Source organism: Podarcis liolepis (assembly GCF_965112155.1).
Source record: "Podarcis liolepis genome assembly, chromosome: 1".
In the NCBI taxonomy this organism is placed as follows: Eukaryota; Metazoa; Chordata; class Lepidosauria; order Squamata; family Lacertidae; genus Podarcis; species Podarcis liolepis.
Genome location: NC_139554.1, coordinates 318,065 through 460,786, shown reverse-complemented (window position 1 = coordinate 460,786; position 142,722 = coordinate 318,065). Strand labels below are relative to the sequence as shown.

General features: G+C 50.8%; 1 protein-coding gene across 3 annotated transcripts; it reads right to left on the bottom strand.

Moving 5' to 3' along the window:
• Nucleotides 1-36,511: 36,511 nt before the first annotated feature.
• LRFN5 (leucine rich repeat and fibronectin type III domain containing 5) lies at nt 36,512-112,269 on the bottom strand. Of its 3 annotated transcripts, none has more exons than XM_083514800.1 (4): nt 112,065-112,210; nt 55,417-56,842; nt 42,104-43,119; nt 36,512-37,006 (listed from the first exon to the last, which is right to left on the bottom strand). In XM_083514800.1, exons 2-3 carry the CDS (start codon nt 56,820-56,822, stop codon nt 42,114-42,116), a joined length of 2,412 nt encoding a protein of 803 aa, XP_083370926.1. In that variant the 5' UTR covers nt 56,823-56,842; nt 112,065-112,210; the 3' UTR covers nt 36,512-37,006; nt 42,104-42,113. The 3 variants fall into 3 exon arrangements, with proteins under 3 accessions (XP_083370926.1, XP_083370927.1, XP_083370925.1); XM_083514801.1 differs by having other exon boundaries at nt 42,344-43,119; XM_083514799.1 differs by lacking the exon at nt 36,512-37,006 and having other exon boundaries at nt 41,493-43,119; nt 112,065-112,269.
• Nucleotides 112,270-142,722: the final 30,453 nt, after the last annotated feature.

The following is a 142,722-nucleotide window of genomic DNA, read 5'->3' as shown; positions in this document are numbered from 1 at the left end:
GCAGTTTCCCTTTTCCGCAGCAGCCCAAAGCTGGGCTGACATCTTCATTGAGCTATCCAAAACCCTGAGGTCTTGCTCCCGGTCAGTCTCATCCAGTTCACCTGAATCAGGATGGAATCATTCTTCCGGTGCTTAATTATTCTCATTTTTAAAAGGGTGTGGGTAGAAGAGTTTTTGAATGCATTGCAAGGGGGAAAGCTGAGAGGAGCTGCCTCTGCCTTGGGATCGAGGCCCCCTCCTCCAAAGGAGGAAAGAATCTGTCATGTTAGAAGTCACATTCAGTCTGAAACACTTTAAAGCTTCAACTTTCGCAATGTTGCATTTAATGACAGGGAAGAAAAAAAGAGGCGAAAGAGGTTGTCTGTCAATGGCTTAAAATTTGTGAAGAGCAATAAAAAGAAAATGAAGAGTTAGACTTCTCTGGCCAGAACAAGCGAGGCAGAGAGAGAGAGAGAGAGAGAGAGAGAGAGAGAGAGAGAGAGAGAGAGATGGGGGGAGGGGTTGTTTCTTGGGAATTTGAAAAACAGTAATAGTATTTGTCAGAGCTGCTTGAAGATCCTAGCTCACAGAGGATCACGCTAGCCAGCGGTCATTAAGTAAAAGTCTTTATTGAATTACAGTTTCCATTCTCACGCTGCTGCGCGCAACTCTACGCCTAGTAGCTAGGTCGGCGAAGCTCCGTCTGAGTCTCCGCCCTGTGTGCACCAACTTAATATCCTAGCCTTGCTCCACCTTTTCCTCCTGACTGTCCTCCTCTGGGTCCCTCTACCCCCCGGGGCTTCTTCCTTCCGGGATTCTTCTGACGCTGACCCAGACCCTCCTGCCTCCTTGCGCCGGGCTTTAGGACCTGGCTCTCTTTCGGGGCTGCTTACTGCGCCGCCTTCCTCTGCATTTGAACTTGGCGCGCGCGCCCAACCTTCCACTTTCCTCTCAACCGTTTCTTCGCTCCCCGATGGAGGTGTGGCCATCCCCGACTCATGTCCTCCCTCCTGTGGAGGTGTGGCCACTCCTGACTCATGTCCTCCCTCCTGTGGTGAGCTGCCAGCGCTTCCCCCCTGGCTCCCTTCCTCTTCCCTGCTTCCTGGCGGTGACGCTGGTCCCGATTTCCAGCTGCTCCCCCCTGAGTCCTCTCTGGCTCTGTCTTCCTGGGGTGCCCCCCTAGACTCCCCCCTTGCCCTCGCCACTGGTGCTCCTTTCTGTGAATCCTCTGATTCACTGGAAAGACTAGGAGATCTCGGGTCGTCGTCGTCACTCATCTTTTCTTCTGCCTCCTCCCCTTCGCTCTCTGTTTCCTCCCTTGCCCGTGCTTCTGCTCCTAAACCCCTGACATCCATCCCCCCCTCGAAGCCCCCCATTCCCCCCTCCCCTCCTTCCGGTGCTGGAGCTGGGGGCTGCTGTTGCAAAGGGACGAACGTCGGGTATCGGTCGCTTCCCGTGGCAGGCCTCCATCTGAAGTCTCCCGGGTCTTCCTCCCCGCTCTCGTCGACGACAGTCACCTCCGCTTCCATCTCTGTGCCGCCGTGCTCGAAACCAGGGTCGTCCCCGAAAACGTCCATGTCCGTCTCTCCCTCACTTCCTCCTGTCGGTGTTGCTCGTCCTGGGCCTTCCAGCCACCGTCTGCGCCACTGCTCCTCTGGCCTATCGTCCCACCAATACGAGGGTTCTGATGCAGATCCCGAGGGTGACCCCTCCGGGGAACGGACGTCTTGTGTCGGGTCCTCGCCCGAGTCGAACCCCCGGAAAGTGCTGGCCGAAAGTGTGGGCGTGAAAAGCCAGTCGTCAAAATATTCTGCTGGCATAGGTCTATGGGGAAAGAGGGCATGAAACTCGTCTTTGAGGAGAGGTTCGTCCAAGGCGTAGCCCGGCACCCAGCTGTTCGCACTGGCCGGGGTGCCCTCCTTGGCGAGAAAGTATTCTACCCCCTCTTCCCCCCATCTGGAGTCCAAAATCTCAGTGACTTCGTTGATGCGCTCCTTCAGTGCCACTTCCGCGTGCCCTGTTCTGTCTCTGACCGGACTCGGCGCTGTTCCGGGTTCCTGGAACCTGTGCGGTGCCTTGTAGGGAGTGAGCACCGATCTGTGGAATACCGGATGCATTCTGGAACCCTCCGGAAGTGCCAGTCTGAAAGCTACCGGGTTGACCTGCTCTTCGACTTGGTAGGGCCCCAGTTGTTTATGCCCTAGTTTCTTCTTGGCCAACGACCTGGCCGGCACTGCGTGGGCTGCTAACCAGACCCAGTCTCCCACGTGGAGCTCTTCGCCAACCCTTCTGTGCTTGTCCGCTTGTACCTTGTATGCGTGCTTGGCCAGCTCCAGGTGGCGCCTCAGCTGATCGTGGACTTCCTGCAGCTCCGACGCGAACGCATCTGCTGTCTGCGGCTCCCCCTCCCCCATTCTTTCCAGTCCCGGGAAGGTTCTGGGGTGCCTCCCGTTGTTGGCGAAGAACGGCGTGACCCCCGTGGACACGTGCTTCGTGTTGTTGTAGGCGAACTCGGCAAGCGGTAGGTAATCCACCCACGTCGCAGGCTGTTGATTTGCATAACATCTCAGGTACTGCTGCATGATGGCATTGACCCGCTCCGCTTGCCCGTTGGTCTGCGGGTGTCTCGCCGACGCCAGGTTGATCTTGACGTTCAGGAAGCCCATCAGCTTCTGCCAGAAATTCGAGATGAACTGCCGCCCCCGGTCGGACAGAATAGACCGTGGCAGACCGTGAACCTTGAACACGTGGTCTATGAACAGTTTGGCGGTTTGCTCCGCCGTGGCCACCTTCGCACACGGAATGAAATGCGCCATCTTGGAAAACAGGTCCACCACCACCAGCACTGCCGTCTTGCCCCTTGAGCTGGGCAGATCCGTGACAAAGTCCAGGGCCACTCTCTCCCATGGTTCGAACGGTGTTTGCAGCGGTTCCAACAGTCCGGCCGGCGGTTTGTGCACTGGTTTGGCCCTCTGGCAGGTGTCGCACCTCGCCACGTAGTCTGCGACCTCCCCTCTCATTCCAGGCCACCAGAAATCCCTGGCTACTAATTCCACCGTCTTCTCCTTGCCAAAGTGCCCGGCCGTGGGCGCGTCGTGCAGCTGCTGCAGCACCTTGGCTCGAAGTTCGTCTCCCGGCACGTAGATGGCCCCTTTTCGGATGAGCAATCCATCTCGTAGCCGGAAACCGTCGGCCGCTGCCTTGCCCCTTTGCACCTCTGCCATCTTTGCTTGTGCGAAGGAGTCCTCCTGCAACGCACGTCGCACCGCCTCTAGGTCCACGGTCGCCGCGGCGCACGCCCACACTGCTGGTGCGAAGATGTGCATGGCGGCCGCTGGTGTTGCGTCCTCCAGATACTGTGGCTTACGGGAGAGAGCGTCTGCCATGATGTTGGTGTCCCCCGGGACATACTCTATTCGGAAGTCGAAGTTTGCAAAGAACTCAGCCCAACGTATCTGCCTCTGGTTCAGGAACTGTGCCGTGCGCCAGTGCTCTAGATTCTTGTGGTCCGTGCAAACCTGCACCGTGTGCTTGGCGCCGATCAGAAAGTGCCTCCACGCCTTGAACGCTGCGTGAATGGCCAGCAACTCCCTGTCCCAGATGGTGTAGTTCTGTTCGGACTTGCTGAGCTTCCTGGAGTAAAACGCTCCCGGTCGCCACACCCCCTGCGGGTCTTTCTGCAACAGGACCGCCCCCACGGCTCTGTCCGAGGCGTCTGTCTCCACCCTCATCGGCTTGCTGGGGTTGACATGAAGCAGCTGCTCTTCCGACGTGAAGAGACGCTTGAGTGCCTGAAAGGACTGCTCCGCCTGCGCTGTCCAAACGAACTTCTTCTTCTTGGAGCTAAGCGTGTCAGTGATGGCCGCTGTCTGCATCGCGAAGCCCTTGATAAACTTGCGATAGAAGTTCGCAAAGCCGACAAACCGTTGGACCTCCTTCCGGTTGCGCGGACTCTTCCAATCCAACACCGCTCGAACCTTGGCGCTGTCCATGGCGAGCCCCTTGTCAGACAGCTTGTAGCCCAGAAAATCCACCTCCGGCACGTCAAATTGGCACTTCTCCAGCTTGGCGTAGAGCCTATGTTGCTTTAGCCTGCTCAGCACTTCCTTGACGTGTCCGTCATGCTCCTGCTGCGACTCCGAAAAGATCAGGATGTCATCTAAGAAACAGACGCACGTCTTGTAGAGAAGTCCCGCCAACACGTGATGCATAAACGCTTGAAAAACGTGGGAGCCATTTTGCAATCCAAAAGGCATAACTCTATATTCGTAGGTCCCCAGTGGCGTGAACATGGCTGTCTTCCACTCATCTCCTTCCCGCATGCGAATGAGGTTGTACGCCCCCCGCAGGTCTAACTTGGTGAACACTTTCCCCTTCCGTACCTTTGCGAGGAGGTCGTCAATACGGGGCATGGGGAAGTCCGATGGCCTAGTCAGACTGTTCAAAATCCTGTAATCCACTACCAGTCTTTTCTGGGGCGTGTCCCGCTTCTTAACAAAGAATACGGGACTGCCCCCCACTGCCCTGGACTCCCGGATGAAGCCGCGTTGCAAATTATGGTCAATGAACTCTTTGAGTTCCTGCAGTTCGTCCTCTGACATGGAATACAGTTTCCCTTTAGGCAGCGCCGCCCCCGGCAGCAGGTCAATTTTGCAGTCATATGGTCTGTGAGGGGGTAGCCTGTCTGCCTCCTTCTCGCAGAAAACTTCCAAAAATTCAGCGTACTTGTGTGGAATCGCTTGCAGCGTGCCTAGCAGCAGCTGTGACTCCTCTTCCTTTCCTTCCTGCCTGGGCACGATGCAGTGTTCAGCACAAAAGGAAGAGCCGAAGGTCAGCTGCCTCTGGTACCAAGCCATCGCTGGGCTGTGCTTGTCCAGCCAACTCATGCCCAATACAATGGGCGTGTCAGATAGTCGAGTGACGTTGAAGCTGATGATTTCTCTGTGATTCCCAAGTCGCATCACCATTGGTGGCGTCTGCTTCACCACTTGCCCCCCGAGCAGCTCCCTGCCATCCACCGTGACAACCTGCAGGGGCAGTGTGGCCGGCAGCAACTGCACAGCGTGCCTGTCGACAAAGTCCTGCCCTATAAAGTCCGCATTGCTGCCTGAGTCAATGGTGATTGGCACGTCCATGGTGATTCCATTGGGCAGTTGGAGAGACGCTGTGAGCCTCACTACTGGTTTGGGCGGGAGGGGGTTCACGGGCTGTAAAATCGCTGGGGACTGCGTCACTAACACGTCTGGCTGGGCCCCAGTGCCTCTTCCTCCAGCCAGACAGCCTCGTTTCCCTGCTGTGGTCCTCCTTGCTGTGTTGCTGCAGTCACCATTGCTGAGGCTGCAGTGAGCTTGTGGGGCCTCTGGGGACACTCTTTCGCCATATGCCCTGGCTCCTCACAGACGTAACACTTCCTGTTCCCTCTAGGAGGCTTCGCTTTCACTGCTGCTGGTGCTAGGGCTCTGGTTGCTGACTGAGCCCTTGCACCTCCCACCTCCATAGGTTCGGCTCCTCCTCCTGGCGGAGGCGTGGATTGCGCCCGCGCTGCTTCCCTGGGAAAGAAGGAGGGGCCCCCGGCTGGTTCGCGCCCTCCACGCCCTTCGTCCCTGTTCCACGGACGTCCTTCCAGCCTCACCCCCACTGCCAGTGCCCTCTGAACGACCTCCTGGGTGGTTCGGGGTCTCTCCCCCCTGGCGATCTCATCTTTAATCGAGTTATGCAGCCCCTCCCAAAAGAGGTCTCTTACAGGAGCCGAATCTCTGTCCCATTCCAGGGCACTGACCAAGGCGAAAAAGCGGGCATGGTACTGCCTGACGCTGGCCCTCCCTTGTCTCAGCCCATGCACCTCCTTCCGTGCAAGATCCACGTCAATACTTGATAAAAAACACCCATCCATCGCTTTAATAAAGGCATCTGCATTCTGTAGCGCCGGATCCTTATCTCTCCATAAATTGCGTAGCCATGCTCTCGCATCCCCATGCAGATGGGACATGATGAACCCCACTCTCTCTTGTTCATCTCTAAAGTCTTTATGCAGCAGTTGCAGTGCGCACAGTACGTCGGCTCTAAAGTTGGGATACTGTTGCAGGTTCCCATCGAAGTGAGAGACCAGCCCGCCTGTCCGTCTCGCCAACCCAATGCCCTCCTGCCGGGGTGTCTGCTTTGTCAGCACGTCTAACCTGACCTGGAGATCCCTGCAGGCTGCGGCTGCTTCCTCCTCCCTCTTCCTGGATGCTAGAGCCTCGGCGTTCAGTTGTGCCACCGCGTTTCTGAGTTCCTCTATCTGCTGCTCAGCCGTCATGTCGTCTGCCGTTCGTGAGCTTGCTAGTAGGCACCTGTGTCTCTCCCCTCCTCGAGGCTGTAGATGCCCACAAGTGGGGACGGAGCTTACTGTCAGAGCTGCTTGAAGATCCTAGCTCACAGAGGATCACGCTAGCCAGCGGTCATTAAGTAAAAGTCTTTATTGAATTACAGTTTCCATTCTCACGCTGCTGCGCGCAACTCTACGCCTAGTAGCTAGGTCGGCGAAGCTCCGTCTGAGTCTCCGCCCTGTGTGCACCAACTTAATATCCTAGCCTTGCTCCACCTTTTCCTCCTGACTGTCCTCCTCTGGGTCCCTCTACCCCCCGGGGCTTCTTCCTTCCGGGATTCTTCTGACGCTGACCCAGACCCTCCTGCCTCCTTGCGCCGGGCTTTAGGACCTGGCTCTCTTTCGGGGCTGCTTACTGCGCCGCCTTCCTCTGCATTTGAACTTGGCGCGCGCGCCCAACCTTCCACTTTCCTCTCAACCGTTTCTTCGCTCCCCGATGGAGGTGTGGCCATCCCCGACTCATGTCCTCCCTCCTGTGGAGGTGTGGCCACTCCTGACTCATGTCCTCCCTCCTGTGGTGAGCTGCCAGCGCTTCCCCCCTGGCTCCCTTCCTCTTCCCTGCTTCCTGGCGGTGACGCTGGTCCCGATTTCCAGCTGCTCCCCCCTGAGTCCTCTCTGGCTCTGTCTTCCTGGGGTGCCCCCCTAGACTCCCCCCTTGCCCTCGCCACTGGTGCTCCTTTCTGTGAATCCTCTGATTCACTGGAAAGACTAGGAGATCTCGGGTCGTCGTCGTCACTCATCTTTTCTTCTGCCTCCTCCCCTTCGCTCTCTGTTTCCTCCCTTGCCCGTGCTTCTGCTCCTAAACCCCTGACAGTATTCTTTTCCTCTGTGGCTGCAGACATTTTGCTCAGTTAGGGTTATTCCTCCCATCATGCTGGTTATTTAAAAAAACAAACCCATGCATATAAATAAATCAGTGAAATGGACAGGACTTTCCACTGCATGAACATCTGGGCTTAATCTGGAGAGCTTCCACATCAGAGGCATGTCATTAAAACTGTTTTCACATTTAAAAATCAGCATAATTTTTTGGGTACAATCCAGCCAATGCAAAACACTTTGAAAACAGTTGAGGGATTTGGGTATGTTTAGCAAGGAGAAAAGAAGACTGAAAAGAGACATGGTAGCCACCTTCCAACATCTGAAGGGCTGCCGCATGGAGGATGGAGCAAGCTTGTTTTCTCCTGCTCCTCCCTCTGGGCAGGATCCAAGCCTGTGGAGTCAAGTTACAAGGAGATTCCAATTACCGTATTTTTTGCACCATAACACTCACTTTTTTCCTCCTGGAAAGTAAGGGGAAATGTCTGTGCGTGTTATGGAGCGAATGCCCACAGATGGCGGGGGGATCTGCTGCAGTTGTGAGCAGAGGATCCATGGTTCCCCTTCCTTCCCTCCTCCGTGGCTCGCTTTGAAACAGCAAAGCGGGAGAAGAGCCACTGAGTGGGGAGGAGAGAGGGACAGAAAGCCTGCTTGCTTTAAAGGAGAAAAGCGGGAGAGGAGAGGAGCCTTCTCCTCTTATACCCCTCTTCTGCATTATTAGCAGCATCCTTCTCCACACACCCCACGCGTGCTCCTTGTCTCTTGAGTGCTTTTCCTTCCCTCCCCACTTAAAACGTGGTTACAAAGCACGGATCCACATGGATCCTCAGGATTTTTGCACTGGTCATCCCAAATTCACCATCAGATCACATAGCATGTCCATGGCTACAGCTTGGACCAAAAAAATCACGCACCCACTGTTGCCTGGGGCCACAGTGGTGCAAAAAACATGGTTACAAAGCATGGATCCACATGGATCCTCAGGATTTTTGCATTGGGCTACCCCAAACTCACCGTCAGATCACATGTCTGTCGCCACAGCATGAACCACAAAAATCATACATCCACTGTTTCGTTTAGAATATTTTTTTCTTGTTTTCCTCCTCTAAAAACTAGGTGCGTGTTATGGTCGGGTGCGTGTTATAGAGCGAAAAATACTGTACTTTCTGGTGGTTTGACAGTGGAACGGTCTCTCTCAGAAGGTGGTGAAGTCTCCTTCCTTGGAGGAATTTAAACAGAGCTCAGGGGACCATCTCTCAAGGATTCTCCAGATGTGATTCCTGCATTGCAGGGGGCTGGGTGGATTTTGGGGTCCCTCCCAATGCTAAAATTGTATGATTCATTGGATGCTTTTAAAAAGAGGCTGGATGGCTGTCAGAGATTCTTTCGCTGCAATTCCTGCATTTCAAAATATGGGACTAGATGACCTTGATGGTCCCTTCCAGCTCTATAATTCCATGATTCTATGATCTCACAGAAGCTGAGTTTCTGAGCCTTCATGAAATGTTGGGAGTGCATGTGTGGGCGGGGAGGGGGGCTGGGAAAAGGGGCCACCCAGCATTTGCTTCTTCATTGGCAATTCCAAGAGACGGGGATGCGGAATCACAGTTTGAGTTTCACTTACTAATGCAAGTTTTGTGTTTTTTGGATGTTTTTATTGTTCTGCACAGAGAGGCTGGTGGGTCTCCAGTGTGCTGTTTGAGCCATGTAAAATGTGAACATTTATTAAAGACGACAATAAAAGCAATCCATGCAAGGAGAAGAACAGGCTTACACAACACGCCAAGAGGACTCGGCTGCAAGTCATGGCAGTCTGCTCAGACAGCTCTACCCTGGGGAGAACCCCCTCCCCCACAAAAAAACCCCACACCCTGCCCCCCAGAGGAGAGACAAGCAGGACGGCCCTTCCCCCCCCCCACCCAGTCACCCAGTGACTTGCACACAGACATATCTTCAAGAGGCCCAGAGCCCAGCCACCAAAATCTTAGAAGCATAGAATGGAAGATTTGGAAGGGACCTTGAGGGTCATCCAGTCCAACCCCCCGAGATGCAGGAATCTCAGCTGGCCACCCAACCTCTGCTAAAAACCTCCAAGGAAGGAGAGTCCACCATCTCCTGAGGGAACCTGTTCCATCGTCGAACAGCTCTTACTGTCAGAAAGCTCTTCCCACTTTAGCTGATGGGGCCTCCCACTGCTGCCGCGCTGCAACCACCGCATGATTCCTGTTCTCATCCTGGGGCAAAGTTTTTAACCCAAGATGTTAACTACTGCCAGGTTAGCGGAGTCTGTAACCCAAAGTGTTTGCAACCTGAGGTACCACTGTACTGGGCAGAGAATACGCCATAGATTGTTGCAAGGGGTCAGCAGTGTGGAATATTTAAAAGGTAAAGGACCACTGGATGGTTAGGTCCAGTCAAAGGTGACTATGGGGTTGCAGCGCTCATCTCACTTTCAGGCCAAGGGAGCCAGCAGGACTAAACTGCTTCTGGTGACAGAAACCAGAGCGCACAGAAAGGCCATTTACCTTCCCGCCACAGTGGTACCTATTTATCTACTTGCACTGGCATGCTTCCGAACTGCTAGGCTGGCAGGAGCTGGAATAGAGCAACGGGAGCTCATTCTGTCGCAGGGATTCGAACTGCCGACCCTCCGATTGGCAAGCCCAAGAGGCTCAGTGGTTGAGACCACAGCGCCACCAGTGTGGAATATTTAAAGTACCGTCAAACCAACAATTCCTGTTTTGCTAGACAGGCACATGATAGGGGCTGGAGCTCACAGAGTTTTCATATAAACTTGCTAGAGAGATTTCTGTGAGAGACACTCCCACTGTGCCTTGGCAAGGGGAGGGCAAGAGCTATGTACTCTTCTGCCTGCCTGGGCACATCATGTCTTTTTCCGCACCTTCCACCAAGCCAACAATGTGAGGACATTTGCATCTCTGAGCTCCAGTGCTCAGACACCATTTTAAGCTGGACTTAGTATGTCTTTAGTATTGCCATTTTAAGCCTGGCTGAACAAAACTGCTGTATCTGTTACTCTTCAACAAGTATTCTGAGTGAGTAAATATTTTTGTTTTACCTTTTCGAAGACTGTGTGGTTGTGGTTTTCAGGGGGAGAAAAGGGTGACATGCCAGGAGAATCCAGTCTGCCTTAAAGCATCCTGGATTACTTAAACCAAGGGTCAGCAAGCTTTTTCCGCAGGGGGCCGATCCACTGTCCCTCAGACCTTGTGGGGGGCCAGACTATATTTTGGGGGGAAATCTTTCCCCGACTCTCCCCTCCCTTTACACAGCACCAGACGAGCCCTGGTGGCTGCTCACCTGAGCCTTGTGAGGGGCAGGGGCTGGCGGCGGAGGGGTGATGAGTGACACGAAAAGGCTGGCTCTGGAGAGGGGCTACTTAAAATGGCACTCAGCCAAGCATGGCTCAACAAAGCCCAGCCCCCTTCCTCCTCTAGGCAGGGCGGGGAGAAGCTGGGAGGAGGGAGGGAGGAGGCGCTGCTGTGGTGTGTGAGGAAGGGGGGGAATGGTGCAGCCCAAACGATCAGAATCCCAATGCCGATCCACGTGGTGATTCCTGGACTGTCCGCGGGCCGGATCCAGAAAGCAATTGGGTCTGATCTGGGCCCCGGGCCTTACTTTGACTACCCATGACTTAAACTAAATAGCTAAAACTAGCCATTCACATTCCACCAAGTACAGCACCCTCGTTCTGGTGCTGCCCTTTGAGTGGCCCCCTTCAGCACCCCTCCAGCATCAGTTCACCTTCGCTGTGGGTCCTTGCTCCTCTGAGACCTCCTGCTTGCTTAGAGCCCTGGAATGGAGAATGGGATGTAAGCACCAGGAGGGAACGAGCCGAGCACCCAGGCAGCGTCACACGGCCCACCAGAAGTCCAGGCGCGCAGGTGGTGACAGACATGACCGGGAGGATGCAAAGAGTGGGACCAGGCCAGAAGAGGAGTGGCCACCTGTGCCATCTCCAGAATCTGAAGCACTTAAGAGTTGCTGCCTTGATCCTCAACGGATATCTGGCAACCAAATTCTATGCTAGCATCTCCAAATGGAATACCTTGCTCTTTGCTGTAACCCTGAACACTGCTGCAGCTCTGGGTATTTCTGCAGGGAATATCCCTGCTTGCTTGTAGGCCTGTTACATCACACTCTGGCAAAGTTATTGCATGGCTTTATTCAAAAAGTAATGTCTCTTCTATGGACAACTGCCTCACATTTTTATATCCTTGTTGTGTCTGCTATTACATTAATGTATGCTGGTTTGGGGTTTTTTTGTGAGTCGCATTGGGTTGCCCTGGGAGGGAAAGCATATAACAAACAATAATGGTGGTGGTGTCAAAATTCATGGGATTGTTTTGGGCAGCAAATTAACTGAGCTCTAGAGCTTGTGGACATTCAGTGAAGCTGAATGTTGGAAGATTCAGCCCAGATAAAAAGGAAGTCCGTGCAGCACAGGAGGCCGTGATGTCCACCAAGCAAGATGGCTTTGAAAGAGGGTTGGACAAATTCATGGAGGAGGAGAGGACTATTGATGGCTGCCCTGGGTCTCTCTGCTCTGCTCTGCTCTCCACCGCTGGAGGCAGCCATGCTTCTGAGCACCAGTTACTTGAGGCCACAATGGGCTCCTATTTGGCCCCTGGATTAGCTGGGCCATGGTCCTGATCCAGCCTTGCCTTTGGTCCTCACACCTGCCTGCCCAAAGAGGTCTCAGCCCCCAAGTCCACAACACCACTTGGATCCTGCCCTGACCCTTGCCTGCCAGCACCCCCCCTTTTTCCTTTGGCTACTGGACCTCCCAGAACTGCCAGAGGGCACCGCAAGGCGTATCTGTTTTCTGAGGGTGGGTAAAGAGATTGGAGGAGGCAGTGAGGTGGAGGCTACAAATGCATTCGTGCAGATTATTCATTTCCCCTTTTACGGTCACTCAGATCTTTCCAGATGATGGACTGGGAACATAGAAGTGATATCATGAAATGCAAATGACTATTAACGGGAGTAAATCAGGCTGGAATTATGCACAGCGCTGGCTTGATAATTTAAACAAGAACCTGTGGTTCTCTTTGAGAAGACAAATGTTTTACATGCACCTCTTCCATGGAGCAATTTGAGGGGAATGGCAGGATCCGGAATGCAAAATATTTACTTGAAACAAGAACCAAAAGGATGTTCGAAAGTGTTAACATGGCAAAGCCCTGCCTAAGGTGATTAACTTTGCAGTGCCCGCATAATTAACATGGGTCTCCACTGATTCAAATTTAAATTTATTTCCACAATATATTGAAGTTGTTGGCTCATGTATTAAAATGGAGCTGTCTTTCAGAAACACAGTTTTTGCTATCAATGCTAAAATAGGGCTGGGGTGTGTTTGTGTTCTGTGCTATGTGAAGTCACAAATGTTTCCCATGCTCCAAACAGCCGATTATGGATCTGCCTGGGCCTCTGCCAAACCTCTCCCCACCCCAAAATAGCATGCCCAGAGAGGGGTATTCAGGTGTGTCCTGAACCACCCAAGATGCCTGCAGGGTCACCAAGGCCATTCTGAGAAGACAGGTGTCCATCACAAAATCCCTAACAAAAACAAGTACTCACAGGAATTTGCTGAATGTCACGACTGTCATCTGACACTTCAAGAAGGAATTTAGAATCATAGAATCATAGAGTTGGAAGAGACCACAAGGGCCATCAAGTCCAACCCCCTGCCAAGCAGGAAACACCATCAGAGCACTCCTGACATATGGTTGTCAAGCCTCTGCTTAAAGACCTCCAAAGAAGGAGACTCCACCACACTCCTTGGCAGCAAATTTCACTGTCGAACAGCTCTTACTGTCAGGAAGTTCTTCCTAATGTTTAGGTGGAATCTTCTTTCTTGTAGTTTGGATCCATTGCTCCATGTCCGCTTCTCTGGAGCAGCAGAAAACAACCTTTCTCCCTCCTCTATGTGACATCCTTTTATATATTTGAACATGACTATCATATCACCGCTTAACCTCCTCTTCTCCAGGCTAAACATGCCCAGCTCCCTTAGCCGTTCCTCATAAGGCATCGTTTCCAGGCCTTTGACCATTTTGGTTGCCCTCCTCTGGACACGTTCCAGTTTGTCAGTGTCCTTCTTGAATTGTGGTGCCCAGAACTGGACACAGAGCAACAAGTATTATTTGAGTAGAGTTTCTGTTAGTAAAGCCTTGATTCCTCAGAAGTCACATCACCTACTTCAAGTATTTATTCAAGAAGGAATAAATTCATTTGCTTGGAAATTGTTTTGCACCTGAAAACACAGGTTGCTTCCTATTGGAGCCCAGCCATTTAGACTAGCCCAAACCAAGACCTTGGATTTTGGACATCTTGATCTTCCTAGATGTGCGCCATGCAGGGGTGAGGAACAGCTGTGCCTCCCCCCCCCCCCAGATCTTGTGGGACTCAATTCCCAGCAGTCTCAGCAGATGGAGATCAGCCACGGATACTGATGGGGTTTATAAGCAGCCCAGAAACATCTGAAGGGACACAGATGCTCCCCACCATTGAGGACACCTGGACACCATCTCTGTCCTTCTCTGCCCTTCCTCATTCTGCTCCCCAGGGCAACAGGGATGCCCTCCTGCTTCGCAGTTTGAGGACAAAAATGTAGGTAAGGATGGAGTTCGTAAAGCAGGAATCATAGCTAAAGAATCCCAATAGACAGTGATCCAGCCTCTATTTAGAAGCCTCAAGTGAAGGAGAGTCCACAACCTCCCAAGGGAGACAATTCCACTGTCAAATGGCTCTTACTGTCAGAAAGCTCTTCCTGACGTTTAGTAGGAATCTCCTTTCCTGTCACTGGAAGCCATGAGTTTGGTGTGGGATTGTTGAGGGTGGCAGGAGAGGATATATTGATTATTAATATCCTTCCTAACTTGCACTAGCAAGTTTCTTCACTTAGCAGAGTGTATTCCCCTTCTTACGCAGCAGAAAACTGGTTGCAAACTGGTGTGAGCCTCTTAAAACAATAATCAATTCAATCTGGCTTGTTCAGATTGAGATATGTTCTGATATTCCTGGTAAGACCCCTTTGATCCCTCCTAAAAGAATAAAGACACCACAGTCTTATTTATACGTAACAAAGAGTAGTTTTAGTCATGATCAGGCAGAGCGCAGTGTGATCCCTGAAGTTACAAACAGGTTTACCCCATATAGGAGATAACCTGGGGGGCGGCTTGGCTGGCAACCAGCAGCACAGTCTACGTAAATCAGGGTGTTTGCAGGATGAAAAAGAAGATCAAAGAGAGGGAAGTGGCTGTGTGACTTGGCCTTTGACCAGGTCTGGAAAGGTCATGCCCACCCCCTAGTCCCATGCAAGGAAGGATGCTCCAGGCCAGGAGGAACAGGAAGTTTTGACTGGCTGGACCAAACATTCCCTCGCATGTCCACTCTAGCAAAACAAGGAATGTTGTATTTGTCTGCTCCCAGTGGATTACATCCCACATTTGGGTCATACCCTCCAGAGCAGGAGAAAACAAGTATGTTCCCTCTTCCATGTGACAGCTCTTGAGATACCTGAAGATGGCTCTCATATCTCCTCTTGCTCTCCTCTTTTCCAGGCTAGACATCTCCAACTCCCTCAACTGCTCCTCACAAGGCTTGCTTTCCAGACCCTTGAGCATCTTGGCTGCCCTCCTTGGCACACCTTCCAGCTTCTCCATATCCTCCTCCAAGTGGGGTGCCCAGAACGGGACGTAGGAATCCAGGAGGGGGCTGAGCAAGGCACCGTACTGTGGGGTCTTTTCTCTCACAAATCCTGTGCCAGATCTGCATTGCAGGGGGTTGGACTAAATGAAGCTTTGGGTCCCTTCCAACTCTGCAATTCTATGATTCTATGAACGCCTTCCTGGCTGGGGGCCAGGGCAGACCCTCCTGTGAAGATGAAGCTGTGGCTTGTGGCAGGCAGGCCACACTCTCTAGCAAGTGTTCCTTCCAACTCCAAACCACTCAGAATGCCTGAACAGAATTGTGAGTGACTCTTTTTGAAATCTGAGGTCCCAGCTGAGCTTGGCTTAGAAAATTCAGTGGCCCCCAGCTGTGTGAGAGTGTGTGACAGAGAGGACAGAGAGACAGCTCCTGAAAAACAAAACCAGGAATCAGCACACCCTCAAGGGCTGGCTTACAGTTAATAAGGTGTGAGGATATTGTGAGAAAACAGAAAGGTTTTCATTTTGCAACTCCCAAGTCTGAAAAGTTAAGCGGGATCCGTGCCTCTTTTGGCAGGACATGAAGGGACAAAACTCTTCAAAGCCCCGTTGCCTCCAGGCTGTTTTTCCCTTTGAATAGTGACATTATTTGGCAAGCCAGGAGGAGACACAAAGACAACCTTTTCTGGGATGCTTCAGAAACCCACGGCACATTTCCAGCTGCATGCAGTTTTGCGCTCCAAAGAGACTGCGGTGCTTATTAAGTCAAATGGGCCCAGAAACCTGCCTGCCTTGGCGGAAATATGAACTTGGTCCTACTCTAGGAAATGAGCAAGATCCTGACTGCCTCAGAGGTTGCAGAGCCATCTCACTGTCCAAGGATGAAGTCTAGCCCACAGATGGAGTGGGCCTCTCGGAGTCCGTTGCTGAGCCAAAGCAGGGCAGAACTTAGAATCATGGAATCATAGCACTGCAGAGTTGGAAGGGACCCAGGGGGTCCTCTAGCTGGAGCCCAAACTGGGGCCGGGGTCCCCTCTCCTTTCCCAGCTAGGAGTTTCTCTCCCTTGTCTGGGATGCCGAGGAGGCAGCGATGCTTCTGAATACCCGTTGCTGGGAATTGCAAGAGGGGAGAGGACTCTTGTGCTTGGATCCTGCTTGTGGGTTTCTCGCAGGCATCTGGTTGGCCACTGTGAGGACAACATGCTAGACCAGATGGGGCCATTGGCCTGATCCAGCAGGCTCTTCTTGGGTCCACCACTCTTTCGACACATATCCAATCCTGTGTGAATTTGATGTTCGTTTGCCATTGAGCCAGGGCTGGGTTTAGGTTTGATGAGGCCCTCAGCTACTGAAGGTAATGGGGCCATTTATCTGTCCAGCTGTCCTTTGTTAACAACAAATGGTCACTGTTTTTTGTGTTGAATATATGCTATATGGTAATTGATGGACCTAATAAGTATCTCAAGCCATTTGCACATGTTGTCCTGCAACCCGTCCATGCAGATTATAGGCACCCTATATATAGAAAGGAGCAAAGCAGTGATATTTTAGGGAGCAGGCTAGCAGGCGGGGCCCATTACTGACATCATAGGAGCCTACACAACACGAAACACTGTTGCTATATGTAGGTTTTATTTTATGCATTTTTATCTTATAATTTGGAAATGTACACCCAGGTTGTTTTTCTTTGAATTTCTTTGGGGGGGGGGCCAAGAGAGTGGGGCCCTAAGCTATAGCTTGTTTAGCTTATACGTAAATCTGGCACTGCATTGAGCAAAAAATGAGGGTCTTCAAAGAATAGCAAGGAAGTGCCCTCTCCCCTGCCCAGTGACCTCCACCCAACCTATTCCCACTAGGTCCCCAGGATGCCTCTCACCCCTTCTTCACATCCAAAACTTTCCCAACTCCTTGGGCTGATTTTACTATATAATTTTTTCTTCGCCCACCCTTTCAGGAGCATCACACCTCCATGCTAGACTTCTATCAGACACTTAAAGGGCAATCTTGTTATTTCAGGCTCTGTAAGGCAAGGAATGATTGCAGTGATGACAACCTCATTTAATGGTATTTATTTCTTAATACACCCGCGAAAGGAGTCATGGCCGGGCGGCAACAATGCAAAGAGCTGTAATCAGGGCTCTGGGTGAGGCTCGTGCTGTTTTGCAACCAAATTGTCTCCTGGAACTGGAAAGGTTTTGCACAGGAGGAAAATCTTCCCTGGTGGAAATAAATGCACCTGAGCTGCTCAGGATTCTTCCAGGCCAACACCACGATCCAGAGAGTGGTGCCACTCAGCTCTGCCTCTCCAGTGGCAATTGAGCAGTGAAAATAAAAACAGATGGATCAGGCCAAAGGAGGCCCACCCAGTCCAGCCTCCTGCTCTCACCGTGGCCGCGCAGGTGCCCCAAACGGGAGACCCAAAGGAGGACCCGAGAGCAAGAGTGGTTCTCCCATCCTGTGGTTTCCAGCAACTGGGAAACAAAACCACAACAACCTCACCTCATACCCCTCAACCATCCTGATCTGAGCGGGACAGCCCAGAATTACAGAAGCCATCCTGGCTTCCAGCTGGATCCTGGAATGTCCCGGTTTTAGGACTGGCACTCTGGCGTGAGTTTTCTGGCTCACCCCTTTTTCGCCTCGTGCTCTTGCACAAGTCAGCTAGCTCCTGCAAGAGCTCGGGACCAAAAAGAAAGTGTCCTGATTTTGATCAGCAGGATGTTGGAGAACACACAGCCTCCAACAGTGGCCGTAGAACACAGCCCTTGTGGCCAGGAGCCTTCTCCTCCACGAATGTGTCTGAATCCCTTTTGAAGCCCTCCAAGTTGGTAGTGAAGCAAGGGAGACAAAAGGGAAAAGGAGGGGAGGAGGAAGAGAGGGAAAATGTGTGTTGATGAAAGAGGGAGGAATGGAGAAGGGAAAGGGAGGTGAGAGAGGGGAAGCATTGCTTGTTTTCCCTCTCCTCCTTCTCCACTTCTTCTCTCTCCTCCGCATTTCATGGCGTCTTCCTTTTCCTTCCTTTCCACACCTCTATCAAACTCCTCGCCCACAGAGTCCGGAAGGGCAGCTGCCCAGCTTTGCAAGAGAGCAACTGCAGCCTCCAGGCAGTAAGCCCAAAGGCGAGAGAGGATGGGTTCGAATGACAAGAAAGGAGATTATGGGGAAACATTAAGAAGAACTTTCTGGGGCTAAGAGATGTTGGACAATGGAACAGACTGTTTGGAAAGGTGGTGGGCTCTCTCAACTTTGGGTGACCATCTGTCAGGGATGCTTTAGCTGGGAATCCTGCACTGCAGGGGGTTGGACTAGATGACCCCCGGGGTCCCAACTCTACCATTCTATGAGTGCAGCTGAAGGGGAGAGGGAGACTGGAGGGAAAGTGGAGAGCGTTTTGGTGACGAGGCAGGCCCATTTCTCTCAATCTCTTGTCATAACTGAGTTTCCTCGTGTCCTAACAATGCAAAATTAGTTCAGAAGCCCACAAAAGAGATTCAGCCAGATGGAATAATTCCATCGCCTGCCCTTTGTGTGTTTCTGTCTTACCAGCTCACCAGGGGCTTGTTTGCTTCCCCAGATTTGAGCTCCGGCTCATTCATGCAAAAACAAAAATGACCTCGCAAAAACCTGGTTTGTGTTGGGAGGAAGCCAGATCCGCTTCCGGTTGTTACAGTGAAACTGGGAGGCCGGGAGGAGGAATCTGCGGTTGTTGCCAGTGGGTTGCTGGGTCTCTCTTCGCTTGTTTTTCTCAATATCCGAAAGCGGCACTTTTACATAAAATAGCACAAGGCGGTACACAACCTGACAAGACAATACTGTAATAAGAACAATAAAACTGTGTTGATGGGGCTGTGGGGGGGGTGTGTGGGTGTGTGCCCATCCATCAACACTGGTTGCATAGCCAAGGAGAGAGAGGTTTTCCTCCCTCTCTCATGGCTCTGGGACTCCTTGACATCTCAGGAACCTGAATGTTGGAAGGTTCAGGACAGACAAAGGACATCCTTCTTCACACAGCATAGTCAGACCATGGGGTATGGGATTTGTGTCTGCACAGTTGGTATTCTTCAGGGAGCATCTAGGAAGGAACTTTGAAAGCATACATTTGGGGGTCCCCCTCATCTTTCCAGGTAACAACAGGCACACCTGTGGTGTTGAAAGATGCTGAACCTGGACACTGAGGTCCACTTCCAAGGGTCTTCTGGTGGTTCCCTCAATGCGGGAAGCAAAGTTACAGGCAACCAGGCAAAGAGCCTTCCTGGTGGTGGCACCCTCCCTGTGGAACACCCTCCCTTCAGATGTCAAGGAGATAAAGAATGTCACAACTTTTAGAAGACATCTGAAGGCAACCCTGTTCAGGGAAATTTTTTATGTTTGACATTTTATTATTTTTTATATTTTGCTGGAAGTTTTGCAGAGTGGCTGGGGAAATTCAGATGGGTGGGGTATAAATAATAGAATTATTAGTACTATTATTATTATTATTCATCTGAAGTTGATTCCTGCATTGCAGGGGTTGGAGTAGATGACCCATGGGTTCCCTTCCAACTCTACAATTCTGTGATTCGGACCATTGGTGCCTTCAGTCTCTGAGTGATGAGAGACGCCAGGGGTTCCAGCACTTACCCAGGGCAGATAAAATACAGTAAAGCCCCTTTTTGCACAGTGCATACTATGGAACTCCCTGCCACAGGAGGCAGTGGTTACCACCAACCTAGAGGGCTTTAAAACAGAATTAGGGAAATCCCTGGAGGAGGAGAGGGCTATTGAAGGCCACTAGCCCCCAAAGCTACGCTTTGCCTCCATGGTGGTCAGAGGCAGCAGTGTTTCTGAATACCAGCTAGTGGAAACCCTGGGAGGAAAGAGGGCTCTTGTGCTCAAATCCTGATTGCTGTTTCCCATGAGGTGCATTTTGTTGGCTCTGTGGGAACAGGATCCTAGACTACATAGATCACTGAGCTTGATCCAGCAGGACTCTTCTGATGCTCTTATTCCCCTGTGCTCAGATCTTGCTCGTGGGCTTCTTCCCATTGGGACGCCTGGTTGGCAACTGGGAGGAGGCAACAATGGACGGGCCATTGGCCCTGATCCAGCACAGTTCTCCTTATTTCCTGAAGGCAGCGGCCATGCTCAGCCTTGTTCCAGGCCAGGGGGCGCCGGGATACTGGATGGTTCCAGGCTGGAAGGGCGAATGGCCTGACTCAGGTGGGCGGGCAGCCTCACCTGCGCTTCTCCCGCTCCTGGAAGACGCCTTCCTTTCCCTCCTGCCGGGAGGAGGCATCCACAACGGAGGCAGCCGCACCTGGGAACGTCTCCCAACACAATCACGCCTGACGCACGGAAGTTAAATATTTTCAAAACACTTATTTTTGGAAGCCACAAATGCTTCTGCTCTGCCTTGGAAAGGTTTTGTCATAATTAATGAGGGAGGAACATTTGGAAGAATAGGCCAGGTGTACGATGAGCAAACAGGAAATCACGGAGCCCGGCTCAGACTGACATTTCGCTCTCGTCTCCTTCTCCGCTTCAATCTGCTCCTAATTGTTGGGTAATTAACGACTCCTTGCGCCGCCGAGAACTTTTTTCTCTCTCCAAGCGAGGCCCTGGTATTCTTGGCAAAGAGCCCTCCGCGTTGGCACGCGCCTTTGTGCTTCGCCTTGTTGTAAAGCGCAAGCCTTGCTCCACGCAAAATGGCTCGTTTTCCAAGGGCTCCAGGCTCAGCAAGAGGCCGGGAAGGGCTCTGCGCCAGGCGCCCTTGGAGGAAGCGGGGTGGGTGCGCATGAGAAAGAGAGAGACCTCTTCCCCACTCTGGGTTTCTTACAAATCTACCGGTAGGGAAAGGGATGGAAGGGGGCACGATCCAGCAGAGCTCTCATGGAGAGATGGCGGTACGGGAAGGAAGGAAGGAGGGAAGGGAGGGAGGGAGGGAGGAAAGGGCTTTTCTCTATCTTTTGTCCCTGAATGGTTAGTTTTCTGTGTTCAAAAGTGTCATGGGTTTTGAATTACAGATAGGTAGCCGTGTTGGTCTGCCATAGTCAAAATAAAAAAATTCCTTCCAGTAGCACCTTAAAGACCAACTAAGTTAGTTCTTGGTATGAGCTTTCGTGTGCATGCACACTTCTTCAGATACATGCACACGAAAGCTCATACCAAGAACTAACTTAGTTGGTCTTTAAGGTGCTACTGGAAGGAATTTTTTTATTTTGACTATGGCAGACCAACACGGCTACCTATCTGTAAATGGGTTTTGAAGACGCTCAGATTCAGGACGCAAAGGAGAGACGTGCTAAGAGGAAGGCACGCTTGGCAAACCCTCAAGGATCAACTCCCACCTGGAAACCAATGTCCCCACTGTGGTAGGACGTGTGGATCCGGAATTGGCCTCCACAGTCACTTACGGACTCACAGTTAAAACCGTGTTTATGGAAGACAATCTTACTCGGCTACGAGGAATCGCCAAAGAAGAAGAGTTTTCTGTGTGCAAAGAGGATGTCCCCTTTCTTGCCCTTCAGAACACAAGCACATCATAAGGAGACCCTGATGGGTGACGGTTGCTAGAAAGCACAGGAGGAGACGAGATGGGCCACTGATTGTCCTGGTCCAGGGGGCTCTTTGGATGCCCTTATGGAGACGACAGGAGCAGAGAGTCCTCTTGTCTTCATCTCCTGCTTGTCGGCTTCTCACGAGCCTGTCCACCGTCAGAACAGGAAGCAGCGCTAGATGGGCCGTGGAGCCTGATCCATCAACTCTTCTGATGTCCTTATGACTGGCAGGCGCCTGAGGACCCTGAGCGAATCTTCCCGGCTTCTGAGTGTCAGCGAAGCAAAGCCTCTTCTTTCCCCCACCAGCCTCCCTGCAGGAGCGGAGTGCGGAGCTCCTTTTTCTGCATCAGCGCCCCCCCCGCCCGCCTTCCCTTCCCCCCTCTTCAATTCAGTGTGTGTGGATTCGCTCTCCCTCCGGAACTGCCCCAGTTTAGCTGACAAGGCGAGCAGATGTTGGCCTCTGCTTTGCAGCCCCTTCCCCGCCCACTCCCACCCCCCAGACAGATCCCAGCCTCCAAAATGGCACAGGCAAGCGGGCACTTTGCGGCGGGAATCCCCAGGAAAGCCCCCAACCCTCCTCCATGGTCTGCTGCCTGAGGGTTAATGTGCAGATGCAGCAGGTTAACTCTTGCAACCCCAGCAGGAAACGAGCAGAGGCTCTTTCCTCTCTTCCTGGAACTCTAGGCTTCATTTACTGTGCCCCCCCCCGCCCCCGCCAGCATCCTCCAGCAACCCAGATGCTGCAGCCTCTGCTTCTGCTCCCTCTGGCAATCTTCGTCCTCTGCTGTGTGTGTAAAGGGGGGGGGCAGAGAGGCAGGTGCTGGGAGGGGGAGGGGAGGAGTCACTATTAATATGTAAAGCCCATAAACACTTGAGACCACTTCGCCTGAACCCACTGTGGCCACTTTGATCAGCAGAATCAGCACTGTTGCAAGAGCCACATAATAGCTGTACCATATTCGAAAGGGTCGACCATTCAGTGTGGCAGCACCAACACTTTGCATCCTTTCCCTGTTGAGATCCAGCCAAAAGAAAAAAGTCCCACTCTCTTCTGCCTTGGTCAGACCCCACCTGGAGTCCTGTGTCCAGTTCTGGGCACCACAATTTAAGAAGGATGTGGACAAGCTGGAAGGTGTGCAGAGGAGGAGACCAAGATGATCCAGGGTCTGGAAACCAAGCCTGGTGAGGAATGGTCGAAGGAGCTATGTTTAGTCTGGAAAAGAGACTGAGAGGCAGGCCCCTCTTAACCGTGGTGCAAGGATCCCTCTGGTGCCCCCCACCTCCACGTTTCCCTCTGGGCGGGCAGTGGCTGGAGGGCAGCTCCTCCGGGCGCATGGTGGAGGCGGGCAAGGGAGGCGAGCTGATGCCAGGAGGCACCACGTCCAGCCTCCGCCTCTTCCCTGGCGCCCTCCAGAACTTGGTGCCGTGGGGCCCTGCACCACTTGCCTCTATGGGCAAGACGCCCCTGCTCAGAGGAACCACACACCTGGGAGTAGACAGTGCCCCATTTGTACCCTACACTCCAGAGGGGGGTTAGAGGCAGAGTAAGCATCCTACATTGGGGGGGGGGGACGACTCCACTTCCATAGGTGCACTATCATCAGATATCTCAAGGACATGGAAGAGGGAACAAGCTTGATTTCTCTTGCTCTGGAGGGGAGGACCTAAACCAGGGGTCAGCAACATTTTTCAGCAGGGGGCCAGTCCACTGTCTCTCAGACCTTGTGGGGGGGCAGACTATATTTTTCTGGGGGGGAATGAATGAATTCCCATGCCCCACAAATAACCCAGAGATGCATTTTAAAAGGAGGCATTCTACTCATGTAAAAACACACTGATTCCTGGACCATCCGTGGGCCGGATTGAGAAGGCAATTGGGCCGCATCCGGCCCCCGGGCCTTAGGTTGCCTACCCCTGACCTAAACCAATGGCTTCAAGTTTCAAGAAAGGGGATTCCAACTGGATATCAGGAAGACCTTTCTGACAGGAAGAGCTGTTTGGCAGTGGAACTGATTCCCTCAGGAGGTTGTGGACTCTCCTTCTTTGGAGAGGAGGGGTTGGGTGGCCTTCTGTTATGGATGCTTTACTTGAGATTCTTGCATTGCAGAGGGTTGGACTAGATGACCATTGGGTCCCCTTCCAACTCTACAATTCCATCATTCTATATGCAGTCCTCTCCCCTCCTATGGTTTCCAGCAACTGGCATTTGGAAGCACTGCTGCGTCCAGCCATGTCTATGAGCCACCGACAGGCCTCTCTTCCCCCATGAACTTGTCTGACCCTCTTTTAAAGCCATCCAGCTTGGTGGCCACTACAGCCTCCTGTAGCAGTGAGTTCCAAAGCTTAGCTATGCACGGAGAAGGACTTCCTTCCACATCCTCATTCTCATCCCTGACCATTGGCTGTTCTGGCTAATGGGAGCTGGAGTCCAGCAACACCCAGAAGCAATCGTGTGTGTGTGTGTGTGTGTGTGTGTGTGTGTGTGTGTGTGTGTGTGTAGGCTGTCCTATGAACTATCAAATAACTTGAGCGCAGCTTGCATTTTCTCATGCAACGTGAATGCCATCTGGCCTCAGCGGCTCATTATTTTTTCATTTGTCAGCTAAGTTCTGAAATGTCATCCTTTTGTCACCTCCACTTGAGAGGCCCTCTCCAAAAATAACGTTCCAAGCATGGGTCTCCTTTCAACGTCTTCTTCTTCCATGGCTGAAACCACAATTTGGCTTCCCTGCCGTTCCCTCAATTATTCCTTCACTTCTTGGCTTTTTCCTTTCTTCTCTAATGGCCCCGCAGACCCTGTGGCTGGTTTCCTTCTCTGGCTGGTTTCAATTAGCCTCTATTATTAGCTGTGGCGTATCAAGCAACCTCTGGCCGGGGCTCCCATGAGGCTCTCTGAGGCAGCTGCCTCAAGTGACACTCGGTTGGGTGGCGGATTTGCATCTGGGTGTAGCGCCCACCTTCCTGCCTCCTGTGTGCATGGAGACGAGTGTTGCCATATTTCAAAAACTAAAAACCAGGACACCCCAAAAGTTGTTAAGCATTTTAGGAAGTCCCCTATTTTTCCTCCCACCAAAATTGTTGGAATTGTTTTCTTTAGGAAACCACCAAATAAGTGCATTTCCCCCCAACTGACTTGCCCAAGATCCAGGACAAAGTGCCTGGCTAGAAGCCAACAGAGCATCTCAAGCTAAAAAGCTGCTCCAATGATGGAGGAAGTCAAAAAGAGAGAGTGTGCTGAGTGCCTTGTGCTTTTGTTACCTGACAGGTAAGGTCACACCCACCTCTAGTCACATGCAAAGGAAGTATGTCCCAGCCAGAAGGAAACAGGAAGTCTTCCACTGGCTGGACCAAACATTCCCCCGCATGCCCACTCTAGGAAAACAAGGAATGTTGTACTTGACTGCTACTTATGTATCACACCCCACAAGCACCACCCTCCGGAAATGGGTGTCTGATGCCCGTGGAATGCGAGGAAGCAGACATCAAGGTGCAGGAAGACCCTGCGCAAAGTGAAAGTCCTTCACACGGTGCATAGTTAAACTATGAAACTCCTTCCCTCAATGGCTTTAAAAGAGAACTCAGTGGCTACAGATTACGACGACTATGCGCTGCCTCCACAGGGCAATGCTTCTGAACCCCAGTTGCTGGAAGCCACAGGAAGGGAGAGCTGCTCTTGTGCTCAAATCCTGCCTGAAGATTCCCCACAGGCGTCTGGTGGGCCACTGTGAGAATGCTGGACTCAGTGGGCCCCCATTGGCCAGATCCGGCAGGCTCTTCTTGTATTCTTCTTGCTTTTCAGCCATTCACTGTGAGCAAGGGAGGGCACTTCAGCGAGGTCACCTGTCCATGTTTCTGCAAAGGGTGCAAAGATGTGCAAAAAGACTTTTTCAGCTCTGTTAGTGAAAACCGTCTCCAGTTTTAGTTCGCCTTTCAACAATCCAGTGTTGGGAGCTGAAAAAGCGAAGCTGAGTGTTCTTGCCTGACCTCCTGCCAAAACTCCTGGCCCCTCCCAGGGCCTCCTCCCCCCACCCAGGAGAAACCTTGTCCACACCTGTGACTGGAAGAAGGATCCCAGGGAGCCCACGCAGGCGCTCGGTCTCTGAGCTCCTCAGGGGTGGCAGAAACACATTTTAGAAGGTTCACAAGACCTTCAATAATGGTCCCCACAAGAGGCCATTAAGGACTCTTAATTCAGATGCTCTGTAATGAAGGGAACCGAGCGAGTGGAAAGATTAAGCAGGAAGGAAACATTTAGCAGGGCAAGGATGCAATTATGTGTGGAGTTGAAGGACGGCAAGAGGGGCAGGAGGTGTTTGGGTTTTGCCATGGAAAGAGGCTATTAAGGGAAGGAGAATTTGCTAGGAAATGTTAACAAGCTCTGCGGGGGCCAGGCGCTGAAAGAGAGAGCCGGGTTTTCGGTAGGGAACCCAGTTGATTTCCCCCCCCTCACTCACCTCTTGGTTGCCCTGGCAAAGGTTTCATTTAAAACTCTAGCGCTGCCTGTTATGACACACAGAAGAATCAATCCTGCGTGTGCATCTCACTCGAGGGAAGGGAGACAAGTCTTTGCTTCTCAACACTGGTGGCTGGAAACCGCAGGAGGGGACCCCTGCTTCCTGGTTCCCTGCAGAAACCTTCCTAAGTGTGAGCAGGAGACACCCCTTAATCCTGGGAGGAAGATATATCTGCAGATGAAAAGGTGGTCCAGGAAATCTCCAGCCCTGGGAACTGCCCCCTAAGGCAGTGTGGGTGGGGCATCAGAAGACAGACTCCCCACTGCTCAGCTGCAGGCAAAAGATGTGTGCTTTCCTTTTCAAAAGCTGAGTATGGAGGTCTCCTGAGTCCTCCCCCTCCCCCTGTGGCTCTCAGGCTCCTGACACCCCCTCAGGATGCCTGGATAAAGGAGAGGATGAACATAAGAACATCAGAAGCTGGATCAGGCCAGCGGCCCATCTAGTCCAGGATCCTGTTCTCAGAGGCCAACCAGATGCCCATATGGGGAACCCGCAAGCAGGATCTGAGCCCAAGAGCCCTCTTCCCTCTCTGGGTTTCCAGCCACGGGTTCGGAAGCATTGCTGCCCCATCTATAGGCCCCTCCTCCATTAATTTGTCAATTGTCCAAAGCATCTGCATCTGCCTAAGGAATTTCCCTCCACTGAGTGTCATGCGATCTCCAGGTCCTTCTGAAGGTCACCTGGAACAAGGGCCTCCTCTCCTGCCCTTCCTGCCCAGTCACATCCAACCATCTGGATGAAGGCGGCAAGTTCTCCCTCTGCTCTCTCTGCCTTATCAGGAAGGAGAGAATCCGGAAGCACCTCTGCATAGTAAGCAGCAGCGACACACTCTCTCTCCCTCCTCAGACATGTCTCCAGCTTCTGGATGAGGGAATCGGGGAAAAGGGGGCAGCTCCCACTGAAGGGGGCAAGGCCCCATCCTGGGGTGGGCAGGATCCCTCTTCTCCCATGCCTTGAGCTGCACTCACAATGCCAGCCCTACTTCCTTGGATGCCAGGGAACTTGCACTGCATTCTTCTAAAGCCAGTTCTGTCCTCACAGTGGCCAGCTAGATGCCCCAGTGGAAAACCAGCAGAACCAGTTGCTGGAAGCGACATGGGTGGAGAGGAGACTCCCACTCAGTGGCGTAGCGTGGGGGTGCAGGGGGGGCCGGCCGCATCGGGCGCAACATCTGGGGGGGGCGCTCACACTCGCAGCTCTCTGCCCCTACCTGGCTCACTCACTCTCTCTCACTGCAGTGCTGGCTGTGCGAATCCGATCCGAGCCGCCAGGTCGCCGCCCACTGTGGGGGGGGGGTGCCAGGCGTGCTAAAATCCACGGGTTAGGGGGTGCAAATTACTTGCCTTGCCCCAGGTGCTGACAACCCACGCTACGCCACTGCTCCCACTCGAATCCTGCTTGCAGGTTTCCCACAGTGAGACTGGCTGGCAACTGTGATCACTGATCAGTATTTGGGGAGCTCATTCTCCTAGGTTCACAGAGTCACACCCCAGCAGCTGCCTCTGTGTGCGTGTCTGGTCCCTTCAGACATGCAAGGGCAACACACACACACACTTTACTCCCGTCTCTCATATCAAATGTGCTGTGTATGTGTGCAGAAGTGAGCAACACAGAGCCCAGTATCCCTTCTGCCACCCGTTCTCCTGCTAACTGGCAAAATGTTCAAATACCACAGGCGAGTGCTGTGAAAATAACGTTGGGGGTATTTATAGTTCCAGAGATAATGAAATGCAAATAGCAGTAGCTGCAATTTGGCAGGGACCGAGCCAGCTTTTCTGCACACACTCCGTGAGCAGGGATGACTTTGCAGTTGTGAATGGCTGGGGATATTCAGGGCTTCACGGCAGCCTCCTTCTGGCTGTGTGGTTGGCCAGGCAGAGCTTCTGCTTAGCCTACAGGAGGTCCCAGCTTCAACCTCTTCATGGACCAACAGTGGTCTAACTGGGCACCAGGCACTTCCCTGGGTTCCTGAGCCCTCAAGGCTGGGAGAGTCTCCAGGCCTCTTGGAAAAGATGCTCTTAAGAACACAGGAAGCACCTGCTGGATCAGGCCAATGACCCACCCAGCCCAGCATCCTCTTCTCACAGAGGCCAACCAGATGTCCCAGTGGGAAGTCCAAAAGCAGGACCCAAACGCAAGAGCAGCCAGAGCAGAGCCATGCTGACCAGCAGCCACTGACAGCTCTCTCTAGATATCTGCCCATCATCTTATGACATTCAGAAAGTGTTATGAAAGAGGGAGGAAATCTTCCTGCTGCCCACTTTCTCCAGGCCACGCATAATTCTATGAATTTCAAAAATGAAATTTTTAGTCTCCTTTTCCTCCTCTTAGTCTCCTTTTCTCTAAACTGAAAAGTCTCAAACACTGCAGCCTTTCTTGAGAGGCGAGTCTCTCCACCCCCTTGGTCATTTTGGTGGCCCTTTCCTAAACCTTCTTCAACTCCACATTCTTCTTTATGAGGTGAGGCCACCAGAAATGGACACAGTAGATTCCCAAAGCTCTTGCCCCGGAGATGCTCTTTTCTATTTCTAGAGAGGTATTTGTGTTCTTCAGAGACACACGAGGAAAGAGGTCAACCTGGAATCCAGAAAACACTTCTGGCAGAAATGGAAGATGAGAAGCATTGCTCTCCCCACCCCACTGGGTGTGTTGCTCTTAACCCCATGACCTCCCAGTTGACACACACACACACACACACACACACACACACACACACCCCACAGCTCTACAGATCACCAAGAACCATCAGAGGCCACCAGCTTCCTTGTGACGCTTACTGGTATGATTGGCAGCCTGCCTGCTCAGCTTCTCCCACCGAGGTGTGGAGAAGTTCCAGCTGCCTTCACAACACGGATCTTGAATATTTACCAACAGCAGGTGACATCATCCTCTGCAGAGACACATCCCTCCCCCCCCCCATTCCTTGCTAAACCTCTTCCAAGGGCAGAAAGCTGGTTGATAACACGTTTAATTAAACTTGTGAATTTGCCCGAAACCATCTTGTCTTGTTCTTGTGCTTCACTTGTCATTACATCCTTTCAGAGCGTGGAGAGATCAGCCAGCGCCACAGACAGCTCCAGGCCCAACTTCCAGGCTGCCCTTTCAGATCCACAGCACTGGAGCCCCCACTGCACACAGATGGGTTACTGGGGGCGGAGGGAGGAGCAGAGGTAGAATCATAGAATTGTAGCGTTAGAAGGGACCACAAGGGTCATCTAGTCCAACCCCCCGCAATGCAGGAATCTTTCCCCCCTGCAACGTAGGGCTCAAACCCACAACCTTGAGATTAAGAGTCTCATGCTCTACCCACTGAGCTATCTCAGATTTTGCTACAGCACTGGGATGGCCTTCATAGACATCCATGGGAAGAGGGTCCTGTGATGGAAAGGTATTGCTGCAACCTAGGGTAGAATCATCAAATTGTTGAGTTTGGAAGAGACCCCAAGTGCCATCTAGTCCAACTCCCAAAGTGCAGGAATCAGAGCTAGAGAATCATGGAGAGATGGCCACCCAATCTCTGTTGAAAAACATCCCATGAAGAAGAGTCCATCACCTTCTGAGGAAGTCCATTCCGCTGTCCAACACCTCACCATCAGAAAGTACTTCCAAAGGTTGAGCTGGAAACTCATTTCTTGTCACTTGAATCCATTGGTTCGGGTCCTACCCTGCAGAGCACCAGACAACAAGCTTGTTCCCTCTTCCATGTGACAGCCCTGTTGATATTTGAAAATGGCTATATGCCCCCTCTCAGTCATTGCACAGCGTTGGACCAGATGACCATTGGGTTCCCTTCCAACTCTACAATTCCACGGTTCTAGGTTAAACATACCTAACTCCTGCAACCATTCCTCATGGCTTGGTTTCCAGACCCTTGATCATCTCAGTCACCCCCCTCACCTCACCACACCTTCCTGCTTGTCCATATCCTTAAATTGTGCTGTCCAGAAGTGGACACAGGACTCCAAGGCTGAAGAAATCCTGGCCATATGAAGGCTTCAGGTCCCCAATTGGACACAAAGCTCACCAGTTGACATTTTGGGTCAGTCACCACCTCTTCTCAGCCCAACCCTACCTCACAGGGCTGTTGTGAAGATGAAACGGGATAAGGGGAGAACCACAGGTGCCACTCTGAGCTTCTGGGAGAAAAAGGTGGGATATAAATGCCCAGCACCCAACAGGGCCGCCCCTCCCCTGCCCCAGTCAAGGTGCCCACAGGGGATCCCTCAAGGCCAGCCAAGTTATTTGGGCATCTGAGCTGGAAAAAACCCCAAGTGCCTTCCCCACCCCCAGCAATACAGAAAAGACCCGTCTTATTCCGTTCATTGTTGCTGTTGCTGTTTTCCAATGCTGTGCGTCTTGTGCATTGTTCTCGTTTGCATTCTTTGCATTTAAATATATTCCTTATTGTAGTGCAGTTTTAGAATTATTTTAAGCCTTCCTAATGCATAGGCACCAGGAGGCAGGAGAGGGGGGGATGCGGGTGGGGGGGGATGAACCAACATTAATAAACTGAATAACTGTTTGCTGCCCTTTCTGGACACTCTTGAACAGATGGCTGAGGTGGCTGCCTCCCTCTGCCCCATGGTGGGGCCGGCTCTGGCTCAGGGCAAGCCCCCCCCCCAAGCCCACATCAGGAAGCAGAGGGGCAGAGCAGCTTCTCTGCAAAAGAAAAGCCCCTGGTGCTTGCAAGCCAGGTCCTGTCCCTGCAGGAACCTCTTTCTTTGAAACACCCCCCTCTCCCTCCCTCTCCCTCTCCCTCTCCCTCTCCCTCCCTCCCTCTCTCTCTCTCTCTCTCTCCTCCCCAAGGAGCCACAGAATAGGGCTGCCATACGTCCGGATTTTCCTGGATATCATCAGGATTTCAAAGGCGGAATTGACATCTGGGGGGGAGGGATTTGTCCTGGATATTAGGTAAGTCAATCAAAAAATTGCATGGTTTTTGGGGAGGTGTTTTTGTAAATAAAAGTTCAACAACTTTTTTTGGGGGGGGTCCTATTAAAAAGCTCAAGAATTCTGGGATGTCCTGGCTTTTCCTTTTTGAAACATGGCAGCCCTACCATAGAAACATAGAATGATAGAGCTGCAAGGCACCCTCAGGGTCATCTAGTCCAACCCCCCGCAAGGCAGGACCCGGGGCTAAAGAATTCCTGAGTGATGGCCATCCAACCTCTGCTTAAAAATCTCCTAGGAAGGAGAGTCCACCACCTTCTGATGGAGTTGGTTCCACTGCTGATCATCTCTTGATGTCAGAAAGTTCTTCCTGATGTTCAGATGGAATCTCCTTCCCTGGAATTTGGATCCATTGAATCATCATACGATCACAGAGTTAGCAGGGGCCCAAAGGGTCGTCTTCTCCACCCCCTGCAATGTAGGAATGCGTGATCTGGGTCCTCACCTTTGGAGCAGCGAAAATCAAGCTTGCTCCATCTTCCAGGTGACAGTCCTTCAGATATTTGGAGATGCTTATCCTTTCTCTTCTCCGTCTCCTCTTCTGCAGGCTGAGATTGAGAAAAAGGCACCAGATTTCACAGAATTATAGAACCGCCTCCCTCTGCCTCGCAGTAGGGCCAGCTCTGGCTCAGGGCAAGCCTGCCCCTCCATCGACGCATCGGGGCAGAGCAGCTTCTCTGCAAAAATAACATGAAATAAATGGAAGCCCTGCTGCTTGCAAATCTTCCTGGGGAGTTTTCTGGCTTGAAATGTCTCTCTGCAATCTCTCCAAGGCTGCTAGGGTGCAAGTGGGAGCTAATAATAATAATAATAATAATAATAATAATAATAATAATAATAATTTATTATTTATATCCCGCCTATCTGGCTGGGTTTCCCCAGCCACTCTGGGCGGCTTCCAACTGAATATTAAAAACAGTACAGCATCAAACATTAAAAACTTCCCTAAAGAGGGCTGCCTTCATATGGCCTGATCTAGGCTCTGGGGAAGCCTGGTTTGGCAAGGAGACGTCTGCAGGGCAGAGAGAGCTCTGTCTGGCTGCCAAGGTGTTCAGGAGAAGCAGCTGGGCAGGAGAGGAGCATCTCCAGAGGCAAGGCTGGCTCTTGGCTGGCATTTTCCCTCATGGTTTGAGGTCCAACCAAATCACCCTTATGGGGCAGGAGGGACACACCCATCATTGGGGTCGAGGGAAGTCTCGGGAAAGAGGCTGTGCACACCTAGTGCTGTCCTGACAGGCCAGCAGGAACCCAGGAAACCCCCCAATTGCAAGCTTTCTGTGATGGCCTGGGATTCAGACTCGGATGCTGAACCTGAGGGATCCCAGTCTGCACAGGATTCCCCGCCTCCAGAACCAGCTGAGCCGGGGCTGGGGCATGAGCCTGAAGGGTCCTCACCTGTGCTGGATCCTCAGGTGCAGGCACCAGATGTATCCACTCTGGCTCCTGAGGTGTTGGAGGACCCATTGCCTGCAGGTGCTCCACTCTCAGCCCCCCTTGTCAGATGCAAGATGGAGCAAGCAAGTTCTCCCCTGTAGCTCCTAGAAGCTGTCAACAGGCAACAGATTAAGGGAAGTATTTGGTTCCACTGTATTCTGCCTTGGTCAGACTACACTTGGAATACTGTGTTCAATTCCAGGCACCACAATTTAAGAAGGATGTTGACAAGCTGGAAGGTTTGCAGAGGAGGGTGACCAAGATGATCCAGGGTCTGGAATCTAAGCCTTATGAAGAATGGTTGAAGGAGCTGGCCTGGCTATGTTTAACAAGAAAAAGAGAAGATATGAGAGCCATCTTCAAATATCTCAAGGGTTGTCCCATGGAAGAGGGAGCAAGCTTGTTTTCTCCTGCTCTGGAGGGGAAGATTCCAACCAATTGCTTCAAGTTCCAAGAGGTTCTAACTCAACATTGGGAATAATTTTCTGATGGCAAGAGCTGTCTGACAGCAGAACAGACTCCCTCTGAAGCTGGTGGACTCTTCTTCATCAGAGGGTTTTTAAGCAGAGGTTGGATTCTTTCGCTTTGGTTCTTGCATTGCAGGGAGTAGATGACCCTTAGGATCCCTCACAACCCTTCGATTCTATGATGATAGGTGAAGAACATTTTCTTTGCAAATTAAAAGAGCTCTCAAATGTAACAGGAGCTTGTATCACTTTTAATTAAGGTTGGGAAGGATAATGTTGCCTTGGCTCACTAATGGAGAAGAGCAAATGAACTGAAGCTCAGTCCAGATAAGATGGAGGCACTGCTAGAGGGTGGTTCCCTAGAGCAGATGGCTGGGAGGTGGCCTGTTCTGGGTGGAGTTACACTCCCTCTGAAGGAGCAGGTACATAGCTTGGAGGTCTTCCTGGATCCTTTGCTGTCGTTTGAGGCTCAGGTGGCCTCAGTGGTGGTGAGGATCTTCCATCAGTTTTAACAGGGATAGCCTAACCTCTGTCGTCTATGCTCTGATAACATCCAGATTAGATTATCACAACACATTATACAGGGGGCTGCCTCTGAAGACAGTTCAGAAACTTCAGCTGTTGCAGAATTTGGCGGCCATGTTCCTCTCCCAGACAAGATGGTTTGGCCGATTAAACAGTCTATGGTCTTCAAAACTGAGCAAGAAGGCTCATTGTTGTTTGTTATAATGTTACATTATTGTGCTTTCATGTTGTAAACTGCCCTATGATCTTTGGAGAAAAGTGGTATATAACTTTATAAAATTTATCATAAATAATATTAACTGTTCTCTCGCTCAAGGGCAAAAGGGAAAGCTGCTCTTCTTGGGACCTTCTTCAAAGGATGCTACGAAGGCTACTCTGGAAAGGCCAACCCTGGGGGGAACCAGCAAGCAGGATGCAAGCACAAGAGCAGCCCTCCCCCCCCCTGGTGGGTTCCAGCCACTGGGATTCAGAAGAAGCTTTGCTGCCTCCCGTTGAGAAGGTGGTGATACAAGGAGGACTGCAATGGACACAAGGTAATAGCCCCAAGGCAACTATCTGCAAACAAACAATAAATGTCCATAAAAATGGCAAAAGTAGCTTCTTCCCCAAATAGGTTTTATCTTAAACCATTGCAAATCCAGTAAATAAAGAGATCACTTGTAATATGTCAGTGGTTCAGTGCTCATTGCTTCTCTTTCCAAAATAGATTTTATCTTGAACAATTGCAAACACAATAATAAAGAGCCCGCTTGTGATATTCCAGCGGTTTAGTGCTCGGACGTCATTCCAGTTATCTGACGTTTCGTCGCCAAAGCTCTTAGTCAACAAGCTGTCAAAATCAACTGCAATAGAATTGCACTGAATTAGCAAGTAGAATAGAATAAGGAAAATTAAAATTAAAAAGACATTGAGAATGCATAATTAAGACATGCCTTTAATTTTCCTTATTCTACTTGCTTCCCATTGAGAAAGGCAGAACATAGCTATCTTGGCCAGCAGCCATGAATGACCTCTGCTCCTGGAATTTGCCTAATCTTCCTTTATAGCCATTCAAGCTAGTTCCCCCCAGTGGGAGTGAGCTCCAGAGAGGGACTATGCAGTGCGTGAAGCACTTTCTTTTCTCGGTCCTCGATCTTCCCCTGTTCAGCTTCACTGGCTGCCTATGAGTGTTCCAGTGTTAGGAGAGAGGGAGAAGAACGTCTCTCTGTCCTCTTGCCCCTGGCCTTGTGCTTCCTTCCCTGGTAGCCATGGCTTCTGAGATGCCCACAAGGTGGCCCAGAGTATAGAGAGAGGCCTGCCTGCCTGCCTTTAGCCGGATCCTCAAAGGCACCTCCTATTTGGGCAGGATGGAGCAGGTGGCCCCAGCAGCCAATCCATCGGGGAGGGTGCAAAGCACACCCTCTTCCTCTTAACCAAGCACAAGCACACCTTTTGCACCCCTGCACATGCTTGGCAGGAACCCAGAAGATTGGTCTCCAGCGCCGTCCTCTCTCTGTGACCCGGCATCTAGGAAGGCAGGCCCACCCCCCAAAAATGCTGGCAACATCCCAACAGGAGGCCACCCCCGGGCAGTGCCAAAGAAGGGCCCCGCCCGATTCACGAGGCAGATTGCTGGACTGCACATGCCGAAACAAAAGGCTCCTTGGTCACGCTCTAGTGTGGAGTCCGGCATCCTGATGTCCTTCTTGCCCACTGGGCTGCCTGCCTGCAACTCTCTCTGTTCTGGGTGGAGGCCAGATGCCATCCAGAGAGCCAGTGTGGGGCAGCGGATGTGCTGGACTGTTGTTGTGACTCGGTAAGAGACTGGAACAGAGCCAACAAACTGAGGCTCAATCTGGATCAAACAGAGGCACTCTTAGTGGCCGGTTCCCTTAGACTGGAGTGATGGGGGGGGTTTGCCTGCTCTACATGGGGTTACACTTCCTCTGAAGGAGCAGGAGCGTAACTCGGGGTTCCTTCTGAATCCCTTGCTGTCACTTGAGGCTCAGGTGGCCTCGATGGCACGGAGTGCCTTCCATCACCTTCGGCTGGTGGCCCAGCTGTGCCCCTATCTGGACAGGGACAGCCTAATGTCTGTTGTCTATGCTCTGGTAATTTCTGGGTTAGATTGCTGCAATGCATCATATGTGGGGCTGCCTCTGAAGACCGTTCGGAAGCTTCAGCTGGTGCAGAATTTGGCAGTCAGGCAAGACGGGCAAGATAGTTTGAGAATATTACACTGATCCTGGCCCAACTGCACTGGCTGCCTATTCGTTTCCAGGCACAATTCAAAGTGCCTTAAACACCTCAGGACCGCAATACCTCAAGGACTGCCTCTTTCCATATGAACCTACCCAGACCCTGAGGTCATCTTCTGAGGTCCTTCTTTGTGTGCCTCCTCTGAGAGAGGTCCGGAGGGGGGCAACACGAGAGCAGGGCCATCTCTGCAGTGGCTCCCCATTTGTGGGATGTTCTCCCCAAGGAAGCTCGCCTGGCACCTTCATAGCACACCTTTAGGCACCAGGTGAAAACGTTCCTCTTTAACAAGGCCTTTGGCTGATTGACATCCTTTGTCCTTTTAAATGTGTTTGTAGAAGGGTGAGGGTTATTGTTCTGTTTCGGTTCCGGTTCTTGTTCTATTATGTATGTTGTCTTTTTAACTTGTATTTTTTATGGTGTGAACCACCCTGAGATCAACAGGTGAAGGGTATACAAATTGAATTAATAATAATAATAATAATAATTTTTAGCATTGGACTAGAACCTGGGAAAACACGGTTGAATCTCCCCACTCAGCCATGGAGCTCACTGGCTGTAAATTTGGGGGGCAATTGGTGCCTCTTAGTCTAACCTACAAGGTTGTTGTGAGGATGAAATGGGGAGGAGGAAGAGTCATGACCCTCCCCCCTTGAGCTCCTTTGAGGAAAAGGTGGGATGTGCATGATGGTCACCAGACTTATCAAACCACTGTGTTCCCTCCTAAAATCTGCCCCATCTTCCTGGATAGGGTCTCGTGACCCCCTGGCCCTCCAGGCTGCCGGACTCTTTTACTGAACAAGGAAAGAGCTTCATTTACGGCTGGGAAGGAGCTGGATTCATAAGACGACACACTCAATTCTGTTCCAGCCTCGGTGAGCAGGGAGCGATCTGGACCTTCTCCCAGCCCCCCTGGAAGCTGCTCCAAGATGTTGCAGGATGTGTCTCAAAGACGTCCCCCGCCCGCCCGCCAGCCCTCCCCGCTCCTGTCAATGAACCAGTGGGGAAACGCTCATATTAAAACATTTATTTCCAGGGGTGGTGTGACATAATGGAGAATCAGTCGTACGGTCTGTGAATTCAACCACCACCAACCAGCAACCACAAAGAGGAAGAGCGGAGGCCACGCTGGGCCCAGATCCCTCTCCCTGTTAATTCTTTGCTGTACAAAAGAAAAATAAAGTCCTGAAGGCCAGAAGAAGACACTTGCAATGCCTGGGCAGGGTTTCCTGGGGGTGGGGTGGGGCGAAAGGGGGGGTGGAGGAGGGGAGACAGGGGAGACCATCCATCCCTCCAGCATCTCCAGTCTCCGTGGGTTCCCAGCGCAGGCCTGAGGCACCGGGGGTGTGACGTCCCTGCTGGTGGCGCAGAATTTGGCCCTATTCTCAGTCTCCGGTGAGTTGAAACCGAATGGATTTTTGTCGGGTGCAAACGTGGGCGGCCACGTTTTCAGAAGGAGGAAGAGGAGGAGGAGGGTGGCAAGCACTCTTCAGGCTGCTGCCAGCTTCTGTGTGGTGGGAAGAGAAACAGAAAGAGAGAGAGAGAGATCTATAATGCCTGGCTTGGCTCAGCTCCTCAACAAAAGCAGAACCAACCTGGAAGGGGAGAACTTCCCCCAGCTCCCTCCCTCCCTGCCGCCCACCTGCCCATCTAAGCATCTTCCACTCAGGAAAGATGGAGCCCCACCCCCCAGGAGGTCTCCAGACCCAGGAAAGAAAAGGCTTTGACACACAGTGCCTGGCTGAACTGGGGGACTCACTGCCACCAGAGACAGAAATGGCCAGAAACCTAGATGGCCTTACAAGAGGATGAAACAAATTGCTGGGAGAGGAAAGGGCTTTCCATGTGTGGCTCTGCTCTGTCTTCACAGCTGGAGGCCAGTTGCTTGAATCTTCCATGAATGTGCCTCAGCATCTTTTCAAGCCACCTCTGCCTCCTGTGGATCAGGCCAGTGGTCCATCTGGTCCAGCCTCCTGTTCTCACCAGGTCCAGCCAGATGCCCCCATGGGAACCCAGCAAGCAGAAGAGGAGCACCAGAGCAACTCTCCCTTCCTGGGCCTTCCAGAGCCTTTTCCTCCTCCAGGAATTCCCTTTTGTCTAGTTCTCTTTTCAAGCCATCCAAGCTGGTGGCCCTCACGGCCTCCTGTGGCAGGCAGTTCCACAGTCTAACTCCACACCACATGGAGTCTTGCATCTTCCAACCTTCCGCCTCCTTGGATGTTCTCAGGTTCTAGTGTTGTGAGAGACAGAAGGGAACTTCTCTCCGTCTCCTTTCTCTGCACCAAGCATGATTATACAAACTCCTGTCCTGCTCCCTCTGGCTTCCTTTCCTCTCACGAAGCAGCCCCAAATGCTGTCCCCTTTCCTCATGGGGGATTCACTCATGGGGGGTTTCCCATTGGCACTTGGTTGGCCGCTACAAGAAGATTTCAGTGATGGTGGCCTGACTCTGGCATTCTCTTCCCGGGGAGACAGATAAGAACATTCAGAGTCCTGCTGGATCAGGTCCAGCCTCCGGCTCTCACATAGGCCAGCCAGATGCCTCCATGGGAAACTGACAAGCAGGATCCAAGCCCCGCCACAATTCTTCCCTCCTTCCCTTCCAGCAACTGGGCTTCAGAAGCATCACTGCTCCCAATCGTGGAGGAAAAGCATCAGCCCCTGGGCGAGGAGCCATCGACACGGCCTGATGCTCTTCCATGAATGTGCCTCATCCTCTTTCCAAGCCATCTCTGCCTCCTGTGGCAGGGAGTTCCGCAGTTCATCCTTGTACTGCATGAAGAACTAGATGTCTTTCCCGCTATGGTGAGCTGGAAGCCAAGGTGTTCTATAATTAGCCTTTTAGCTATAGCTGCTAAAAAAAACAACCAGGTGCTGTTATATGTGGTTTTCTATTGATTCTTAAATGTTTTCTCCTTTCCAGGCTGTTTGCACCTAGTTCTGCACCGGCCCTTTTATCATGTTGGCTCCAGCCAGATTTATCGCCTCCCTGCATTTCATTCTTGGAAGCTGCCTTGAAGGCAGGCTGGCGAAGAACAGGAAAAGTCAAGCATTAGGACACAAGAAAGGAAGGCTGCTGCTGCTGCTCAACAGAGAGGGCTCCTTTTTGAAGATTTTTTTTTTATCTATACTATTTTAAATTGTTATTGAGATTAATGTTGTATTTTTAGTTTTAGATTGTATGATTAATGTGAAAATTGTTTTCCATTTGGTTGTGTACCTTTTGATGTGTTTTATTGATTGTTTATGACTTTTGTTATGTTATGTAATTAGGTGCCGTATTTTCCGCTCTATAAGACACACCTAGTTTTTAGAGGAGGAAAACAAGGAAAAAAATTATTCTGAATCAAATGTTGTTGAAGAGGCTTTCTGCGGCTATTGCTGAAGCCAGAACAGCAAGAGGGATTGCGATAGCTGCGATAGCTGCGCAGCCTGCATTCGCTCCATAAGACGCACACACATTTCCCCTTACTTTTTAGGAAGGAAAAGGTGCGTCTTATAAAGCAAAAAATACGGTGAATCTTGTCGTGATGTAAGCCCCCTTGAGCATTGTTTAGGCGACATAAAAAATAACCCAGTTTGGTGGTAACGCCAAACCATTGCTTAGCAGAATGGGAGCCTGGCAGCACTGAGTCGGTCCCTGCCTGTCCCCTGTCCCCCAAATGAGTTTGGAAGCATCTGCCTCATGCTTTGAACTAACCACAGTTTATTGTGATGCATGAAAATGACAAGCCACGGTTTGCTGGGAAAGTTCAGCACCAAACCATTGTTTCTGATTCCAACCCGCCAGCCCCAAGCAGGATGGCCCAGAAGGCGGGAGACAAAGGGAAGCTCTCATCTCTGTGGAGAAACTTCCGGCACCTGGGGGGGGGGGGAGAGAGAGCGCACCACGAAATATATGGCCCACGATGTGCTCAGGGCAAACGGTGTCCTAAAGAACGTACGTGCATTTTGCAAAGTTGATGCATTTTTTAAAATCTGCCTATTTAGCTTAGAATGTGTGCTTTTAACTGTGAATTTTATTCCTTCTGCTTTTCTACAAACTTAAGAATTGTGGAGTTGGAAGAGACAGTGGCGGAGGAACCCTCTCCGGCACCCGGGGAGGCGCAGCCCATATGGACTGCACATGTGTTGCACCACACACGCACACTCTGTACGGAATGTCGCTCGCACGTGGTGGCTGTATGGGCGCTGTGTGTGAGCAGCACCCCTATGGACGCCCATATGGACGGTGGAAGAGAGCGGCAGCCCATACGGACAGCATGTGAGCAGTGCCCATATGGACTGCGTGCGCCCTCTGCCGCTCTACAGCTGGGGGCAGGCAGGGGCCATCTTGTCACCCCTCCCAGAGTGGCACCCAGGGCAGCCTGCCCTCTCCGCTGCCCCCTTCCTACGCCCCTGGGAAGGAACATCTAGTCCAACCCCCAATTGCTTTTAATGTTGCTTTTTTATTCTAAGGTGTCTTTTGCATTCTTCTAAAGCATATTTTATGTGCTTTGCAAACTGCTAGAACTTTTGTTTTCAGGGAAGCTGCAAGCACATTTTGTTAAAAATAACAATGGCGCACATTCACACACGTCGTTCTTTGTGCACAGAGTAAGGCAGCCTTTAGTCTAGCAAAACGGGATCAACGTCTCCTCGGGAGAGTTACTTACTATTAGAATTACTTTTCAACTATTGTCTTTGTGACATTTTTAGCTTTCTGCATCCCCTCTGTGTCATTTAAATTTGCATGTGGGAATAATAATCATAATCATAATAATGTTGCAATCTGCTTTGGATGGACTTGGCCAGAGAAGTGACTTTTTAAAATGCCATTCATGGAGCCTTGAGTCTATATCAGGGGGAATAATAAATATAATGGGGATAAATAAATAAATTATAAAATCAATAGATAAATAAAAGAGAGTTGGGGGGGGAGGGGAGGCTTTACAAGCAAGAGGAGTTGACTCTGGAGGGAGAAAATGCAACAGAGGCTCATCTTCCTTCCCCACCAAGCAAGGGGAGCAGCTCACTGGGGCCCCAAAGGAAGGACCCAGAAACCAGGCAAGGCCAAGGGAAGCACCCATGGGTGGGGTGGGAGGGTGGGGTGATTAGTTGGGGGGCATTCATCTCTGAATTGGCACAGGCACACTTTGAGTTTCAGTTGTATTTTTTCTTTTCCCCACACAAGTTCTCAAAACGGACAAGCCAACTGAGCCCATTTTTTCATATGCATTAATTCTATCACGGAAGAAACAAAGAAGGGATCTTAACACAATTGTGAAATCACACCGAGATCCCTCTTTGCACCGCGACTGAGCGAATGCAATTCCTTCCCTGGGATCCATCGTCAATCTGGGGCGAAAAGCGTGAGCAGCTTCTAGGATTCGTCCAGGAGAACAAGGGATCGATCCAGCACTGGGGCAACTCCAGAAACAAGATTAAGCCATTTGGAAGCCCAAGAAGGAATTTGCAGGAGCCTTGAGAGATCTCCTGGGCGACCATCGCAGAGGTCTTACGGCTGCTCTGTTTCGGGGTGTTATAACTGCTTTTTATCGGTTATATGGCATTGCAACAGGCCATCTTTTCTGCCTGGAAAGCTGACTCATAGCCTTGCACAAATAGAAGGAACAAAAGAGTGAAATTGGCACAAATATAAATGCTGCTGACTCAGCCTGGTGAAATCTCCCTGCCGCCAACAAGACCCACGGAAAGCAAGGCTGGCCAGCCTGCAGCACCGCTGACCCACTTTCTCTGGTGCGAGAGACCCCAGACTCCTGCTCACAGCTACCAAGAGAGAGATGGACAGGCTCTTTGACCAGAGACACTTCCAGCCCGGCTCTGTCCTGCCTCCTACAGCAGACGACCTCCGCCCATTGGGCAGCCTGGCCAGGGGGCAGGGGCAGAAACCTCCTCCTTCCCCCTCTCCCCATCGGCCACCCGGATAGGGCGCCCCCAGCACCCCTGAACCAAGGAGGGTCATTCCAAGGGCATCGCCCGGCCACACTGGCTGAAGGTATTGAAGGAGTATTTTATTTTACACAACGTAGCAACACAGAGTTGATGGGTTTTGTACAGCGTTGGCCCAGAAAGGAAGGCAGGACCAAAGTCACAGGGGGAAAGAGGGCAGAAAAGACACTCGGCTCGTTTAGAAATGCTCCCTCTCCCTTTTTTGTCTACTGATCCATCAGAAAAGCAGCCTTCTGTTGGCACAGAGGAAAGAGCAACAAGGCCCTTCTACAAGTGGCTCTTTCTTCCCCCCAGGCCAAGACTCCTTCTCTCTCTCCTGGGTCCTTGATCGGCTAGGGTGGGACCCGGGTGCCGATCCTAGCAGAGGCGGAGACCCCGCTCGGCTTTTGTGCTTTCCCCTTAAATCTTTGTTTCCTCGCCAATATTTCCCTCTGGTTGTTAGATTAAACGGAAACCCCAAGAGAGAAAAGGTGGTGCGAAGGGGCGCTCCACGGTGGTCCGTGCCCCGCTCTGGGCCGAGAGGCGAGAGGGGCAGGAAAAAGCCAGCCACTGCCCCCACCTGGAGATGAGTTCTCGGACAGTGTTTGGAGGGCGGGGGAACCCTCCATCCTTTTTCAGGACTGGCAAAATAAAAAAAAGAAAAGCCACACACCCCTAGCGGCTCACACCGTGCTTTCCAATATCCACTCCGAACTGGAGAAAGTTGCTTGACCACTATCCGCCTCGGAGGAGTCTGTCTGCAAGAGCATCCCGTTCATGGACAGGCTCCGCTTAGACCAAAATCCGCCCGGGTTCGGGGAGTTAAGGTAACAGTGGTATTCCATGATCTCTCCGTTCAGGGAGTACCTGCGCTTGGCGCGGGACGGGTCGGCGGGCAAGGTGAGGAACTTACTTGGCTTGCCTGGCACTCTCTTGTAGGCAGGGGCCGCCCCCGGGGAAGAGTCCGCCGGCCGGGCGGCCAGCTGCAGCGCCGTGGAGTTGTTGCGGTTCGTGTTCTGCGACTCGAGGCCGCCGGATGCGGAGGAGCAGGAGGCGCCTTCGCCAGGGACGGCGTCGTGGCTGCCGGACTTTGGTGTGGGCTTGCGCTTCAGCTTTTGGGAAGCGGGGGGCCCCGGAGTCCACGTGGGTGGCAGAGCGGAGGTAGCGCCGGCCCCGCCGGAAGCGGAGCAGGAGTCCTGGCCGGGAAAGGCGTCCGCCGGCCGCGCCGAGCCCTCGCCGCCCACCTTGCAGCACTGCAGGCTCTCCTCGCGCCCCATGGCCTGCTTGGAGCCCGACGGCGGCAGGGCAGCGCCGGCGCCGCCGAACCCTGGCTGCTGGGCCTGCTGGGCCCCATTGGTCTGGGAGTAAACATTGCTGACCTTGGCGGCCTTGGGGTGCCCGCCGTTGTTGCACACCTTGTAGCGGATCATGAGGATGATGATGAAGACCAGCACGGAGGCCACGATGATGCCCCCGATGATGATGATCATGGTGCCCCCCAGGAACTGGGACTGCATGAAGTGGCAGCGCACGTAGTCCTGCTCCGTCGTGAACTGGATGCAGCCCACCACACGGGTGGCCGTCAGGGAGGTGATGCCGTCGTCGTAGATGGCCAGGACGCACAGGTCGTAGACCGTCCCCGCCGCCAGGTTGTTGACCAGGAAGGTCTTGCTCGTGGGAGGGATCATTCTGCGGAGGGACAGAAAGAAAAAAGGTGTCACTGGGTTGGACTGGGAGGACCAACCTCACAATCTTAAAAGAGCTATATAAAGGTCAAGGGACCCCTGACCATTAGGTCCAGTCGTGACCGACTCTGGGGTTGCGGCGCTCATCTCGCTTTACTGGCCGAGGGAGCCGGCGTACAGCTTCCAGGTCATGTGGTCAGCATGACAAAGCCGCTTCTGGCAAACCAGAGCAGTGCACGGAAACGCTGTTTACCTTCCCGCCGGAGTGGTACCTATTTATCTACTTGCACTTGATGTGCTTTTGAACTGCTAGGTAGGCAGGAGCTGGGACAGAGCAACGGGAGCTCACCCCATCGCGGGGATTCAAACCACTGACCTTCTGATTGGCAAGGCCTAGGCTCTGTGGTTTAAACCAGAGCGCCAACCGTGTCCCAGAATAGCTATATAGGTGGGGGGGGGGTTGTATAGTCCAGTAGCACCTTACAGACCAACTAAGTTTGTTCTTGGTATAAGCTTTCGTGTACATGCACACTTCTTCAGATACATTCAGATGCACATGGAAGCTTATACCAAAAAGAAACTTTCTCGTCTTCTGCTGCTGCTGTATACTCTGCGTAATCACCATCGGAGGACTCAACCAGAGGAGTAGCTCAGTCGAACGCAAGTTCCGACATCCCCCACCATCACAGAACATTTCCACCATCACTCCACCAACGGGACGCAGCACTCGTGCCCTCCCTACTCCTGAGAAAAGCCCTGAATCCCAATTTTATTTTATTGCATTCTTTGGTAGATTTACAAAAAGGAAAACGCACACCAATATATACACTTTAGAGAGGGGCGAGATTAGATGCAGGCGCACAATGCATATATTTTTTTTACAAAACCAAGACTTGAGAACTACCGTCCCATATCACTGCTCAATGTGGATTACAAAATTTTTGCAGACATCTTGGCTAAAAGACTAAAAAGAGTGTTAGTGGAAGAGATACATAAAGACCAAGCAGGCTTCCTCCCAGGTAGACATTTATCTGACAATGTGAGAAACATAATCAATATTTTAGAAAAATTACAAGTGAATATAAATACAAAGGCAGTTTTAATATTTGTGGACGCGGAGAAAGCTTTTGACAGCATTTCTTGGAGTTTTATGAAGAAGAACTTACAGGGGATGGGGGTAGGCCAAGGCTTTGAAAACGGTATAAGTGCAATATATTCTGAACAAAAGGCTAAATTAATTGTAAATAATGTGGTGACGGAAGAATTTAAGATAGAAAAAGGGACACGACAAGGTTGCCCAATCTCCCCATTGCTTTTTATATCGGTCCTGGAGGTTTTGCTGAATATGATTAGAAGGGACCAGTTGGTTAAAGATATACATGTCGGAGCTAAACAGTACAAATTGAGAGCATTTGCAGATGACTTAGTATTGACGTTACAGGAGCCAGAATCTAGTACCAAAAGGGTTTTAGAACTGATTCAAGAATTTGGTCAAGTTGCAGGATTTAAATTGAATAAGTTAAAAACCAAGATAAAAAAATTCCTTCCAGTAGCACCTTAAAGACCAACTAAGTTAGTTCTTGGTATGAGCTTTCGTTAACTAAGTTAGTTTCCAAGAACTAACTTAGTTGGTCTTTAAGGTGCTACTGGAAGGAATTTTTTTATTTTGACTATGGCAGACCAACACGGCTACCTATCTGTAACTTAAAAACCAAGGTTTTAGAGAAAAATTTAACACCAATGGACAGAGAGAGGTTTCAGAATGAGACAGGTTTAACAGTGGTTAAGAAAGTTTCCTGCTTGGCAGGGGGTTGGACTCTATGGCCCTTGTGGTCTCTTCCAACTCTATGATTCTATGATTCTAAGTTAAATACCTGGGGATTAATATGACAGCAAAAAATGGGAATTTGTTCAAAGATAACTATGAGAAATGCTGGGCTGAAGTGAAAAAAGATTTAGAAATTTGGTCAAATTTGAAGCTTTCCCTGCTGGGTCGTATTGCTGCGGTAAAAATGAATGTATTGCCTAGAATGTTGTTTTTGTTTCAAACATTGCAAATTGTGGACAAAATGGACTGTTTCAAGAGGTGGCAGAGAGATATTTCTAGATTTGTCTGGCAGGGCAAGAAGCCTAGAATAAAATTTAAAATATTAACAGATGCAAAGGAAAGAGGTGGATTTACCCTGCCAGACTTCAAACTTTACTATGAATCAGCAGCCTTTTGCTGGTTGAAAGAATGGCTGCTTCTTGAAAACACTGACATTTTGGATTTAGAAGGTTTTAACAATGTATTTGGATGGCATGCATATCTGTGGTATGATAAGGTCAAAGCACATAAAGCATTTAAAAACCATATTGTCAGGAAAGCATTGTTTAATGTTTGGATAAGATACAAGGACTTATTGGAAAACAAAACCCCAAGGTGGCTGTCACCGATGGAAGCGAAAGCTCAGAAAAAGCTCAATATGGAGGTCAAATGGCCGAAATATTGGGAAATTTTGGAACAAGATGGAGATAGACTGAAATTGCAGAGTTTTGAGGAACTAAAAAACAAAGTGCGAGACTGGCTTCATTATTATCAGATAATGGAGGCATATAATTTGGACAAGAAAATTGGCTTCCAGGTGGAAAAATCAAAATTGGAAACAGAACTGTTAGAACCCAAAACTAAGAATTTGTCAAGAATGTATAACTTGCTGTTGAAATGGAATACTCAGGATGAAACGGTGAAATCTGCTATGATTAAATGGGCACAAGATGTTGGACATAATATAATGATGGCTGACTGGGAACAGTTATGGACCACAGGTATGAAGTTTACGGCATGTAATGCCTTAAGAGAGAATATTATGAAAATGATATACAGGTGGTACATGACACCAGGCAAGCTTGCAAAAATCTATCACTTGCCCGATAATAAATGTTGGAAATGTAAGGAAACCGAATAATAATAATAATTTATTATTTATACCCCGCCCATCTGGCTGGGCTTCCCCAGCTACTCTGGGCGGCTTCCAAAAGAATATTAAAATACTATAATACATCAAACATTAAAAGCTTCCCGAAACAGGGCTGCCTTCAGATGTCTTCTAAAAGCCTGGTAGTTGTTGTTCTCTTTGACATCTGGTGGGAGGGCGTTCCACAGGGCGGGCGCCACTACCGAGAAGGCCCTCTGCCTGGTTCCCTGTAACTTGGCTTCTCGCAATGAGGGAACCGCCAGAAGGCCCTCGGTGCTGGACCTCAGTGTCCGGGTAGAACGATGGGGGTGGAGACGCTCCTTCAGATATACTGGACCAAGGCCGTTTAGGGCTTTAAAGGTCAGCACCAACACTTTGAATTGTGCTCAGAAACGTACTGGGAGCCAATGTAGGTCTTTCAAGACCGGTGTTATGTGGTCTCTGCGGCCGCTCCCAGTCACCAGTCTAGCTGCCGCGTTCTGGATTAGTTGTAGTTTCCGGGTCACCTTCAAAGGTAGCCCCACGTAGAGCGCATTGCAGTAGTCCAAGCGGGAGATAACTAGAGCATGCACCACTCTGGCCAGACAGTCTGCGGGCAGGGAGGGTCTCAGCCTGCGTACTAGATGGAGCTGGTAGACAGCCGCCCTGGATACAGATTTGACCTGTGCCTCCATGGACAGCTGTGAGTCCAAAATGACTCCCAGGCTGCGCACCTGGTCCTTCAGGGGCACAGTTACCCCATTCAGGACCAGGGAATCCTCCGCACCTGCCCGCCTCCTGCCCCCCAAAAACAGTACTTCTGTCTTGTCAGGATTCAACCTCAATCTGTTAGCCGCCATCCAACCTCCAACCGCCTCCAGGCACTCACACAGGACCTTTACTGCCTTCACTGGTTCTGATTTGAAAGAGAGGTAGAGGTAGAGAGGTACCGAAGAGGTACCGAAGAGAGGTACCGAAGGTACATTCTTTCACCTTTGGTGGACGTGCCCAAGGATTAAGGCTTTCTGGGAGATGATTTATAATGAACTGAAAAGGCTATTTAAATATACCTTTCTGAAGAAACCAGAGGCCTTTCTTCTGGGCATGGTTGGCCAAATGGTGTCAAAGAAGGACAGAACTTTCTTTATGTATGCCACAACAGCAGCAAGAATACTTATAGCAAAGTATTGGAAGACACAGGATCTACCCACTCTGGAAGAATGGCAGATGAAGGTGATGGACTACATGGAATTGGCGGAAATGACTGGCAGAATCCGAGACCAGGGAGAAGAGTCGGTGGAAGAAGATTGGAAGAAATTTAAAGACTATTTACAGAAATATTGCAAAATTAATGAATGTTAGAATGATGTTGGAATGAAGCTAGGTGGTTTAAGCAGTAATGCTATAAAGGTGTATGTAAAAAAGGATTGATAACAGATGAAAATTTAAAGTTATAGTATATTAAGTTAAAGGATCATGAGAAAACAAAGAGGGAAAGAAATTGCTGACTTAAATAACTGAACTGGAATACAAAAAAGGGAGGTATGAGGGCGTCAGGGAAACAAGGATATGAATGTAAGCTTTAGAAAGATTGATTCATTTTCCTTTTCTTCTTTTTAAGTGTCTTTTATTCCTTTTTTCCCCTGTATTTTGTATTTTCCTTGTATTTTTATTTTTTGTTTTTGTGTAATTCTTTTTTCTCTCTGAAATTTTAATAAATATCATTTAAAAAAAATAAAAATAAAAAACCAAGACTCCTCCAACTCCGCTCTGCTCCCCCGTTCTTCCTGCCCAGGGTGGCCCTGCCCTCTGACTGCCCCCCAGAGCCAGGGGGTCACCTGGGGCTGGGCCTGGCCAGCCGCAGCCTCTCCTCGCCTGCTCTCCAGCCGCCGCCAAGAGATGCCCAAGGGATGCTCCTTCTCAGCTGCCGCTCAGGACAAACGTTTGTCCCCCCCAGGACCAACGCCGGCTCAGCCTCCCCCCTCAGCTCCTTCTCAGCTGCTGCTCAGGACAAATGCCGGCTCAGCCTCCCCCCTGAGATCAGGGGCGGCAAAATGACATTTCAGGATCAAATCCAAAGCCAGGAGGGCTTTCATAATTCCTGGAAAATAGGGAGCCTTGGAGGGTATGCTACAGGCAGAGGCTCATAAGACAAGGCCAACGTTCTCAATGCTTAAAGTTACACTGTAAACCAGAGGTTTCCAAATGTTTGGGTGCCATCGCCCCCCCCCCCCATTCCATAGATTCATCCCCAGTTCCCCCTTCCTTATAAAAACCATTATCCAGAAGAGCAGTTTGCAGGACTCACTAAGGAAGATGGTAAAGGTAAAGGTAAAGGGACCCCTGACCATTAGGTCCAGTCATGACCAACTCTGGGGTTGCGGCGCTCATCTCGCTTTATTGGCCAAGGGAGCCAGCGTACAGCTTCTCTCCAGATGTTTTGGGACTACAATTCCCATCATCCCTGAGCACTGGTCCTGTTAGCTAGGGATGATGGGAGTTGTAGTCCCAAAACATATGGAGGGCCAAGTTTGGGGATGCCTGGCTTAGATCATCTCCCTGCCTGAACCCCTGGAAAGTGTGTCCCAGTCTCTGCAGGTGATACAGATCTAGCTAGACCAGCAGGTCTGTCTTTGTATCGAGGCCCCTTGCTGGCTGCCTAAGGCTGGAGGAAGAAGCAAATAATTTTATTTACGGCGCTCCCTTCATCCGAAGGTCCCAGGGAAGGCAGCAGCAGGAAAGCAACGTCATAAACCACAGTCACGAAAATAGGGTGGGTTGTAAATATAGGGGAAACGAGAAAGCAAAGGGGAGAGGCGAGCCAGCCAGCTGCCCACCGCAAGTTGGCCTCAATTGGCCTGGACTTGGGGGCAAGGAGTCCAAGGGGCCCAGACACCATCATCATCATCATCATCATCATTTATTATTTATACCCCGCCCATCTGGTTGAGTTTCCCCAGCCACTCTGGGCGGCTCCCAATCAAATGCTAAAAACAGTACAGCATTATATATTTAAAACTTCCCCAAACAGGGCTGCCTTCAGATGTCTTTTAAAGATAGGATAGCTGCTTATTTCCTTCACATCCAAAGGGAGGGTGTTCCACAGGGTGGGCGCCACTACCGAGAAGGCCCTCTGCCTGGTTCCCTGTAACCTCACTTCTCGCAATGAGGGAACCGCCAGAAGGCCCTCGGAGCTGGACCTCAGTGTCCGGGTTGAACGATGGGCGTGGAGATGCTCCTTCAGGTATACAGGACCAAGGCAGTTTAGGGCTTTCAAGGTCAGCACCAACGCTTTGAATTGTGCTCGGAAACCTACTGGGAGCCAATGCAGATCTCTCAGGACCAGTGTTATGTGGTCCCGGCGGCCGCTCCCAGTCACCAGTCTAGCTGCCGTATTCCGGATTAATTGCAGTTTCTGGGTCACCTTCAAAGATAGCCCTACGTAGAGCGTGTTGCAGTAGTCCAAGCGTGAGATAACCAGAGCATGCACCACTCTGGCGAGGCAGTCCACAGGCAGGCAGATAGGGTCTCAGCCTGCGTACCAGGTGGAGCTGGTAGACAGCCGCCCTGGGCACAGAATTAACCTGCACCTCCATGGACAGCTGTGAGTCCAAAGTGACTCCCAGGCTGCACACCTGGTCCTTCAGGGGCACAGTGACCCCATTCAGGACACAACCTGAGATGCCTCCGAAGACCCAGGACTGCCCTGGCTGAGCATCCTCTCTCGGGACAGGCTCCGTCCTTCCGCAGCCTCTCCTCCTCTGGTTTCTAGTCCCTGTGAGCAGCCCCACAAGCACAGACACACACAGCCCTCCCCACAGCCCCCAAGGGGAGTCCCCGGCAAACACTCTCTCGCCCGATGCAGTAACTGCAAGGAAACCTGCCGGCGTCCTGGGAGAGTCTGGGGGCTTGTGGGTGGCTTTGATCTGCAGGATCCTGCTCTCTCCCCAAGGAGGTGGCTTTGAAAAGTGGGGGAGAAAAAGGGAATAATTTATGACAAATCGGTTTGGAAAGGTGTGACTGCTCCATTAGGAGGCTTCAAAGCAAATCCACTTAGCAAATCCAACACCTTGTCCACGCGCTCTTCCGTCATTCATCCATGGATATATATAAATAAAAAATAATTCATGGATATCCTTTCCCCCTGTCGTTCCCTCCCCCAAACAGAGGGTGTTAGTGTCTCCCGAGTAGGGCTAACTTTCCAATCCTTGCGCTAATCAGATTACCTCGAAGGATTAAAGGTCAGCCGGGATGAGCCAAAAATAAAGCGCAAATCAAACCTGATGGCTGCAAAAGGCCTTTGCTTTCCTCCTGCCTGGAGGCTGGTTGGTGCTGGTGGAGAATCAAAGAGCCGCAGAGTTGGAAGGGAACCCCAAAGGTCCTCTAGTCCAGCCCTCTGCAATTCAGGAATCACTGCTCAAGGGTCCCTGACGGGCGGCTGCCCAACCTGTGTTTGAGAACCTCCAAGGAAAGAGAGTCCACACCTCCCAAGGGAATCCGTCCTGCCATCGAACAGCTCTCACCAGTGCCGGATTCACGTATAAGCTAAACAAGCTCTAGCTTAGGGCCCCACTCTCTTGGGGGCCCCAAAAAACTTAAGGAAAAAAACCTGGATGTACATTTCCAAAATACAGTGGTACCTCAGGTTAAGAACTTAATTCAGTCTGGAGGTCCGTTCTTAATATGAAACTGTTCTTAACCTGAGACACCACTTTAGCTAATCCTGAAGCAAAGTTCTTAACCCGAGGTATTATTTCTGGGTTAGTGGAGTCTGTAACCTGAAGCATCTGTAACCTGAAGCATCTGTCACCCAAGGTAACCCAAGATAAAAAAACAAATAAAATAAAACTGACCTACAGCAACAGTGTTTTGTGTTGTGGAGGCTCCTCTGATGTAAGTCATGGACCCCGCCCGCTAGCCTGCTCCCTCAAATATCACTGGTTTGCTCCTACAATGTGCCTACATTCTGCATGTGCAAATGGTTTTAGATACCTATTAGTTCCATCAATTACCATAGAGCAGGGGTGACCAACCCCCAAGAAGCTGCGATCTACTCGCTGGCAGTGATCTACCCCCTTAAAAACTGGCAGTGATCTACCCCCTTTTTGGGGGGTTCAGGTCAAAATTGTTGAGCTTTTTTAGGGAGGAGGAAAACCCTGTTTTTTAGGTTGGTGAGCTTCTTTGCAGGGAGCCAGTGAACCACCAGTGATCTACCACAGACATCCAGTGATCTACCTGTTGGACATCCCTGCTATATAGCATATATTCAACACACAAAAACAGCAACAATCTGCTGTTGACAAAGGACAGCTGGACATAGCAAGGGCCCCATGACCTTCAGGAGCCGAGGGCCTCATCAAACCTCCATCTGGCCCTGGCACTCAATGTTGGAAAGGTCTACCTAATGTTTCGTCGGAATCTAACCCTGGGAGAGCTCGTGATTTCTGTCATTCCTGAATTTACTGACCTGCTCTGCACTTCCTATAAGATGTTTTGAACGGTGATCGCCAGCTGCTTTGGCCACAGGCTCATTGTGGCACAGGGACCTCTGCACAATTAATTCAAACCAAATCTAGAAGTTTATCTGACTCCCTCAACCCTCACCTCTCTGACTTTGTACATTACATATTTATTCAGACTCAGCCTTTTCCCCTGATGGGACTCAAGGCAAAGTACAAAGAGCCAGTCCCCTCTTTCAGGCCACACTTTGGCTGCAACACATTTCAAGCAGGTCTGGGGAAATCTGGCATGCCAAATGTTGATGGGTTTTTAAAAAAATAAAAAATAAGTTATTTGACTTGGTTGATCAATTCAGTCCTTTTACATCTTTTGTGTATTGTGGCATTTTATACATTCTGACTCACTGTTATTTTTATTGATTATAATATAGTAATGATTTATTGCAATTGTTGAGGGTGAATTTACAGTGGTACCTCTGGTTATGTACTTAATTCGTTCTGGAGGTCCATTCTTAACCTGAAACTGTTCTTAACCTGAAGCACCACTTTAGCTAATGGGGCCTCCTGCTGCCGCTGCGCCGCCGGAGGATAATTTCTGTTCTCATCCTGAAGCAAAGTTCTTAACCCGAGGTACTATTTCAGGGTTAGTGGAGTCTGTAACCTGAAGCGTCTGTAACCTGAGGTACCACTGTATTAGCTGTTATTACATTCTAAATGCATTATTTGCTATTTCTTTATTTGATATAAGTTGTTTAGGTGAAGGTCATATTCTTATCTGCATTGGATCAGATTGCTTTGAGGTGCCTGATCTTTGCTGCTTCTGTTTTTTTCTTTGCTGCTTGCAAGCATCTCGTGTGCAGAGATACAGAAAGGCAGTATCCAAATAAAAATTGAAATGAACTACATTTCCCACCATCAGACATCTTATTTATGAAGAATATTTGTACTGCTGTGCCATACAAAATATCAAAGTGGTTTACACCAATAAAACCATAAAACCATCCCATAAAAACCACAACAAAATGAAACAAAAAGTCAGACATCAACAAAATGTTGTGGAAGGTTGCAGTTTTAATGGCCTGCAGAGGCTGAGAGGAATAGAATAGGAAGGTTTTCAGCAGGCTTTTAGAAGCTGGCACAGAAGGTCCCTGCTGAGTCTCCTGTGGCAGAGAGTCCCAGAGGACTGGGCTGAGAACAATGAACATATTTCAGGTGTGCATATTTGGCTACTCTTTCACCTCACTTTCCTAACCCCCAGCAAAACTCTCTGAAATGCAACGAGACTTGCACCAGCAGTGGAGACTTCCAGGAGGCTGATCCCCAGACTGATCCCCAGAGAGAACTTGCTGCAAGGCGGATCCAAAAGAGAAAATAACAGAACACCACTAGTAACCGCATACAGCTCCCAAGTTTAAACAGTTCAGCGCATCCTCAGAGATTTACAACCTCTCCTAGACAATGACAGTTCTCTTTCTCAAGCTCTGGGAGGAAGACCTTTCATCGCCTACAGACAGCCACCCAATCTTAAACAACTCCTCACCCACAATAATACAGCAACCAGACATAACACGGAAACTGGTACCAGAGCCTGCAATAAACCCAGATGCCAACTTTGCTGCCACAGACACCCAGACAACACCATCACTGGCCCCAACAACATCCAATATACCATCTCAGGCCGATTTAATTGCTCATCTTCTAACATTCTGTATGCCATCAAATGCCAACAGTGCCCCTCAGTTCTCTATATTGCACAAACAGGACAAAGGCCTACGCCAAAGGATAAATGGCCATAAATCTGACATCAGGAATCACAAGACAGAGAAGCCAGAAGGAGAATACTTCAGTCTCCCAGGACATTCAATACAGGATCTCAAAGTACCTGTCTTATTACAAAAGGATTTCAGAAATAGACTGGAAAGAGAAGTTGCTGAATTACAACTTATCACTAAACTGAAAACTATGGAGAGACCTGGTCTTAATAGAGATATTGGATTCCTGTCTCATTATATATGCTAATCATCTGCATAGTATCCCTTGCTTTTTCCTGTAGGACTAATTGCAGTCATTAACAGTCGCCAACAGGTTTACCATATCCGTTGTGCCAATCACCCATCTCCTACTTCCCTTCTGAGAAAAACTCCACCCCACCCTCCCACTATATAGAAGGGCCTGGTGACTTCTGTTTCAGTGTATCTGAAGAAGTGTGCATGCACACGAAAGCGCATACCCAGAACAAACTCAGTTGGTCTCTAAGGTGCTACTGGACAAGTTTTTATTATTATTTTATATATTAGGAGGCTGGGAGAGAGACTTGCCTTCCTTGCCCTTCCGGACATTTGCCCTTTGCTGCTGCCAGCCTCCTCGGGAGTAAGGCTATGGGAGCCAGCTGCAGACCAGCTACCTCTCCCTTGCCTTGAAGCCAAGCTCCTTGGAGGGCAGCAAAACCAGGGCCAGAAACATTACTGTTGGTTAACTCATGTCTTGCTGTGTCTCCATGTACCTAAGCCCAGACTGCTTTTTTTGGAATGGTAATATTGACTTTATTCTCCATTTGCCCAAATTGCTGATTTCTGTCATTTTTTGATTGACTTCCATAAACTGCGTTTTGTATACTTGCACTTCCTGTGCTCTGCATTTCGATGTTTTCAGGTGGCATACAGATAAAAATAAAGACTTCTAAAAGCACGAGGTAGAAAGCAATCCTTAAAAAACAATTAAACACTGCTAGCGTTAAAACTAAGTGCATAGATAACACCGATGGAAGCCATACCAGTAATTACAATTAAACTGGCACAGCGCCAGCCTTTTTGTTAAAAGCAGTCTGTTCCCAAATGCCTGTGGGGAGACGTCTTGGAAGACCGGGGCGGACTTGGGCAGAGGTGTAGCTGGGGTGGGGGAGATGCTCTGGATCACACATCTCTCCTGCGTGTGACAAAGGGCTCGGGTGCCTGCAGGCTCCATGCTGCCCCAAATGGCACTGTGGGGCTTGTGTCTGCCCACCCCCTCCCCCTCAGCCACCCTATAGCTGAGGGGGAGGTGGGGGGCAGACTCCAGGGAGGCTCCGTGCAGCGCGCCCTGCCCTGGCTCACCCCACCCCACCCTGGGCACAGGGGCTCCCAAGCGGCTAGCTATGCCGCTGGACTTTGGTAATCTTTCATAATATGGCTCTCTGTGTGAGGCCAAAATTTGCCCCCTCCACCAATGGATCGTCTCAGTTATGGATCTTCTGGATTTTGTGCCCCCTTGGCTCAGCACCCTGTTCAGGGAAGCCACCTGCTGCCAGGCGTCAAGGAATCTGATCCCCGACGGCAGCCTGGCAGGAATAGATAAGACAAGGAAGCTCTTACCAGTGGCTTTTATTCAATATTCACAGAGGAGCAATGGCGTTGCTCTGAGCAATCTCCACCCCCCTTCTCTCCTCATTCGCCAACAGCACCACCCACCTTACAGTTGTCGCTTAAAGCCATTTGGTTACAATCCTTTGCTCTCCTACTCTCAATGCCCGCCGGGTTCTGGGAAAAGGGGGGCCTGGAATGCTGTCTAGTGATAATGAGTCATCCAGCTGCTCCGTATCTGCTCCCCCCCCACTTCCTCTCCCATTATTTCCTAACTTTGCTCTTTGTCTCCCTCTGAGCCATGACCTTCCTCAAACTACTGCTGTAAATCTATACTGTCTTCCTCTTCTCTGGAAGACTCAGGAGGGCGAGTCAGTCTCCATCATTCCTCCTTCTTCCAGTCCCACACTGTCCTGAATTTGGCGCTGGCAAGACCTGAATGAAGAGGGTTTCTCCCCATCTCCTGCTGAGCCCACCTGACCCCCCAAGAGCCAAGAAGAGGCAAAGGGGAAAGGTTCCCCTCAGCGAAGGGAGCAGCTGATGGGCCAAACTGGTCAGGGCCCCTTACCTGTAAACAAGCGAGTCGTCATACGTCCCATTGTACTGGATTTGGAACATGCGTATTCCGGGGATATTCCTTTGGAAGTTGAACTTGAGGAGGGCGGTGGAGGACGTGGCCTCGGCCACCACCACCTTCTTGTCGGGGCTGACCTTGGTCTCCCCGTTGCTGCTGCTGCTGCTGCTGCTGCTGCTGGCATTGGAGCCGGACTTGGTGGAGGTGGAGATGTCCGAGGACCCGGGGTCTGGCTCGTGGATGTGGTTGGTGCTGTTGATGATGTGGGGCAGCTTGATGATGTGCAGGTCCACTGACTGCGTGGCCTCCCCGGCTGGGTTGGAGGCGATGCAGGTGAAGGAGCCCGTGTCCTTCATGGTGGTGATGTGGATGTCGAGGGTCCCGTTGTCGTAGACCAGTGAGCGCGTGGCGTTGGAGATCAGCTTGCCCTCGGGCGAGATCCAGTGGATGGCCGGCTCAGGGTCCCCGCGGGCCTTGCACCTCAGGATGGCCCTCTGCCCCTCCAGGACCCTCAGCTCGTGGGTGTGCCTCGTGATGAGTGGCGGCTCGCACAGAAACTCCTCTTCGGGGACCGACCAGAAATAGCGGCCCGAGAGGAGCGGCGGGGAGGCACAGGTCTCCAGGTCGTCCTCCCTGGAGAGGCGCCGCAGCCACAGCAGCTCGCAGTTGCAGTGCAAGGGGTTCCCGCCAAAGCTGAGGGCGAAGGTGGAGGGGCTGATGATCCCTGAGGTGGCCAAGACCTGGGCCCTCTGGAAGAGGGGGTCAGGGGGCAGCTTGTGCAGCTTGTTGGAGGTGACGTCCAGGCGGGTCATCTTGTGGAGGTGGGAGAAGGTCCCCTTGGGGATGCTGTCGATCATGTTGTGGTCCAGGCTGAGGGTGTGCAAGCTGACCATCTTCTCCACGGCGTCCCAGGGGATGGTCTCCAGGTTGTTGTAGGAGAGGTCCAGCTCCTCGAGCGCCAGGACGTCGTCGAAGGCCGTGGCGGAGATCAGCGTCAGCTGGTTGTTGTTGAGGATCAGGTGGTGTAGGTTGAGGAGCCCGCTCAGCATGTCGTGGGTGATCTTGGTCAGCCGGTTGCTGTTCAGGTGCAGGGCCCTCAGGTTGCGCAGGTCAGCGAAGGCGTGCGGGGTGACGAAGCTGATGGTGTTCCTCGAGAGGGTCAGGTCCACCAGGCTGGTCATGTTGGCAAAATCCTTGCGCTTGATGCTGGTGACAAAGTTGTCGGCCAGCCGCAGCTCCACGGTCCTCCGGTCGATGTTGGGGGGCACAAAGAGGAGGCCCTTCTTGGCGCAAAGGGTGGCGAGGTTGGGGGACAAGATCTGGCAGACGCAGCGCTTGGGACAGATCTGAGCCTTTGCCGCTATGCCAATGAAGAGCAGATACAGAAGCAGTTTTTCCATTGTAGAGCGGGGTCAGGATGCTGAGAGAGAGAGAGAGAGAGAGGAGAGGGGTTACATGGGGAGCACCGGGTTCAAGTGCCACCGGCACAATTCATTTCATAGAAGTGTAGAATTCTTAGAAGGGAACCCCCAGGGCCAACTGGACCTCCCCCCTGAACACAGCTAAAGAATCCATATCAGGTGGTCGTCCGACCGCTGCATAAAAGCCTCTGGCAAAAGAATCCAATGGGTCTCTTCACTATGGAACAGCTATTTGTGTATTTATTATTTCATAAAAATTATACACCATTTGATGGGGGGGGGGTGAATCTCCAACAACCTCAAACTGGTTTACAAATTGAATAAGACAATAACAGTATCAGGTTTTTTTTTAAAAAAAACCTCTTTAAAACTTTCAAGAAATAAGATCAGAACTTGGGTTGCCACATTTTGAAGAGCCAAAAAGAGGACGCTATGGCAACTTTCTTTTTAAATACCCCTACTATATGTAGGCTATAGAAGCTGTGAAATATTGCTGAGGGGGCAGAAGAAGGGAAGAGGAAAGCAAGTCTTCAGCCACCAGTTGTGTCTATGTCTCCTCCAGAAAGTATAGCCAGAGACATTTTGGTAAATTTTAAAAACCCACCCAGGCAGAGATTTTACCCCTGAAAAGGGGGGCATGTCGTGGAAAAAGAGGACACATGGCAACCCCCACTAGAATCTCCTTTCTTGCCACTGAAATCCAGTGTGTCCTCCCTGGGGGAGCAGCAGAAAACAAGCTGGCTCCCCCTTCCCTGCGCAAAAGGTCCCGGCTTCACCCCCCCCACACACACACAGCATCTCCAGCCAAGACTCCCACCTGAACCCCCGGAGAGGTCCTGCCAGTCCAGGCTGAGCAAAGTTTTCCGGGTGCCCTCTTGCATTATTGCAGCCCCACTTCACCCCAAGGTTGGAGGGACACCTGTCAGGGATGCTTTAGCTGAGATGCCAGCATTACAGGGGTTGGACTAGAGGACCTTTGGGGTCCCTTCCAACTCTACAATGCTATGATTCTTTGATGTTTTATTGTATTTTTACTATTTTGTTGGGAGCCGCCCAGAGTGGCTGAGGAGGCCCAGCTGGATGGGCCAAGTATAAATCAATCAATCAATCAATCAATCAATCAATCAATTATCATCTTCATATAACTCTGCCCATCCCATTGTCTGTGTCTCATCCACAAATCCCACCTTCCCCTGCAGCAAAGGTTAGTTATATTATGACACCAGCCAGGCCACCATAATGTCCTCCTCCCCCCCCCCATAGAATCATAGAATTTAACGCTTTTATGTTCTGGCTGCGCTTGCTGTTCTAGACCACTGCTTAAATCCAGGCACAAAGGCACAACAGGAATGCAGGCATTAGGGCATCTGCAGAAGCGAAGAAGGCAAGCACAGCTCTGCAGGATCAGGCCAAAGGGGCCCATCCAGCCCAGCAGCCTGTTGTCACAGAGGTCTACCAGATGCCCATTATGGGAAACCAGCAAGCAGGATTCGAACACAAGAGCCCTCTCCTCTCCTGAGGGGAGGTGCTCTTGTGCTGTAGCACATTAAAAGCAGGACGACCAACAACACCAAAGAACTGGAGCATTTGCAGCAGGAAAGTTGCAGGAGTTTAGCAGGGAATGAGGAGGCAGGCACCAGTGGCAGCTGAAGAAATATTGTGGCAGGGGCCCAAAGGGCCACCCTTAATGTGGTCATGTGTACCCCTGGAAATCCTTGAGTGCGCTTCTAATACTGAAGTTATGGTAACCTGTTGCTTTAAGACAGTGTTTCCCAACCTTTTTTGGGCAAAGGCACACTTGTTTGATGAAAAAACTCTCGAGGCACACCACCATTACAGCCCCGTGACGTCAGCGCGCAGCGTCACGCCGGGAGGGACGCCCGAAAGTGTAAGTTTCAATTTTTTTCCCTCCCCCTTGCCGGGGAACCTCCAAGCTTTGGGGGTGGGGGGGGAGGAGGCAGCAAAGCGAGGGACTGAGGGACTCCTCCAACGACAAGGGTTGGGGAAGAAGAGAAAGGGCTATTCCGCTCCAGTCACGGGAGGGGAATATGTACTGGCCCAACTGGTGTGCGGTCTTCGGAAAGCGGGGTGCGGGAAGGAAGCCTAGGCTCGGGGTCCACCGACCTCGGCGGAGAAAGGCAACAACCGGAGCCGATGACGAGCCGGCGCGTGCGTGCAGCGGCTGGCCTCGAGCTCGGGAAGCTGCGCGCAGCGATGTTGACGCGGGGCGCGCGAGAGCTTGTGGGCGGGGCGGGAGAGAGAGAGAAAGAGTTGGCAGCACCAGGCGCTGTTACTTATTGCGCTGCGGACGCTGCCAGCAACTGCGGTGGTTTTGCGGCGGCCGCCGACGCAGAACGTCCTCATCAGTCAGCTGAGCTGCCTGGCGGCGTAGGGAGCCGAGGGGCGGGGCTTCCTTTCTGAAGGAGCTGAGGGTGGGGGTCCTCCGGCGCCTTCGGCGAAACGGCGCCGGCCCAGAGCGCTTCTAGGAGGCTGCCTTTGTGCGCGACGTAAAGCCCTCTTTCCCTCCCTCCAGCCCCGTGTCACATGTGGAAAAGGGGGCTGGATCCAGTGACGCAACTCGGAAAACTGTTAGGGAAGCCAGAGCAGGAAAGTGAGTGGGAGGCGGCGGCGCCGTTTAACCCACGTTTCCTTTTTGAAAGAGAAACTTAAGTCAGTGTTTCCCAACCTTTTCTGGACTCGCCCGCCTCCCTCCAGGCAACATCTCGCGGCACACCAGGCAACATCTCGCGGCACACTAGTGTGCCGCGGAACACCGGTTGGGAAACACTGCTTTAAGAAACAGGTGATTTTGCAAGTTGCCTCCCCCCAATATTGGGGCAGGAATACAGCTAATTCAGGCGTCAGCAACCTTTTTCAGCAGGGGGCCAGTCCACTGTCCCTCAGACTTTGTGGGGGCCAGACTATATTTTGAAGAAGAAAAATGAACGAATTCCTATGCCCCACAAATAACCCAGAGATGCATTTTAAATAAAAGGACACATTCTACTCATGTAAAAACATGCTGATTCCCAGACCATCCGTGGGCTGGACTTAGAAGGTGATTGGGCCAGATCAGGCCCCCAAGCCTTAGTTTGCCTACCCATGTAATATGTGAATCAAAAAGATACAGCTCAAAGCTAGAACATAAGTTGTTACATTGTGCAAATGTCTGCACGTTACACGGATTCCCAAAATGCGTACTAACACAATGCAGTGGCGTAGCGTGGGTTGTCAGCACCCGGGGCAAGGCAAGTAATTTGCACCCCCTAACCCGTGGATTTGCGCCCCTAACCCTAACCATCAGATGTTGCGCCCAGTGCGGCCGCCCCCCCTGCACCCCCCACGCTACGCCACTGACACAATGTAACAGATCCTGGTGGGAATCAACACTGAATCAGCAAAAATTCCAGTGTTTACTGTGCATGTGTATTAAACATGAAATGAGGTAATGATGTACATGATTGGTGAAAATTGAAATGCTTTGCCTGAAACTTTATAAGTACCACTGCCTGGACCATTGGGTGGGGTTGCAGTTTTGCAGAATGATCCGACTGTAACCTATTGCTTTGCAATAAACCACGATGGACTCCTAACTCCTCATGTTTCTGGGATTTATTGGCATAAGCTCAAGATATAAGGTTTTTTTTGGCTTACAACAATATGACCACCCAAAATCCTTTGAGGTGCACAGGCTGAGAAAAGCGCCATCAAAGGCCCTATACAACCATCCCAGTGGCATCACCAATCACAAAGACGGCACAGTGGAAAGGATGCCAGGGAGTGCTAAGAAATACCAAATGCTGCAACATTTCTTCATGCATAAGTGACTGCCCTCAAGGTCACCCCTTGAAGAAGTGGGGATTTAAACCCGGGTCTCCCAGGCCCTAGTCTGACACTCTAACCAGTGCACCACACTGCCCCACAATGCAAGGTGTCATAGGACAGCATTAGGATGTCAGAAGTTTTATTTTTGACCCCTTTCCCAATGATTCCTCGCATGAACTTTTGCCTTGGGGGGCTGGTGTCTCCATGGCCTCTGACAGGGAACTGCGATCATAAACTCAAAGTCTCCTTCTGGTCCGTCACCACCAGCTCAGACCACACCAGAGTAGATATGTGGAAATTCAGTTTATTTGCCCCAGTGGCTCACCGCTTGGCCCAGGCTGGCACTGAAGCATGCTTTGGGGCTTCCATACGGTCAGGATTTGTCCATTGGAAATAATGTCAGGGTGAATTTTCAAAAAATCGGCAAAAATGTCCTTGTAGACCCAGACATATGGCAGCTCATGTCAGAAGGGTTGAGTTTTTTGGCAAATTTCCTTAAAAATAGCTCAACAACTTTGCCTCCCCCCCCCAAGTTCAACTTCTGTGTCCGGATTTGTGTTCAGCAACCCTTCCATCTTTGCTGGTTTCCTGCCCATTCCTCAATTTTGGAGAGGCCCCTCTGGAGTTCAGTCCCTTTTTTCTTTTCATAGAATCATAGAATTGAAGATTTAGAAGGGACCCTCAGGGCCACTGAGATGACCCCCTGCAATGTTTTTGCCATCATCCCAAACTCGTGTCTCCCGGCAGCTCCTGGCTCCCTCTCAACCATCCGCAGAGGTGAAACAGCTTTGACTCCTGCCTTGCAGGGGGTTGGACTAGATGACCCTTGGGGTCCCTCCCAACTCTGCAATCCTAGGAGCACATGTCTGAAACCACAGGCAAGATGAAGATCCAGGCTGTGCAATCGCCCTTCCCCCCCAGATAAATTTCCTTGGCTCCAACTTCGCTTTCCTTCCAAGTTAAAACTGTTTTATTGGAAGGAGATTGTGCTTTTTTCTTTATGACGGCTGAAGATTACTTTGCTGCTGATTTTCTTCTGCCTCCGTTTAATTATTTCCATCCCGCATGGTTCTGTGCACTTAACATTAGCCGCCTTGCAAACTGTTTTGTTGAAAAGGCAGGATATAAAACATATTAAAATGCTCTCTGTGGTTTAGGAAATGTCAGTGTGCAACCTCTGCCAACTCCCTTCATGTCCAGAGGGCTCGGCCTCCCAGCCCCAGACAAGGACCCCCATGGCCTGCCCTGATGGGGGACAGTCTGCCCTGCCCCACATCCAGAGGGTGTCAGGAGCCCAGGGGCCGAGCAATGCCACTGAGGGGTCTTTTGCAGCCTCCATCACAGACGCCCAGGAGACTCTTGTGTCCACTGGACAAAGGGAAAAAGCTTACAGAAACAAATTCATTTTTATAGGCAGCTGAGAGGGTAATCTCTTCTCTGCAGAATCCAATATTGCTCCAATTTATACGTTGCGTTGGAAAGAAAGTGGCTGGGCTCCTTTGCAGAGAGCCAGGCAGTCCAGGACTATAAATGTACCAATTAAACTTGTTCCCTTTCCCCAGCAGCCTGAACATGAGGGAGGCAGGTCATTCTGGGATGGAACCATAAATTTTTGGAATAAAACCATTTACGCTTTTCCGCGGAGAATATTCTTTTGCATTAATTCAGACTTCCAAGGGTGATGTTGAAGCGCATCCTTGAGGAAAAGGCCCCCAATTTCTCTGACCCTGGGGAAGGCAGGCCATTGGCAGCAAGGCTCCAGACACAGAAACAGGAGGCTGGACTAGATGGGCCGCTGGCCGGATCCAGCAAACTCTTCTTACATTCATAAATTCTTTTGTCCTCAGGAAGAGTATTGTGTGCATTTGGGAAGAGTGACCTTATTTTTTGGGTGGGGGGAGATGTTCAGATTTGACCCCAGATTTCTATAAGCTGCATTTTATTGCTTCCGTTTTATTTATCTTCTGCTCCTTGAGAGCTGCCTTGGGAGTCCTTTCTGGCCAGAAGGCGGCATGGAAATAAAGTCCAGCTAACTATCCTTTTCCCGTTCCCTACACAACTCCTTGCAAGCAGATTCCAGACAGGAGCACTTGCTCTTCCTCCCGCCAGCAGATGGGAGAGTTCCCCCCCCCCCCCGTGGCCCCTGAGGAACAGGAGCCACATGCCAGGGACAGGAGGCCAGGATGGCTCAGGGAACGCCAGCGCAGGACCATCGCGTCAGGCAACTGGCACCAGGAAATGCGCAGGAAAGAATCTCGCTTGTGCATGACGCTGCCTCTGAATGCCGAGAAGCTAAAGCAGTGGCCCATCTAGTCCGCCATGCTGCTCTCGCAGCAGCAGAGTAGATCCCCCAGAGGGAAATCTGCAAGCAGGATCCCAGCCCAAGGGATCTGGTCCCTCCTGGATTCAGAAGCACTGCTGACTCCGACTGTGGAGGCAGAGCTTAGCCCTCTCCTCCAGGGATCATATTATTATTAATAATAATACAGTGGTACCTTGGTTCCCAAACACCCAAAACCTGGAGGTATTCTGGTTCTCAAACGTTTTTTGGAAGCCAAACGTCTGATGTGGCCATCGGCTGTTGTTTCCGGGGCACCTGCACCAATCAAAAGCTGCCCCTTGGTTTTCGAACATTTCAGAAGTCAAATGGACTTCCAGAATGGATTAAGTTCAAGAACAAAGGTACCTCTGTATTTGGCGCTATTTTTCTATTTATTTTGCGTTTTTGTTTTTGAGGCTTTTTCGGTTAATTTGTTTTTGCCACGGTGTGGAACCCAGTTCAGCTGATTGACAGATTGTGTGACTGTGGAAATGGATAAAAGTCCCCCCTCCAAACAATTACTATCATCAGAGCAAGGAAGAAAATAATAATAATTTAATTTTCATCATCTACAATACTGTCTTATTTATTTTATAGTACAGTACATTGATTATTGCTTTTATTTATGGATCAATGGTCTCTTTAGGTAGTAAAATTCATGTTAAATTGCTGTTTTAGTGGTTGTTTCTAAAAGTCTGGAACAGATTAATCCATTTTGCATTACTTTATATGGGAAAACGGGCCTCGGTTTTGGAACGCTTTGGTTTTGGAACAGACTTGTGGAACGGATTAAGAGAATCAAGGCACCACTGTAACCAAGAAAAACCTGTTGCCTGTCCCCCCCCCCCCTTTGATGAGGTTCCTGCTTCATGCTAGCAGCTCAACTCCTTTGCAAGATTGTTTGCATTTCTAATTGAAACCTAAAGGTTTAGTTGCTTGATTCGTTTATTTGCACAACTCATTAATTGCTTCGTATTAGAAAGGTCAAAGCGGTGTACAAAAGGGAGGAGGGGAATACTTAAAATAACAATTAGAACATGTTAGTTAGGGGAATTCGAGACATCTGAGGAGAGCAGAGCGGACAGGCATCTCCTGTCAGCCAGCCAGAAGACGAGGAGGAAACTCTCCTGAAACAGATGACTGAACTTTTGCAGATAAGAACTGTAGTGATGGGGGCTTTCAGCTATCCTGGCATCTGCTGGAAATCTAACTCTGCCGGGAGCAGATCACCCCATAAATCCATGCCTTGCTGACAACCTCATCTCTCAAGCCGAGGAGGAAAGAAGGAACATCTGGAACTCTGCTATCCTGCACTTGCATCCAAGGAGGAAGTGACGGGTGAAGGGTCAGGCGCAGAATCATAGACCATAGAGTTGGAAGGGACACTAAGGGTCATCCAGTCCAACCCCCTGCAAGGCAGCAAAAGCATCCCTGACAGGTGACCATCCAGCCTCTGCTTAGAAACCTCCAAGGAAGAAGTCCACAACCTCCCGAGGGAAATCGTTCCACTATGGAACAGCTCCTGCTGTCAGAAAGTTCTTCCTGATGTTTAGTCAGAATCTCCTTTCTGGAAACTTAAATCCATGGCCTCGAGTCCTACCCTCCAGAGCAGGAGATATTTGAAGATGGCTCTCCTATCTCCTCTCAGTCTCCTCTTTCCCAGGCTAAACATACCCAGCTCCTTCAACCGTTCCTCATCAGGCTTGGTTTCCAGACCCTTGATCTTCTTGGTCACCCTCCTCTGCACACCTTCCAGCTTGTCAACATCCTTCTCAAATTGTGGTGCCCAGAACTGGACACAGTATTCCATGTATGGTCTGACCAAGGCAGAAGAGAGCGCGGTACTATTGCTTCTGTTGATCGGGACACTAGAATCATAGAATTGTATTGTTTGAAGGAAGCCTGAGGGTTATCTATTCCAACCTCCTGCTGATGCAGCCTAGAATTGCAGACTACAGTGTCCATCATGAGGCTCTCACAGAGACCTACCAGAAGCCCCCACGGAGAACCCAAAAGCAAGGAGGGCCCAAGTGAGAGAGCAGCAGCAGCAGCCCTGTCTTCCCAGACGGAGCTGAGATTGGCAAGGGCCGTAGAAAACAACAGAAATGGGTTTCCCCAGCTCTGCGTGGAGTAAGGAGGAGGATGTCAATGGAAGGTGAAGTTTGACGCTTAGGGGGAAACGGCAAAATGTTAACGGATGACAGGAAAAAGTCAGAAATGCTTACAGATTTGACAGAGATGGAAAATGATGTTGACAGGCTGGAAGGCTGGGCTAGCACCAGGGAGGTGACATCCTCCCTTTAAAATAAACCCTGGACCTGGGTCCCAAGAGCAAAAGGCCCAACGCTGGAAGCAGAAGCTGTGAGCTCAGCAAGCAGGAGGCGCCAGGAGGGTCTTTGACCTGAGCAGGTCACCAGGAGGTGGCTGAAAGGACAAAGGCAACCTAAGGCTGCTTGGGTGGGAACAGAGTCTCCAGCAGACAAACACAGAGAGTCTTCTACACTGACCAGGCTGGTCTGGAGTCCGAGACACATGAGAATCCACATTATAAGGAGGAGGCAGACCAGGACGGAGGCTGGAATGGCAAGGGGCCTGGAAGGGAAGTCCTGGGAAGAAGAGTTGGAGGAGCTGGGGAGGTCCAGAGTGGAGAAGATTCTTGGCTGCCAGTCCTGCAAGACCTGATCCTTCCCTTGCGAGCCTCTTGAGGCACCTGGCAAGGGAAGGCTCTGGGGCCCTGACAGATGATGGCTGGACTGACAGGCGGACTGATTCCAGCTACAGGAGCTGAGGCTTCCACAGAGGCCCTCTTACTTGTGAGCCCTGAAAGACCTTCTTCTCAGGATGCCTGCAGACTCTTGGGGTGGGGTGTTGTTTAGGGTGTTTTCTTGGGGTCAAGATTGAACTCTGGAGATGCTAATTTCACTGCTATTGGTATTATTATTTTTTGCATCTGTATTTTTCAATCCTTTTATGACTTATGTGGGGAGTGTTTTAATTTTGCTGTGTTTGTTTTGATTCATTTGTTTTGAATCTCTCCATTTTGAAAGGATTTAGCTATGGAAAGGCAGCACACAAATAAACAATGGTGATGATTCAGGTGAAGGTGAAAAGGGGACCTGGCAGCTGCCCTGGAAGAGCTGAAGAGGGAGCAGGATCCTGCTCTCCATTGCTCCAAAGGTCAGGCCTGACCCCAAACCGGTGGGTCTTGCAACAGGGAAGCGAATGTCAACTCCTCCCGATACGAGATGCTCAGCTATGGAAGAGCCTGTCCTAAGAACCAGAGTCTGGTTAGGGGTTGTTTTTAAAAGTCTGGAACGGATTAATTCATTTTGCCTTACTTTCTATGGAAAAGCACACCTTTTGGAATGCTTTGGTTTTGGAACGCTTTGGTTTCGGAATGGACTTCCGGAACAGATTAAGTTTGAGAAGCAAGGTACCACTGCATCCAGAACCATTCACTTGTCTCCAACTGCAGAGCAGAGCCATTCTGGATAGTAACCAGTGTGGTGTAGTTGAGCCAGTGTGGAGTAGTGGTTAAGAGTGGTAGTCTCGTAATCTGGGAAACCGGGTTCGCGTCTCCGCTCCTCCACCTGCAGCTGCTGGGTGACCTTGGGCCAGTCACACTTCTTTGAAGTCTCTCAGCCCCACTCACCTCACAGAGTGTTTGTTGGGGGGGAGGAAGGGAAAGGAGAATGTGAGCCGCTTTGAGACTCCTGAAGGGGAGTGAAAGGTGGGATATCAAATCCAAACTCTTCTTCTTTTTCTTCTAACCACTGTTAACCACCTCCTCCATGAATCTGTCCACACCTGGGAGCATATTCCAGGGTTTAACCCTGCACCGTGGGACTCACAGCACTGTAGAGTTGGAAGGTACCCCCCGAGTCATCTAGTCCAACCCCCTCCCTCAATCACAACTCAAGCATCCCTGACAGAGGACTCTGGCCTGCCCTGAGTCTTCAGGCGTTGGGATCTGGAGTGAGGAGAGAGCCTTGGTGTTTCTTTTAGCACCCTCTGCATCTCAGTGAAGCCAGACTCCTTTACTCTGCGGAGACCTTGAGGAGAATCGCTGCTCAGAGTTTCTTCTTGGGGGGGGGGGTTGTAAGTGAGGGAGGAGAAAGAGCAGATCATTCCTTCCCCGTCTCCGGAAAAGACATCTTTGTTTCAGAAGAGGGGTGGGCGGCTCTCTCCCTGGACCTCCACGTATATTTATCCTGCTGCTTGTGTATTGTTTTAATTATCCAGTGTTAATATTTTATGGGCATTTATCATGAGCTGCCTTGAGAATCCTTTAGTAGCAAGACCAAAGATGGAAGAGATCAATAGGCACACAAGTTCCATGCAAGCTTGGAAGGAAAGTGGCTCAGAGATGCCCCCCCCCCACCTTTCCTGGAAAGCTCAGAGAAAAGTTGAAAGCCATCCATCAACTCCTGAACTGCTCCATGTTGGATTAACCCCTGCACTGCCATCACTTCTTACGCTGCACCATCAATGCGCAGGGCCTCTCCCTCTAAGGCTCACCCCAGGCTTCACCAAGAAGATAGGTCTGTGTTTGTTTGTCCCTCTAAGAAAGGTCTCTGCCCATCCCAGCCTCCAGTCTCCGAGGGGAGAAGCCCAGAGCTCAATGGCAGAAGGCATGGTTTGCTTGCAGATCCAAAGGGGCACAGCTGATGGAAAGAATTCTGTAGCTGTGATTCCTGCATTGCAGGTGCTTGGAAGAGATGAGCGTTGGGGTCCCTTCCAACTCCTTCTCCCCCCCCCCCAAGAGCCTGTGTCAGGGAGCTGGACACAGAGCCTGGTCTGGTCTGATAAGGCAGATTCCCACAGGCCTAATCTAAATCATATTGGGAGGGGGAGATCCAGGAAACAGAGACCAAGGCAAGTCTCACAGGGGTTGAAGATGGACTCCCTCTCTTTGCAAGGCATGGGGGGGGGGTGAGAGAGAGAGAGAAGAGAGGGGAAGAAGAAACTTTTCCAGAAAGCTCTGAAGGGCAGCTTGGTAGGAGCCGAGTCTCCAGCAGGATACTATCCACAAGGAGTGGGGGAAGGGAAGTGTCCTCCCTCTCTCCAAACACGGAGAACTCCTGGGCATCCCATGAAGCCGAACGTTGGAGGAGTCGGGGCAAATCAAAGGAGGGACTTCTTCACGCAGCACAGAATTAAACTGTGGCACTTGCTCCCGCAGGGGACACCAGTTGGAATGGCTTAAAAGAGGTTTGGACAAATTCACAGAGGAGGAGGAGGAGAGGGCTCTCCAAGGCTCCCAGGCTCCACCTCCAGCCTTCTGGTCGGCCACTGCAAGAACAGGATGCTGGACAAGCTGGGCTATTGGCCTGATCCAGCAGGCTCTTCAATCTTCTTCTGCGGGTGCAAAAGTCAGCCACGTCGCCCGAGAGCACGTTTCCTCCTGCATCAACGCCTCCTGAAGCTCTGCCTTTTTATCGGGTTCTCAAAGCTCCAAGCCCATCTGCTTCCAGCAAAGCCTCCCAAGGCTGGGTTGCAAATGAAGAGGAAACCCCTGTGGCAACATGTGGAGGCTGGAAGGGAGGAGAGCAAAAGCCGCTGCCTTTCGTTTTGCCAGAGAGAGAGAGAAGCGCCAGGTCAGCTGCTTCGTAGGAGCCGCTGCAGCACCTCCAGGATGCGGCTCTCGGGTTCCTGACATCTCTCATCTCTCCTCTAATGGATGCAGCCAGAGAGTCTTGGTGGAGCCACAGCAGCAGCAGCAGCCTGTGAATTATTGATGGGGGAGCAATAATGCGCAGGGAGCAGGCGGGGGAGAGGACCCCACCCACCCCTCTCCTCTCAGCAGGCCTCCCCAGCCAGTGCAAGGAGGAAGAGGCCAGGCCTGCGCCTCCCCTTCTCTCCCTGCTCCAAGGAGAGCACAGTTAAACCACGGAACTCTCCCCCACAGGAGGCAAGGATGGTGCAGAAGAGGATTGGACAAATTCACAGAGGAGGAGGATAAGGCCAGGGTTGCTCTGCTCTGTCTCCACAGCAGGAGGCGGCAGTCCTTCCGAATGCCAGTTGCTGGAAATCCAGAAAGAGGAGAGCGTGGAGATGGACAAGCTGACTTTGCAGATAAGAGAAAGAATTTTTTAAAAAAATTATTGGAACATATTCAAACAATATTTGAAATACCGTTACGGGGAAATCGAAATTTTGACCAGTTTAGAATAACTTCTGTAAGAAAAACAATACTAAAATATAGTGGAAAAAACAGGAAAACAAACTCTCAGGACCCAAGTAAGAAGGGGAGGGAAGTCAAGTATAAAAGGAATACGAATGAATCAAGCGATTAAGGACAAATTTTTATTTGTGTTTTCTTTATTATTATTTAGAGATACATGTTTAGTCGTAGGAGAACTGAGATGTTATAATGTGATTCTATGAATAAAAATGAAAAGAAACCAATAAAGATGATTTGCAAAAGAAGAGGAGGAGAGCGCTGTGACACTTGGGGGGGTTCCATTGGGGGCATCTGGCCAACCAAGAGGACGCTGAACTAGGTGGACCATTGGCCGGATCCAGCAGGCTCTTACTCACATTCCTGTGGCAGTGATAGCCAAGGGCAACTGCCTCCTTCTCCCCACCCACCCCCTCTGCTGGGCATTCTTCCAGCACCACTGCCTGGGAACAGCGTGTGGCCCCTGGCTGAGTGTGTGTGGCGGATCAGGAGGGAAAGTGCTGGACTTGAGTCTTGGCGCAGAGGGGCAAGAGATACCAGCCATTCAGAAGCCCCTCTGCTTCCTGCAGAAGCCCCTGGCAGCATCTCCAGTTGGGGGGTGGGGAGGCTGGGAAGGGCTCCATGCCTGAAACTAGACCCGCTTGTTGGTTCAGCTTCTGACCTGCCTGTTCCTGTCCCTGCCTTAAGGAAACAAGAACCTAAGACTATCCTAATGTCAGCTTCTGCACTTAGGCGGGAAGAACCAGATGCACAAATATAGGATGGGGGGCACCTGGCTTACTAGCAGTACATGTGAAGAAGATCTAGGGGTCTTGGAGGAACAGAAGCTGAACATGAGTCCACAGCGTGATGCAGCTGTAAAAAAGCTCATGCTGTGCTATGAGAAGTGAGAGCTGGACCATCAAGAAGGCTGACCGCCAAATAACTGATGCTTTTGAACTATGGAACTGGAGGAGACTCTTGAGAGTCCCATGGACTGCAAGAAGATCAAACCTCTCCGTCCTGAAGAAAATCAGCCCTGAGTGCTCACTGGAAGGACAGATCCTGAAGCTGAGGCTCCAAGACTTTGGCCACCTCATGAGAAGAGAAGACTCCCTGGAAAAGACCCTGATGTTGGGAAAGATGGAGGGCACAAGGAGAAGGGGAAAACAGAGGACGAGATGGTGGGACAGTGTTCTCGAAGCTATTAACATGAGTTTGACCAAACTGCAGGAGGCAGTGGAAGACAGGAGGGCCTGGCGTGCTCTGGTCCAGGGGGTCACGAAGAGTTGGACATGACTAAACTACTAAACAACAACAACAACAACATGCTATGCTGTATGAACAGAAGTGTAAGTCTTCTCCAGAAGACTGTAAACATCCAATTCTCCTTTCACTCGTGCTGCAGGGCAGGGGGCGAATTCCGCCTTCCCCACCATGAGCCCACCTCTCCCACTTCCAGGTCATCTCCTTGCTTTGCTGGGTAGTGGTCCTGCCCTTGGCTCCCGCCTGCCTCAGAGGCGAGTGAGATGCTGCTCCTCTTTGGCGACACCCTCAAGCAGGCAGAGTGGGGGCGAAGACTCTTCCTCCTGACTCAGCCTCCATCCTCAGAGCAGAGAAGGGTTGTCTACCTTCTGTGGAGAGCAGGGCTGGTGGCCTGGACCGGCTCTCTGCTGTACCAGGGAAGCCTGTTGCGCCTTGCGTGGCCAGCAGAGGATGCTGGTGGTGCCTGCACTGCCACCAGCCAATCCTGGGTGGGCCAGTGGGTGTGGGCTGGGGAGCAAAGCAGAGGGGAGCCTTCCCAGTCCCTTCTGCCAGTGCGGTCCCCTCTTGGGGCATTTAAGGAGGCTGTGGCAGGACCTGACAGCTCAGTTGGAGCTGGATCTTGCCTGAAGGAGCCCTGCTCTCCTCCAAGGATGTGGGGTGCCTCGTTAAAGGGGTCCGGGGAGAGGGGCTTCTGCCCAGATGCCCAGTCAGAGTTCAGTGGGTCACAGCACACCTTCAGAGGGTGATCTTGTGGAGTCACCCTTATTCATAGGGAGATCCTTAATCCAGTTGGGCTGGAAGATTCAGGATCCAGTCCACCCAAACCTACTGACATCAGTGATCAGTGAAATTGTGGCCTGTTGACTCCCAAGCCCGTGTCCTGTGTTGGAGGCCTCTCTCCACCAGCAGACGGCTCGCTGGCCCCCGCGTACAATCCTTTCAACTGACTGCTGGTCCTTGAGAAATAGTAATCCTAATTCAGGGCGGCAGGGGAGGAGGAAGAGATGTTTCCTTCCCTTCCAAATTGAGAACTCCAAGCACAACAGCAAAACCTGAAGCGCAGGAGGACACCTGTGCAAATCCCTTTTGTGCTTTTTAGCCAGGACAGGTCTGGACACCCAGCCAGAAGTGCTCTCCAGACCTCAGGTGCCCTTTCTAAATCACTACAAGAACTGAAATGCAGCCTCCCCTTTGGAATTTGCGCCTCTCTGGATTTCTCCAACCAAGCAAGGGGTACAAAAGTGCATGTCTGGAGTATTAGGCAGGTGTGTGTTGTGTGTGTGTGTGTGTGTGTGTGTGTGTGTGCATGCATTCGTGGAAAAAATGCTTTGCATTGGGGGAAATTGCTTGCAGAAATGTTTGTTTACCAGGAGAAATCTGCACTGAAATGCTGATGAATATTCATGAGGACTTAAAAAAACCCCAAACTGACAGGTCCACCCACCCTGAGATGATGTCCTCCTCCATCAGGATTGTGCGGTGTGTGCAGCCCCCCCCCCCCTGCTGCCTTTGGACAGAGTCCAGCTCAGGGCTGAGCTCCTCCTCCTTCCAGTCCCAAACAGGCAGCGGATTGTGCTGGCCCAGTTTCATCGTTCTTTTAGTAAGCCAGACTGGGGAGGTGACCGGTGGGAAGAATAGAATTGCAAAATTCCCTAAACCTAGAAAACATGCAAAGAAGTGTTTGGGGTGCTGGAGCAGAGAGCCCCACCCCCCTTGACTGATTGACGGACGTCAGCTGCCAATGCTGAGGCTTCCAGAGAGACCAGAGACCAGCTTCTTTTCATATCTTTATTTTGAGAACTTATTATGACTTATATGGGGGTTGTTTAATTTTGTTGTGTACATTTTGATATGAGACCCCTTATTGCTTATGACTGCTTTTGTTCTATTTTTGTAAATATGCAAATCGTTTCATGTTGCGAGCCACCTTGAGGCTTTTAGCGATGGAAAGGCAGCATGAAAATAAACTAAGATGATGTGCAAGATCTCCTTAGGTTTCTTTCTCTTGCAACTAATTGGCCGTGTCTGAAAACATTTACAAGAACTCGCATATTAATTTCCAAGGAAAGGGATAAATCTACTGGAAATTACTCGGAAACCAGATTAAGGCTGTGATCCTATACACACTTCCATGAGAATAAGTCCCATAAAATCGAACAAGATGCACATAGGATTTGACTGTTAAGTGCATTGGAGAGATGCTTTCTCCTTAATCAAATATTTCAGTTCTAGTTAACGACTATTTTTGGGAGGAGGGGCAGTTTGAGCAGGTCAAATGGGGATGGTGCACTTGTTCAGTCAACTAAACTGAAAAAATCAAACATTTGTTTAGGTCAGCACAAGCATTTCAGAAAACTGCATCGCTGCGCATGACAGTAACCTAGAAATTCCTAGCAGATTGTTGACATGGATTTATTTTCCATTTTATTAATTGCATCATGACCAGATTCCGTATCACCCATCCAACAAGCACAGGTTTCCAACCCCGAGATTCAGAAAGATTCCTGCCTCCAACTGTGGATGCAGAGATGAGCCATTGAGACTAGTCATCATCAAAAGCCTTCTCCTTGGTGAATTTAGCTCTTTTGAAGCCATCTAGTTTGGTGGTCACCCCTGCCTCCTGTGGGAGGGAGTTCCACAGTTTAACTCTGTGCTGCACAAAGAAGAGCGAGGATTAGGGCTAGGGAATATTTCAATATATCGCCCAAAACTGCCTTGAGATGCATATCATGATACAGGGTTTATAATTTTTGACCTGGCAAAATATCGCAAATCATGATGCTTGTTTGTGTGTGCTATGCCAAAATCAATGTGGGGGGAAACACAGAGGGAGTCAATCCTTCTTTCGAGTCTGCTAACTCTGTTGGCTGAGATCTCCACTGCCTCCTGCAGGGAGCAGTGAATCCCCAGAGCAGAAGCTGGCAAAAATCACAATGGAGGAAAAACCATGACGCCAGCTGATACCTCTACATAGCTCCACCCTTATTTCAGACATTGTGATATATCAACATATTGCGATGTTTAACTGGTGATATATCATGGACCACTTATAAACGCCATCTCCAACTCCTTGAAAGATTCCATCAATGGTGTTCAAAAAAATTTACACATCATTTGGGAACACAGGCAAACTAATATCAGTGTACCGGAAGAAGCAAAGATCACCAGTGTGGAAGCAATGATTCTTCAACATCAACTTTGTTGGACTCGTCATGTTGTGCGGATGCCTGACTGTCGTCTTCCAAAGCAACTACTCTATTCTGAACCTATTGCAGTCGTTAAGAGTCGTCAACAGGCTCATCTCAGCTATCTGCCAATCACCCATTCCCACCACCCTTCTGAGTAATACCCCTCCCCACCTTCTCACTATATAGAAGGATCTGGCAACTTCTGTTTCAGTGTATCTGAAGAAGTGTGCATGCACACGAAAGCTCATACCAAGAACTAACTTAGTTGGTCTATAAGGTGCTACTGGAAGGAATTTTTTTTGTTTTAAAAGGGAAAGCATAATGCTGGTGGTCAACAAAAGAGGTTTAAAGACTCTCTCAAGGCAAATCTTTAAAAAATGTGGTATAAGCAATGATAACTGGGAAACACTGGCCTGTGAGCGCTCCAGTTGGAGAACAGCCTTTACCAAAGGTGTCATGTGATTTGAAGACCCTCAAACTCAGAACAAAAGGGAGAAATGTGCTAAGAGGAAGGCACGCTTAGCAAATCCACACTGTGATCAACTCCTGCCCAGAAACCAATGTCCCCACTGTGGAAGGACGTGTGGATCCAGAATTGGCCTCCACAGTCACTTATGGACTCATTGTTAAGAAGACTGTGTTCATGGAAGACAATCTTACTCGGCTACGAGGAATTGCCAAGGAAGAAGAAGATGTTGAAAAGCGGACATTGCCCAGCCCTAGCAAGGATGCATTTTTGAGGACACAAACATGGGATAAGAGTATCCTGCTGAATGAGGCCAATGAGTCTCTTGCTGCTCCCCTCCTGCGCGTGGCTGATCAGGCAGCTTCCGGGTGCGCTACCTGCAAAACGCTCTGGAACCTGGGAGGTGGGAGAAGCTCCCGCCTGCTCCACGGGCTGAGTGTGTCTCCCAGCCGGCCTCCTCATCAGAGATTGCCGCCTGCTCTTCCTCGAGGCGAGACAGTTGGCCCCTGAGTGGCCTAATTCTGCCTAAGCCGCGGTCCGATGACACGTAAGACCCGGCAAAGCCCCAGGGTCCGCAGGGACAAAGCTGGAGTGTGCAGAGCATCCGCGGGGTGTAATCCAGTTATGCTAAGTCACTCAGAGCATCCTGCACATTACACCATGAGACCCACGTGGGGCTATTCATGGCCAGCAGGCTCAGAAATAGCACAAGGCAGCATGGCACAGACGGGGGGGGGCGGGGGGGAGATGCTTCTTTTCCAGCCCAGGAGGCTGAAGGGCTCAAGGCCAACATCTCAGCCTCTCTGTCAAGGGCTGAGGGGAGCAAACCCTCCTCAAGATGAGAGGCAAGAGGTCCAGATAACAGGCTGCTCCTTCTCACCTGGGCCACCTTTCGCTTCTGAAGCTGCAACCCTCGAGCCAAGAGCAGCATAGAATCACAGGACTGAAGGGACCCCAAGGGTCCTCTAGTCTGACCCCCTGCAATTCAGGAATCTCAGCTAGAGTTTCCATGACAGATAACCCCCCCCCCAAATCTGCTTACAGGCCTCCAAGGAAGGAGAGTCCACTCCCTTATGATTTCTCCAGTTGGAGAACAGGATCTACCAAAGGTGTCGTGGGCTTTGAAGAAACTCGAACTCAGGACGCAAGGGAGAGACATGCTAAGAGGAAGGCACGCTTGGCAAATCCACACCGTGATCAACTCCCTCCCAGAAACCAACGTCCCCACTGTAGAAGGACATGTGGATCCAGAATTAGCTCACACAGTCACTTACGGACTCACTGTTAAGACCATGTTCATGGAAGGCAATCTTACTCAGCTACGAGGGACCGCCAAAGAAGAGGAAGGATATCATAAGATCACCGAATTGTGAAGTTTGGCTGGAACCATGATCATCTAGCCTGACCCCCTGCAATGCACGAATCTCAGCTCAAGCATCCTTGACAGATGGCCCCCAACCTCTGCTTAAAGGCCTCCACGGAAGGAGAGTCCACCACCTCCCAAGGGAGACGGCTGCACTGTCAATTAGCTCTTACTGACGGGTCAGAATAAATGGAGGGGGGGTTGTCCATCTTCCTGTTCCCACAATGGCCAGCTAGGTGCCCTGCTCCCCCTCCTTGGGAATGAGTCTACATCCTACCTCGCAAGGCTGTCACAAGTAGAATCCAGTGAGCATTTGGGTTCATAATGGAAGCTTCTTGCAGGACTTGAATTCACACACGAAATCCAATGCAGGGGGCGGGGAATTGAACTGCCCAAAGCTCTCCTTCCTCTCCCCAACCCCCTCACCCCCCCCAACACAGCAGCATTTCCCCTGGCTCTCCTTCCTTGCACCCCCCCCCCCAACTGCAGAGGCAGAGAGTGGGGCAGTCGAGCCCACCTGACTGTAGTTAAATTGTCAGGTTTCAGCCAATCTGATTTAAAATGCTATTAATGCCTCTCCGCTTTCAAGTTGTCCAATTTGAATTCAGATTAGTGATTAGCATAATAGTGTTAATTCCAGATACCAGCACACACCACTGATTTGATATTAATTTGCTGTGGCCTATGAATTTTTTATGCATTCTCGGTTTTACTTTTCATTTTTAATTGCGGCGGTGTGGAACGGCGTCGCGCGCCTGCAATAAAGAGCATCTTGGAGCCCCCAGAGGGGGCAGCTGAGCTCTGGAGACTCTTCTCCAGGCAGCCAAAGAGCGGCAGGTGAGGAGGTGTGGATCCATGGGTCCTCCTCGCCAGAAGGATCAGCCCCAGAGGAACCTTTCTGGATTTTTCAGAAGAGATCCATGAGCCACTGGGAGAAGTCATTTCTGAGCCACAGTTTCTCCTGGGGATTTGGGGGGGGGCAATTATATCACCACTTTACTTGTTTTCTACTTATTATAGTTTTATCTATGCTGTAACCCCATTTGGAAGACTCTGTAGCTTTGGAAAAGTTTGGAAATGGGAAACCAAAACAACAGACAGGGTTGTATGTTTGGGGCTTTTCAGTTTAGAGAAGATGCAGCATGATACAAGTTTATAAAATTACGCATGTCAAGGAGAAAGAGAAGTTTTTTCTTCCTCTCCCGTGAACATTCAATGATGGGGTTATAGTTTTGGTTTTTGTTTTAACTATTTATTTTGTGCTATTTGCCCTGAAATCTTTGGATGAAGGGCAGTATATAAATCTAATATCATCCTCACCATCACCATCTGAATGTTGGGAGTTTCAGGATAGATAAAAGTAAGTCCTTCATACAGCAGATAGTTATCCTGTGGAACTCCCTGCCACAGTAAGTCATGGTGGCCATCAACCAAGATGGCTTTAAGAGGGCATTAATGGAGAAGGCTCTTGGGGAGAGTTGCTCTCGCACTCGGGTCCTGCTTGTGGATGGGCATCTGGTTGGCCACCATGAGACCAGGAGGCTGGATGAGACCGGGACCCATTGGCCTGATCCAAGAGCCTCTTCTCACGTTCTTGCGCTCAGCACGTGGATGGGGGCAGTGAAGGACTAACATGGCAGAAGGCAGTTGCACAAGGCCTTCACAAGATGCTCAAGTCCCCCAGCAAATCCCACTGCCAAAGTGCGGTTTCCAAGCCAATGCCATGGCAACCCCACCCCAGCAACAGCTGCCTCCTTCTCCAACCTGCTCAGGAGGAGCTGCCTCGCTGCCAACACACCTCCTCCCACCTCCATCATCTCCCACTCAGTCAAAGGAGGACCAGCCCAAAAATGAGGACGCAGAACTCGTGTCTCTTCTGTTCAGCCCATACAGTCACTGAAGCACAGTGAGGAACCCAAAAGAGGTTTCTGCCATAATAAAGGGTGGGTGGTTCAGGGGGGTGGAGAAAAGGCCAAGAATGGACATTTCTGATAGGTATACAGTGATACCTCGGGTTACATACGCTTCAGGTTACATACAATTCAGGTTACAGACTCCGCTAACCCAGAAATAGTGCTTCAAGTTAAGAACTTTGCTTCAGGATAAGAACAGAAATTGTGCTCTGGCAGCGCGGCGGCAGCGGGAGGCCCCATTAGCTAAAGTGGTGCTTCAGGTTAAGAACAGTTTCAGGTTAAGAACGGACCTCTGGAACGAATTAAGTACTTAACCCGAGGTACCACTGTAGAATCACAGAAGTGTCGAGTTGGAAGAGACCTCAAGAGTCATCTAGTCCAATGCAGGAATCTCAACTAAAGCATCCCTCACAGACGGCCTCCAACAAAGGTGAGCTGTGGTTTTTGTTTTTATTTGTAGACTCACAGAATTGTAGGGACACAAAGAGTCATCTAGTTCAACCCCCTGCAATGCAGGAATCTCAACTAAAATAAAAAAGGGAACGGACCCCTGGAGGGTTAAGTCCAGTCAAAGGCGACTCTGGGGTTGTGGCGCTCATCTCGCTTTCAGGCCAAGGGAGCCAGTGTTTGTCTAAAGACAGTGTTCTTGGGTCATGTGGCCAGCAAGACTAACCCGCTTCTGGCACAACGGGACACCGTGACAGAAACCAGAGTGCACTGAAACACCTCCATGACAGGTGACCATCCAACTTCTGCTAAAAACCTCCAAAGAAGGAGAGTCCACCACCTTCTGAGGGAGACCGTTCCACTTTAGAACAGCTCTTACCATCAGAAAGTTCTTTCTCGTGTTGAGTCGGAATCTCCTTTCCTGTAATTTGAATCCACCAGTAAACTGGCAGCTGCCACTGGGAAATCTAGCTGGCTGCTCTGGGAAAGGACACAGGATGCTGTTCTCAACAGGATCCTACCTCTGATCCAAGAGGGCTCGTGTCTTTACGCAAGACGAGAGATATGGAAGACCCAACGGTCAAGCAGGCTTGCTCTGCACCAATCAGCATCCAAAATCCTCTCTAAACCTGAGACCTTCTGTTAGGGATTGATTAGCTGCTTGTGCGTAAAAACGTGCTCCCTCAGAGTTTGTGCGACCCCACAAACCTCCGTGTGTGACGGAGCTCCTCAGACATGTCTGCTCTAGTCACTAGTAGAGTCCGACAGTGGCTGTCTGCGGAAGCGTTTCCAGCAAAGGAGCTCCTTAACGGAAACGCGTCTCCTGGACTCACGGCGTGACAGTTTCCGGCGAGGTGTGGGTCTCCCTATGGGAGACTCAGATACCTCCCCACTGTTCTTGCTGGAAGCTTCCCTGAGCCCTCCCTCCTGCTCGCATTCCCTCAGAGACCCACTCCTCCCCCTGCTGGTCCCTGCTGCAGCTGTTGAGTCTCTTTCTTCCTCCCTGAGTCCCTCCACCACCTGATGCTCCGATGGCAGTTCCCTGACATCCACCTCCCCTCCAGGGCCCCCCTCACCCCCTCCCATTTCCTCTCCCCTGGGAGGTGAAGGGCTAAAACCCCGAAACGAATCTTCCTCATCTTCCGACGTCTCGAACAATTCCCTCCATCGATCGTCGTCCTGGCTCGCTGAATCCTCTTCCTCTTCAGAATCTGGGAACCCCTCCAACTCCTCTTCCTCGTCGGTGGTGGCAAAGTATTCCCTTCGGAACCTCGCTACAGGCTGAGGTTTACGTGGGAACCTCTGATGAAAAGTCTCTATTAAAACTTCGTCATTGACATCCTCTGCCCTAACCCAGGTGTTTTCCGACTCCGGTTCCCCTTCCCACATTACCAAATACTCTACTTAATCTCCCTTCCACCTGGAATCGAGGATCTCCGCTACATGGTAGCTGTGTTCCTTCTCCTCCATTGCTGGTCCCCTAGTGACCCTCCCTTCACTGTCTCCTCTATACGGTGACAGCAACGACCTGTGAAAAACTGGGTGCAGCTTCATGTGGTTCGGTAACCGGAGCCTGAAAGCCACTGGATTGACCTGCTGCATGACTTCAAACGGACCCAGCCTTTTGGGTCTTAATTTCTTACAACCTCCTTTGAACGGCAACCCTTGGGTTGACAGCCACACCTGGTCCCCCACCCTGATGCTTTCACCTTCCCTTCGGTTTTTGTCTGCCTGCCTCTTATATTCCTCCTTAGCCCTGTTTAAGTTGAGTTGGAGCTGGCGATGGATCGCTTCCATTTCTTCAACGAACTGTTCTGCAGCTGGAACGCTCCAGTTCTCCCCCTCCCCCCCTGGGAAGGCTCTGGGATGGCACCCGTGATTAGCCAAAAAGGGGCTCATCCCCGTGGACACGTTTTCTGCATTGTTGTAGGCAAATTCTGCCAACGCCAGCTTCTCCACCCAATCATTCTCTCTGTCATTAACATAACACCTCAAATATTGTTGGAGAACCCCATTTGCTCTTTCCGCCTGCCCGTTGGTTTCTGGATGACGGGCCGTTGAAAAATTAACCTCTACATGCAGTAAGCTCATGAGCTTCCTCCAGAACCTGGAAGTAAATTGTTTCCCTCGGTCTGAAACCACCCTCAAGGGGGCGCCATGCAACCGAAACACATTCTCTACAAACAATTTGGCTGTTTCTTCTGCTGTGACCGCATGTGAGCAGGCTATAAAGTGGGCCATTTTAGTTAACAGGTCTACTACAACCATGATGGCTGTTTTCCCTCTAGACCTTGGCAGATCAGTCATGAAATCTATTGCCACTGCTTCCCACGGTCTTTCAGGTGTGGGCAGTGGTTCTAATAAACCAGCCGGCGCCCGCCTCTCCCCCTTGGCTCTTTGGCATTGTTCACACCCTCTCACATACTCCCGCACATCTTCCCTGACCTTGGGCCACCAAAATTCCCTGGTAACCAGCCACATGGTCTTGTGTTGCCCAAAATGCCCTGCTGTGGGGCTATCGTGCAGCTGCTTGAGTACCTTCTCCCTCAATTCCCCTTCAGGTATATATAACGCTCCCTTATAATACAATGCCCCGTTTCTCTCCTCAAAACCACCGGATTTGTCTTCCTCCCTCCTGAGATCCCTGAGTTTGTCCTGGGCGTATGCATCCTGCACCGTACCCTCTACCAATTCCCTTTGCCCCACCAAAGTCGCCCCACACACCCAGCGGTCCTCTGGAATGATATGGGTTTCTTCGGGTGCTCCCTCCCCCTCCAAATATTCAGGTTTGCGTGAGAGAGCGTCCGCCCTAACATTCTCTGGGCCTGGCACGTAACAAATCTCAAAGTTAAATTTGGAGAACTCCTGGGCCCATCTCAACTGCCTTTGGTTGAGCACTCGCGCAGTTCTCCAATACTCTAGATTTTTATGGTCCGTGCACACTTGCACCTTATGTTGTGCACCAACTAGCAGATGCCTCCATCTCCGGAACGCCTCATGAATAGCAAGAAGTTCTCGGTCGTACACCGTGTAGTTCCTCTCGGATTTGTTCAGCTTTCGCGAAAAGAAGGCACACGGTCGCCACTCTGACTCCTCCTTCCCCGGCTGCAGAAGAAGCACCGCCCCTATGGCTCTGTCAGATGCGTCTGTTTCAACCCTTAGCTTCTTTCGTAAATCCACATGCAGAAGTTGTTCTTCAGAGGCGAAGGCCCTTTTCAGCTCCTCAAACGCTCGCTCCGCCTCCGCCGTCCATACAAACTTCCTTTTACTGCTGAGACAGTCAGTGATGGGCGCCGTCAGATGGGCGAAGTTGCGGATGAACTTACGATAAAAGTTTCCAAACCCTAGGAACCTCTGCACATCCTTCTTGGTTTTGGGTGTTTTCCATTCCAGCACTGCCTGTACCTTGCCGGGATCCATGGCCAATCCCTTGTCTGACAGGCGGTACCCCAGGAATTCCACCTCCTTGGTATGGAACCGACACTTCTCCAGTTTGACCCACAGCCTGTTGGCTTGCAGTCTGCTCAACACTTCTCTGACGTCTCTCACATGTTGCTCCTCATTCTCCGAATACACCAACACATCATCTAGGAAAGCAACGCAGTTCTTGTAGAGCAAAGGGCCCAGTACGTGGTTCATAAAAGATTGAAAACACGCTGAGCCTGCTTGTAATCCAAATGGCATAACGAGGTATTCAAATGCCCCCAAAGGGGTAAACATGGTGGTTTTCCATTCATCCCCTTTCCTTATGCGTATCAGGTTGTACGCCCCCCTTAGATCCAGCTTTGTAAAAATCTTTCCCTTCCTCACCCTGGTCAAAATATCATCAATTCTGGGCATAGGGAAAGCCACCGGTTCAGTCACTGCATTTAACCTCCTAAAATCGCATACAAGTCTCGGCTTGTCCGCGTTTTTTTTGTCCACAAAGAACACTGGGCTACCCCCTGCTGCTTTGGACTCTCTGATGAAACCTCTCTTCAGGTTCTTGTCAATAAACCCTCGCAACTCCTGCATTTCTCTGTCTGACATGGCATACAACTTGCCCACGGGAAGCTGTGCTCCAGGGAGTAAATTGATCTGGCAATCAAAGGGTCTATGAGGTGGTAGTTGGTCAGCTTCCTTCTCGCTGAACACGTCGCTGAGATCTGCATACTGTGGTGGTACCTTCACCTTCTCCATTACTTCAGTCCCTGCTAGGGTGGCTTGGGCCCCTGCTGAACCCTTTTCCCCTTTGCAGTGTTCTAAGCAATGTGCTGAACCAAAGGACACCACTCTTTGATGCCAGCCAACCAGCGGATCATGTAGAGCTAGCCAGCTCATTCCCAAAATAATGGGAGCGCCTCCCAGGGTGGCCACATTAAACGCTATCAGTTCTGTGTGCCTTGCCACCCTCATTATCATTGGGACAGTCTGCAAGCTGACTCCTCCTCCCAACAACTCCCTGCCATCAATCGTGGTCACCTGCAGGGGGTTGCTTAAAGGGATAGTCTGTATCTGGTGTTCAGCAGCAAACTCCTTGCTCATAAAATTGCAGGAGCTGCCTGAGTCCAATAGCGCCTTTATTTTTAGGGGGTGCCCATTTTGCAGCTCTAGCGACACTTCAATCACTAGAGCAGGTCGAGGAGCTTCTGGCACGGGCACTTTCACTGCTCTTTGGCCTGGCTGCAGTGCCCCGATTGTGGCAACCAGGCGTTGGCTTTTACCTGCTCCGTTCCCCCCTGTTCTCCCCCCTCAACAGCTCCCACCATCCCTTGCCATTCCTTCCTCTGGGGGCAGACTCTGGCAAAGTGGCCTGGCTGTTGGCAGAGATAGCATTTCCGGGGGCCCTTTCCCTCCTTCTTAGCCCCCTCGCTGGTTTTTGAAAATGCGCGCGCGCGCGCTGTTCCGATTTCCATCGGCTCTGCCGGCGGGAAAGCTGGCTCAGGAATGTCTGGAATGCGGAACTCCTTCCAACGTTCCCCTCTCCCTTCCCGCCTCTCCAAGGCTCTTGCCTCCTGCCGCGCTCCTATGGTCAGCGCAGATTTGGTCAGCTGATCCATAGACTCCGCCCTGGGGCTCCGTGACAGCTCGTCTTTCACCGCCGAAGAAAGACCTTCTTCAAATAGCATTTGAATGGGTGCCGCCGATAAATCCCAACTCAGTCTGTGAATCAGCATGGTAAACTCAGTCCAGTACTCACAGACAGATCGACTTCCCTGCTTACAAGCCATTAGCTGTCTGCGCACCGCCCCTTCCTCAATATCGCTGGAAAACATGATATCCATTGCACGAAAGAACTTCCTCGTGTCCTTTAGTATGTCATTGTGCGTTGCCATTAGGGGTCGAACCCAGTCTCTCGCCCCTTTCTCAAGATGCCCAATTACAAAAGCAACTCGCGATTCCTCATCAGGGAACTCATCGAACTGCACATTAATGGCATATTGCATCTCTGTCCTAAAGGCATGGTAATCCTTGGGGTCCCCCCCAAATTTTTGCACCAATCCTGGTACCTTTCTGGGGAATTGAGTGGCTCTCCCCTTCTTGTCTGCATCCTGAGCCCTTCTCTCCTCCAGCCTCGCCGTCTGCAGCGCCAGTTGGACCTCCAACGCTCGGTATCTATCTTCCAAGCTTGGACCAGCTCCAGCCCCCGCTCCTCCGGTTCCGGTTGGTTCGCTCATGATGCTTTCTCTTGCACAGGCAGCGTACAGAGACTGTCGGACTGCTGTTAGGGATTGATTAGCTGCTTGTGCGTAAAAACGTGCTCCCTCAGAGTTTGTGCGACCCCACAAACCTCCGTGTGTGACGGAGCTCCTCAGACATGTCTGCTCTAGTCACTAGTAGAGTCCGACAGTGGCTGTCTGCGGAAGCGTTTCCAGCAAAGGAGCTCCTTAACGGAAACGCGTCTCCTGGACTCACGGCGTGACAGTTTCCGGCGAGGTGTGGGTCTCCCTATGGGAGACTCAGATACCTCCCCACTGTTCTCGCTGGAAGCTTCCCTGAGCCCTCCCTCCTGCTCGCATTCCCTCAGAGACCCACTCCTCCCCCTGCTGGTCCCTGCTGCAGCTGTTGAGTCTCTTTCTTCCTCCCTGAGTCCCTCCACCACCTGATGCTCCGATGGCAGTTCCCTGACACCTTCCATCCACTCACTAGGAGACCCAAGAGGGGACCTCCTAAACTAGCCAAAAGGGACTTCCCAAAAGCCTCCTTACATGGAGTGCAACTCTACACACATCCCACTCCAGGTGGGGAATCATCTCAGGATATCCTAAATGAACCGCAAACACAGTTCTGAAGTGAGATGGTCAAATTTGTTTGGAATGATTATGGCAGGGGGTGGAATTGTGAGGAGCTCCAGACTATGACCAGGATATTTGGACCAGAGCAGACAGCTGAATGGAAACATTGAGCCAGTGGGGAAAACTGGGGCTTTCCATGTTGGGAATCCTTAGGAAAGGAACTCAGGATAACCCTGTCAGCATCCTAACACCATTCTACAAATGTGTACATTTGCAGCCCTCTCACCTCAAAAAGGATACTGTAGGTATTGGTGGCTGCAGAAAAGGGAAAGCAAAATGATCCAGCGGACCCAACAGTGCTCCTCTGAGGGGGGGGGGATACAATATTTGGGGCTTTTTAGCACAGAGGAAAAGGAGAGGAGAAGCAGTGCAGTGGAAGTGTGTAAGATTTAAAAAGGTGTGGAGAAAACGGAAGGGGAGAACTTCTCCCTCTCGCCTAACCCTGGAACTTGGAAGCATCTATGGACACTGAAGGTTGGAATATTCAGGAAAGTCAATTTAAACTACGGAACTCTCTCCCACAGGAGGCAGGGAGGAGCACCCATTTGGATGCCTTCAAAAGACGAATTCATGGAGGGTAACACAGGGACATGCTGGATCAGGCCAATGGCCATCTAGTCCAGCATCCCGTTCTCAGCCAGACAGCACCGGATCCTTGAGATGCCCACGACTGACCCCAGGGCCATCGACATGAAAAGCACCTTCTAGCCTCCATTGTAACATAGCAGGTGTGAAATTTCATACAACCTTCCAGTTTGCTGTTTGAGAATCTGAATCAAGCTCTCAGCATCCCCATGTTCAAGAAATAATCAATGGAATAATTTGCTGTTTGCCATCCCCTCCCGACAGTCACCAGAAGGAAAAGCTTTCTGAATAACTCTCTTGCCCAGAAGGGAGCAAAGGGAAACCAGATTCCAGCTTCTTCTCCTTAATGCCTGAGATTTTATAGAGATGCTCAAGCAGGGAGTCAGGCAGAGGGCCTTTTTGGTGGTGGCGCCCGCCCTGTGGAATGCCCTCCCATCAGAGGTCAAGGAAATCAACAACTATATGACTTTTAGAAGACATCTGAAGGCAGCCCTGTTTAGGGAAGTGATGACTGGTGCTTTTAATACTCTGTTAGGAACCGCCCAGAGTGGCTGGGGAAACTCAGCCTGGTGGGAGGGGGTATAATAATAATAATAGTTATTGTTATTATCTAGCACTTCCAGGGATACAGATGGGGTGCTGCAGGGTTCTGTCGTGGGCCGTTGTTGTTCAACGTCTTTATAAATGACTTGGATGAAGGAATTGAGGGGATGCTCATCAGAAAGGGATCAAGGGGTCTTGTTGGATCACAAGCTGAACATGAGTCAACAATAATATGATGCAGCAGCAAAAAAGGTGAATGCTATTCTAGGTTGCAACAACAGAAGTCTAGTGTCCAGATCAAGGGAAGTTGAAATCCCACTCTATTCTGCCTTGGTCAGACCACGCTTGAAATACTGTGTCCAATTCTGGGCACCACAATTTAAGAAGGGTGTTGACAAGCTGGAAGGTGGGCAGATGAGGGTGACCAAGGGGCTGGAAACCAAGCCATATGAGGAACGGTTGAGGGAGTTGGGTACGCTTAACCTGGAGAAGAGGAACCTGAGAGGGGATATGATGGCCATCTTCAAATATCTGAAGGGTTGCTTCATGGAAGATGGAGCGACTAAAGAGTCTTAAATGTTTAAACGTTTTCTCATTGAAGATTCAATCCCCCTTGGCACTGGCACCAAATCAGGGGTGCAATGTTGTGCTCCCTGCGTGGATAGAGCTTTCGTATCATTTATTCACTAGGCGGCGCTGTACTTAATTGTATCTGGGTGGAGTTAGGCCTGTCCTGCTTAAGAGACAAAGTTCATGACTAGTTTGTTTTCCAAGTCTTCTGTGGCACAGTCCTACTCGGGAGTAAGCTTTCTTGAGCCCAGTAGGACTAAACTTTGGAGGAAACCTGCAGAGCGTCAGCCCAGCTGATTCAGCCCATCTGACCAGGAGGCTGCAAGGGGAATCAAGACAAGATTTTCTGCTAATTAGCTGATGGCACAAAGATTACAATAAACAAGTTTGAATCATCCCTTTTCACTTTTAGTCACCGAGCTTCACTCAATTTTAATTCACATGCTTAAGCCATGTAGAGAGTAGATGACTGAGCAGAGCAGAACCCAAAGAAGCCTCCATCTCGGCTGACCAAATATTCTTCCTCATTCTCGGCCTCGAAGCTGATTCACACCACCATCTGGACGCCAAATGGCAATGCGAAATTGCAACGCAGCTTGGACCTCTGCCCACCATGAGCTGGCGAAGGGCAGGCGGCGCTGCCACCATCTCGCATGTGACTCTCCTCTCAGCAAAATGATGCACACACCCCAATGTGCAAAGAGATTGCGCCTGCGCGAGACGGGCGGAGAAAGGAAGCGCACTCAGGGGGCTCAAGCCATGCGCAGAGAAGCTTCTCAAAGGATATATGGCAAGAAGAGAGTGAGAAGAGAAAAGCCCTTTCCCCTCTCTCCTAAGACTAGAACTTGTGGACGTCCCGTGAAGCTGGAAGACTCAAGGTAGAGTCTTTGCCATGCAGGTAAAGGTAAAAGGTAAAGGACCCCTGGATGGTTAAGTCCAGTCAAAGGCGACTATGGGGTTGCGGCGCTCATCTCGCTTTATTGGCTGAGGGAGCTGGCGTTTGTCCACAGACAGCTTTCTGGGTCATGTGGCCAGCAGGACTAAAGCGCTTCTGGCGCAATGGGGCACCTGGACGGAAACCAGAGCACACAGAAACGCCATTTACCTTCCTGCCATTGCAATCCCTATTTATCTACATGCTTTTGAACTGCTAGGCTGGCAGGAGCTGGGACAGAGCAACGGGAGCTCACCCCGTCGCGGGGATTCAAACCTTCTGATCAGCAAGTCCAAGAGGCTCAGTGGTTGAGACCACAGCGCCACCTGCGTCCCTTGCAGAGCATAGTTAAACTGTGGAACTCCCTCCCACAAGAGGCAGGGATGGCCGCCAACCTGGATGGCTTATAAAAGGCAGGTTTATGGAGCAGAAGAAGGCTCCTGGTGGCTCTGCTGGGTCTCCACAGGTAGCAGTGCACCTGGAGGCAGTTGCTGGACAGCACAGCAGGGAAAGTGAGGCTCCTGCGCTCGGCTCCTGCTTCTGGGATTCCCAGAAGAGGCTTCTAGCTGGCCACAGTGGGAACAGGAGGATGGCCTGACCCAGCAGGCTATAACCATGGGCTGAAATATTTTGATGAATTGTTTAGGGGCTTTTTCATGATTTGATATCTTGAGACAGTGGTCCCTTGGTTCTCAAATGCCTTGGTACTCAAACAACTTGGAACCCAAAAACTGCAAATCCAGAAGCAAGTGTTCCAGTTTGCGAACTTTTTCCAGAAGCCGAACATGCTCTGTTTTGAGTGCCACACTTCCATTTCGAGTGTTAGGCTGAGGTCTGTCTGTTTTGGCTATTTATTTTGCATTTTTGTTTTTGCGGCTCTTTTTTGTGACTGTGTGGAACCCAGTTCAGCTCCTGATTGATTGACTGATTGATTGTGTGACTGCAGTACATTGTTTATTGCTTTCATTTTATGGATCAATGGTCTAATTAGATAGTAAACTTCATGTTAAATTGGTGTTTTAGGGGTTGTTTTTGAAAGTGTGGAACGGATTAATCCATTTTGCATTACTTTCTATGGGAAAGCGTGTCTTGGTTTTGGAACGCTTTGGTTTTGGAATGGACTTTGGGAACTAAGGTACCACTGTATTTATGTTATAACCTTAATGAGGTTTGCCAAGTTGTTCTATATATTAAGATACTGTAAATTTAAAAAATAGCATTGCATTCTTCCATTTTGATTTTAGGTGTTTTGAGTATTATTCATGGAAAAGTGAGGCCTAAACAGGGACTTGGAGCCCTTCTGGAGTCCCACCCCACCCTCCCCGTTGCCTCCAAGAGTCGGCCTGAGGTTAGACACTCCCTGTTCTTCTCCAGAGGGAAGCCAAGGAGTTCTTGGTGGGAAAAGACCTGCCCTCCCCCCAGGGGAGACGGGGGGCAAGTGCCAGGGCAGACCCCTCCTGCATCTCCCCATCTCTCGTCTCCGCTACAGAACCCTCTTCCTGGCAGGGAAAGGGCTTTCGCCCCACCAGGACCCCCTTTCTGGAGCTTTTCCAGCTCTGCCAGGTCCTGTTTGGAGCAGACCAACCAGAACTGCCCAGAGTAGGAGCAGAGTCTCTTCATGGGAGCTTTTCAAGCAGACGTTGGGTGTCCACCTGTCAGGGATCCCTGAGCTGTATTTCCTGAATTACGGGGGTGGGACTAGATGACCCCCGGGTCCCTGCCAACTCTACAGCGTTATGATTCTTTGAGTATTTAAAGGGTGGCTCTGCTATGGATTTCAAGAGAGGCCTCATGAATTATGCCACATTCCCAGACCGTCTTCCTGGCTTTCTTAGGTTTTTAATTACTATTTACATTAATATTTTGTCGATTTTTAATTCTGCCAACTGGTGCGAAATGTATATTTTAAGAAAATCAGGACAGATATATTTTTGACACCTTTGCTGTATTTTAAAAATCATAGGACGACAGGGCGTTTTAAAAAATAAAAATAAAAAATACCATTCCTAATGGTCTCTAACAAGGAAATCTTCTTTCCTTTTTTATGATTCTATAAAAGGAGATTCTGACTAAGAAAGAAGAGCTGTTTTTACTGACAATGTCATTGTCTTCTTCCCTTTGTAAACCACTTTGAGGGTGTTGTTGCTTCACAGTCGGGTGGTGAATAAATGATTGTGAAATAAATAAATGCAGAGATGCAGGCAGAGCTGTTGGGCAGCGAAGAGGATGAGACTCTCCTTCCTGGGAGGCCAGAGGGCCATCGGTCAGGGACTGTCTCGCCAGAGTGGCGCATGCTCTAGTTATCTCCTGTTTGGACTACTGCAATGCGCTCTACGTGGGGCTACCTTTGAAGGTGACTCGGAAACTACAACTAATCCAGAATGTGGCAGCTAGACTGGTGACTGGGAGTGGCTGCCGGGACCACATAACACTGGTCCTGAGAGATCTGCATTGGCTCCCAGTCCGTTTCCAAGCACAATTCAAGGTGTTGGTGCTGACCTTTAAAGCCCTAAACGGCCTTGGTCCAGTATACCTGAAGGAGCGTCTCCACCCCCATCGATCTTCCCAGACACTGAGATCCAGCACTGAGGGCCTTCTCGGTAGTGGCACCCGCCCTGTGGAACACCCTCCCTTCAGATGTGAAGGAAATAAGTAGCTATCCTATCTTTAAAAGACATCTGAAGGCAGCCCTGTTCAGGGAAGTTTTAAATATTTAACGCTGTACTGTTTTTAATACTTGATTGGGAGCCGCCCAGAGTGGCTGGTGAAACTCAGTCAGACGGGCGGGGTATAAATAAATTATTATTATTATTATTATTATTATTATTATTATTATTATTATTATTATCTTTTAGCCAGGATTCCTGCCTTGCAGGGGGTGGGAGGAGGTGACCCTTGGGATCCCTCTATTGAGCTTGTATCCCACTTTCCCTCAAATCTTGGTGGCACCTACGGTTTTCATCTTCCTGTTTTATCCTCACAACCACCCCTGAGAGGTAGGCTGGGCTGAAAGGCAGTGACTGGCCTCCGAGGTAACCCAGCCAAGGGGGGGGATTTGAACCCTGGTCTCTGCCTGCTCCGAGTCCTGCACTCTAACCACTAGGCCACCCTTCCGTAATGCGCATTGTTCCAGAAACAGGCACCAGACTCCTAAGGCTGCCGCAAGGACAGAAGAGAAAATTGATGGCTCCGTGCAGAGCAGACGCAATCTGGGTCTCATTGTGCGAGAACAAGAGCGTCTCTTTCAGCCCTTTAAGAAGCAAGATTTATTTGCAGCCTTTCCCACTAACGGATGCTCTATCCGTATGAAAGTGAGATAAAGCTAATCCAACATGTTCCAGGACACTGCAGAGAGGCAGAGGCTTCCTCCGACCATCTTCAACGGGGGGGGAAAGAATGTGATTTGGATCTCTCGGAGACACGACGTCCTTATCATCTCAAGGAATATTCACGCCGCAGAAGATGGGGATAAGCATAATGCCTTCTAAAAAAGGACAAGCCCTGCAACGGAAACACATTTTCTCCAGGAGCCAAGAATGGTAAATGATTTATGTGCACTTATTTTAATTTATTTTTTGGGCTATGTACAATTCATCCTGCGGACATGAAAAATTCATCAAGCAAAGAGAGAAGAGTTTTAATAAACTCATCCGGAGGTGCATCAAACTCATCGCCAGCAGGAGCAGAGCTCCAGCTCATCCCAGGATGGCCGGCGTCTGCTGTGGGGGGTAGTTAAGCCCTGGCACCACCTTCTCTGGGTCTCCAAGAATCATAAAACTATAAAGTTGGAAGGGACCCCAAGGGTCATCTAGCTCAACCCCCTTGCAATGCGCAGCTAAAGTATCCCTGGCAGGTGGCCTTCCAACCACTCCGTGGAACAAGAGTCCACCACCTCCCAAGGTCATCCGCTGTTGAACAGCTCTTGCCATCAGGGAGCTCTTCCTCATCTTCAGTCCCCTCAGCTACCCCCACAACCAGCTTCTATGCAGAGAAGAGACTGCTCAGCTAGATCCCACTAGGCTAGCCAGGCCCCTCACACCACCACGAAGTCCCACCAGAGCTGCTCCTAGCAGCAAGAGCCAGCCAGCCAGAGGCCTCTGCAAAGGCCACAAAAAGGGCGTGGAAACAGGAGAAGCCACACAGATATACTGCTACTCTACAAGGAAGCTCTATTCAGCAGTCTTGGACACTGTCTGTTATAGAATCCTAGAATTGTAAAGTTAGAAGGGAGGAGAAGAGTCATCTAGTCCAACCCCCTGCAATGCAGGAATCTCAGCTCAAGCATCCATGGCAGATGGCCACCCAACCTCTGCTAGAAACCTCCAAGGAAGGAGAGTCCACCACCTCCCCAGGGAATCCGTGTCACTATGGAACAGCTCCTGCTGTCAGAAAGTTCTTCCTGATGTTTGCTCGAAATCTCCTTCTTGTAACTTGAAGCCATGGGTTCGAGTCCTACCATCCAGAGCAGGAGAAAACAAGCTTGTTCCTTCTTCCATGTGGCAGCCCTTGAGATATCTCTGAAGATGGCTCTCATATCTCCTCCCAGTCTTCTCTTTTCCAGGCGAAACATACCCAGCTCCTTCAAGCACACCTCATAAGGCTTGCTCTCCAAGACCCTTGATCAACTTGGTTGACCTCCTTGGCACACCTTCCAGTTTTTCCATATCCTCCTCCAACTGGGGTGCTGAGAACTGGACACAGGACTCCAGGTGGGGCTTGACCAAAGCGGAATATTAAATGGATCCAAGTGAGAATAATAATAATAATAATAATAATAATAATAATAATAATAATAATAATAATAATTTATTATTTGTACCCTGCCCATCTGGCTGGGTTTCCCCAGCCACTCTGGGCGGCTTCCATAGAAACCAAAAATACAGTAAAATATCACACATTAAAAACTTCCCTGAACAGGGCTGCCTTAAGATGTCTTCTGAATGTCAGGTAGTTATTTATCGCTTTGACATCTGATGGGAGGGCGTTCCACAGGGCGGGCGCCACCACCGAAAAGGCCCTCTGCCTGGTTCCCTGTAGCTTTGCTTCTCACAATGAGGGAACCGCCAGAAGGCCCTTGGCGCTGGACCTCAGTGTCCGGGCTGAATGATGGGGGTGGAGACACTCCTTCAGGTATACTGGGCCGAGGCCGTTTAGGGCTTTAAAGGTCAACACCAGAACTTTGAATCGTGCTCGGAAACATACTGGGAGCCAATGTAGGTCTTTCAAGACCGGTGTTATGTGGTCTCGGCGGCCACTCCCAGTCACCAGTCTAGCTGCCGCATTCTGGATTAGTTCTAGTTTCCGAGTCACCTTCAAAGGTAGCCCCACGTAGAGCGCATTGCAGTAGTCCAAGCGTGAGATAACCAGAGCATGCACCACTCTGGCGAGGCAGTCCGCAGGCAGGTAGGGTCTCAGCCTGCGTACCAGGTGGAGTTGGTAGACAGCTGCCCTGGATACAGAATTGACCTGCGCCTCCATGGACGGCTGTGAGTCCAAAGTGACTCCCAGGCTGCGCACCTGGTCCTTCAGGGGCACAGTTACCCTATTCAGGACCAGGGAGTCCTCCACACCAGCCTGCCCCCTGTCCCCCCAAAACAGTACTTCTGTCTTGTCAGGATTCAACTTCAATCCATTAGCCGCCATCCATCCTCCAACCGCCTCCAGACACTCACACAGGACCTTCACCGCCTTCACTGGTTCTGATTTAAAAGAGAGGTAGAACTGGGTATCATCTGCATATTGATGAACACCCAGTCCAAATCCCCTGATGATCTCTCCCAACGGCTTCATATAGATGTTAAAAAGCATGGGGGAGAGGACGGAACCCTGAGGCACCCCACAAGTGAGGGCCCAGGGGTCTGAACACTCATCCCCCCCCACCACTTTCTGAACACAGCCCAGGAGGAAGGAGCGAAACGACTGTATAACAGTGCCCCCAGCTCCCAGCGAAACATTAGGAAGAACTTTCTGCTGGCAAGAGCTATTTAACAGTAGAATGGACTCCCTCGGATGGTGGTGGACTGAGGTTTTCCAGCAGAGGTTGGACAGCCATCTGTCAGGGATTCTTGAGATGTGATTCCTGCATTGCAGGGAGTTGGACGAGATGACCCTCAGGTCCCTTCCAATGATTCTATGGAACAGGCACCTCACCATGAAGAGGCTTGAAGTTCAAAACCAGCACTCGGAAAAATTGCAGATAAGGGAGAAGGCTTCAAACTTCCTCTGGGGAATGTTTGATTGCATGTCTGGGGCAGACAAACACTCAGAAACATGGTCTCTCAACAGTTAATCATAGAAATGTAGCCTTGGAAGGGACCCTGAGGGTCGCTGAATCCATTTCCCTGCAGTACACAAAATCTCATTTCTCGTCATTTGAACCCACTGGTTTAGGTTCTCCCCTCCAGAGAAGGAGAAAACAAGCTTGCTCCTTCCAGCCTACAAGATATTTGAAGATGGCTTTTGTGTCCCCTCTCGGTTTCCTCTTCTCCAGGCTAAAGACACCCAACCCCCTCAACTGTTCCTCACAAGACTTGCTTCCTAGACCCTTCATCTTCTTGGTCGCCCATCATCTTGGATGAAGCAGCAACTGGTCCCCATCCCCTTGCCTGCCTGTTTAAAGGGGTCTCCCCAGGTTTAATAGTTTGCTAATTTGATTAAACATTAGGAAGAACTTTCTGATAGAAAGTGGTGCGCTCTCCTTCCTTGGAGGTTTTTAAGCAGAGGTTGGACGGCCATCTGTCAGGGATTCTTGAGATGTGACTCCTGCAATGTGGGGGCTGGGAGAATCCCTTCCAACTCTACAAGTCTGGGATTCTATGAACAAGGTGCAGAGATGGGGATTCTAATCATCACACAACATATCATGGAGACAGGAGGGCTTCCATGTTCCTGGCAGAGTTCCCTTACTCACCCCCAGGGGAGCCACTGGCAGCATTAAGCCCCCCCCCATAAGTTGGGCTCAGAGACTTAAGGGGTGTCCTGCCCTCTCCCCACCCAGAACAGCCCCCATCAGACCTCAGATAAGATGGCAGCCCAGCCCAGACCCCGTCTGGAGATTACAGAACAGAACAAGGATCATCATTGCAGAACTTTAATCTCAGATCCAATTACATTTTTTAAAAAAACAAGTTTGATTCAATCTAATTATTATTAGGCCCATTTTAATCAATCCCAGCACCCTGAAGGAATCTATCTCCCCCTGTCCTTTTTTCAAAGAGGCAGATCAAACATCCGAGCTGCCAGACCACAAAGGGCTTTGAAAAATAAGCAGCCTTTTCTGGAAAAGGCAGAAAACAGAGAAGGGGCTGGGCGGGGGATGCGAAAACCTTCCACTGATGTTGAAAGGCCCTTTCCCAGGAAAAGTATTAGTTGCTCCCAGTGGCGTAGCGTGGGTTGTCAGCACCCGGGGCAAGGCAAGTAATTTGCGCCCCCTAACCCGTGGATTTGCGCCCCCTAACCCTACCCCCCAAATGTTGCGCCCGGTGCGGCCGGCCCCCCCTGCACCCCCCACGCTACGCCACTGGTTGCTCCAAAGGGGCTTGTTGATTGATTGATTGATTGATTGATGATGCTTCCATGCTGTTTTCCCAAAGTGGCTTACAAACAATAACTAACCATAAGAGAACAGCATAAAGAGTACAGCATAAACCATATAATATAATTAACAAATCATCAGTAAAACAACTGCAATCGACAAAATGCTATTAAACAAACCAGCAACTAAAAAACAGGACAAACATCACAACTGCAGCATAAACTCATATTCTAACAACAAACCATGCTTTTAACCTCCCAAACAAGACTGTTGGCTCCCATTGTCCCCACCCCCTCTAATACTCTCACTGCATGAAGGAAGCAAGTCGAGATTTGTATCTCGAGGCAGATCAAGGCCCTCCTTGCAGGAGGCGGCCTCTGTTTGTGTGTTCGTGTTTCTCTCGCCTGGCCTTTATGGGCCTCCTGGTTCTAATGTTCTTAACTCAACACTCTCTTCATCTGAGCCTTTGAGATAGGAGACACACTCGCAGCTCTGGCACAGAGACGAAATCTGGTCGGGGGCAATGTTCAAGCAAAGGCTTGCTAAGGAATGACTTTGTGGTGGGACCCTTGGCGGGGGCTCCAGGTAAATGAGTTTCCCTCCCTCCCAAAGGCCAGGGGTCCACTCAACACTGGCTGAAGCAGCTCCCAGTTCAAACAGGGATCCATGGAAGACCACTTCCAGTTGCAGGGATCGAGCCTGCCCAGTGGTCAGAAGGCATCTCAAGGCTGAAGGGGCAGCCTAAGAATGTAATAAAAGCCCTGCTGGATGAGGCCAATGGCCCATCTCGTCCAGCGTCCAGTTCCCACAGGATCCAACCATATGCCACAGTGGGAAACCCAATGCAGGATTCGAACACAAGAGCAGCTCTCCCCTCCTGCAGTTCCAGCAACTGACATTCAGAAGCATGGCTGCCTCTGACTGTGGAGGCAGAGCAGAACCACCCTAGCTAGGAGCCATCAATGGCCGTCCAGAAATTTGTTTAATCCAATTTTAAATCCATCTAGGTTGGCAGCCATCACTGCCTCCTGCAGAGTGAATTCCTCAACTTAACCAGGCGCTGCATGAAGAAGGACTTTTTCTTTCACAAGCTCTGGGGGTTTTGCTAGCCCTCCTCTAAGTATCTGATCACAAATGGGCAGCTTCTGCCGGTGCTCAGTCAAGATTCTGAATTGCTTCCCCAAACATAGACATACACACTAATAATAACAATAATAGTAATAGTAATACCTCACCCATCTGACTGGGATGCCCCAACCACTCTGGGCAACTAACTGGTACCCAGGTATGCCAGAGATTTTAAAGATTGCTGGAATGGGATGGCCAGTTGTGCTGTGTGCACAGACACACTATTTAGATCCCAAGGCAAAAACGAAGTGCAGATTCAGTGCCAAGACAGCTTTCCTTTTACCAGCCTCACCCCAGGCTCTTGATTGGGTGAACCTTCCGACTGATGAAGGTATTTTGTGGCATTAGATGTGCCTTAGGACAGCCTCAAGTCCATTCTGGAGAGTTCATCAAATCATAGAACGGTGGGGTTGGGAGGCTTGCAGGAATCTCCAGCATCCACCACAGAGGACCTTCCAGCCTCCAAGGAAGGAGACTCCACCACCTTCTGAAGGTGTTCGCTCTGTGGGGAAGCCAAGGACAGATTTGTGATGGAGCCACGGGGGGAATCCTTGCTCTCACAGGATGTTCCAGTGACAGGGCAGATTTTCCAAAACAAGAGTGGCCATCAAACCCCCAACCATGCAGGCGAAGGAACCTTTTTCTCTGTTTCACTCCTAGGAGACAAGGCCTTTGTCCCCTGCTGGGGCAGTGCCTGGTCCCTGGACCACTAGCTCTCAACTCCAGAGCCACTTGAAGAAAGAGGAGAGCAGGAGGAGAATTCAGGAAGCTGCGGCTCTCAATTCTGGCTTCCGGCCTGCCTTGGCCAGATGGCCGGACAGGGCAGGGTGTGGGCGAGTGGCCCAGTTCCCTTATTTATCTAGGAAACTTACACAACCCTCAGCTTTGCCTGGAGATAAATTCAGGCACTAAGTCACTGCCTGCAGCACAAACACAAAGGGCACAGCTAGGCTACACATCTGCCAGCCCAGCCCCCCAGGGGTGGTTTGCTGAGACGCCACCCCCTCCTGGCTTCGCCTTCATGATTCCGCTACAATTCTTGGCTCAAGACCAGAGGAAGATCTGCTCAAAGCCAACTGCCCAACCAGGAGCATCACAAGTCCAAGATGCTTTTCCCTGCACCTGCCCAGAGGCCTGTTCATCACAACCAGGTGTCAAAAGTGTGACCCACATGGGACCCACTCTGGACCCGGGAAAACGTTTGGTGGGCAACTCTAAACTCATTGCAGTTAAGGTATCCAAAGCCCATTTTATCCTGATTTCTTGGAAGGGTGTTCATAGGTGGCTGGGTGGTTTGAGAGGAGTCAGCCCACCCATACTTTGCAGGACGGCGTGTGCCAAGGCCTGCAAGGGAGGGGAAATCACGAATCGTTGGTGCTTGCCACATGGAACGCCAACACGGCAGCTTCTCAACATCACTTGTGACAATTCCCACCAAGCCACCCAAATTCCCCAGTTGTTGTTTTTTTAAAGAAAACAACACAACCCTTTTTTACTGGCTTGCCTTGGGTCTCCTTGCTTTCTCATTCTGCCTAGGAGCACAGAACTCTCAAGGTGCCACACACCTCGAGTCAGATTTCCAAACAGGCGTTGAAACCAAGATGTGATTAAGGGGCAGACATGCCAGCACCACTTGGCACCAAGCCCTTTCCTTCGGCACAGAGGCTGCTCGCTCTTGGGCCCGATCCTTTCCCCCTCCTGCTGGGTAATCCCTTTGTGGGAGGAAGGGAGGGAAATGACTCCAGCCAGCTTTCCATTTTCCAAAAGGTGTGCTGGGGGGGGGTGTGCTGGAGAAGGGCTCTTATGCTCAGCTCCTGCCTGTGGGCTTCTCCCTGGGGCACCCGATGGCCATGGCAAGAACGGGATGCCTTACGAGGTGGCGCCCATTGGCCTGATCCAGCAGGCTTTTCCGATGCTCTGATGAAGAGCAGCCTGCACCTCCCCAGCCTGCTGCCAGAATAGCTCTCTCCATCTGTCATTTACTAGGACCTGCTCTTGCCGTTGCTTCCAAGAAGGCCGCTTGCTCGAGCGCGTTGAGGAGCATGACGGCATTTCCCTTGCATAACAGCACCAGAAGAGCCTGCTCTTCTGTGTTTCCATGAGAATCATAGAACCGTAGAATGTTAGAGTTGGAAGGGACCCCAAGTCATCTAGTCCAGCCCCTGCGATGCAGGAGCCTCCAGGACAGATGACCATCCAACCTCTGCTCTCCAAGGAAGGAGAGTGAGCATCAGAAGAGCCTGCTGAAACAGGCCAGTAGTTCACCTGGGTCCTCATCCTGCTCTCACAATGGCTGAACAGTTGCCTGGGGGAAACCAGCAAGCAGGATCCGAGCGCAAGAGCCCTCTTCCATAGCGAGGAGCCCTTGATAGCCCTCTCCCTTGCCCCTGCCCCTCCCTGCAGGCCAAGAGACAACCAGGAGAAGTTGGCACCACTGAAGAAGCTTTCTCCCTTGCTTGGGGGGCATGAAATTGTGCCATGTGCCCCTTTCCAGGTGGGAGTGCCCAGCACATCGCTCTCATGGATGACCAGGGATCCCTGAGGCCCACCAGGCCAGTGTGATGTGGTGGTTAGAATGTCAGACTAGGAGTGAACTGGGTTCAAATCCCACCCAGCCTGAAGCTCATTGGGTGACCCTGGCCCAGTCACTGCCTCTCCACCTCACCCTACCTCGCAGGGTTGCTATGAGGATCAAATGAGGAGGAGGAAGAGAGCCATGTACACCACTTGGAGCTCCTTGGAGAAAACAGTGGAATATAAATGCATTCAATCAATCAATCAATATATTGATATATCTGCAATTAGCTTTTAAGGTGCCGTAAGACTAACTCTGGTAGGCAATTTACACATGCATGTTCTCTGCTGCGAAATTCAAAAGCCTTCTAACATCTGCCAGCCAGAAATCTCTTTTGAATTCTGTTTTGGAACCCCTTGTAAAGTCAGAAGTTGAATTCAGGCTCATGGATTACCTTAAAGGGGTAGAGGACAGTTAGGAAACAGCCAGTGTCCAGCTGCACCTAAAATAGCAGGACTCAGATCCATTGCCCAAATACAATTATTTCCCCAAGCTCTCTGTGGCCTCACCTCTGGTCCAAGGTCCACAATTCCTCCACCAACTGTCACTGTGAAGCTGCACTTAGTGGATTAAGGGGTTTCCAGCCATTTCTACATCCAGCAAAAGAACCGAGTGCTTCCCCTCAAGGTGCTCTTGCAATCCTAGTCTTGAAAGTTGCCCAGTCCTGGCAGGAAGTCCAGTATGACAACCCTGGCTTCTCCAGGAGAGGCCACCCAGTTCCCAGACAGCCTGAGGCACAGCAATGCAGCTGGCACCAGGAAGAAGTTCTCCCTCGGGTTTCATCTAAATCCTCTTTCTTGCTATTTGAGCCCAGCGGACTTCGGGTCCAACCCTCTGGGAGATCTCAGGGCAGCTGCGAAACTTGCTCTCACTCTCCATCTCGCACAAAGACAGGTGGATGCCGTGCAGAAAGGAGGTTATGGCGTTCGCTTCCCATTCCCCCAAAGAGAAGCCAGGAAGAGTGACTCAGACCTGTGGGGAGGGACCCACGGCAGCCACAGCCCACCTGCCAGGTTGATGTCATCTGCGGAGTCTTGCATTGCTAAGGAGAAGCTCATGACTATTCCAGGAAAGGCAACCTAACAGGCACTGATGGACAAAATGGCTCCTGAGAGCCAGAGTGAGGCCCCACCTCACAAAGGCCAGTGCCTGACACAGCAGGGAAGGCAGGAGGCAAGGGCAGCTTGTGGGTCCTGGGTGGGCTCCCTGCCACCTCTTCTGCAGGACCACCAATAGAGGCCCTCTGATGGAGAAACAAGCGTGCAGAAATTGCCCGTCTGAGACCTCGTTGCCACGGAGCACCCACACTGGGAAACCACAGTCCATTGCTTCGGCATTTATTTTTACCTCTTGCACTTTTAGCCCACCAATATCCTCCAAGGAGCTCAAAGTGGCGTGCTCCTCCCCATTCCACCTTCACAACAGCCCTGTCAGGTAGGTCAAATTGTGTTGCCCAGAACTGGACACAATATTCCAGGTGTGGTCTGATCAAGGCAGAAGAGAGGCTACCATGACTTTCCTTGGTCTGGACATTGGACTTCTCTTGATGCAGCCTAGAATAGCATTCGCTTTCTTCTGCTGCTGCATCACACGGTGGGCTCAGGTGAGGCTTGTGGTCCACCAAGACCCCCAGACCTTTTCCACATGTACTGCTGGTAAGCCATGTTAAGGAAAATTCTGGGTTGAGAGGATACTCAACAGCCCAGCTCATTGGGCAGAGCCTGCGGGTCCATAGGGTCAGAAAGGAAGGAAGTTCCAGCCAAAATAGGAGCAAAACAGCGGTCAGTAGACCACGATCTTTATTGTTGTGCAACAGCTCCCCCCAGGAGTAAGAACCCTGAGCATGAGGTGACACCCTCTTTTAAACCTTCCCTCTTTCCCCCAGAATCCACTTCAAGCAGCATCATTGACACATCGCCTCTACATCACTAGCATGTCACAAATGGGGAGGGGTCTACAAGGGTTACACAAGTTCAACATTAGGTCACTTTCTCAGACACCTTTCCCAACACCTCTTAAGTATCTCCGAAAGAACAATAAAACTCTTTACATCTCCTTGCCCTCAGGACTTATCTTGAGGTGAGCTTTCAGAACACCTGACTTGCTCAGCTTCCTCTGCAGATGTCCATTGTTGCCCCCTTGGTCACTCCCTGGGTGGGGTGCTCCCTGGTGTGTATGTGCTCTCACACTTGGAGAATTGTGGTGGGATGCCCTCTTCCTGCTGCCTACGTGGCTTCCTGCTTCTTGGTTCATTGGGGGAGGTGGATCCCAAATTCACCTTTCTTTAAGGGTTAAAATGGCATTGGAATGAGGAGAGTTGGTTAAAGAATGGATTTTCTACGAATTTATGAAGCTGGGTATCTTCCCTGAGCTGTCAAGTCAAAAGGATACATTCAGGCATAATATTTGTAACATTGTAACAACTTTAAAGATGGGGGGGGCATGTCATTTCCATAACAGCCAAGCATCTTCTATGTGCACAACTGGTTCTTCCTGCTTGAGTGTAAAAACTTGCGTCTGTCCCTACTGAAATTCGCTTTGTTAGTTTTGGCCCAGTTCTCCATGCCATGCAGCTTTTTATAAACATCTATCATGCCGCCTCTCACTTGCCTTTTCTCTAAAACTAGAGAGTCCCCAATGCTAGGAGAGGGTGTTACGAGCCCCCTGCCCCTGGTGGATATTGGAGCCATGAGACAAGCAGGTTGCAGGACGGCAGCAGCCAAACACCCACCGAGGCCACGACTCCGGGGCTCAAGCTTAGAGACTTCGCCACCAGCTTCCAAGAGCAAGCCAACATCCCCAGGGCCACCCACCTAAGAGGACCTTATCAGGATGGCCAGAGGAAGCTGCACCACCCATTCATCTCCTGCTGGAAGCCCCAGTGGGAAGTGGCCTTTCGTGGGGGGCCCCAATGCCATCTCCTTGCAACCAGATTTTTATCAGAGCAAAATCCTGGTGTTCTTCTTCCTCACCGGCACAAAACCAGTGATCAGGAAAGAGATCGGAAAGGCAGGAAGTTGCATACACAGAAGGCAGCAGACTCTCCTTCATTGGAGGTTGCTGAGCAAAGGCTGGCTGGACTAGATGACCCTTGGAGTACCTTCCAAATTCACAGATTCTCTGTGGAACAGCATCTGAACTTACAAATTCATATTCAAGGTAAGCAGTGAAGGAAGGAAGCGGGGGCTGAGAAGGCAGCCGAGTGTGGAGGATGCAGCAGTGGGTCTTGATCTGCTGGGATAAAAAATAAAAATCCCATTCTCGGGCCTAACTCAAGGGTTACAAAAAAGTCTATAAATATGGGGAATAAATCCCATTTAAACGGACCTAAGAAGAGCCTGCTGGATCCTGGCAATGGCTCCCCTACTCCAACATCCTGATCTCCCAGGGACAGATGGCATTATGGAAACCCACCAGGAGGATTCAAGCCCAAGAACCACCTTCCCTCTTGCAGCTTCCAGCGGTGGGTATTCAGAAGCATTTACTGCCCCGACCGTGGAAACAGAGCGGAGCCATCAATATCCCTCTCCTCCTCCATGAATTGGTCTGATCCTCTTTTAAAGGCATCTCTGTTGGTGACTATCACTGCCTCCTTTGGGAGTAAGCTCTATAGTTTAACTCTGCTACATGAATAAGTCATTTCTTTATATATTTGACCAGAATCTTCCAGCTTCCTGGGATGTCCATGAGTTCCAGTGTTATGTGAGAGGAAGTCCATGCTGTGCACAATTTTACAAGCCTCTATCCTCTTACTTTCCTTTTCTCTGTTTAAGATTAAGTCCCAAACTCTGCAGCCTTTCTCTGCCCCCATGATCATTCTGGCGGCCCTTCTCTGGACCTTTTCCAACTCTACAATCTCCTCTTTGAGGTGAGGCAACCAGAACTGGACACAGCATCCCAGATCTGGTTGCACCATAGATTTGCAGAACAGCATTCTGATATCAACAGATTTATTTCCATTTCCTTTCCTAGTGATCCCTAGCATGGAATTTGCCTTTTGTGCAGCTGGGTTGACATGCTGAATTTCTTGTCACTCTGACAAACCTTGGTTGCTCCTCCTGGCCTGCCCAGACTCAGGAGAGAGAGACCACGAGATTTGGGCTCAGATGACCTTTCTCAGGTGAGAGGAGAAGGAGGAGAACTGGGGGGTTAGCAAAGCAGCCAAGTCCTCCTCTCTGGAGGTTTGCATAGTGTGGGGGCTGTTAAGGTGCAGCCCAGACCTTCTCCAACATCTTTTTATAACCACAGCTGGCATGAAGAATTAGGAGTCAGAGGAAACCTGAGCCAACCATCCAGCAAGACAGTTCAAAGCACAATTTAATTACGGTTCAGGGGTTCCCAAAACCTTTGGGGCCCCCACCCCCTTGGTTCCACAAACTCATCCTCTACTGAACCCTACAAAAAGCATTCTTCAGAATAGCATTTTGCACAACCCACTAAGGAAGGCAATAACAGGACAAAACTCAAAACAGTAACCAATTAATGCAACAAAATGGATGAACTTGATCTGTCAGCTTTTCAAAGTCTGGTGGCTATTTACACCCCAAGCGTCCCCCTGCTGCCCCCTTGCCTCTCAATACCCCCCCCAACTCATGTCCCATCACCCACTTTGGGAGCCACAGCTCTAGAACAAGCCATGCGCCTCAAGAGGTCACTGGGAGGACTGCCGCATGTGCGCCATGGATGAGCATGTTTGCTGACAAATCCTGCTGAATCCAGCATGACCACAAATGCACAGACAAACACATCCCTTCTTGACTGCAGAACCAAGGCGAGGGGCCCCCAGAAATCACAGGAGAATCACAGATAACACTGACAATTATGCCTGCCTAGATATTATTCTAACGGATAAAAGAAGCCACCCAAGATGGATAATCCCTTCCTTCGTTCTCACAGCACAAAAGTATCAAAAAACGGAATTACGATGTGTTTAATAATAATAATAAGAATGCACCCAAACAAAAAGAAATAAGCAGAAATATCTTTTTCTATTTCCCTTTCAGCTATTAAGAGTGTATTGCTAAAATACACCCTGGAAAGTAATTCAGCAATGCACAATGACTACTGCAACAGCAGTGGGGGGGTGGGGGGTGCGCAATTCTGCAGATTTGCCATTTCACACAATATTTGCAGGTAAGAGATGAGATTCTCCCCATTTCACGGGCTTTAGATTTACTAAGGAAACAGATGATATTGTAAACAATCCATTTTCCCCAGGAGGATAAACTCAGAAAAGAGGCTTCGGAGAATGCAGGCACCAGAGATATTTCCATTCATTTCTTGATCTGTGGAGCCCCCGCGGTGCTGCCCTTACAGCATCAAGGAACAATTCTTTTCAGCCGACAGGGCTCCTCTGGGCCCCCATCTCCCCACTGCTGCCCCCCCCCCGATGCCCTGAAAAACATAGGCCAAGGGAGGAAAGTGTCGGCAGCGGAGGAATGTGCATGCACCGGATGAAGAAACTGCTTGTGGCCCTCCCCTCTGCCCTTCTCTATACTGCCAGTCAGTGGGGGTGCCAGTGGGGGGCTGGGGTCCAGCAACATCAGCCCCCCACTGGCCACTCTGCTGGGGGGCTGACAAGGAGACCAGAAACCCATGCAGTGCCCTGGGGTCCCCACCTCTTGAGCTAGACCAGGGGTCAGCAAACGTTTCCAGCAGGGGGCCAGTCCACTGTCCCTCAGACCTTGTGGGGGGCCGGACTATATTTTGGAAAAAGAAAAAAAAGAACGAATTCCTATGCCCCACAAATAACCCAGAGATGCATTTTCAATAAAAGGACACATTCTACTCATGTAAAAACACGCTGATTCCCGGACCGTCCGCGGGCTGGACTGAGAAGGTGATTGGGCCGGATCCAGCCCCCAGGCCTTAGTTTGCCTACCCATGATCTAGACTGTTGTGTGATTCAGGCAGCCAGGAAGTGCAAAAGAACACAAGAACAGCCTGCTGGATCCAGCCATCTAGTCTAGCGTGCCTCCTGTTCTCAGTGAATTCAGGATTAGGCCTGGTTGGCACCATCGTTCATTGGTCTCAGCCAGGCACCAAGTGAATTTGGGGTGTGGGTGGCTCTTAGTGGAAGCTGTGGGGTCTGAGCTGCATGCCTAGAGGTCCAGAACATGAGAAGAGCCCTGGTGGAGAAGACCGGGGTCCAACTAGCCAAGCCTCCTGTTCTCACGAGGGCCAACCAGATGCCCATTATGGGAAACCCGCAAGCAGGATCCAAGCCCAAGAGCTCCTCTCTCCTCTCCTGGGGCTTCCAGCAACTGGTATTTGAATGAATGAAATTTATTATAGTCCCAGACCAGATTCACAAACCATACTAAGCGAACATAAAACACAATAGAATTAAGTCTGAATTAACAATCGACTATGACAATAAACAATATGAATATGACAGCCATTAGAAATGTGGTTTAGGTCTTAGTCTCTAAAATATTATCTAGAGTTTGCACCTGAGGCCTTAGCCTTTGTAATAGCACAGCTTGTTCCCTGAGTTTTATGGCAGCCACGCAAAATTAGGCCCCCCTTAGAGTGATATCTGGATCCTTATCCTCTATCAGGGATTTTAAGCATTGAGGTTCAGACCCACTTGGAATTTTCTGTATAACAGGGGTGATAAAGAGCGAGCATATATCCTTATAAAAACGACATCGTAGCAAGACATGAGAGATGGGGCAGACTCGTTCCACATACGGTTTACCCACAGATCTGCCCTGCAATTAGGCAGATGGCAGCACGTTGAATCTAGCGAGGGTGAACGACCGTCTATATTTAGATATTTGTAATTTTGACAGATATACTGCTGGGTGAAACCGTCTTTGACTGCTGGGTGCTTATTCATCTCACTCACATGACACTGAAATTCTAGGTAGGTCCCAAATTCGTTGGCAAATTGAGCAACTGGTATTTGGCATCATTTCACTTTGGTGGCCCCTTCCTGAAACTTTTCCAACTCTACAGTGTCCTTTTTGAGGGGAGGCAACCAGAACAGTACAGTATTCCAAAGCCAGTCACACCACCGATTTGTATAATGGCCCTATATTGGATTTTGCCACTGGTTATTAGATTTCACATGGTTGATTTTTGTGGTTTTTACAGTTTACGTTGTATTGGCATATTTATGGATTGCAACCTGCCCAGAGATCATTTGATACAGGGCAGGTTAGAAATGCAGTAGCGGCAGCTGACGTTATTAATAAATATAAGCTGCATTTTTTGCACTCAGGTACCTCAAGGTGATTTCTTTCGGAGCAAACGCAACGGAGACGCTGAAATCCGATAGAAACAGCAAAGAACAAAAACTAAAATCCTCTTCCAGCAACACATTTAAAGGGGGCAAGTCTTCCCTGCCCCCATGTGAAGAATGAGCCCCATGAAGCCACAGAGAAGGATGAGGAGGATTAAACAAAGGGGGGTGGAGACCCCCTTGCATGAGCAGCAAGGGAAGGAGCCGCACACGGCAGAGGTGAATTGGGGAGAGGGCCAAGGACATGGATAGGGGAGCCCTCACAGGGCAGGGCGCACAACTGTGGCATGCAGTCCTGTTGGGAAGACTGGCACCCCCAGGTTAGAGGGCAAAGAGGCTCAGGCCAGGAAGGCAGCTTTGCTGAAAAAGATGGAGCTCACTTCTGCAGGAGACAGCGAGCATCACCAACCGGAATGGCTTTTTAAAAGAATTGTGCAAATTCATGGAGGACAAAGCTTTCCCTGGCTCCTGGCCACAAGGACTCTGCTCTGCCTCCCCAGTCTGAGGCAGAGATGCTTCCAGTTGCTGGAAACCCAGGAGGGGAGAGGAATGCTCTTGTGCTCGGATCCTGCTTGTTGGTTTCCCATTTAGGGCATCTGGTTGGCCCCTGTGAGAAGAGGAGGCTGGGCTAGACGGGCCTGATCCAGAAAGCTCTTCTGATGTTCTTCAGTCTGGTACCTGCTTTCCAAAAGGAGATTGTTAGCTGCTTTGAGACTCCTTAAGGGGAGTGAAAGGCGGGGGATCAAGCCCAAACTCCTCTTCTTCTTCTCTTCTCTTCTCCAAATGAGTCACTAGGGAGCACTGGTGGAGGAACAGGGGTGCGGGGGGAGCGCACTGTCCCCGGCGGCACGATCCCAGTGGGGTGCCATCACGGCTCCCCACCTCTTGTGCTGGGGGCCACGCCACTGCAAGCTGCATGCCACGTCCCCAGGATGCACATCACGCCCCTGTAGGTGGCCTGCCACGCCCCCGGGACACGTGCCAGCCATGCCCCCGCCTGCTCTCCGCCACCACTACCTCCCCTCCGCCACAGCTAGGGAGGTGGAGGGGAGCTACTCGATTTAGACAGATGATCTCTGTGAAGTCTATTGGCATAGGAAGAACATAATAAAAGTGGAGAGAAGGAAGGGGCCATGGTGGGCTCAAGCTGATTGTTCTGTTCCATTACAAAATATCAGTTGGCTAGAAGGATCCCCACCCCTGGCGTCAATTCCGGCTCCTTCTCCCTCAGCCCAGCCCTCCAAACCAAAGAAGACCTCAGAAGCTACAGGGATTTCTGGTTGGTCAACAGGGGGGAAGGGGTGATGGGCCCGGGAGGCCACCGGCCTGATCCGGCTGCTTCTGGGCTCCTCACCAAGATGTGTCTTTCTCCTCAAGCCTGAGGAATGCAGAGAGGGAAGTGGCTCAGGGCCCAGAGGCAGGAGGGGGGTAGGAGGCCAAGGAGAGAGGGAGGCTGGAGCCAAAGAGGGAAGCACGGGCACAACGCAAAGGATGGGACCTCTTCTCCTGCAACACTGAGTGGCAGGGGAGGGTCTGGGGGACCCACCACGGGGCATCTGCCTTGCCACACTGACCCTGCCTGGGACCCTGATCAGAGATTCTCTAGCTGAGATCCCTGCACTGGACGAGGTTGGAATAGATGACCCTTGGGATCCATTCCAATTCTATGTGCATCATGTGGATTTGCATTATTCTGTATTTGTATCATTGTGTTTGTATGTATTTGCTTCTAACGCCTTATGAATTTACTGTATGGTTTTGTGTTTTTATATTGTTGCAAACTGCTGTGATATATTTTCATGAAAGAGTGGTATATAAATATTTTTATTTGCGTGTGAAGAGTGTATCTGTTTGTTCCTGGGAGTTGCCCTGGGAGTCTTTTGGCGGAAAGGCAGCATGTGAATAAACAGTAACGTAACCTAACAAACCATAGCTTCGCATGGACCCACAAAGCCATGGGCTCTGGAGAGGAGATGGCAACTGTCTCCTTCCTCCTCAGGTTCTGTTGCACCACTGGGAGCTAAGCCATGGTTTGCTTTCGTGTCACCTGCTTTTGGTTTGTCTGGAATCTGTCAACCCACAAGCCCAGATTCAGAGGACAAGTTCTGCCAAACCATGACTTAGCTCTCAGCTGCAAAGTGGGCACATTCTCCTCTCTGAGAGACCATACCTGCAAACTGGGTTGGCATCTCTTGACTGTTTACGTGGTGCTGGAAGCTGAGGCAGGAGCCTCAACTTCTAATGCTCATGCTTTGGGGAGCACCAGAGGATCTGTAGCAGCCCTAATTCTTCAGCAAAAGGGTCCTTTTGATCCGAGAACAAATATCTTGTACTGCTGTAGTCCAGAGACATCCATCAACAACCAGGATAACAAATTGAAACGAGCACCTGCTCTCGTGTAGCTTCTCCCTTATTTATGCTTCAAGATCTGCTCCTCTCCCATAAATGGAAAAGAAAACCAGTGAGGAGGAGGAGGAGGCCAGGGATTTTGCCAGGCTGAACTGAGCTCTCTGGGTTGTCTGGGAGGCTCAGCAGGACAACCCTATGACCCAGGACTGCTCTGTCCGCTCCTCTCTGGCTGGAATGTTTGCTGAGATTCCTGTAGTGCATAGACTAGATGAACCAGCTCTACAATTCTATGAACCTCTTATCTCCTCCAGCTCTCCCATGCCAGCTCCCACAGGTATGATCCTTGTAGGTGTGTTTCCAAGCCCCTTGGTGGTGAGAGGACACCAGCACCCCGGACTTTGGTTTATCCATGCCTTGGGAACTCTGCACTGTCCAGGACAGACCACCACCTCCCGTCTGTGAAACATTTCAGGCAGCGGGCAGGACCAGAGAAGCGGGGGCATCGGGACATCCCCACAGCCCAAGGATGCTCTTTAACTCATTTGATCCTTCCAGTTCTCCACAGAGCCTTTGCTCAAATCTTCATCAGCCAAACAGAAATCCAAAATGGCAGCTTCCATAGCCCCCCCCCCCCGGAACTCAGCCTTGTAGGGCCACCAAAACGCCCAGGAGCCTTGGGCCCTCTTCCCCTCCAAGCCGCAAACTAGGACTCCACCAGTTGAAAAAGGAAATGCTCCAGCATTTGAAGGGGGCTTCTTTCGAGCTCTGGTCTTCAGCTGGTGGGGCAAGAACCACTAGCAGGTCTTGGACTGATTTGAGCAGCAGCCCGAACAGGAGCACGGCCACCAGGGAAATAGGTGGGAAAGGTTAAGAAATGGGTCCCCCAATGCATGTTTGGGGGAACTGGGGTTTTTGAAGCCGAGGCTGGACAGACATCTGTCAGGGATGCTTTCGTTGTGATTCCTGAATTGCAAGGCGTTGGACTAGATGACTCTGAGTCTATGCAAAGTGCATCCTGGGTCTGAAAAGGCTAAAGGCTGCAGCTTCAGAGGCTGCTTCCAAGCATGATGTTGGAACTGGCTAGTCCACAAAACTGGCAAGATCCACGCTGGCAGGAAGCAAGGTCTGATGTCTCTCCCTCGCTCTGGCCAATTGTGTGTCAAAACCTCGCACACGTGACCCATAAAGGGGAGAGGCTCAGAAGCATTTCGTCTCCCTTGAAATCGGCCTCAGGTGCCCAAAGAACAGCCCCCTTTCCCCTCCCTCTCTCCCTCTCTCACACACAGGCGCACCTCTGGGGTCAAATCCTGCCCCTCACCTCCCCCTTCCACCCACTGCATGTGGTGCTTCTACAACCACTGCACCTTTTGAACAGACACAAGCGGAGCTGCAAGGCCGGCACAATCCTGCAAGGCTTGTTGTTTTGTTCTGGAGTAGCATCTATTTCAGGCTCAAGGGCACGGGAGACACCGAGAGGAGAAAGCAGCCGCCACTACGAAGGCAGCCTTTGGTCCTGCTGGGCTGAATCGCTCCTCTGACAACCACGGCCTGCCTTCCTCCTCCCCTCAGCCTCCAGCAGAGATGGTCACATCTGGGTATTCACATGTGGGCCTAAGCACCCCCCCCCACAAGTGCCCTGAGCCATTTGGCAGTTGGCCCTCCAAAGGCGGCCAAACACTCTCCAGGCAAATTCCCCGGGAAAGGACTGAACCATGTCCATATTTCAATTTCTTCTGATGTGGTGGGGGCAGGGAAGACTTCCTTGCCAGGCCTTGTCCCCCTGCCCTATCTGGATCAGCACAAGCTGCTCACACCTGCTCCAAATGACACCCACCCTGCCGGCAACCACCATGGCTGCTCCACAAGGGGCCAGCTCTCCTTGTCAGCAGACCTCACCTACTTAGCTGGGTCTCGGCTCAGCCTGCTAAAGACAAAGCTAGTCTAACGATTTTCCCAAGCAGAATGTTTGCTCTGATAGCATCCCCAAAGATTTTCCTATAAAACCAGCCCTGTTATCAAGCCCTCGAGCAGAAGAAGTATCGATCCCCTGGGGGAGAGGGAGGGCAAGCAATTGCAGCCTGGGAGACTTGCCCACATCCAGCTCTCCTTGCCCAGAAGGAGGAGAAAGGCTGGACTCCCCCTTGAAGGTCTCCTTGGACAGGAGGAAGGAAGGGGCTTTGAGGGTCTCCTTCTCCACAACCGCCTTGGGGCTCCTTGGGCAAGTGGGGGTTGGTGGGGGCTGGAATGTGGGTGCCAGCCTTGCGGTCAGTGTCCTCCCTCCGCTGCCAGAGGCAGGAAACTCTGGAGGCTGCCTTCTCCTGAGTCTACCTTGGCCTTGTCTACCTCGGCTGCCAGTGATGGCTCTCCAAGGGTTCAGACCAGGGACATTCCCACTCCCAGCTGGAAACACTTCAGCTTTCAAGGCAGATGCTCCACCACAGGGACCCTCAGGAGGCCCCCAAATGGGACCACATCCTGGGGAGCACCAGTGGAGAGAGTGCGCTGCTGCTGCTGCTGAGGTGGCTCTCAGGTCCTGCTTGCAGGTGGGGAGACCAGGATGCCCGACTAGTCAGGCCTCCGCTTTGGTCTCATCCAGCAGCCAGGCTCTTCCAATACACTGCTACAATGGCAAGTAGCAAAGCCTTGATGCCTTAGGCCCTAAAATGAAGCAGCTATCCTCATGCATTATCAGAGCAATCCCTGCAACAGACCTGTAAGGGGCCACCTTTCCTATCCATGTCGCAGCCGAGGGCCAAGGAAATACGGGCTTCCTAAGGCCACCTCATACAGCCAAGGTGACATTTGGACAGAGGACTGGCCTGTCTTCCACCTTCCAACCAGTCGCTACTCAGGGAGTTGCTTATGTAGGATCCAGGAGGCCATGGAGCTCTGTAGCATCTACACTGCCTGGCAGCAGACTCTCCAGGGGTCCAGGGTCTCCCTCAGCCCCTACTTGGAACCTTTTTTGGGAAAAGTAGGTGCTCGTCCCTTGAGCTCTGGCCTTTCCCTTGAGAACGCCCCCCTCCACCAATCTGCATCTGTCCTCTGGTGCAAATAAAAGCGCCAAAGCACTAGGTCTGAGTGTGGGCAGGATGAGCTCCATGGCTCAGAGAAGAGTCTCAACTGGGACAGGCCTGGGGTGGGGGGCCAGGAGCCGCCTCTGGCCAAGCACAAACCCCCAGGCCAGGAAGAAACCGGCTGGACATGGGGCTAAAACAATGTCCAGACATATTGAGTACTAAGTACCCTTCCCCCACATGGGGAGCCTCCTTGCCCTCCAGCCCCCCAACTTGCTCCAGAGCTCTGCAAAGACCTCAGACCTGCTCTCAGGGCCTGGAGGGAGAAGGGAGCTCCCACCAGCTCACCATTAAGGGTGCCCCCTGCCCCACTCCCCTGAAAGCCCCACACCAGCAGCCAGGAGCAAGAGACCTGGGCCCTACAAGCACAATTCACAAGGGCCTTAAAGAAAGACGCCCCTCTCCACCCCCAAAAGGGGGACGAGTTGCAGCAGCAGTTTAGGTCCCCAACGCCAAAGAAACAGGAGGGCAACTTAACAGCTGGATAGACGCGCCCCTCCCCCTGCCCCTCCTCCTCCAGGGAGCCTGCCATTTCCATGCCCATCGACCTGGGGGGGGGAGGGATACTGGGGGGGAGGAGGGCTCTGTCCACATCCTCCTCCTCCCACCCCCAAAAACCTGCCATTCTCCCCGCCCCCTCCCGCTTCAGAGCTCCAGCGCTCCTTTCCAGGAGGCGCCCCACACCTTCGGAGAGCACCAGCAGGAGGGGGGCAAAGCGCTGGGGGAGGGGCAGCCCAAAGACCCTCTCGCCTAGAAACCGGCAGGGGACCCCCCCCCCGCTGCTGCGGAGAAAAAAATCTGCGCAGGCAAGAAGCGGAGCGAGTCCCCCGAGGGGTCCAGGTTTTTTGGGGGGGAGCCTAGATTCGGCGGCACGAACGGTGCTCCCCCCACCCCGGAGAAATCCCACCCACTCGGCGCCAGGCCCTTGGTTCTACGTGCGGGGAATCGGGGGCTGTCGGCTGACTCCTTCCCCCCGGTGCGGGGGGGGGGGGCCGTTCCCGCATCCAGACCCTCCAAAACCGACCCTGGAGCTCCCCCAACCTGCCAGAGCCGCAGCGGCAGGCAAGCGGAGAAGCGAGTTCCGGAGCCCCGAAAACGGGGGAGGATTTGGCAGGTGGGGGGAGGGAGTGCTTTGCAGGAACCTCCATTCTCTCCCTGAACAGGACGGGGGGGCGGGGGCGTCCTTCTGTTATAGAACCGGGAAGAAATAGGGAGGGGCAACGCTCACCCCCTCGTCGCGCAGGAAAAGCGGGAGAAGGGCGCAGCAGCCACACCTGGCCGTGCCCAACGGGACCCTCCCCTCCCCTCCCCCTCCCTCCGACGGGGAGGGCGCGGGGAAACAGGCCCCCCATTGGGAAGAGGTGGCTCGCCCCTTCCCCTCCCCACGTCTCCCAGCCCCCTTCCCCCCCTCCCCGCGCGGGGGCTGCAATGCAGAGAGCGCGAGCCGAGGCGCTTACCTGCTGCCTCCCGGGGAATCCGACCGGCCGCCCGGGGCGCTCCGTCTCCGGCAGCCGCCTTCCTCCTGCTGCTGCTGCTGGCCGCCTTCCTCGTCGTCGTCCGCCCGCTCCCTGCTCCGGTGCGCCGCTCACCAGGCGCCGCGGCAAGCGCCGCATCCTAGAGGCGAGAGGCGGCGGCGGCCCCGGGCGGCGGCGGCGGCACAAGAGCGGCTGCGCTCGGGGCCGGAGCGCCCGGCTCGGCGGGCGCGCTCAAGCCGCCGAGCTCGCCCCATGGGAAGCGCGCGGGCGGCGGGAAGCGACTCCACCGGCCCGCGGGTGACCTTGCCCGGCCCCGACGCCCTGCGCGCCGCCTCGCCCGCCGCTCCCGCGATGCGCAAAGATCCCTCCGGGCGCGCCGCGCCCTCGCTGGCCCCGGGCCCCTCCGCCCCAGCGCCGCCGCCGCCCCGGCCGCCGATCACATCCCCGCCGCCGTCGTAGCCGCCGCCGCTGCCAGGCACGAAGGAAAGAGCGCGAGCGAGAGGAGCAGGCGCGCCGGAGCCTCGGCCGGGCGCCGTTCAGTGGCGGCGCCGCGGGGACAGTGGCAGCCGAGCGCCGCCCGCCTGGGCTCCTCCGAGCGCGCCGAACCGAGCCTCTCCTTCGCCGCCGCCGCCGCCCGCCGCGGCCAGCTCCATCCCCGGCGCCGCACCACCAGAAGCCCCGGAAGGAGGCGGCTGCCGCCCGGCCGAACCCCGCTCGCCTCGCTGCCGCATGAAGCCTTGTGGCGGCGGCGGCGGCGGCGGCGGCGTCTCCTCCGCAGTCCGAAGCGCGCCCGAGTGGCGGAGACGGGAAGCGTCCGGCGGCGCGGAGGGGCGGGCAAGCGGGCGGGCGGGGAGGGGGCGGCGCCGGCGCAGGAGCTGCGAGGCGGCGCCCGCCTAGCCCGGCCTCCAATAAAGGCGCCCGCCGCCCAGACGCCCCTCCACTCGGCGGCGGCCGGGGCTGAGCCGGGACGCACCGCCGAGGCCGTCGGGGAGGGGGCTGCCCTGCCTGCGCCCCCTGCCCCCGCTCTCTTCCTCCGGGCGGTGCCCGCCTGTTCTGCCGCGACCACCGCTTCTTTTCTCCTCCCCGCCTCCACCAACAAAGAGACGGGGCGCGGGCTCTCGGCTCCGTCGGGTGCCGCTCCCTCTCGGATGGCAAGGACGGCGACGCTGGAGCTGCCGGGGCGCGGGAGAAGGTCCGCGGCGCCGCGCTTCCGAGCGACGAATGGAACGCCGGCCGGACGCCCCGTCGGAAGAGGATGGAGTTTGTGGGGTGCCCGGCGTGGGCGCAGGGCCAACAGCACGAGGGCCAGCGGTTCTGCGACGTGCTGCTGCCCTCCGGACAGGCGGGCCCGAGGGCAGCTAGCTGAGCCGAGAAGGGACGCGCTCCTCCCGACGGGGCTCGCACTCGGCCGGCCTCTCTCCAGCTCCGCTCCAGGGCGCGGCGCGGGCGCTTCTTCCGACGGCGGGGAGGCTGGACGGGAGCTCCGCTCCGTGGCGAAGGGGTGCTGCTGCGCTTTCACCGGGCAACGGGGCCGAGGCGATCTGCCTGCGTGGAGAGAAAGCGGGCAGCAGGCCGGACTCTTAGCTGACCGCGGCGACGTCCATTTAAATGTGGGTGTGGGTGTGGGAGTGGGGGGTATTGATTTCTTCTTGCTTTTATGATGTGTGTTTTGTTCTCATTTTGTATTTCTAAGTCCCAAACACCCCTGTGATCTTCAGAGGAAGGGTGGCATACAGGTTTAATAAATAATGTGAATGATAATCAAGTTCATGGGCCTGCCTCCCAGGGGGTTGTAGGAGTACTGAGGGGGCTTGGAAGTTCTTTCAGAGCACAATCCTTTGGAAGTCACTGGTGGGGATGATGGCCCTGCATTGAAGGGGGTTGGACTAGAGGACCTTTTGGGTGTCCCTTCCACCTCTGCAATTCTGTGATAATGATTCTGTGCAATAACTGAGCGTCTCTCAGGCTGAGCTCCAGAGCCTCTGCGCAGCCCTGATCCCTGCCTGCTCTCTCTCCAAGGAACATGCTGGCTGAAACCGCTAGGCCAGCCACTCTCCCTGCAGTGTTGTCCCCTCATTTGACAGCTCAAGGCAGGGCTTGCATTGAAGGCCAGGACACCCAGGTCAAGGGTGACCCCCAAACAGGGCAGCAAATGGTGGCCTGAGGTCCAGGAAGATCCTTCCGCACATCCCCCTGAGATATGGATGGTCTGCTGGTGATGGTCACTGGTGATGGTACTATGGAGCAGCCTGGAGAGGAGAAGGCAGCTCCCTCCACACAGGCAAGTCCTCCTTGGCAGGGTAAGGCAGAAAGTCCTGAGGTGTGAAGGAACTCATCCTGGGGTTCTGCTGTGGCCTCTACAGGGCCGAAGAGAGCCGGCTTCCAAGTGGGTGGGGGGGGGGTGAATACCTCTTGAGGCAGGAAATGGCTGGCTTGAAACTTGCCTCTGCCAAGAGGTTTCAAGTCTCTTAGACCTGGCCTCCTCTGACCCACCTTACAAAGTTGTTCCAACTGATATGAAGCACTATGAACACTCAAAAGCACCCGAGGGACACTGTGGAGCTACATGCACCTTGTAAGCAGGTGACTCACCTGGGTGACTCCCCCTCTGCTCCCTGAGTAGGTGGGAGATCCTGGAATAAGAGCCATAAGTGGGTGACCTCCTTCTCCGAGAAATGGAGGGGACCTATTGGCAACAGCAGATCCTAATGCCAGGCAGGACTCCCTGTGGACCAGTGGGGGAGCCAGTGTGGTGTAGTGGTTAGAGCAGGCATGGCCAAACTAGGCCCTCCAGATGCTTTGGGACTACAGTTCCCATCATCCCTGACCACTGGTCCTGTTAGCAGGGGATGATGGGAGTTGTAGTCCCAAAACATCTGGAGGGCCAAGTTTGGTCATGCCTGGGTTAGAGTGTTCGTCTAGGACCTGAGATACCATCGTTTGAATCTCCACCCACCCAGTCAGCCATGAAGCTCAGCCTAAGCTACCTCGTAGGTTGTTGGGGGGATCAAGTGAGGAGGGGAAGAACCATGTGTGCCACCAGGTCCTAATCCAACACTCTCTCCACTGAATCTCCAAACTCCCTGTTCGATCAGTTACAATATAAGCCCTCCTCTTCCATGCAGAGAGATGCCGGCTTCTTAATTAGTTGGGAATAGTGAGTTTTTAATTATTTGGCTTGGAATCGGCCTCTGTCCAACTCTTAATGCTTGTCTGTATTCTGAGCTGAAGGGAAGCCATACACCCTGTGCCAAGACCCAAATTTATTCTTCAACTCAAGATGTAAAAGGAGGTTCTGCAGTCCACACGGAGCCCACCAGGCTCCTGAGCCGCTTAGTGAAATTTAGCTGTTGTGAAGTCATAGAATTGTATAGTTTAAAGGCACCCCAAGGGTCATCTAGTCCAACCTTAAGTAATGAGGGAACATAGCAAAATGGCCCCTGACAGATGACCATCCAACCTCTGCTGAGAAACCTCCAAGGAAGGCGAGTCCACCATCTTCTGAGGGAGACAGTTCCACTGTCAAACAGCTCTGAGCATCAAAAAGTTCTTCCTGACGTTTAGCTGGAATCTCCTTCCTTGTCATTCAAATTCGTTGGTTCAGACCCTCCCCTCAGGAGCAGGAGTAAGCAATCTTACTCCATCTTCCATGTGACAGCCCTGGAGATATTTGAAGATGAAATGTATGAAAAATCATAAAAGTGTCAACAAATAAATACCGAAATGGCCTGAGCCGTAGAACTGCCGCATTTCCATTCACTGCACCCCTTGTGCCTGGAGGCACCATCAGATGAAGAGCAACTGATAGACAGATTCTCCTGGCCAGACCTTTTGTGCAAGGATGACCCCGACTTCACATACACGCTGATGTAGAGAAAAGAGCCAGCAGTGACTAATGGGGAAATGGATTTGGGGGTCACAGTGGGCAGCTCAATGAAAGCATTCCCCCATGTGGGGTGTGGCAGCTGCAGAAAGGCCGGTTCTGTGTTGGGGGTTGTCAGGGGAGGGGGCTGCGAGGAAAACCTGTCGGTGCCGTAACACCCTGATGCGCATCGATGGTGTGAATGCACTTGGAATGGGGTGTGCTCTCTGGCTCCCTGGCCTGAGGAAGGGATGGCGGAAGTGAAAAAAGTGAGGGGCCTCAGGGTCAGAATGCGGGGGGGGGGCTTCCCCCATCAGAGCATGAGACCAACAGGCAACTGGGTCAGCCCTAAGGAGCCCACCTAGTCCAGCACCCTGTCCTTGCAATGGCCAAAGGTGAGGAAGACGGAAATGTTTGGGCCTTTTCAGTTTGGAGGAAGCGACATGCAAGTTACGGGGGAAACAAAAGAGAGGGATGTGAAATAATACACAGCGGGGCTTTCCACATCATGGGTTGAGTCAAAACTCCAGGACTGAGCTGCCCTTTTTATTGGCCCCGATTGCCCAGCTTCCTCTTTCTTCCTTTGGGTAAATGCATAATCAAAAGATCCTGCTGGATCAGGCCAAGGACCCATGTCGTCCTGCATCCTGCTCTCACAGTGGCCAACCAGGTGCCCCCAGGGGGGTCCCCCAAGCAGGACTCGAGCACACGAGCGCCCTCTCCCCACCTGCAGTTTCCGTAAAGACACCAGAAGAGCCTTCTGGATCAGGCCAAAGGGAGCACATCTAGTCCTCCTCCCAGAGCCTGGCACCTGGGACCTTCTGCCAAGGAGTGAGTTTGGACCTGGGCCAGGGCTGATTCCAAGGGACCACATAATCCACATCAGCCCAGGATGCCTGACGTTGCACTGCAGAGCAGGAGGACCAGACAGGCTCCACTTTTGCCAGGAATCCAATTTTGCCAGGAATCTATGGGCTCTCCATTCCTCACTCTGCCTGCAACTTGCAGCACAGGAGTCACTGTGAGCCTCAAGGAGACAGTCTATGGAGGCTGCTTTGCTGTTTGGACGATGCAGTCCCACCCCCATAGAACACCTGCTCTGCATGCAGAAGGTCCCTGGTATGATAGGAAACACCCCCTGCCTGAAACCCTGGAAAGCTCTTGCTGCCAGCCAGTGTTGGCAATACTGAGCCAGATGCACCAAGGCAGTTTCCTGTGTTCCTACTGCCTGCTGTGGCAGCCGTCTGCCTCTCCATGGCGAGCGGCTCCTGCTGTGTGCAGCATGACTCAACTCATTGAGCAGGGATGCTTCTCCACATTGTTGCGCAGATAGAGAGTTGGAGAGGAAGACCACCCACTCTGTGTGGTGGTGAGCTGGTGATGCATGCCCACAACTCCGTGTGATGAGAGGGAGCATCCTGCAGGCTGGGATTGCATAGAATCAGAGAACTGCTGGAAGGGACCTTGAGGGTCATCTACTCCAACCTTCGGCATTGCAGTAAGAACAACCTAAGAATCCCTTGCAGGCGGCCATCCAACTCCTCCTGAAAAACCTCCAATGAAGGAGAGTCCAACGCCATCTGAGGTGGCCCAATCAGCTGTCTAATAGCTCTTGCCCTCAGAATGTTCTTCCTAATGTTTAGCGGGAATCTCCTTTCATAGAATCATAGAAGAGTTGGAATAGACCACAAGGGCCATCGAGTCCAACCCCCTGCCAAGCAGGAAACACCATCAGAGCTGAATGCAAGCTGAATCCAATGGTTCAGGTCCTGCCCTCTGAAAACACTCTCACTTCATCTTCCATGAAGCAGCCCATCAGATATTTGAAGATGGCCATCACATCACCCCTCAGGTTCCTCTTCTCCAGGCTAAACGTACCCAACTCCCTCAACCGTTCTTCATACGGTTTGGTTTCTGGGCCCTTGATCATCCTGGTCGCCCTCCTCTGTACACATTCCAGCTTCTGCTTCCTAAATTTATCCTTCTTAAATTGTGGCGCCCAGAACTGGACATAGTATTCCAGGCGGGGTCTGACATAAAACAGAATAGAGTGGGACTATTACTTCCCTTGATTGGACACTAGACTTCTGTTGATGCAATCTAGAATAGCATTAGCTTTTTTTGCTGCTGCACTGTTGACTCATGTTAAGCATGTGGTCTTCTAAGACCCCCAGATCCTTTTCACATGTACTGCTAGCAAGCCAAGTGTCCCCCATCCTATATTTGTGCATCTGGTTCTTCCTGCCAAGTGCAGAACCTGACATTTGTCCCTATGGAAATTCATTTTGTTGGCTTGCGCCCAGTTCTCCAATCTGTTAAGGTCATTTTGAACCCAAATTCCCAAATATTACAATCTTGCATTCCTATATTTTCAACAAAAGCATAGTTTTTCTCTCTGGGATGCAATAATACTCTGCGACCTGCCCTGAATTTTAGAGACATATATAGATAGATTTGTAACCATCTCAAAGTCCTCTGAACTTTGAACCCAGTGCCACACTGTGCCTAAAGTGGAACTGAGCCCCGGCCACCACTTCAATGGGGTGCGAAAGGAGGGTGCGATTTGGGGTGCTTCTGTTGATGAAATTCAGAAAGCCACGTGTTTCTGCTCTTCTTCCCACCTGAACCAGAAGCTGCTGCTTTTGCAATATTATCCTGAAAGGAAATCCCTTCCATATTCTGCTTCTCAGGGACTTGACACCTTGTAGGTGTTTCAAACGCTTGGCAGAGCCTCCAGCTTTGCTAGAAATCGGAAGCCAGGTGCGCGCCGCGCCCCCCACTCTCTCTGCAGGAACTGTCAGAATCCTTCCAGGGCGCACTTCCTCCTGCACAGCCCTCACCCATCTTGGGTACCCCCCCAGGAGCCCCCCATTTTCTATTCCTCACAAGGCCCTCCCCCTCCCAGTGCCCTGATCTCTCACACACCCAAGTTCTGCAAAGCTGCGATTTAGGAGACTTCCCACCCCCACCCCCCGCCATCTCTCTTTCAAAAGAGAAAAAGCGACACACGCACCCGCCTCCTCCTGACGGACGTGCTGCCCCTTCTTGCTAGGAATAGTGAGACTGGCCGGGGGGCGAAGACTCTGCCCCGTTCGGATTCCTTCTCCCCCGACGTTACCTTGAAGTTCCTCGGTCTGTAGGCTGGGACCGCTGCTGCCTCGGAGAAAACCCTGCCCAACAGACGTGAAGCCGCAAACCAGCCCGGCTCCCGAGGAGACTCCCGCGGGGGAGGGAGCCCTCCCTGGCATCCCCTCTGGCAGTCCCCTCCCTGCCCTGCTGCCCCACAGATCCTGCTCTGCTCAGGGACCCCCTTTCTGCAGGCCCTGGTGTGTCCACCCCGCCCCGCCGCATCTAACCCCAGACCCGGTCGCTGGGGGTGGCATATTCTCACGGAGAGGGGCCTGAAGACCTGGGCTGGGGGACGCGGGGTTGCCCACATATGTATATATGTAGTTTTATTTATTTATTTATTTAAACTAAAACATGTTCACTTAGGGACTAGACGACCCTTTGAACTCTACAATTCTATGATTCTGCGAAAACTAAGATGAAGCCTATACAAATGCACAGGGACGCAGGTGGTGCTGTGGGTTAAACCACAGAGCCTAGCACTTGCAGATCAGAAGGTCGGTGGTTCGAATCCCCGTGACAAGGTGAGCTCCTGTTGTTTGGTCCCTGCTCCTGCCAACCTAGCAGTTCAAAAGCACGTCAAAGTGCAAGTAGATAAATAGGTACCACTCCGGCAGGAAGGTAAACGGCATTTCCATGCACTGCTCTGGTTCACCAGAAGCGGCTTAGTCCTGCTGGCCACATGACCCGGAAGCTGTACGCCGGCTCCCTTGGCCAGTAAAGCGAGATGAGCGCCGCAACCCCAGAGTCGGCCACGACTGGACCTAATGGTCAGGGGTCCCTTGACCTTTACACAAATGCACACAGAGGGTACGAATTTGCACTGCTTCACTCACACTCCCTGAAAAAGGGATTAACTTATTTATTAAAGTTGGTGTGGAGAGAGACATTGTTAAAATATTGATTCATCTGGAAATATCAGGGTAATTGCCCTCGAGGTCTGATGTTCTCACGTAAAGCTGAAAAATCACTCCAAGATCCACATGGAAGCATATGTCACCGGAAGCTTTTGAACATAGTTATTATTGCCCCTATGCAAAATAATATTTTGCCATGTACCGGTAGTTGAAAATGACTCCCCCCCTCCCCCCCCCCCGTTTGTCCTCTAGCATGCCTTGAATTTTGAGTTAATTTTTCTGCAATAGCTACGGACTAGATTTGATTACATCGTAAATCCTTATTCCTCTAAATTTCTCCATTATTATTATTTTTGCAATAGCCATTCTTGTGACTCACAATACAAACACAGAATCCATTCTTTATCCAAACATCTTTGCTTGACCCATCCCATTGTGGTTGAGTTTATAAATTGATTTCTAGGAACATCCCCTCCCAAAAGCTGCCCTGAGTGACACTCCCACTGTGAGTGGAAATACTACAGTGCTCTTTGACGGTTTTCCCCCAGCACCGGCATTTTGGGGACAAGCCAGGGTTAATGTGTGATACAATGACTGGTGTGCAGTGCCACCTAAAGATTATCTGGAGAGTAGATTCTTGAATCTTTGCTGCAGCTGATTTCCTAGGCACCCTGCTCCACATTCTTCCCCATTTAATGGGGTTATTATCCTAACCCAAGTCCCTTTCATAAAACCATAGAATTGTGGACCCTTTGAGCCCCTTCCATCGCTAGGGTTCCATGATTTAATGTATTTGGATTCTAAACTGTACTTGTTTTACCTGGGATGAGGTAGAAATCACAGAGAAGGAGGCACATTTCCTGCTCTCCAGCCTTGGCTGGCTGATATTTTCAAGAATTGCAAGCTTGGGAGTGTTTCTTCCTCTTCCTCCTGTAAGGAAGGCCTGCCTGCGCCTCCCCCCCCCCCCAAGAGATTAACGCGCAATTGGATTTATTTTAAAAATAGAGATCTCTCTTACCAGATTAAGTTGTGATGTTCTGGGAGCAACAGTCATTAATTAGGGGAAATTGAGATATTCAGCAATTAATGGGAATTGTGGCACATCTTTCTGAGATAATTCCATGTAAATGACTCACGTAATTATCTGTATTTTGAATAATTAAGGAGGGGTGAGTGTAACTGTTTAACCTCTTGCTGTCTGTTGCTGCAAGGGAGTCTCTGACTCTGTCCTCACATTCACACCTCCTCGCTGGAGAGATAATTGGGCCAAAATCCACTCATCTCCCCCTCTGACCAGAAGCAGCAGCAGCAGCAGGAACTGTTCAGACAAGCCAGCCAACATCACAGCCTCCAGGCCATTTCACTCAGCTTTCCCTCACAGAGACAGAGTGTTGCACAGCGAGGGGACATCAATGAAAAAGAGAGTGCAATACTTGTGAATAAATGTTTCTTGCACTCAGAAGAGAGAGGCCAGGAGCACCAAAGAAGGTTCTGGCTGCCTTCCCTACCCTGCTCATCTTTTCCCTCTTAGCAGCCCAGTGTCTGCCTTCCTCTAACCACTGGTCTCCCCTATCCTCAACAAACTTTTTTGAAATAAATAAAAAAATTGTTCAGTAGCACCTTAGAGACCAACTAAGTTTGTTCTGGGTACACAAAATACGAAATCTTATATGGGAAAGTGTGCCTTGGTTTTGGAACGCTTTGGTTTTGGAACGGAATTCTGGAATGGATTAAGTTTGAGAACCAAGATACCAAGGTACAGGAGGAGAGAGCGCTCTTCTGCTCAAAACCTAGAATCCAAGAATTGTAGAAACGCAGCGATTTCAACTAAAGCACCCAACCTCTGCTTAAGAACCACCAGGGAGGGGGCACCCACCGTCTTCCCAGGGAGTCCATTCCACTGTTGAGCAGCTCTTACTCTCATAAAGTTCTTCCTGATGTTGAGTCCGAATCTCTTTTCTTGTAACTTGAATCCATTGCTTCAGATCCTCTCCTCTGGAGCACAGAAAACAAGCAGGCTCCATCCTCTGTGGGACAGCCCTTCATGTATTTGAAGATGGCTCACATCCCCTCCCAATCCTGTCTTCTCCAGACATCCCCAGCTCTCTCAATCGTTCCTCACAAGGCTTGGTTTCCAGACCCTTGATCTTCTCAGTCACCCTCCTCTGCACGTTTCAGCTTGTCAATATCCTCCTTAAATTGGGGTGTCCAGAACTGAACACAGCACAGCAGGTGGGGTCTGGCCAAGGCAGAATAGAGAGGGACTATTACTTTATGGTTACCAGATTTTTTTCAATGAATCCGGGGCCTTTTTCTTTCCTTTTTTCTTTTTTGATGCTGAGTAGCAACAGGGATACAGTAGTGGGGAAGGTGAGGCAAAAGACCCTGGGCCTAAGCACACATGCATATTGTATAAAGGTGCAAAGCCCTTCTTTCACACCCTGTGAAACATAAATGCGCAGAGTTTTGAAAAACTGGGCAACAGCGAGCCACCCACCCATGACTCCTGAGCCTCCCCCGATCAGTCAAAACAAAGGGGGAAGGGGGCAGGAGATCTGTACCACCAGACGTCCCCAGTTCCCCTTTGGCGGTGGTAGCAGCAGCAGGGGCAGTCAGCAGCCCAGAGCCCGGAGCCAGCATGCTAGCGCAGTTGGCTCTGGCTGACTTCAGGAGCTGCTCACTGCTTGCTGCCGTGGTGCCCACCATTTTTCCTCGCCAGAAGTTCCCATATGATGTGTTGCACACAAGACAAATCATACAGGGACTTCTGGCGAGGAAAAATGGGGGTGAAATGGCAGCGAGCAGCTCCTGAAGCTAGCCAGAGCCAACTGTGCTACCAGGCTGGCTCTGGGATGCTGAGGCTACCGCTGCCACGTTTCCTGGGGATAGATTTGCAAATCTGGGGACATGTTGGCGGACAGCGAATTGCTAACAAAAATAGTGAATTTAAAAGTGCTCCCATTCATAGAGGGGGACCATTTCCCTTTGCACCTCCAGGTGTCTCCATTAAACGAGTCACCCTTCTAGCTGAGTGGAGTTCTTGCTCCAGTGAGTTCCGTGTCTCCAGGACCAGGAAGAGGCCAGAGTTAGGCTAAGAGTAAAAATACAATTGGCAAGATGTATTTAAATCACAGAGGATAAACAATGGAAACTCAGCAAACTCTGAAATATAAAGGAAAGAGGCATGCAAATGGGAAAGTGCCGTTTGAGGTGCAATAAATGATTAACTGGAAAAAGAAAATGCAAAAATGTAGAATGAGCTGTAAATACAGAAACAATAGAAAATTAATCTGTGGCATGTGATAGGGAGATCTATGGGGACATTAAAGAGAGCAGCAATTTGACTAATGAACTAAAAGGAATGGCCAACATTAACAAGGCAGCTACCAAAAAAACATGTCTATTGCTAAGTCTTCAGGCCCATCCTAAGAACTTCCTCCTGCCCAGACCAGTAACGGAGCAATCCTGTCTACGTATCTCCACTCAGAAGCAACTCCCATTCAATCCAATGGAAGCCTCTCCAAGGGAAGGTGAGAGCTGGCTGAGAGGTGACCTAAGAGAAATCTTCAAATACCTGAAGGGCTGCCACATCCAAAACGTGACTGTATTGGATTTTCTTGGCAGTTGGCTATTTACATGTGAGTCTAGTTTAATACTTCTGTTGAGTTAAGAGCTCCCAGTTCACTCAAGAGCTCTGCCATGTGCCAGGTTCAGCACCTGAGCTCAGGAATCCTGTTGCTGCAAGACCACGAGGAGAAGGTGCCCAGGAGTGCCTGGCAGGGGTCTGCAGCTTTGGTCCTCAGGGCTAAAGAATCGCTGGCCTATGTCCACCCAGCCTCTGCTTAGGCTCCATCCTTTGTGTGTTTTCTGGGTTTTTGACAGATCTGAAAGACAAGGCTTCTTTCTCTGCCACTCTCTCAGCCTTCCAAAGAGAAGTGAGTCACTGTTTGCAAGTCCAGCTGGAGGGACCCATGAATGAAACGGGAGAGACGTTGTCGTGAGTAATCCCCTCCCATGCCTGACTCACTCTGTGAGTCGCTCAGGATGGCCAAAGGGGGTGGCAGCTGCTGCTCCCACTTACCTGCTTGAGGTTTCTCCACTTGCCTTTGCAAGCCAGGTGGGTGAGCTGCTCCTCCTATTGCGATTTTGACATCGGTGAAACCAGTGTCTGTGTGCAAAAGGCAGCCAGGCCTTTATTGCTTCCAAAAATAGATGCCGTTGTGCTGTAAAAATGTGGATTATGGAAATTCCAGAGTTTGGGTTGAGCTGAGCTTTAACTGCAGGTGCAGGGAGTGCTCTGAGCAGTGGGTGGAAGGGCGTCCGAATAATTTTACACATCACTCAGAAAGACAGGTGAACTAATGCCAGTGTACTGGAAGAAGCAAAGATCACCAGTGTTGAAGCAATGATTCTTCAACATCAACTTCGTTCGCCTGGTCATGTTGTGCGGATGCCTGATGATCGTCTTCCAAAGCAACTACTGTACTCTATTCCAAACTTAAAAATGGAAAGCGTAATGCTGGTGGTCAACAAAAGAGGTTTAAAGACTCTCTCAAGGCAAATCTAAAAAAATGTAGTATAAACACTGAGAACTGGGAAACACTGGCCTGTGAGCGCTCCAGTTGGAGAACAGCCTTTACCAAAGGTGCCACGGGCTTTGAAGACACTCAAACTCAGGATGCAAGGGAGAAACGTGCTAAGAGGAAGGCCCGCTTGGCAAATCCACACCGGGATCAACTCCCGCCCAGAAACCAATGTCTGCACTGTGGAAGGACGCGTGGATCCAGAATTGGCCTCCGCACTCACTTATGGGCTCACTTTTAAAACCGTGTTTTTGGAAGACAATCTTACTTGGCTATGAGTGATCGCCAAAGAAGAAGAAGAAGAAGATGTGTCCCATAGTCATTGCCTTGCCCTATAGAACTCTGGAACTCCCTGACACAGGAGGCAGTGACAGCTTTAAAAGAGGATTAGATGAGTGCATGGAGGAGGAGAGGGCTGCCAAGATCTGCTAGCTGCAATGGCCCTGCCCTGCCTCCACAGCTGGGAGGGGAGAGGACTCCTGGGCTCAGCTCCTGCTTGCTGGATTCCCATGGGGTGTCTGACTGGCTGTTGTGAGAAGAGGAGGCTGGACTAGATGGGCTCCCTCTGGCCTGATCCAGTGACAGGGCTCATCTTATGTTCTTAACAGCGGCGGAGGAAGGGGGCTGCGTAGGGGTGGGCTGCCCCAGGTGTCCCTATTGAGGGGAGTGACAAACTGGAAGAAATAAGTATTTTTAAAATAAGCTTATTAAAGCTCCTCTCTGAGAGGTGGGTGGGGCTTCCTTGGTCCCAGGTGCCACCCTCCTTGCCTTGCGACCTTCACCCTGCCCCCAACCCAGCTGGCCAATCGGCTGCAGGCTGGGGGCAGGGCAAAGGCAAGGAAAGGACTGATGCTGCCGAGGCAACTTCCTTAGCCCCCCTCCAGCAGCGGTTGGGGTTTTTGGGGCGCTGCAGTGGCCTGCCAAGGAAGCAGTGGCCCATGGAGGTCTGCGGAGGCCAAGGCAATCGCCAATAGCGGTTCTGTTCCGGGGCATGAACTTCTTTTCATAAGTTCAATGTGGCAGGGAGGTGACAAGAAATTTTCTGCACTGGGTATCACCTGACCTTGCTATGCCTCTGTCCACTGCAGCCACCAAGAAGACGCCAACACAGCTGGTCACTAAAGCATCATTCCAGGCGAGGTTTCTTCTGGGCAACTATATGAATAACCCCCAGGATAGCTTCATTTGTGTTGGTGGCTCCGTGTGTTAGTTTTTTTAAAAAATAAAGCGAAAGAAGAAATATTGACTAAAAGTTCCAGGAATAATGGCACTGAAGACCAAGACCAGCTCCCTGCAGATTCTATGCCAGGCTTCACTAGGGAAGGAATTGGAAATAAAACTGTCAATATTCTAATTCTGTGGTGTGGCTGCATTTGGAGCACTGTGTGCAATTCTGGTGACCTCACCTCAAAAAGGATATTGTAGAGTTGAAGACAGCTCAGAAAAGGGTCACCTCAGCTATGGAAGTTTGCAGCGTTTGTGACTTTTTAGTTTGGAGAAAATGTGAGTAAACGGCAACATGACAGACATTTATTTATTTTTAAATGACATGGGATGGACAAAGTGGATACAGAAAAATGTTTCTCCTTCTCTCCTATTGCTAGAACATGCGGATATCCAGGCAGATCAAAGGAAGTCCTTCTTCATGCAGCACAGTTTAAACTGTGGAACTCCCTCCCACAGGAGGCAGGGATGGTCCTCGAGCTGCTCGTCATGACGGCTGTGTTCCACCCTGCCTAGTCAGGGAGAGCGACGTTTCTGAAGGAGGAGAGAGGTCTTTGGTGCTCCCCTCCTGCCCGCTGGTTTCCCCTTGGGGCCTCTGGTTGGCCTCTGTGAGAACAGGATGCTGAGCTAGAAGGGCCTTTGGCCGGACCCAGCTGGCTCTCCTTGCTTCCCCATGAACTGTCTGCCGCAACAGCCCAGCTGGTTCCAGAGATGCGCAAACTCAATATGATCACCTTTCTGTTCGGTTTAATCCCGTGTGCGCAAAGGGGCCGGGCGCCCGTCTGAGCTGTCAGCTGGAATCTGTTGTTCTTGCTCCGCAGCTGCATATATTAAGTGGCTGGCAGGATGGCGGTGGGGGGGGTGTCACGTCACCCTGCTCACTCGTGCCAAGGTGCGCCCAGAAGGCTCTTCACCCACGCAAGGAGGCGCAAGGCAGCAGGCACCTGGGCGGGGGGGGGCGAGGGACAGGGAAGAGCCCCCTGCTCAGGCCTGTTGCTTCCAGTCCAGGGCTTTTCCTGGGTCTCCCGGGCTCTGCCCCCTCCTGCCGCTGCTCGCCTGTCAAGTCCTCACCCAGAGAGGCTCTTTCTCTTCTGCTTCTCTGGCCACGACAACTGCACTGCGGATGAACTTGCCTCGGGGGGCAAATCCAGATCCCATCCTTTCCTTTCCTTCAGAAGCGGTTTTTCCAAAGCCACTCCGTCTCCCCTTTTCTTGACCTGGGATGGTGACCCCAGTGCCGGATTTATGTATAAGCTAAACAAGCTCTAGCTTAGGGCCCCACTCTCTTGCCCCCCCCCCCAATAAATAAAGGTAAAAAACCTGGATGCACATTTCCAAAATATGAGATAAAAAATAAAAATAAAATAAAACCTACACCCAGCAACAGTGTTTTGTGCTGTGTAGGCTCCTATGATGTAAGTCATGGGCCTCGCCTGCTAGCCTGCTCCCTAAAATATCCCTGGTTTGCTCATTCTATATATATGTGTGGCTACCTTTGAAGGTGACCCGGACACTACAGCTACTCCAGAATGCGGCAGCTACCGTAGGTTGGTGACTGGGAGCGGCCGCTGAAACCACATAACACTGGTCTTGAAAGACCTACATTGGCTCCCAGTACATTTCCAAGCACAATTCAAAGTGTTGGTGTTGACCTTGAAAGCCCTAAATGGCCTCGGCCCAGTATACCTGAAGGAGCGTCTCCACCCCCATTGTTCAGCCTGGATGCTGAGGTCCAGCACCGAGGGCCTTCTGGCCCTTCCCTCACTGCAAGAAGCGAAGTTACAGGGAAGCAGGCAGAGGGCCTTCTCGGTGGTGGCCCCCGCCCTGTGGAACACCCTCCCACCAGATGTCAAAGAGAGCAACAACTACCAAACTTTTAGAAGACATCTGAAGGCAGCCCTGTTTAGGGAAGCTTTTAATGTTTAACAGGTTATTGTATTTTAGCGTTTTGTTGGAAGCCGCCCTGAGTGGCTTGGGAAACCCAGCCAGCTGGGCTGGGTATAAAAAATAAATTATTATTATTATTATTATTATTATTATTATTATTATTATTTAGGGTGCCTACATTCTGCATGTGCAAATGGCTTTAGTTACTTATTAGGTCCATAAATTACCACATAGCATATATTCAACACAAAAAACAGTGACAATTTGTTGTTGACAAAGGACAGCTGGACATAGAAAGGGCCCCATTGCCATCAGTAGCTGAGGGCCGCATCAAACCTCAATCCGGCCCTGGGTGACCCTGCACCCCCTCAAAATACTCTGTGCCTGGGTGCCCTGTGGGTTGTTCTCCAAAGAGACAGCATGGTGCAATGGTTAGCGTGCCAGACTAGGACCAGGGTTCAAATCCCCCCTTGGCCGTGAAGCTAAGGGGGCCGGGCACTGCCACTCAGCCTGACCTACCTCACAGGTTGTTGTGGGGATTAAATGAGGAGGGGGAGAACCAGGTGCTGTGCCTTGAGCTCCTCAGAGGAAATGCACTGAAATAAAATTAAAAAATAATTGAGAGCACACCTCAGGAGGTAGCATAATTTTTGTCGGGGGGCAGGGAAGCAGCTATCTCAGTTCTTGCCATAAACACAAGAAGGAGGGGGAACTGGAGCCATCTCTGGGTTTGCAGGGCAAAATCTCAGGGTGGAAGGGCTTTGGGGAGTGTTTGCCGTGAGTGTTCCCTCGGGGAAGCTCACCTGAGTGAAAAGCCATACAGGTAAGCCTCCCTTCAGGCCATGGGGGAGTCTGGGCAGGGCCAGCCATCGCCCAGGCAGCAGCGTTTGACCAGAGGGCCCTCTTCCTACTTATGCAAACGAAACCTGAAAATGTCACTGGAAATATTAATTTTTCTTCTTCGCCTTTGATGCGCCTTGTTGTTTTCATTAATGAAATGTCATCCAAATGTGAGCCATAATCAGGCTTTGCATCCCGTCAACTTGTAGCAAAGTCGAATCTGCGCCGTTCTGGCAGAGACAGCGGCTCTGCTCAAAGAGCGAGGCAGGAGGGGGCGGCCATCGTCTCCCGGAGCCCCAGAGCAGAGCAGAAGCTGAACTGAGAAAAGAAAGTCCCACTTCATGCAGGGCAGACTTGAAGAAGGTGGTGGGGGCACCATGGTGGGTGCTTTCAAAAGAGGGCCAGACAAAATCATGGCTACAATAGCTATGAGTAGTGCTTCTCCATAATATATTTTTATTAAATTTTCAAATTTTACAAATACTTTAAAAATGCAATCAGAACAAATCTCTTATATCCGTTGTCTCCCCATAATGTACTTTTATTCCTTTACAAACTGCTATGCTACTTATATTTTATCCATTGTATACATTAATTTTAAATTATTAAATTCAGAATTATTAAACAAACTTAATTATTAAATTATTCGTCTGTTGCTTAGACACATCCTGCATATGTTTTAACATAACCGTGGTATTGTCTCAAATATTCTACAAAATGTTTGCATTCTTCAAGCATCTTCTTCTCATTTTTCTCCCCTTCATAATATTTTTCATTAATTTTTCAAATTCTTTTAAAATGCAATCCGGGCAGTGATGCTTCTCAATGGCCCCTGGAGACCCAGGTTCACTGCTTTGGGTGCTCAGGTCTGCGCAGTGGCCAGGAGCTCCAGGGTTCCTCTCTGAAGCCCTGGCAGGCGGCCCAAGGGGATGACTCAGTGGGTGGCCGCTTCCTACACCCCTAATTTCCCCACAGATGGTGTTCATCAGGCCAAGCAAGCCTACAAATGAATCATCCCTAGGAGGAAGGGAGCTACTATGTCTGCAGGATGCCACCCAACCCAACACTTGGTCCTCAGGACAGGTGGGGGGGGGACACCCCTCTCTGGAAAAAAAATGCACTGGGGGCCAATAAAAACCACATCCCTTTTAGATATATATATATATTTAATTGGTTTTTACACATGTTTTCCAAACATAACATCCCATTTTAAACAACGTAACAAACCTTTGGCTATCACAGCCAAGGACTTCCATCAACCTCAACTGATGGTTTTCTAACTTCCTTTCTGATTTTGCATTTTATTATTATAGTTATTGCTATTAAATCCAAATCCTAAATAAACTCCTTCTTAATCCTCTTTCTCAATAATTCATATAGTTCTGCTTACAAAACTTCTTGTATTTAATATAAGGTTACCAGTTGTCCCCATTTCCTGGGGACAGTCCCCGGATTTACAAATCAGTCCCCAGACAAAATCCTATCATTCCTACTGAAGTTGAAAAGTGTCCCTGGATGCATTAAAAAAAAAAATCTGGGAACCTTAATTTAATACCCCCCATTGCAACACTGCCAGCACCCTTTGGTGCTGGGTCCTAGAGCTGCTTACCTGGAACCAGCCTTCAACAAAATAGACAGAAAATGAAACAAATATTTGTCTTTTTTTACGGAAGGAATCCAAGCAGTCAGGCTCCGAATTGAAATGCCTTCATTTCATTAGCTTCTTGTTTGTTTCGGTCAGAGGCTCCCTGGGCCTCTTGCTCAGTCAAAGGCCATTTTGTGACCATATTTAAACATTTAAATAAATAACAGGTGGCTGGGCTAGGGGAATGGAGCCTTTTAGAAATTGCCTACCAAATACAGGCCCAGCATCCTGGAGGGGGCAGTGCCATGTGCAGCGGAAGCCAGCCTGGTGCAAACACACCAATGGAAGCACCGGATTGGTGCCACTGGTGCACTGGCATGGCGCTGATTGCAAACAGCAGTGACTCAGGTGCCCGGAGGTCAGGTAAGAGCTGCCTCTCCTCCCATCCACCCCCACCTGCAGCTGCAAGGGCATGTCTGGGTCTCCCGCCGAAAGCAAGGGGGACGAACAGAAAGCCACACCAGTTGAGGGAGTTCTGAATCACGCACGAAAATGAATGACTCAGTAATGAAATGAAGCGGGAGGAGACTTGCAGGCCACCGGATGTCAGGGAGAGGCAAACGGGAAAAGAGGAAAGGACAGAAACCAGCAGTTATAGAGAGCCTCAAGAGATTATCAGCAGCTTGCCATCTGACAGTCAGTCTGACGTAGAGGGGGAGGAGGATGAGCCTGGGACAAGTCAGGCTGTACACAGAGGAAGTAAGGGGAGGAGTTTTCGCAGACTTGCATGCTGGGTGCGGAAAAGGAGGAAGTAAGTTTAGAGGGAGCAACTGCGCACAAGGGGAAGGAGGTTAATGGAAACGCTGGAGATGTACGTTTGAACTTTGTCAAATAAATCAATTGTTTGGAACTGGCTGGGAGCCCGGAGTCTTATCTATGGCCAGCTGGACAGCACTAAGTCTCTGACACCAGCCTTCAGTATTTTACCCTAGAGAGGAAAACTGGGGGTGTGGAGAGAGACTTGGTATCATGCTTTGAAGGAGGTGGGTCTGGGTTGGGGGGACATGTGGGATGTGATACATAAGGAGCAGTCAAGTGCAACATTCCTTGTTTTCCTAGAGTGGACATGCGAGGGAATGTTTGGTCCAGCCACTCTCTCTTTGACTTTCTCCGCCGTTGGAACAGCAGTTTTTAGCTAGAGATGATCTGTTGGCTTCCAACCAACAGAGGACACTGGGATTATCTCCATATGGGATAGTTCCACATGCATATACTTTGTAACTAAGTCTGCCTTCAGGGATCCAACTGTGAACTGATGATGTGAGTAAACTTCTTTTATATACTTTACACAAGATTGTGGCGTGTTTATTCTTTTAAGAGGGATATAAGGGAACATACCAGGAACCTAATAGTGAGAGGCTTACAGAAGCCTGCATCCAGTTATCCGCTGTGAGTTTAAAAGGGGAATGTGAAACTCTGATAAGTAAAGGAACTTGCTAGCGCAAGTTAGGAAGGATATTAATAAACAATATATCCTCTCCTGTCTCCCTAAACATTCCCACAGAAGGGAATCATAGAATTGTAACCCCTCAAAAGGGTCTCCCCCATTAAAGCCAATTGAGGAGACAATGGGTGGGAAAGATATTCAGTTTATTGAGAGATGCACCAATCAAGACACAGGGTGAATAAGTTCACAAAGTCTGCGCACTGAGCATTGGGGTAAGCAGGCACTTATACATTTTGCAGATAGACTTGAGCTTGTTCTCGATCTCTGTAAGCTTCCTAATTGGCTGGAATCCTGTGCGGACAAAGCATGCTAAGCTCTTATTGGTCTCCTCCCCACTTGTGGGGGCTTCATGTTTGTTCCCTGCTTACATTCACAGTTTCATACTTGACAATGGCAAGCTCCCAGCTTTCTGTTATGCTCTGTGGTTACAGGATCTGAGTACTTTCCAGACCCTAAAGGTCACATTTATTGTATTTTGCTAAGCTGGTAGATTCTTATCTCTATTACCAGAGTAGTCTGCAAATTCATGCAAGCATAGCAAGGCTTCTGCTATGCCACAAGGGAGGGGGGGATTAAAGGAATGCAAAACAAAACTACATGTTAGAAACGTCCTGGTGATAACGATTGTCCACTCAGGTCCACCTAGGCCTGAATCCCTTGGGGGCTGGCTATCAGAACTGAGAGCTGGAAGGGATCCTCATCTCGTCCTGCCACCTGCAATGTAGGAATCACAGCTCAAGCGTGAGGTGACCATCCAACCTCTGCTTAAAACCCTCCAATGAGAGGCCACCGCCTCCTGAGGAAGTCTCCATGAAGTTGTGGGTCTCACTTCCAGGCAGGTCTGGAGGTTAGACCTCTCCTGGCAAACACCTCCTCCCTGCGGCATCGGCCCAATGCAAACATCACACAGCTCTGCCCCACTCTTGGGTGCTCGCTTGTTGCTTGTTGGAGAGAATTCTTGCCACTGGTGAGGGAGAGAGAGAACAAGTGTGTAATGCAGATTAGTTGAGCCAGTTTCACAGAAAGAGCCATTCCCTGATTGCATTTAAATTGCAAAGGGTATTAATAAGCACTTTGTTGATGCCCTTTGCACAAAAACCTGCTTCCACATATTTTATTTTTTTATTTTTTGCAAAAGTCTTAACAACTCGATGCTCAGAGAGGTAGTATTTTTCAATTTAAGTGCAAGAAAACTTGCCTGATCACCACAGCCCTTGGAGGGAGGCAAAGTTTCAAGAAGTCCTCAAGTCAGTGAAGATAGTTCTGGTTGTGGCACTGGATGATGTATCCCAAGTTTTGGCCTGAAATTCCAGGTGGATAGAAAATTCACTGGGCCTTTTGGACATTTAGGTTATCTTTCCCTCGATGGACGACACTCTTGCATATGGCAGACACAGGAAGCTGGTTTTCTACTGGCTAGCCCAACATTTGCTGAGGACGGGGCGGGGAATCTTCTCTGGCCTCGTTGCACAGCAGATTCACCCAGCCTGACAACCCCAAACTTTCCTGCCAATTGGAACACAAATGGCCATTACTGGCAGGGCACCGAGAAAGGGGGAGAGGATCCCAATTGGGACGTGTGGCCATGATTGGGACACACTGGGATGAGCTGAAGATAGGGAAGGGCAAGCTGGGGACTTAGGAGGTACTCAGAGGACATCGGGGGAAGTGGAAGAGACAGCTGACAGTTTACAGGAGCCAGGAGAAGTCAACGCATCACCATGAACAGACGAGCTCTGAGGCTCCAGGATCAGCGAAAAGTGCTCTTTAAGAGACTGCAACAGGTGAGGTCTGGGAGGAGGATTGTGGTCACTCATCTGGGTGAAGCTCAGGGCAGGTGAGGATCACATGCTTCCTGAAGGGGGGAGACAAGGCTACTTGGCTGGAAGAAGCTCAGGGGCATCAAAGAAGATGGGGAGGAATAAAAAGAGAAGCAAGTCAGAGACTCTGTGTCCACTCAACGTTCACTGTTGGTGGACCATGGTTTGACTCTTTTGGGAACTCCACCAGACTGTGATTTTGGGACTGGCCTAAGGATTCCACCCTTCCATTATGGTCTGGCATGTTCCAAAGCTGCTCTCCACTCTTGCTGAGTACATCCGAAGAGCAGAATAAATAAATGAAGGGGAAGTTTAAAGAAATCCTAAAAACAGGTTTCTAAGGTTCTTAAGTCTCTCTCTCTCTCTCTCTCTCTCTCTCTCTCTCTCTCTGTGTGTGTGTGTGTGTGTGTGTGTGTGTAATAAATGGTTCCTGTATTTAGACTGAATTGGTCTTGTTTGCCAGGAAGCAAACATTTCCTATTTCCCATAAATTCCGCTTGAATGACTGCATGGAAACATTTGATTTCTACATCTGCAATTATGCTGTCACATGAGAAAAGTAGCAAATAATCAAAATCAACATTAAAGTAAAACCACAGTGTACAAACCCCAAATGTTAACAGCCTCTTAACAGCTTTCCAAGACTCGACAGCATAAAGAAAAACAGCCTGGGTTGGCCAAGATCCAAACTGCTCATCGGCACCAACCTGAAACCGCATCACTGAAAGGACACATGAAGCTTCAGGTGGGTTGTGCACATGGATCAGAGAACTTCAGCATTGCAGAGTTGGCTGGAAGGGACACTAAGGGTCATCTAGCCCAACCCCTTGTGGTCCAGGAATCACAGCGAAAGACTCCCTGGCAGATGGCCACTCAACCTCTCTTTAAAACCACCAAGGAAGGAGAGCTCACCATCTTCTGAGGGAGTCCGTTCCACGGTTGAAGAGCTCTTACTGTCAGAAAGCTCTTCCTACTGTTCATAGAATCATAGAGTTGGAAGAGACCACAAGGGCCATCGAGTCCAACCCCCTGCCAAGCAGGAAACACCATCAGAGCACTCCTGACATATGGTTGTCAAGCCTCTGCTTAAAGACCTCCAAAGGAGGAGACTCCACCACACTCCTTGGCAGCAAATTCCACTGTCGAACAGCTCTTACTGTCAGTTGGAATCTGTTGAGTTGGAATCTCCTGATTGGTCATTTGAATCCATTGGTTCTCCCCTGAAAAGAATAGGAAAATGCTCCATCTTCTTCTGTGGTGCAGCTCTTCAGATATTTGAAGGTGGCTCTCATATTGCCTCCCAGGCTTCTCTTCTCCAGGCTAAACAGGCCCAACTCCCTCAACCTTTCCTCACAAGGATTTGTCTCCATCTTGGCCACACTTCCCTGTGCACCTTCCAGCTTGTCAACACCCTCCTTAAGTTGTGGTGCGCAGAACTGGACACGGGACCCTGGGTGGGGTCTAACCAAGGCAGAATCAAGTGGTGTAATGACTTCTCATTACATGCCACGGCGCTCAAGGTTTCGGGTGCCGGAAGCTCCAAATACAATTAAGAATGACACTTGGACTTGTTTCATGGTGTCCTCCATCACCTATTTGAGGCGGCTGGAGGTTGCCAGGCAAGTGTTTGTGGGGAAGGAGTGGGTGGTCTGACTGAGTTTTCTCTGCCTGCGCAACACAGATGTGCCTCAGCAGCAGGAAGGCAGAGCAGAGCGGAGGTCCCTGGCCACCAGGACTTTGGGTTTCTCAGGGTGGGTGAGGGGTGTGCATTTTGCTTCATCCCAGTGCCTGGCCATGCAGCGCATCAGCATCGGGGGGGGGGGGGGCTTTGTGCCTTTCCTGTGAGTGGAGCTGGAGAGCAGAGCAGCCCACCAGCTCCCTGTGTCAAGGCAGAATGAAAAACACAGCAAACTGCAATCATTAGGAAGACGGAGAAGCCTTGGGATCATCAAGCGGAATGACAACTCTCCACTTATCACAGCGCATAAAGTTTCTCAGGAAGATAATTAGGCGAGTCTTTCCCCTGCCAAGCTAGCAAGCCTTGATCAGACGTCCCTTGATCTTGTCCATGGGAGGAGGACCACCAGGTCTCACAAGCTTCATCTGTAGCCCCCCAATGTGCCTGGTGGTCCTGGCGGTGCCAGCAGGATGGCCTCTCTTGGCCCACAGGGAAGGGAGAGGAGGAGGAGGGCAGGCTGAGCATTGTTGAGATTCCTGCCTTGCAGGTGGTTGGACTAGGTGACCCTCAGGGTTCCTTCCAACTCTACCATTTGATGATTCTATGCTTTTCCAGAAGCATCTGAGAAAAGATTACGTAACATCTAGAAAAACACTCCTCTTGGCAGAGGGAGGCCCTTGTCTCACTGGCTGTTTCTGGAGAATATTATCTTTCAATAAATAAAAAAAGCATTATCTGCAGAAACCCCAGGGGTTAACACTCCTGAGCATCAGGGTGCTCGATCCCAGCACCATTCAGCAGGATTTGGCCAATGGGTCCCAGGGCCAGGCCCTCCAGTTCCCTGATGAAGTGGTCACCCTGTTCTTGGCAGGCAGAGGGATGTGGAGCCTGTTGAGGCTGAGGGGCTCCAAGGGGCTGTCAAAAGACAATGGCATCAGCGGCAACTTTCTTGAAGCACTGCCAGGTCCCTAATGAGCTGTGACAGCCTTGCTCCAACCTATGCTGGCTGTCAGGTCTCTGCGATGGTTTAATGAGGGCCACCGGGCAAGGACCTCATGTGGGAAGGAGCTGGAGCAAATCACCAGCAGGAGGATGGAGACCTCTTGACAGCAGCACATGCAGGCAGTGGGGTGGACAGTCCTCATGTGCTCCAATCCTGCTTGCTGGTTTCCCACAGGCAACTGTCCTTTTGTTACCTGGACAGGTAAGGTCACTCCCACCTCTAGTCACATGCAAAGGAAGTATGTCCCAGCCAGAAGGAAACAAGAAGTTTTCGACTGGCTGGACCAAACATTCCCCCGCATGTCCACTCTAGGAAAACAAGGAATGTTTTACTTGACTGCTACTTATGTATCACATCCCACACAAAGGAAAGTCCACCATCTTCCGAAGGTGTCCATCAAACAGCTCTTACTATCAGAAAGTACCTCCTAAGCTTTAGTCAGAATCTGGTTTTTTTGTAACTTGAATACATATGTTTAGGTCCTCTCCTTCAGAGCAGCAGAAAACAAGCTTGCTCCATTCTTCTATGCAACACCCCTTCAGGTATTTGAAAATGGCTTTCACATCCCTTCCTGATCCTGTCTTCTCCAAACATTCCCAACTCCCTCAGCCATTCCTCACAAGGCTTGGTTTCCAGACCCTTGATCATCTTGGTTGCCCTCCTTGGCACACCTTCCAGCTTCTCCATATCCTCCTTCAACTGTGGTGCCCAGAACTGGACACGGGACCCCAGGTGAGGCCTGATCAAGCCCCAAGAACAGAGCTACACCATTACTTCCCTTGCTATGTTCCTACGCAAGCTCCCTCTTGCCTTCCCACAGGGTGGCTTCTCCTGCTCCCAAGAAAAGTGGTGCTGATTAGGCTTTCAGATCACAGCCGCTTCAGCCTAATGGTGTTTGTAAATAACATATCTGCATAATGAGCGGCAGTTAGGGAAGCCAATTACACTCTGCACAGGTGACCCGGTGACTCGGCATGAGCTTGAAGCTTCGCAAGGGAGGGAGGAGAGCCACGTGTTGCTGTAGTATCTGCCCGGCTGTCCTCATGGCTCTCCACAGGTGCAATTCTGCCTGCCTGGTGCAGCTGCCAAGGTTTCTGCCATGTTAATTGGGTGCCTGAGCAGAAATGGGAATGAGGCCAGCAATGTCACCTGCAGGAGGGAACGCATGATGGCAAACAATTGGGAGAGAAACATCTGCAAGGGGCTCAGGGTTGGAGAGGTGGGGGTCTTTCTTTGGAGATCCCTTGATATTTTGGAGCCCTGGAAGCCAAGAGCAAAGTTTGGGGCCAGCAATCTTTGATGAGAGAACCCCAGCTGCAAAATATGCAGCCAAGAAAAGCATAAAACTATAGGCTGTAAATCCTTTAAAATGTGCCTTTCCAGTGAGTCCCCAAAATGTCCCCTTTTAAAATCTCTTTTGAAGCTATCCTACTTCCCTAGCACAGAGCTAGACCACAAGCTTGGTAAGTCATAAAATGGTTTTACTTACAAAACTCTTCAAAGGTCAGGTTCATGTGCTTCCTCATACAGCAGCCAGAAAAGATGCACAGGCAGTCAAACCATACAAATAATCATGATAAAAACAGCTTCTGATTCTCACAGGGGCCAACCAGATGCCCAATAGGGGAAGGCTGCAAGTGGGATCCAAGCACAAGAGCAGCTCTCCCCTCCTGCAGTTTCAGGAAAGGTATTCAGAAGCATTTCTGCCTGCAAGCATTGAGCAATCACCTGTTGTCTGGGATATCCTTCTTTCGTCTCTATTTTCATTCCAGTAGCTTAATGACCACATTTTAAAAAATCTCATCATACACACACACACACACACACACACACACACACACACACACTGCTGTTGTTAAATATGCATTATGTTCTAGAGCAGCACCTGGGAGGAGTAGATAATAATGCATGTTGTTAGACTCTTGCATTTTGCAGGGATTGAGTTGTGTAATTTATATCTGGGTTGACACTGCGAAAAGGCTCCTGATTATGTCTTGCTATTATGCATTGCGTATTATTGGGCATTGTGCTTATTGCCATGAATTCTTTTTGTAGATCTGTTTTTCCCTGTGTGGGTTTTATGGATGTGATGTTAGGCCTGCACATGGCATTGTTTGTTAGGCTACTGGGTGCTTGCCAAGGACTGGAGGAAGGACACTTCTATTCATTTCTTAAATGAAAACGACGGTGTACCTCATTCATTGATCTGGACTCAGTGTGACCCCACCCCCACCCGATAATGGAACACTTTTGTTAGAAAATAACCCCCATTTCACTCATCCGCATGGACAAATAATTTGGAGGGGGTGTCAATCCAAACCTTTCCATTTCTTTTAAACACCTTAATATCGAGGACCTTGAGATCTGCTGAGCACCAAAATGAAATTGAGCATCCTGAGCCTTTGATTCAATGGGGGGCAGGGGGCGTTGTGCCAAAGACTTTGAAAGAAAGTCGGGATAGGTCAAGAAAGGTAAAGGACCCCTGAATGGTGAAGTCCAGTCTAAGGTGAATATGGGGTTGCAGCGCTCATCTTGCTTTCAGACCAAGGGAGCCGGTGTTTGTCCGCACACAGCTTTCTGGGTCATGTGGCCAGCAGGAGTAAACCGCTACTGGCACAACGGGACACCGTGACAGAGATGCCTATTTGCCTCCTTGTACTGGCGTGCTTTCGAACTGCTAGGTTGGCAGGTGCTGGGACAGAGCAGCGTTTTAGAGCACAGTGCCACCCGCGTCCGGGTGGAAGCCGGGATAGGAAGAGGTGTTTGAAGGATGTGAGAGAGGCGGCATGCTGGGGAGGCAGCTAAGAACATGAGAACACCAGAAGAGCCTGCTGGATCAGGCCCATAGCTGATCTAGTCCAGCATCCTCTTCTCACAGTGGCCAACCTGGTGCCCCAATGGGAAACCTGCAAGCAGGACTGGAACACAAGATCTTTCCAGCAACTGGGATCCAGAAGCATTTCTGCCTCCCACTGGGGAGGGCAGAGCACAGGCTAGTTGCCACAGCAGCGGGGTAGGAGAGCTGGAAAAAGTTCGCCTCTGGCAACCAATGTGCCCCTTGGGGTTCAGGCAGTACATGGATAGACATGTCTAAAAAGCTCGGAACACAAATCTTCACGGCCCTCGTTTACCAGAAGGAATGTCTTTAGCACTGACTCTGGAAGTGTCTACTGGATTCTGACCGAACTAAGCCTCCGAGAGCAAATGCCTCCTGGCAGGCTTAGTTTGGTCAGAATTGATTACAGCCCCCCCCCCCCCCCCGGGGAGAAGGAGCAGAGGCAGCTTGTGGCAGGGCCAGCTTACCCCATAAGCAGAGTAGGCAGCGGCCTATGGGCCTCCGCCTTTTAGGGGCCCCGCGACAACGGATCAAAATAATATTGATTTGATCTTGGAAGAAAATTACAAAACCGTATTAGAAGATTCTGACTGCCTGGGGGCCACCAGAGGGCTTAGCCTGGCCCTGGCTTGTGGAACCTCCTTCCCATGGCTGGAATGGAGCCTTTGGGGGGCCTGCGATGCATCTTCTGCATTCCGGGGAAGGAGGAGCTGCAAAGGGCGAGCATGTTGGAGCGTGGCTGCCCTCAGGGTCCCAGGCGGATTGCTTGGGGGTGAAGGCGAGAATGACTATAGAGGGCTGAGCCTCTTGCTCTTCCCAAAGCCCATTCATGAATTCATTCAGATTTGCATCCCAGCGCCTGCTTCAAAAGCAGCTCATGAATGTTGATCGTCAGCAACATAAGGAACTTTAGTGATTTCCCTGAGGAAAGTGTCTCACATTATTCTCTGCTTTCCCTTAATAAATAATGCCTTTTTAAAAATACAGGCATCCATTTGGGAATGTTCACTGCCCAAGTACTTCTAGAGAGTGCCTGTCAGATAGCTTGAATTTTAATGATAATCTGAAAAGCTGTTTTGATTTGGATGGCATCGTTCAAATCCATTGCGTTTGTTACTTATGAAGTTATCCTTTGGAGTTTGGTCAAGTTCACTCGATCAGCTCGGCTTTCTTGTGCAAGGCAAGAACCAAGCTGGATTAGAACGGCGAGAGCAGAGGACAATTCTGCTGGATCAGGCCTGCACCCAGTTCTCACAGGGAACAGCCAGATTCCCATAACAGGAAGTCTGCAAGCAGAGGCGTAGCAAGGTCAGGTGGGACCTGGGGCAGAATATTTTTTTTGTCACACACACAATTGGGAGTTGAGGGTGGTACGGCTCTTGGGCAACATATCGAGGGGCCTCTCCTCTGCCTCCTCACTCTCCTTTTTCGTGCTCCACAAAGGACCTCCAGCACAGCCAGCAGGCAGAGCCCCTTCTTGCCTGGGGGCCACCCCTTTTCAACTACCCTGCGCCTGGAGGAGCCCTCCTCCACCCCTCACGCCCACTGGGAGTGTGGCCAAGAGGCCACTCAAACTTTCGGTTCCTAACTTAGCAGAGCTGTCAGAACAAAGGGGAAAGGGGGAAGGCCTCCGGCAACGCGGCGCAGCTCCCCCCTTTCCATATGCCGTATGTAGCACCGCCGCATATGCGCTGTACTGAGCGGTTTGTAGTGGTGACAGATGTGGGAATGTTCTGGGGTGCAGGAGAGGATATATTGACTAATTATATCCTTATCCAACTTGTGCTAACAAGTTCCCAAAATATCAGCAGAGTTTATAGACATTCCCCTTTAAGTTCGCAACGGTAACGTGTGCACAGGTTCGCTAGAACCTCTATAATAATTACTCTGGTAATTTCCCCTTTGTTCCCTCTTAAAATACAAGACACAACACAGTCTTTATAAAAGTATAAAAGAGTTTACTCACGATCTGTTCACAATATGATCCCAGATGGCAGACAGGCTTAAAAAGGTAAAATACACTTAGAATCTATCTTATAGGAAGATAGTCCTCTCCTCTCTTGGCTGAGAGCCAAGAGGGCATCCTGCTTCTTCGAAAGGTGATGGCAGAGAGAGAGAGATGGCTGCCTACCCTGTGCTTTTGTCATTACCTGCACAGGTGAGGCCACACCCACCTCTGGTCACATGTGGAGGAAGTCCGTCCCCAGGAAGTTTACCTGCTTGCTGGACAGACATCCCTCCCATGTTCTAACATGTACACTCTAGGAATGTTGTCATTGACTGCTCCTGTGTTTACATCCCACATACCCCTTCTCAGGCAATACAACATATACAAAACATAAACAACTTTATTCAACCACCCAGAGTCCCAGCTTGACACGTAGATTCTGGAAACTCTCTCTTGGTAGGGGTTTCGTCAGGATGTCAGCAGTCATCTCTTGGGTGCTGCAGTAGGATAGCTCCACAAGTCCATCCTGGATCATCTGGCGTATGTAGTGGTATTTAACCCCAATGTGTTTTGTTCTGGCCAGGAACTTCTCACTCTGCGTCAGCTTCAGGCAACTTTGATTGTCCTCTAGCAAGCTGACAGGCCCTTTTCTCACCAACCCAAAGTCCTTTATGAGTTGATCAAGCCAGGCGATCTCTCTGCAGGCTTCTGTTGCTGCAACGTATTCTGATTCTGTGGAAGATAATGCTACACAGCTCTGTTTATAACTGCCCCATGCAACAGGTCCATCCCCAAACATGAAAACATGACCACTTGTTGATTTATAATCAGCATTATCCCCAGCCCAATCAGCATCTGTATACCCAACCAACCTAGGGTCTTTGACGGCTGGTAACCTTAATTTACAATTCATGGTACCCTTCAAATATCGCACCACCCTCTTTACACCTGCCCAATCATGCTCAGTGGGAGAATTCACTTTTCTGCTAAGAATCCCCACAGCATTAGCTAAGTCAGGTCTACATGTGGTAACTAAATACAAAAGTTTACCAATCGCCGACCTGTAGTCATTGTTGTCTGGCAACTGCTTCGAATCCTGCTGATTCTTCAGGAAGTCAGTAGCCATCGGTGTAGCAACTGGGTGTGCGTCTTGCATCTGCATGTGCATGTGCTCAACTAGCTCGTGGATCTTCTGTCTTTGGCTGAGAAGAAATGAGCCGTCCTCTTCTCTTTCCACCTGGATCCCGAGGTAATACTGGACATCTCCTAGCTCCTTGACCTCCACCTCCTTGCTAAGGTGTTTTACTATCTGTGTATAGTCTTTCTCACTTGCTGTGGCAATAATCAGGTCATCAACAAATGCTAGGATATATGAGAATTGTCCATTATTTGACTTACTGTACAAGCACTTGTCAGCATCGCCTTGCTTGTACCCAAGTTGCGTCAACATTTTATGCAACTTCTGGTTCCAGGCTCTGGCAGCCTGTTTAAGTCCATAAAGTCCTTTCTGCAGTTTGCACACTAGATGTGCCTCATGTGGTTTCACAAAACCTTTGGGCTGCTTCATGTAAATTTCCTCTGAAATCTGCCCATGTAGAAAAGCGGTAGCAATGTCAATGTGTTTCACCCTCATTTTCTTGGAGGCTGCAATGCTTAAAAGCATTCTTACGCTGCTGTACCTCACAGTTGGTGCAAAAACTTCATCATAGTCTTCACCAAAACGCTGTGAAAATCCCTGTGCCACAAGTCTAGCTTTGTAGCGCTGCACTTCTCCTTCTGACCCCTTCTTAACCTTGAAAACCCATTTACTGCCAATGGCCTTCTTACTGGGAGGCAGCTCAGTGAGTGTCCAGGTCTTGTTTTGATGCAGTGCATCCATCT

Excerpts from the sequence above, each read along its gene's own strand:
- LRFN5 (XM_083514799.1), bottom strand. The coding sequence starts at position 56,822 with ATGGAAAAACTGCTTCTGTATCTGCTCTTCATTGGCATAGCGGCAAAG. Across the intron at positions 43,120-55,416 it reads GACGACTCGCTTGTTTACAG|AATGATCCCTCCCACGAGCA; the intron begins GTAAGGGGCCCT and ends GTCCCTCCGCAG.